At 39.2% G+C, this 144,179-nt stretch overlaps 2 protein-coding genes across 9 annotated transcripts; both read right to left on the bottom strand.

Moving 5' to 3' along the window:
- Nucleotides 1–12,655: 12,655 nt before the first annotated feature.
- Nucleotides 12,656–46,016, bottom strand: GTF2B (general transcription factor IIB). Its single transcript, XM_045980691.1, has 7 exons — nt 45,938–46,016; nt 40,670–40,776; nt 23,405–23,538; nt 18,586–18,732; nt 18,324–18,453; nt 15,294–15,575; nt 12,656–13,166 (listed from the first exon to the last, which is right to left on the bottom strand). The coding sequence occupies exons 1-7, from the start codon at nt 45,952–45,954 to the stop codon at nt 13,033–13,035; spliced, it is 951 nt and encodes a 316-aa protein (XP_045836647.1). The 5' UTR covers nt 45,955–46,016; the 3' UTR covers nt 12,656–13,032.
- Nucleotides 46,017–72,152: 26,136 nt separating this feature from the next.
- Nucleotides 72,153–133,165, bottom strand: KYAT3 (kynurenine aminotransferase 3). Of its 8 annotated transcripts, none has more exons than XM_046009561.1 (16): nt 132,732–133,165; nt 126,890–126,986; nt 125,250–125,419; nt 106,481–106,539; nt 105,820–105,964; nt 101,616–101,765; nt 97,587–97,673; nt 96,451–96,576; nt 96,231–96,351; nt 89,756–89,832; nt 88,042–88,131; nt 85,189–85,305; nt 83,990–84,176; nt 80,766–80,842; nt 80,412–80,498; nt 72,153–73,167 (listed from the first exon to the last, which is right to left on the bottom strand). In XM_046009561.1, the coding sequence occupies exons 4-16, from the start codon at nt 106,534–106,536 to the stop codon at nt 73,105–73,107; spliced, it is 1,383 nt and encodes a 460-aa protein (XP_045865517.1). In that variant the 5' UTR covers nt 106,537–106,539; nt 125,250–125,419; nt 126,890–126,986; nt 132,732–133,165; the 3' UTR covers nt 72,153–73,104. The 8 variants fall into 8 exon arrangements, with proteins under 8 accessions (XP_045865517.1, XP_045865494.1, XP_045865486.1 ...); XM_046009538.1 differs by lacking the exons at nt 125,250–125,419; nt 132,732–133,165 and adding exons at nt 130,450–130,566; nt 131,051–131,712; XM_046009530.1 differs by lacking the exon at nt 125,250–125,419 and having other exon boundaries at nt 132,732–133,163.
- Between the last annotated feature and the right edge of the window lie 11,014 nt (nt 133,166–144,179).

Raw genomic sequence — 144,179 nt, 5'->3', positions numbered from 1 at the left:
AAATGAACTATTGGGACTTCATCAAGATCCAAAGCTTTTGCACAGCAAAGGAAATATTTAACACAACCAAAAGACAACTGACAGAATGGGAGAAGATATTTGCAAATGACATATCAGATAAAGGGCTACTATCCAAAATCTACGAAGAACTTATCAAACTCAACACCCAAAGAACAAATAATCCAATCAAGAAATGGGCAGAGGACATGAACAGACATTTCTGCAAAGAAGACATCCAGATGGCCAACAGACACATGAAAAAGTGCTCCACATCACTCAGCATCAGGGAAATACAAATCAAAACCACAATGAGATACCACCTCACACCAGTCAGAAAAGCTAAAATTAATAAGTCAGGAAATGACAGAAGCTGGTGAGGATGCGGAGAAAGGGGAACCCTCCTACACTGTTGGTGGGAATGCAAGCTGGTGCAACCACTCTGGAAAATAGCATGGAGATTCCTCAAAAAGTTGAAAATAGAACTACCTTATGACCCAGCGATTGCACTACTGGGTATTTACCCTAAAGATACAAATGGAGTTATCTGAAGGGTCACGTGCACTCCAAAGTTTGTAGCAGCATTGTCCACAATAGCCAAACTATGGGAAGAACCTAGATGTCCATCAACAGATGAATGGATAAAGAAGATGTGGTATATATACACAATGGAATACTATGCAGCCATCAAAAGAAATGAAATCTTGCCATTCGTGACGAACGTCACAATGCTTAGCGAAATAAGTCAATCAGAGAAAGACAATGATCATATGATCTCCCTGATATGAAGAATATGAGAGGAGACATGGGGGTTTTGGGGGGTAGGGAAGGAAAAAAGTGAAACAAGATGGGATTAGGAGGGACACAAACCATAAGGGACTCTTAATCTCAAAAAACAAACTGAGGGTGGCCGGGGGGAGGGGGTAGGGAGAGGGTGGTGGGGTTATGGACATTGGGGAAGGTATTGTGCTATGAAGTGTGTAAACCTGGCAATTCACAGACCTGCACCCCTGGGGCTAATAATACATTATATGTTAATAAAAAATTTAAAAAAAAAAATGGCAAAATTCAGCTCTGGGAGATTGAGTGAGAGGTTCTTTCCTCAGTCTCATGTTCACTCCTCTAACATGCTGGTTCTCCATTAACTTGCAAACCCTTCATTTGGGCTATACATTTTCATTCTATTTCTCTTTAGAATGACATTTGAAATATGTTCTCAGTGATTAAATTCACACTTTTTTCACCTTTTTTTCTTAGATTTTATGTATTTATTTGACAGAGAGAGCACACACACACAAGCAGGGGGAGCAGCAGGCAGAGGGAGAAGAAGATTCCCCACTGAGCAGAGAGCACTGAGAGGACTTGATGCAGGATCCCAGGACCCTGGGATCATGATCTGAGATGAAGGCAGACACTTAAGCGACTGGACCACCCAGGTCCATTTTAATAATTACACTGTATTCTACAGAGAATTTACACATTTTAATAATTTACACATTTTAATAATTACACTGTATTCTACAGAGTGCTTTAGACTTATCTAAATCATCCTAAAAGTTGCCTTTATTCCCCCCATCCTCTTGCCCCAACTTGTTTTTCTTTTAGAATTACAAACTGTCTCTTTAGTTTTAAGCTAAAGGCAATCAAAAGAAAAGAATCCAATCCATCTTTATTTCAGATCACTCATATGATACAAGGTGGGCTTTTTCAAAACCAGCCCTTTCTTTTCTTCTAAAATATTTTCAGAACCATCTTTATAGTAAGAATTTGAACTTTCTTTCTCTCTCTGTTAGTTTGTTTCAGTAATCTCTATGCCCAACATGGGGCTCAAACTCATGACCAGGAGTTCAAGTCATGTATTCTTCTGACTGACAGTTAGGCACCCTGAACTTTCTCTTTTTAACTAAAGTCACTTCCTCTGTTCTAGGAACTTGCATAGAATGGGAAAAGAAATCTAAAGAGTTTGGGGCTTTACTATTTGATCTATAAATGAATAAAGTTTTAGTCATAAATTTATAATCCTCCCAAACAAATGAACTCTTTTGGTTATATACAGCAAATTTTCTTTCTTTTTTTATTGAGATATCATTGACATATAATATTCTATTTGTTTCAGGTGTGCAGTATGATGATTCGGCATTTGTATATATTGCAACATGATTGCCAAAGTAAATATGATTAATGTCTGTCACCATACTTAGCTACAAAAACTTTTTTTGTGTGGTAAGAACTTTTAAGATATTCTTGTCTTAGCAACTTTCAAATATGCAGTATAGTTGTATTAACTATAGTCACCATGCTCTACATTATATCCCCTTGGCTTATTTATTTTATAACTGGAAGTTTGTACCTTTTGATCACCTTTACCCATTTCACCGCCTCCCTGCCCGCCCCCTGCCAACACCACCTCTGCAACCACCAATCTGTCCCACCTATGAGCTTGGTGTATTGTTTTGTTTTTCAGATTGCACATATAACTGCGATCATACAGCATTTGTCTTTCTCTGACTTTTTCCACTTAGCACAATGCCCTCAAGGTCCATCTATGTTGTCACAAATGGCAGTATTTCCTTCTTTTTATGGCTGAATAATGTGTTTGTGTTTATATTCCATTGCATATAATTTTTCTTTTTTTTTAAGATTTTATTTATTTATTTGACAGAGAGAAATCACAACTAGGCAGAGAGGCAGGCAGAGAGAGAGAGAGAGAGAGAGGGAAGCAGGCTCCCTGCTGAGCAGAGAGCCCGATGCGGGACTCGATCCCAGGACCCTGAGATCATGACCTGAGCCAAAGGCAGCGGCTTAACCCACTGAGCCACCCAGGCGCCCCCCATATAATTTTTCTTTATCCATTCATCCACTGGTGGACACCGAAGTTGTTTCCATATATTGGCTATTATAAATAGTGCTGAAATGAACATGGGGTACAGATATATTTTAGAGTTTGTTTTTGTTTTCTTCAGATTAATACTCAGAAGTGGTATTCCTGAATTATATGGTAATCCCATTTTTTTATTTTTTGAGGAACCTCCTTACTGTTTTCCAGAGTGGCTGCACCAGTTTGCATTCCCAACAGTGCACAGGGGTTCCCTTTGCCCTACATATTTGCCAACACTGGTTATTTGTCTTTTCCACAGTTTCCATTCTAACAGATGTAAGGTGATATGTCATTGTGGTTTTGATTTGCATCTCCCTGATGCTGAGTGATGTTGAGCTTTTTTTCCAGGAACCTGGTGGCCATCTGTTTGTCTTCTTTAGAAAAAAAGTCTATTCGGGTCCTCTTTTTAATTGAGTTGTTTGTGTTCCTTATATGTTGCGGATATTAACGCCCTAACAGATATTTGGTTTGCACATATTTTATCCTATTTAGTAGGTTGCCTTTTTGTTGATGAGTTTCCATTGCTATTCAGAGCTTTTTAGTTTGGTGTAGTCTCCACTTGTTTATTTTTGCTTCTGTTGCCTTTGCTTTTGGTATCAAATCTTAAAAAATCATTACCTAGACCAGTGTCAAGGAGCTCACCACCTGGTTTCAGGCATTACATTCAAGTTTTTATAACTCATGTTAATTTTTAGGTATGATATAAGACAATGGTCTAGTTTCATTTTTGCTTGCAACTGTCCAATTCTCCCAACACCATCTTCTGAAGAAACCTTCCTTTCCCCATTGTATATTCTTGGCTCCTTTGTTGATAAGTGATTGACACGTATGCATGCATTTATTTCTGGGCTCTCTATTCTGTTCCATTGATCTTTGTGTCTGTTTTTATGCCCAAACCATACTGTTACTGTAGCTTTGTAATACAGCTTGAAATCAGGGATGGTGATGCCTTCAACTTTGTTCTTCTTTCTCAAGATTGTTTCAGTTTGAGTCTTTTGTGGTTCCACACAAATTTTAGGATTGTTTGTTCTATTTCTATGAATAGCCAATTTCAAAGGGAAACTTGAAATTCAAGGAGCTTTTTTTACAGCTAAGTTTTATGCTATCAAAAATATATATAAAAAAAATTGCTGCTTTGTCCAAATGGGGAGGACGTGGCCTCATTGTATGTTGTTTGACCAACATTAGAAATGAAGGTCTGATGTTTATTCATTCAAAAACTATTTATTGATCCCCTGTTACTGGTCACCAGGTATTAGTGCCAACTAACAAGACAATGCCTCTGTAGAGCATACAATCCAGTAGGGGCACATTTAAGTCACTTGGCAATGACAGTGTAGTGTGATCAAGCCTCCTCTAAGGCGAGGGCAAGGTGCTCTGGGAGTACCTCAGAAATCCAGGCTGGGGAGTCAGTGAGGCCTTCCCAGATGTCTTGGGACTTAGCCTGATACCTGAGTAGTATTGAGCAGAGGGAAGGGGAGGCCAGGAAGGGTTCTAAGTGAGAGGATATATTTGAGATTTCCCACAGATGAAAGAACATAACACTTCTCTTTTTTTTTAAAATCAAGATTTTATTTATTTATTTGAGAGAGAGAGAGAGATCACAAGCAGGGGGGAGAGGTAGAGGAAGAAGCAGACTCACCCCTGAGCAGGGAGCCCAACATGGGACTGGATCCCAGGACCCTGGGGTCATGACCTGAGCTGAAAGCAGATGCTTAAATCACTGAACCACCCAGGTGCCCCCAAAGTTACACATTTTAATGATTACATTGTGTTCTGGCACTTCTGAGGAAATGAAACTCGACTGTGGCTGGAGTGTATGGATAAACTGCAAGGGGTAGGTGCATACAGATGAGGAAAGAAAGGGTCCTATGCCCAGGACTTGTACACACCATACTGAAAGGATGCTTTATCATAAGAGGAGATCTAAGTTTTGTGGGGCCAGAAGTGTATACAATTCTGGGGCCCTATTTAAGAAATCCCCGATTTGTATTTATGTCTACAAAAGTTAAGAACCTTGAAGGACCTGTGCCCATGCGTGTCAAGTTTCCTTAGTTTCCTGATAAACTGTCTCTGCCTCAGAGGCCCTGAAACATCTGCAGCTGGCAGAGGTGTGATTAGATTTGCCGTGTGGAGAAAGAATCAGAGGGGGCCAGACTGAAGGCAGGAGCGGTGGCTGGGAGCCGCCTCAGCAGTTGCGCGGGGTGATAAAGGCCTCAAGTAGGCTGTGGCTATTAGAAGGGAGAAAAGTAGATGAGCAAGCATCATTTATGTGGTAGAGACAAAGGACTGGGACCGGCGACATGTGGCCCATAAGGGACCATATTACCAGCCACATCCCAGGCATATCTCTCCACCAATGAGATTTCCACTTAGCTTCCAAAAGCCTTTTCCAAGTAAAAAAGCCTTTTTTCCCCACTTTATGCCCCGCTCTTTTCCACACATGTGGAATGAGCATTTCCTCCTCTCTGATGCACCTAGGCTCCATCCACACCTCTTACACTGTCTCATTGTGTCTGTGCATGACAGCTTCGCCCACCACTTGACTCTCGTACCTCCAGAGTCTACACAGTGGACAATAAGTGGCCTGCTTGGCCCTCTACAAAGACATTTAGAATAATACCCCACAGTCAGGCGTGATGGAGATCCAACCTAAGATCAGTCGTTGACATGAACTGCCACTGGGCTCCAGCCCAACAAGGCGTCCCTCTGAAAAGCCCCCCAAAATCACCACTTATGCAAGCTTCATCCTTCTTCATCTAGGGAACTTCCACATACATGCTGTCACTTAAGACAAGAACCATTTTGAAAATCAGCACATGGAGGTGACAAGAAGACTGGGATGAGCCATCCTTTTGCTACCATCTAGTACTGGGACCTGGGACGCGTGATTTCACCTCACTAGCGATAGGTGAACATTTCACCCCACTGTTCTCATCTATTAAATGAAGGAGTTAGAGTTGCTCCTTCATTTTTAATCTTCCCTTTCAAGCACAATCTTCAGTGTTACTTCAACACATAAGATAACCAGAGCCAGAAGCAGGGTGGGGGCCCAGTTTGGGGACAGAAGGGGCCTGGGCTTTGGCCCCGACATATTTTGGCTATGGCTTTGAGTCTATCCTTACTGTCTTCTATCTGCATATTAGAGATAGTGGGTATTCAGTAATGGTTTTATTATTTTTTTAGAAACATTTTTAAGAGGCATTTTGATGTCCTCTAGTAGCAGGGACATCAAACTGTGGAGGCCTGGGGCGATGGGAGGGTGCAGACGTGGCTCCAGCACGTGCAGTTCACCCTCACGTTCACGAATTAGAACAGTGAGAGGAGCTGACTGTATAACAGGTGAGATCTGTTGGCCACAGTCGTGTGGGAAGGGGTTGAAATTTCGAGGTCCATCATGCGACTTTCTGGTGTCTCATCATCATAGAGCTAGAAGGAGCCACAGAGGGAGTAAGAACATTCCAAGAAACCTCTGGCAGAGCAGCCAAGTTTCTGCTTAAGTACCCCCAGGGAAGTATTCAGCATGACTGATGTGTCTTCATCTGGGAGCCTCATGGAACTCTCCCCCTGCCCCACCCATCTTTTGGAACAATGTAGAACACACCAACATTTCCAATACCTCTAAGAGCATTACACACAGTTCTATTGTGTTTTTGTCACTTATGTCAATTTAAAACAAAATATTTCTTGGCAGAATCTTAAATTCAACATAACATCACTTCTACTTGTTTTCTTGCTCTTATTAAGTACCTCGCATACCAGTGATCTTCCTTCTTTCTCAGATGTCTGAAAACATTTATCATTTCCAATAATGGCTGTGCCAGCCACAGGCTGATGCTGATCACAGAGAGGGCATGAGAATTGTTCTGATACTGTGCAGAGGAAAAGCAAAGCTCTGTGGTCACCTTTTCCCTCTCCCTCTTTCACTCTGTGTGAGTTTCAGTCTCCTGGGTTGGCAGTTAGAAGTCCCCCCTGGCCAGAGAGGTGCCAGTGAGCACAAGGAATGGAGGTTTATGTTTGTGAGACCTGCTTGGCCTCTGTGGCCTGGAACGGTACTTGTGTTGTGACACCTTGCTATTTTGAGATCCTGATGAAGGGAGTGTGTCTGTGGAAATATCCGGGAGGGGCTGAGTGGGGAGGTGTTTAGGGGGCCAGGGAATCTGTCGGTAGCTCCACAATTGGCAGATGAGATTAAAACGCCAGCAACAGGAAAAGTCAGGGCCATTGACAATTGGAAATATTGGCATGGGGCACAGAGAGGCCTCCTGGCTGGATTAGGACCAGATGGGTAATAGGCTGACCCCCTCAGCTGTTCATCTTGATAATTAAAGTAAATCTTGCACCTGTGATAGAAAATTAGCTCAGAAACCAAAGACAACCATGGGTAAAGTACATTTGTTGGTTTGAACACAAAGGCTTACTATCAAGAGACATCTAGTTTAGGAAGCATTTAGTTCAGAGGAAGAGCTAGAGAGCAGTTTCTAGCTATTAACTCTTTGTCACTTGAGTTGATTTAAAAAGAATTCAGAAACTCACTATGAAGAGCTTTCCCCCCAAAAGCCAGATGCAAGGATTGCATTGAATGATTTTGTTGAACTGAACAGAATTATATTTGAAGGCTACAACTAAAGTCAGCCCTGAGGCAGCCTCCTGGAAAATAAGCCTCAACAGCATAGTTTAACAGCAAATAGCACTGAATTGTGTGACCAGAGTTAGTCCTCTGTCTCCTGCTAAGTAAACTTGGACAGGTCTTTTGGTTTCTCCAGGTTTCTCTAATCTATAAAATGGGGAAATTGGACCAGAGTGTTTGAACTCAGATTCCATGAAACTTACGATTAAATCTTCAAACTTGCAGCAGAGATTGTCAATGAAAGTGGCTTCCAGAGAGTCTTTGTTTAAAAAAAAAATGGAAATTTTAAATTTTAAATTTAAAAATTTTTTAAAATTTTTAAAATTTAAAAAAAAAATGGAAAGGACCACATTAAGATTTCAACTGTTTAAAGATGCTAGCATGAACAGGTTGGACCTACTTCATCTTCACAGAAATTGCCTTACATTTCTAATATTCCTAATCTGCTAAAATGTGGGCCTGATCGAAGCTGGCTTCGATTTCAGCCCTCAACAGGGTGGGTGTTCCTGGTGTAGGGGAGATTTTCCAAACCCCAAAAGAAATGAAAACCATGCACAATCACTGGTTTAGAATATGTCAGATCCCTTTCACTGGTTAGAAAGACCTGGCCAGGATTTAATTGCTAAGTGCTGGTAATTTTACCATACTAAGATCCACTCGTTCCACTTGAACACTCCACATCACGAGTGGATTTTGGGAGATAATCAGCCAGCCATAAACCTCTATTTGTAACAGCCTTGAAGCAGATGGACAAGTAAGGAATAGGTCCCATTGGGGCATTGGCAGCGAGCGGGGAATGCTAGAGGGCACAGAGGCCAAAATGTGGAATTGCCATGGATTGTCCCCTTTTCCCTAAGTGAAAATGTTCCAGTTGTCAGATTAAATGACTCCCCCAAAGGGTCACTGACAATACATGGACTCCAAACATACCCATATGCCTTGAGAACACCCACACTCAGAGGCCGGAGGTGGGGGAGAAGAAAAGAGAATGGACACGACTACTACTTTACTTTTTGACCTGGCATTTTCCCTTGAGTATCTGGAATGAAGTGAAACTGATTAAAGCATGTGTGACACAGAATTTTTAAAAACTAGAATTTTATTTTATTTAAGAGATACCTACCAGAATATAGACTTCATTTCCCAAATATACCTTCTGCCCTAGATTAATCTTTAAAATAGCTCTGCTGATACCAAGTTTTTTAAAGGTATAGAACATAGTGCTATATACTTTCCTCTTATGACTGCCTTTGCTACATCCTGCAGATTTTGAACCGTTGTGTTTTCATTATCATTTGTTTCCGTGAATTTTAAAATTCTTCTTTAATTTCCTGGTTGACCCATTCATTCTTTAGAAGGATGCTGTTTAGCCTCCATGTATTTGAGTTCTTCCCAGCTTCCTCTTGTGGTTGAGTTCTAGTTTCAAAGCATTGTGGTCTGAAAATATGCAGGGAATGATCCCAGTCTTAGGGTACTGGTTGAGACCTGATTTGTGACCCAGAATGTGATCTATTCTGCAGAATATTCCATGTGCACTAGAGAAGCATGTGTATTCTGTTGTTTTAGGATGGAATATTCTGAATATGTCTGTGATGTCCATCTGGTCCAGTGTGTCATTCAAAGCCCTTATTTCCTTATTGAGCTTTTGCTTAGATGATCTGTCCATTGCAGTGAGGGGGGTGTTTTGTCCCCTACTATGTATTATTATTGATATGTTTCTTTAATTTTATTATTAATTGTATTGTATAATTGGCTACTCCCGTATTAGGGGCATAATTAAAACTGTTGTATCTTCTTGTTGGATAAACCCTTTATGATATAGTGTCCTTCCTCATCTCTTATTACAGTCTTTGGTTTAAAATCTAATTAGTCTGGTACAAGGATTGCCCCCTCAGCTTTCTTTTGATGTCCATTAGCATGTTAAATTGTTTTCCACCCCCTCACTTTAAATCCAGAGGTACCTTGGGGTCTAAAGTTTGCAGACAGCATATTGACGGGGCTTTTTTTTTTTTTTTTTTAATCCAATCTGATAACCTGTGTCTTTTGATTGGGACATTTAGCCCATTTACACTCAGGGTAGCAACTGAAGGATATGAATTTAGTGTCATTTTATTGCTTGTAAGGTGACTGTTAACTGTATATTGTCTCTGTTCTTTTCTGGTCTATGTTACCTTTGGGCTCTCTTTGCTTAGAGGACACTTTCAAGTATTTCTTGTAGGACTGGTTTGGTGATCACTAATTCTTTTTGTTTGTTTGTCCTGAAAGTTTTTATATAATCTCACTAATATATGGAATTTAAGAAACAAGGCAGAGGATCATAGGAAAAGAGAGGAAAAAATGAAACAAGACGAAACCAGAGAGGGAGACAAACCATAAGAGACTCTTAATCTCAGGAAACAAACTGAGGGTTGCTGGAGGGGAGGGGAGTGGGAGGGATGGGGTGGCTGGGTGATGGACACTGGGGAGGGTTTGTGTTGCGGTGAGTGCTGTGAATTAATGTAAGACTGATGACCTATACCCCTGAAACAAATGATACATTATATGTTAATAGAAAAAAAACAGCTTATATTCTTAAGAAAATGGAGTATAGAATGAGGGGGAAAAAAGTATAGAACACAAAAAATAGACCAAATGGTGACATACCTAAGTGGCAAGGGCTAGGGGTTTTTTTTTTGTTTCTTTTTTTAAGATTTTATTTATTTGACAGAGATCACAAGTAGGAAGAGAGGCAAAGCAGAGAGAGGGAGACGCAGACCCCCTGCTGAGCAGAGAGCCTGATGTGGGGCTCCATCCCAGGACTGTGGGATCATGACCTGAGCCAAAGACAGAGGCTTTTTTTTTTTTTAAAGATTTTATTTTTTTGACAAACAGTGATCACAAGTACGCAGAGAGGCAGGCAGAGAGAGAGGGAGGAAGCAGGCTCCCTGCTGAGCAGACAGCCCGATGCAGGGCTTCATCCCAAGACCCTGAGATCATGACCTGAGCCAAAGGCAGAAGGGTAACCCACTGAGCCACCCAGGTGCCCCGGGGCTAGGGTTTTTAATCCCCTTTATGCTTCTCTCCATTTTTTTAGTTACTGATTTTTTTTCTTAACATATAATGTATTTTTATCCCCAGGGGTACAGGTCTGTGAATCGCCAGGTTTACACACTTCACAGCACTCACGATAGCACATACCCTCCCCAATGTCCATAACCCCCCTCCCCCTCTCCCAATCTCACCTCCCCCCCAGCAATCCCCAGCTTGTTTTGTGAGATTAAGAATCACTTATGGTTTGTCTCCCTCCCAATCCCATCTTGTTTCATTTATTCTTCTCCTATTCCCCATGTTGCATCTCCACGTCCTCATATCAGGGAGATCATATGATAGTTGTCTTTCTCCAATTGACTTATTTCACTAAGCATGATACCCTCTAGTTCCATCCATGTCGTCGCAAATGGCAAGATTTCATTTCTTTTGATGGCTGCATAGTATTCCATTGTGTATATATACCACCTCTTTTTATCCATTCATCTGTTGATGGACATCTAGGTTCTTTCCATAGTTTGGCTATTGTAGACATTGCTGCTATAAACATTCGGGTGCACGTGCCCCTTTGGATCACTACGTTTGTATCTTTAGGGTAAATACCCAGTAGTGCAATTGCTGGGTCATAGGGTAGTTCTATTTTCAACATTTTGAGGAAACTCCATGCTGTTTTCCAGAATGGTTGCATCAGCTTGCATTCTCACCAAGAGTGTAGGAGGGTTCCCCTTTCTCCGCATCCTCGCCAGCACCTGTCATTTCCTGTTTCTTGTTAATTTTTGCCATTCTGACTGGTGTGAGGTGATATCTCATTGTACATTTTTGTAAGCAGGAAAATGAAAATACTAAACAAATCCTATTACTATACCTGGACTGCAACTGTATTTTAAAAATACAGCATAGCCGAACAGCTGGAAAGAACAAAATATTGGTGCTTATTTCCAAGTGGCTTGTGGGTATTTTCATGATGCATTTTCCAAATGTTTCTAATGTGCATGTACTGACTTTCGATAATAGCAAAAATAACTATTTTAAGATCTAGCTAACTGGTTGCAGCTTGCATAGAAGTCTTTAGTGGGTGGGAACTTCTGTGGTCAGTCACTAGAAACGGGAGCATCAGAAGAGAGGACTGCTGTGCTCAGTCCATGCTTGGAAAGATGGAAGGGTGTGGTGCTGGGGACCAAAGATAGGGTGCCCATGAGGGAGACACTGACTGGCCTAAGATTTCTTCTTCTTTCTGGGTTTTGTTCTGGGTGGCATGGGTTCTGCCTGGAGTCATCACTGCTCTTCTTGTGCTTATTCCTCTGGTGTTCGTTCCCAGCTTTGAGTAGTACCGTTTGTGTTCTACATTTTGTGCAAAGGAGAAATAACCTTTTGTCTTCATGGTCCAGTAGCCATCCTCCTTCCATGGTCAGTAGAAATGAGAGAAAGTCTGATCTTCTAGAGGAGAAAGTCCCTTTTTAGACCAGAGTGTCAATCTGTCTACTAGACCGCAATAGGAGGCGTCCTTCTAATCTAGTGATGAACTCTTGAGAGATGTGTAAGAACCGGGACACCTGCTTTAAGGCAGTGCAGTTCACACTGTGAGGTGATGTTTAGAATGGATTCAAGTCCCTTTACAACTACCTACTTGGTAAAAGGGCAAAATTCTGTTGGTCTTTACCTTCAATGCCTGGTCAAGATTATAGTCAAGATGTTCCTCTAAGGGTGATATGCAAAACACCTACACATCCCAGTCACCTACGGGGTGGGGGCATGCTTATTAAATAGAATCCCTGGACATTCCTAGGCCCAATAATCTATTTTGAATATTCTTTATCCTATGAGTATCTTAGTAAATAAAAATAATTACAGATGATGCAGGTTCTATAAAATGAAATGTTAACATCCAAAAATTGCAAAATGCTTTTCAAGGTCCAGTTTATCACTCTGGCTTTTATAAATATATATATACACACACACACACACACATATATATACATATATGTGTATATGTATGTATGTGTGTGTGTGTGTATATATATATATTGCACACACCCTCTTTGATTTTCCTGGTGTCAACGGTGGTTCCCAAAGCTTGGCTTTGTTATATAAACAAAATATACATGAAAAGAAACAGAAAACAAGGACCTCTATCAGCTTTATTAGCTGCAATGATATGCATTATTTGTAATTATAAATTACATTTAACATGTAATTATAACAAAAACTTTAGTTTTGAAAAACATTTTATTCAAGAATTACATAATTTCAAATATCTTCCAAAATACAGTTTCCTAGACTGCTACAAAAGAAAGCAAATTCAATAAGAAATTTAAATCATTAAATATGTTTCACTAGTATATACACACAGAATGCCAAGCAATTAATATTTAGCCCTGGAATGCGTACCATGTCTTTTGTTTTTCCTTATTAAAGAGAGGCTCAATCCAGCACTTGTTATAGGCTATGTACAACAGGCCAAGTTCAGTGTTGAGAAGAGTTTGACATTAGCTGCCTCAGTCTACAGCTGTGGTAGTTTGTCCACAGGAGTGTCAAATTTGAAGTCTGTAGGAAACAGATCTGGGGCTCGAGGATAGATTAGCCTGTAGGACTGTCTGATTGTAACATCAGCAACACCAGCAATATCTCCAATTTCTAAAAGACAAAAATCAAAATATTAATTCCAACTTCCATCTTATTTCCCATCTACAACCTGCATTCCAACGTGTGAGATACAGTAGTATAAAATCCAAACTGAAAACCCCACGGGCGTTGACTTTCGAAACCTAACAATGCAAATCCATACTGAAAGGTAGGTAGGAGGGCTATGGTTGGTAACAGTAGTAATGGCAGTATCCCCATCACTTCAAAGGGCTGTCTCAGCCATATGAAGAGCTCTACTCACTGCAGGCCACGGAAAGAGTGCTCAGGGCACAGCACTAGGAGAGAGAACTCTTGTACTAGCTGTCCTTTTCCTTCACAGGAAGTCTTTCTGAGGACCACGGAAGTAATCCATGAATACATTCTTATAAACTCACTTCATTATTTCCATGTTTAAAAGTTCCCCTGTAACACCCATAGTGAATTCTGTTCTTCTGTTAAAAGATTCTTTTGGAATCATACGTTAAAGACTGTCCTACCTCATTTTTCTACTTAGTACATCAGACAGTATACATCTACTTAATACAGCTGTACATTCTAGCATCATGTAGATGTTTTCACTGTAATAGACATATAACACTGGGCATTGGGAATTCACGTATTTCTAGTCTATTACAGAAGCCTAAGAGATCTAGTTTTACCCTTCAAAGTCATTGTCACCTTTTTCCTTTTTATTAAAAGGAGTCCCAAGAGACTGCTATGTGACAACTGTTTGATCATAAATACTTAATCAAATGGATTTTTCAAACACAGGCTTTACTGCAAACTCATTTTACCACCTTTTCACGGATCAACGCCTAAGGTTTTACGGATTTTCAGTGTGGATGCCTGCCATCAGTGTGCAAGGAGCTCATTTTAAATGTCGTCTTGTGTTGTGTTACATTTGTTATCTATCTGTCTTCTAGGCATGGAGACGGTAACTGTCAACTGACTGCTGGGAAGGGAAGAAAAGGGCCTTACATCTCAAAAAACCTAAAAACTCCATGTAAAACACAAACAGCAGAAAGTACCAAGATAAACACTTTTGTGCTGTTGATTGGAATAAAGGTAAGGACACTCGGCTTAGTTTTAACCTCTCAATTTTACCAGAAGACTCAAAATTTCCTTAAGTCTTCTCAAAATTAAGGCCAAAAGGAATGGATAATGGCACATTTAAGTAACTAATGGTTGGCTTCTTCTTTCTAATCATTCTTCTATATAATTTATTACTTTTATTAATATAGAAACCTGCAGCCTGAGCGGAGGTGAAAGGCTGTTCTTAATAGGGTGTTACAGTCAGAGCAGCCAGTCCTCTCACTTCTCACTTTTAAATTTAAACGGACTGCTGATTTTCCTTTATAGATCTTTTTGAGGATCACAGAAGTAATTAATGAATAAATGCTTGTAAAGAAATTCACTTAGCACTTCTTTCTGTTTGCAAGTTCCCCTACAACAATAAACTCAAAAGTGGCCTTTAGAAGGCTGAAACTACTTATGTCAGTGTCTTCATTAAGAAACTGAGTAACGTTTGAAAGGAGAAAGAGAACAGGCTTCACAGAATGTTACAACCTGATGGTCAGCATGAATTGCCAGTGTACCCACTGTAGGAGGCCATGCTGGCAAGTGAGAAACAAGTGTGGCCCCCAAACTCTCTAGATTTACAAAGCTAAATTTTGAGGAGGAAAGGACTATTCAAAATAATTGTTTCAGGGTGACAAAAATAACTTCTAGAAATGAAAAATGCAGAAACTAGAATACTTAATTTGAATGGAAAAAGTGTGTCCATACACAGTTATGCCTACAAACATTTTTATTTATGAATCACTTACAAAAATACAGTATTTTGCTTTTAAGTTTTGATTCCAGGAAACTACTTTTTTTAAAAGATTTATTTATTTGTGAGAGAACTTGAGCAGAGGGAAAGAAAATCTCAAGCAGACTTGTCACTGAGCATGGAGCCCGACACGGGCTCAATTTCACAACACTGAGATCATGACCTGCGTCACCCAGGTGCCCCAAGGAAGAAATTCTCTCTTAAATGTGAGTTCAGATATTTACCGGTTTTGTACTTAAAATGGAAATACAATTACATACTACAGCCTTCACAGTTTCATCACTGTTCTTCCTGAGAAAGAGTCTTACCTTTTTGGGTCCTCTTCTCAGCTGATGCCTGTGAAGCCATGTAAATGGCCGCCGCCGCTACAGAAATCGGGCTCCTTCCAGGAACCAAGTCCAGTTCCACAGCTTTACGGGCTATATGTGTAGCTGCCATCTGCACTTGTTTAGGGAGACAAAGGTTGGAACAAAACCTGGACATGAAGTCCCCAGTTGTAATCAAATCCACGCTGGTCTCTAAAGCCTTCAAAATAAGTTTAAAACATCTACCAATTTCTTTCTTAGAAATTCGTGACACAGCACATATTTCTGAAAGGAAAAAATTAAATAAATCCATGTAAGTCATACGGTTCATTTAAGAATACATCATTTCTGATCATAGAATACATTCTGATTGCAAAAGTGCAATCATGTGTTAAACAGCCTGATTAAAAAATAGGCAGAGGATCTGAATAGAGATTTTTCCAGAGACAACATACAGATGGCCAACAGGCACATGAAAAGATGCTCAACATCACTAATTATAGGAAAATGCAAATCAAAACCACAATGAGATATCACCTCGAACTGGTCAGAAGGGCTATTATCAAAAAGACAAGAAATAACAAGTGCTGGAGAGGGGAAAGGATGTGAGAAATGGAAACCCTCACACACTGCTGGTGGGAATGTAAACTGGCGCAGCTGCTATGGAAAAAAAGATGGAGGCTCTTCAAAAAACCAGGAATAGAAACACGTTATGATCCAGCTGTTCCACTTCTGGGTATTTAGAAAAAGAATACAAAAACACAGATTCAAAAAGATTTATGCACCCCTATGTTCACTGCAGCATCGTTCACAACAGATAAGACATGGAGACAATCTAAATGTCATCAGTGGAAGGATGGACCAAGAAGTGGTAGGTACATACACCAACACACAGTATTCAATCACAAAAATGAATGAGAGCTCCTCATTTGCAACAACATGCACGGACCTAAAGGGTATTATGCATAATATGTGGAATCTAAAAACAAAAACAAACTCATGGACACACAGAGAACACCCTGGTGGTTATGAGAGGGGAAAGGAGTTGGGGAGGAGGCAAAATGAGTGAAGGGAGTCAACTGTACGGTGATGGATGGTCACTAGACTTTTAGTGATTGCTCTGTAGTATGTAACAGATGTCAAATTACAGCTGACCCCTGAACAATCAGGGGCTAGGGGTGCCAACTACCAGCACAAAAATCTATGTGTAATTTTTAAGTCCCCAAAAACTTAACTACCAATAGTGTACTATTGTCTGAAAGCCTTAGTGATAATAGTCAACATTTATATTTGTATTATATACTCTTTTTAGAATAAAGCTAGAGACAATATTAAAATCGTAAGAGAAACTACACTTGCAGTACTACACTATACATCAAAAAAACCTGCATATAAGTAGATACATGCAGTTCAATTCATGTTGTTCAAGGGTCAAATGTGTAATACTGTGCACCCAAAATTCACCTATGGTGTATATGGGATATATGCTATATAATGTATCAATTACATCAATAAAGAACAAATCATGCCTTATAAATGAATCTCTGATCTTCTCAGTGATAGTTCCCACAGAGCTAATTTAAAATTTCTCAGTTAATTTAAAAAAATTTTTTAGAAAGGGTGAGTGTGCACAAGTAGGGGGAGATGCAGGGGGGATGGAGAGGGAGAGAGACTCTCAAGCAGGCTCTACATTGAGCACAGAGCCTGGTGCAGGACTTGATTGATCTCATGACCCTGAGATCATGACGTGAGCCGAAACAAGAGTCAGGTGCTTCACTGACTGAGCCATCCAGGCGCCCCCTCTGTTAAAGTAAGTATTTATCACACTTCCAATAAGTCTTAAACAAGTTAAATGTAGGTACTTATTATTTCAATATTAACTTCTCTTAAATTTCAATTCAGACAAGTTGCTTCAAATATTCTAAAACTTCGTTGATATTTATGTATCTGTTGTAAGGAGTAGGTGTATCAAGATGAAAGAAAACACTGAAAGCTAAAGAATACTTCTCAAGCTACGTGAAGTCACATGCATGTGCAACCTCTGGGATTACAGGCTGTAACAAAATGAGATCAAATATTTGGTCCTGTTGTCTAAAAATTAAACTACCACTTTCAGAACAAATTTAACAAAAGCCTCAGTTTTAAGTTGTAATAACCAAAAAGATGATGAGGATAAAAGCCACGCCTCAGGGGCGCCTGGGTGGCTCAGTGGGTTAAAGCCTGTGCCTTTGGCTCAGGTCATGATCCCAGAGTCCTGGGATCGAGCCCTGCATCAGGCTCTCTGCTTCGCGGGGAGCCTGCTTTCTCCTCTCTCTCTGCCTAGTTGTGATTTCTGTCAAATAAATAAAACATTAAAAAAAAATTAAAAAAAAAAAAAAAAAAAAGCCACGCCGCATAGTAAAATATTCACTGATGAATGAAAGGTAATGAAAGTCTTACGCAGAAATGAACCCTGGCGGTGAAAGAGGAAGCACCACAGCCTCTCTGTGAACAGCTGTTTCCTATTCATTGTGACTGCAAACTGGACGGAAAATACTAGTTCTCTCAAAGCCTCCGACATTAAGTGTGAAAGTGCAAACCATGTAACTTGAAACAAATGGTGCTGATGTTTTCTAAGGCTTGACTTCTCCACGGTAGAGACCTGTGCTGGGAGCGGGAATGGTTTTCCATGCGTTAAGTGTACAGACTTAACGAGTAGGGAAGGAGCCCTCTGGCTTATGATGCCAGGCCTCAAACACCCCGAAAGAGTCAGTTCAAAAGATGTCATGAGCAAAGAACACAGAGCTCACATGAACTAAAGCGACGTTACATGGGAAAATAGTCTGAAAAGAATATGGTTAAGATCATACAATGAATTTCTGTCAAGGAATAAAATAAAGAGGCATTTGGAAATACTAAAATGGATTACAATATGTAACCAGGAAAACATGACAGCTACATAGTGTCAAAGCTGCTTGACTTTGGTCTGTTACGTTATCACAGTTATGTAACAACTGTTACATAACTTTGCAATCTTTGCAACTAAAAACTTACCTTTAAATGTCCTAGGAACCCCTTCTTGTCTACAGGCGATATAGAGACAAGCAGAAGCTATAGCATCATTAGCTCTGCCCTTCAGGCTCTTCTGTTCATACACTTGCTTGAATAAATTATTTGTTCGATCCTTCAAAGCAAAGAAACTAAGTTTAATTAACTCTAGGCCATTTAATTAGTTGCAATATCAAAATTTCATGTGTTCATTAAATTATGCTAAGTCAATGCCAGAATGGCTTAAAGGAGACAGAGAAGAACTTACAACTATATTCCGAGGGAGGTTGATTCTGTCTGCCATAGTAGTGATTTCTTTGAAAGCATTCATCATTGCACGATCAGAACTACTCATTGTTCTCCGATTTTGGTACTTAGAATTGCCAAATTCATCAAAACTTGCAGCTCCTGTACCCTACAAAACAAAGTTTTACAACTTCATGCAAAAAAAGATTCTTTAAATATGAATGAACAGACATTTCTAAGAAAACAACTTTGACAATCTGACTGCATAAGCCCAAGAATTCTACCCTGTGCCTCCTCCTTATTCCTTAGAACAAGTACCAGATTGAGATGGTTTAAATGAGTATCTGTGATAGGACCCAGAAATATCAACATCACATTAGCAGACCAAAGAGAAATATCAAAGGATCATCTCCAAAGGTGCTATAAAGGCAAGCAAATAAAACTCAAAAGCCATTTTTTGATAAAAACTCACAAAACACTACAAATAGGTACTTCTTCAAATTAGAAAATCTTTCTCCCATGCCCAAAGCCAGCACAGTGATTACTGAAGAAAAAAGGCATACCCTGTTTTATTGTGCTTCATTTACTGTTGCAGAGATTATATTTTTGTATTGCTGTTAACAAATTGAGGGTTTATGGCAACCCCACGCTGAGCAGGTCTACTGGTGCCATTATTCACTTCACGTCTCGGTCACATGTTGGTAATTCTTGCAACATTTCCAACTTATTCTATTTCTCATGGTGACCTGTGATCAGTGATCTTTGATGTTACTATTTTAATCGTCTTGGGGCTCCAAAAACTGCACACTTAGAAGATGGCAAGCTTAATAAATTTGTGCGTTCTGACTGCTCCACTGAGCAGCTGTTCCCCCATCTCTCTCCCTCTCCTTGGGTCTTCCTGTTTCCTAAGACTCAACAATACTGAAATTAGGCCAATTAATAACCCTTTAATGGCCTCTCTGTTTGAGTCAAAGGAATAGTTACATGCTTCTCACTTTTATATAAAAAGCTAGAAATGATTAAGCTTAGTAAAGGAAGGCATGTCAAAATCTGAGATGGGCTGAAAGCCAGGACACTTGTGCCAAAGAGCCAAGCTGTGAATGCCAAGGAGACATTCTTGAAGGAAATTAGAAGTGCTACTCTCCAGTGAACACACAAATGATAAGAAAGCGAAACAGCCTTCTTGCTGGTATCTTTTTTTTTTTTTTTAAAGATTTTATTTATTTATTTGACAGATAGAGATCACAAGTAGGCAGAGAGGCAGGCAGAGAGAGAGGAGGAAGCAGGCTCCCTGCACAGCAGAGAGCCCGATGTGGGGCTCGATCCCAGGACCCCGAGATCATGACCCGAGTCGAAGGCAGCGGCTTAATCCACTGAGCCACCCAGGCGCCCCTCTTGCTGGTATCTTGATGATACGATGGTTTGGAAGATCAAACCAGCCACAACACTCCCTTAAGTCAGTGCCTAATCCAGTGCAAGGCCCTAATTCTCCCAAATCGTGAAAGCTGAGAGAGGTGAGGAAGCCCCAGGAGAGAGGTCAGAAGCTAGCAGAGGTTTGTTTCTGAGGTTGAAGGAAAAGAAGCCATCTCTTATAGAGCACAAGATGAAGGGCAAGTGCTGCCAGAGAAGCTGCCGCAAGTTCTCCAGAAGATGCAACTATGAGAATTCACGAAGGTGGCTACACTCAACAAAAGACTTTCAATGTAGAAGAAACTGCCTTCTATTGGAAAAACATGCCATCTAGGACTTCCTCAGCCAGAGAGGAGAGAGAGGTCAATGCCTGGCTTTAAAGATTCAACAGCCTGTCTCTGTTAAGGCCTAATGTAGCCGGTGACTTGAAGTTGAAGCCAATGCTCATGTACCAGTCTGACAATCCTAGGGCCCCTAACAATTATGCTATCTACTTTGCCTGTGCTCTAGAAATAAAACAACAAAGCCTGGATGACAGAACATCTGTTTATAACAGGGTTTACTAAGTATTTTAAGCCCACTATTGAGAAATACTGCTCAGAAAAGAAGATTACTTTCAAAATATGACTGCTCACCGACAATACACCTGGACTGTCTGGGGAGCTCTGGCTCTGACAGAGCTGGACAACGGGAATACTGTTGTTCTCATGCCTGCTAACACAACATCCATCCCGCAGCCCGTGATCAGAGTGATCAAAGAGTGATGTCTACTCTCAAGGCTTATTTAGGAAACACATTTCATAAGGCTACAGGTGCCACAGCAAGTGTTTCCTCTGATGGTCCTGGGCAGAGTCCACTGAAGAACTGGAAAGGATTCACCATTCTACATGCCATTAAGAACATTCATGACTGATGGGAAGAGCTCACAATGTCAACATGAACAGGAGTCTGGAAGAAGCGGATTCCAGCCTCATGGGTAACTTGGCGGGCTGAGGACTCCAGTGGAGGCAGGGACAAGCAGATGTGGTGGAAACAGCGAGAGGACTAGAAGCAGCAGGGGAGCCTGAACATATGACTGGACAGCTGCGATCTCCTGATCAAATGTTCATGGCGGAGGGGCTGCTTCTTACAGATGAGCAAAGACAGTGGTTTCCTAAGCTGGACTCTGCTCCTGGTGAAGATGCTGGGAAGATGGTTGGAATGACAACAGAGGATTTGGAATATTAAATAAACTTAGGTGACAAAGCAGCAGCAGGGTCGGAGAGGACGAAGTCCAATTCTGAGACAAGCTCTTCTGTGGATAAAATGCTATCGGACAGTATCACAAGCTACAGAGAAATCACATGGGAAAGGAAGAATCAGTTGATGGCGTAAACTTCATTATTTTAAGAAACTGACAAAGCCACCTACCATTCAGCAACCATCACATCGAAGCAAGACCATTCACCAGCAAAAAGATCACAATTCACTGAAAGCTCAGAAGATGGTTAACATTTTAAAATTAGGCACGAGAGCAAGACAGGGGGGCACCTGGCTGGTACAGTCAGTAGCACATGCAGCTCTTGCTCTTGGGATTGTAAGTTCAAGCCCCACATGTGGCATGTTTACTTAAGATAAAAAATACTAAAAATTAAAAATAAAATAAAGAGAAAAATCAGAGGTACTAATTTGGGAAGGAAACGATAAAGTATTTGCAGATAGTTTTTCTGAATACCTAGGATACTCAAGAAAATCACTGTAAAACTGCTATAAATAACAGAATCCATGAGAGGCAAGGTCAAAATTAAACAGAAATCTATAGCCTTCATATGTCCAACTAACCAGTTACAAGGCAATGAAACAGAAATACTCCAAATGCAAAACAACAAAAAAGGTAAGTACCTCAGAATCAACTAAAACATAAAAGATGTTTATGACGAAAACCTCTCTAGAAGGACACATATGATTTAAGGACATAGAAAAGCATACTATATTTTTGGGCAGAAAATTTATCAGGAAGAAGTTGATTTTCCCTAAATCAATTTGCAAATATATCTTACCAAAGCCTTGCTGAAAATAACTTTAAAAAACAAACAAACAAACAAAAAACAAAAACAAAGTGACCCATTCTAAACTTTAAGTGGAAAAGATGAGTGAAGAAAATGCTGAGGAAGCAGAGCAGTGAGGAAGAGCTAAAGCTATGGGATACTAACAGTGTGGTGTGACATCTGACTTGACAGGGCCAGGACGATACAAGATAGAAAGTCTGGAAATATTCCCAAATACATATAGAAATCTAGTATATGACAAATGTAACACCTTAAATAACTCACTTTTGCCATGTAGGATAAACAACTGTCAAAGGATATAGGAGAAAACTAGCGATAGTAGTTACTGGTTTCTGACAGGGAAAGGAGGTTGCACTGGGAACTGAGTTTGGGGGGTCAAGGGTGAAGAAAATTGTGTTCTTTTTATATTTGTGTTTGAGTCATGTACTTCCTACTGAAAAAATTTAAACCTTAAAAGAAGTCACAGATTCAATTAGTTGCAATCTCAGATTTTAAAATGTCCTCAGTATACTTTTATCCCCCAGCCTGTAAGGCTGAAGTAAATGTAGAAATCACCCAAAGATATTTCTGAATATAATACTATCAACTTTAACCAAGCCTACACTATGGTTTTCAAATTTTATATGTACTTTATAGAGCATCAAATTTTATATGTACTTTATAGAGCATAATTAGTGACCTTTTTCATAATATTTTCTTGAAAACAGACTGCAGTAGTATAGATTAAGTCCTGAAATAGCATCCCTCTATTAGTTCTTTGGAAAATGGCCACCACTACTTCCAGTTCAGATAAAAGAGCAAAAAGGAGCCAGGTTGCCAGACAGATTACCCTGCTGCTTTATCTAACAGCAACAGCTACCATTTACTGAACACACACTACATGTGTGTTATAAATACTTTACCTACATTTCCATGTAACCCTCAAAATTTCTATGAAGTACTCGTATTCTCACCTAACTGATGACGAATGTGAAGCTTAAGTACGTGGCTTAGGTAAGTCATAAATCCACCAATATTAGAAAATAGGCTCTACCGAGCTACAATTTAGTTCGCGGGGGGGAGGGGGAACATTCATAATATTCAAGGAACATATCAATATGAACACATAAAGATCACACTACATTCAATTTCTGTGCAAAATGTGCTTCATGGAAACAAAGGCCTGAGATATAAAGACTCTGTTATCACGACCCGTTGATCTCCCCTTTAAGGTGGAAGAAATGCGTAAGGGAATAATCATTCACAATTGTATTACTGGTAAATCTTATTTTCTCAGGTCAAAATTCCTCATGGAAGCAGTGAGAGATACTTCTACAAAGTTCCCAAACTCCCAGGTTTATGGTCAGTCCATACTTTCTATTTCCTAGAGAGAAGTTCTATTACCTTGCCAATCATAGTAGACAAATCTCCATCACTCAGAAGAGGATTCTGAGAGTCTCCAACTCGGGATGGATCTTTTGTTGCTTTATCATTGCTGAAAGTTCTCCATTCAGACCCCACATCGATGACCCGGTCACCTATAAATGTAAACACAAATCTAAATGGTCTTCTTGTCAGGACACGATTTAATGAACACTGTGTAATACCCAACTCAGCCCTTTTATTCCTAGGAAATCTCAACATGGATATCTAGGCTCCAGCTTAAGTAACACGTTTCAGACATCTGTCCTGAAGCATTCCTTTAAGGACTATGCAAGTCCAATAATAATCCTATTTATTTTATTTATTATTTATTTTTAAATATTTTATTTATTTGAGAGACAGATTGAGAGAGAGATCATGAATAGGAAGGAAGGGTAGAGGGAGAAGAAGACACCCCACTGAGCAGGAAGCCTGATGCAGGACTTGACCCCAGGAACCTGGAACCTGGGATCTGCCTAAGCTGAAGGCAGAGGCTTAATTGACTGAGCCACCTAGGAGCCCCCATAACTCTCTTTAAATATTGTCCTATAAATAGTCATATTCTAACTCTTGGAAGAAAAAGAATTAGTCAAAGACAAATAACAAAATAAAGCCATTCATGTGATGCAAAGATAAATATGATTCAGAACCAAAATTTGCAAGAGGCACAGAAAAACACACACACACACCCCAAAAACACTGCTCACAATGGTATTAATGCACACAGTTTCATATAAACAGTTATTTTTATGGGAAATGCTTTGCAGAAAGCTAGGCCTAAACTTAGGTTTTAGTAACTATTGGACAAAAACAACTTTTTTTGGCCAATAAGTTAAACAGAGTAAAATGTTAAGCCTAGAGCCAGTGAGAAGAAAGCCAGGTAGTCATGCCAAAAGAGCAGATATGAACAGATCTGGCTGACTACTGCTTTGGAGGGGATGCTCAGTGGCTGGTAACATCTCCACAGTGACAAGAGTGACCACTGAACACTTGCGTCCGTGGTTGTTGTGTGAATGTTCTCTTTTAATCCTCACAGCCTCAAAAAGTAGATACCATTTTTACTGCCACTTTAGAAATAAAATTAATTGGCCTAAGATCACCCACCTAGAATTAAAATGTGCCTCAGACCCCAAAGCCTGCTGTTCTCTACTACATCTGTAAAGCCTGAACTCTCCCACCAAAGTGTGATAAAACTGAAAGCAGGAACCAGGCCATTGCACTGTTGCCTGAACAGAAAGGAGACAGGAACGGCAGAACTTAGTTACCTCAGCAATTAAAGAAAAGTTCTGGTACTGACAGCCATGAACATAACAGTTATGAGCATGGACTCTACCATTTGCCGCTTAGTCTTGGACAAATTATGCCATTTTTCAGCTTTAAATTTCCCCAGTAACCTTACAATTTAAATATTGTAAAGATTAAATAAATACAGGTACAGTACAGGTAAAGTGATTAAAAAGTTCAGTGAGTGCTTGATATTTAGCTATTTGCTGCTATTAAAATGAAAACAAGATGACATAATATTCTGACATTTCCCTCCTTTTGGTGAGAGGAATAAGGAGAGGCACCGGTTATAAACATTTGTCTCCACATTACACTTTGAAAGTAGCAGAGTACTCTGCTCCAAATATTTGATCCGAGGACCAGCAAAAAGAAAAGAAGGAAGGAAATTAATGTAAACTCTGCTAAGTCTTCTGAACCATTTTCTACGTAGTTAATTAAAATGCTATACTCCACAAGTATAATCATCATAATCTAATCCTAGTGTTAGAGTTAAGAAAGCAGGTCAATGTGCAATGGAATCATTCATTCCTGATGGTTTTGGAAAACTATTTTTCTTTGAACAGTCAGCTCACTTGGGAGTAACCAGATATTACTTGGATTATCATGTGTTCCTGTCATAAGGGAACTGAGATGACAGGCAGGGTCCCACACTCTGACCTGTATTAAGTAAGAATGGCCAAGGAAGGCTGAAGCAGGGAGAGCGGTGTATAACGCAACCTCAGTGGAAGAGAGATTGAGCAGCTGGCTCAAAATAAGGACAGAAAGGTTAAATGGATGGGACCATCACGATGGATTTCTCTGCTTCCTCCTCATAAAAACAAACGTCACTAAACTTGGGAAGTAATTCTACAAGTTCTAAAAGTGACCTGAAAGTAACAAAACCTACGATTATAGACTTAAGTCTCACTGCAATACTAATTAAACAAGGTTCTTGTCTCGAGACCACTCTAAAGAGACTGATTTTTCTTCCTTTTTATAAAAGAATATATAATATATATAATATAAAATATATAATTTATATAATATATAAAAATTCCTTTTTATAAAAGAATAACAATGCTTATCAACATATATATTAGTTATATATATATACACATATGTAATGCATGTATGTGTGTGTATATATATATATACACACACATATGTATAAGCGAAAAATATTACCTGCATTTCAACTCTAGAGAAAACCTCCGTAAATATTTTGGAATATGTATTTTCTGCCTTTCTAATTCATGTGTAGGTTTTTCCCTAAAATTAAATCACATTGTGCCTATTCAATGAAAAGCTCTATTTAACACATCTGTACCATAACAAGATAAGATTTTTAAACAGTTTAGGTCCTTTTAATAAAGCATCTGCCAAATAAAGTGATACCCTGATGTCTCCATGAGCTATTGTTTTCATTTTTTTATATTTATTTATTTATTTATTTATTTGAGAGAGTGAAAAGGGTGAGAGAGAACATTGTGGGGAGTATGGAACTGCAGAGGGAGAGGGGGAGGGAGGAGCAGACTCCCTGCTGAGCAGGGAGCCCAGGCCCCCAGGATCATGACCTGAGCCAAAGGCAAACGCTTAACTGACTGAGCCTCCTAGACATCTGTTTTCGGTTTATTTTACTTTATTTTTTTTTTTAAGATTTATTTTAGAGAGAGAGAAGGTGCTTATGAGTTGGGTGAATGGGGAATGGAGGCTGAGGGGGAATGGAAAGGGGCAGTGGGAGGGAGAGAGAGAATCTCAGGCAGACTCCCTGCTGAGCTGGAGCCCAATGCAGCAGATCCCAGGACCCTGAGATCATGACCTGACCTGAAAATCAAGAGTCGGATGCTTAACTGACTGAGCCACCCAGGCACCCCATGCACTATGTTTTCAAAGGGAAAAAAGGGAATCTAATTTTCCTAGTCAGAGAAATAAAAACACACAAACATATGCAAAACAGAAAACTACTATGGCCTTCATATTTGGAGTTACTTGCTAAATTCTAAGTCCAAAAAAAAAAAAAAATCAAATGTCATTAATAATAGTTTAAAGAATGTATTAAGAGAACAGCATAAACAAAAAGGTAGGGAAGTATGCTCACAATATTTAAATCTCTCTAGAAATCTAAAGATAAAGCATCTTGCCTAATATTTTATTTCGTACCATTTGCATTTTGGCCCCAAAATAACCTACCATGAGTTTCTTTTATTGGTTATTTTGTACTGCCTTTAAACAGAAAGATGGATTGTGGGGAAAGGTGGGTGGCGGGAAGCTGGCCTAGGATAGTATAAATAGAAAATCTAGAACTTGGTAGTGATGTAATTTTTCCACATATGTGGGAACAATCTATATGCCTCATTCAACAATTTGTGATTTGTGCTAACAGCCATTCCCTCTTTTCATATTTTACTGCTCAAAACATAGCATTCATAAGAAATGAAATTTCCAAAATAATTCAAATAGCATATCATGAAACTAGAACTGAACCATCAGTGAAGTGCCTGAGTAATGAAATAGGGCAGACCATTCAAGAAAAACCAGAGTGCATGAAGGATTTTCATTTGAAGAAAACTTACATGAGGCAGCATCTTAAAAGTTGCTCTGGAAGAAAACTGCAATACACAATCTTTTCAAGGGTAAGTGCACAAGGCAGCCATAGTCAACCTCTGGCACAGCAGCAGCCTGCCGATAAACACATGCACACATACATACACAAAACCTCCCGTATCCTTTCATGTTCTACAAACAAGAGAAGCACACCAACTTCTACCGGTTCCGTTTTTGTTTTGTTTTTGTTTTTTTTTTTTTTAAAGATTTTATTTATTTGACAGAGATCACAAGTAGGCAGAGAGTCAGGCAGAGAGAGAGGAGGAAGCAGGCTCCCTGCTGAGCAGAGAGCCCGATGCAGGGCTCGATCCCAGGACCCTGAGATCATGACCTGAGCCGAAGGCAGAGGCTTAACCCACTGAGCCACCCAGGCACCCCCCGGTTCCGTTCTTAATCAAACACTGATTTTTGTAAAAATGACCACCAGAGAGTCTATATATGAAAATCTGTAATAGCCAAAATAATACCAGTACCGTAATATCCAGAACAGCAGTGCTCCTCCATCTAGAGTGTGACTGCTACCACTCTGATAAGGTTCCCCAGCCTCAATATGTAGTCTCTGTTCCACACAAGTACAGTTCTCAATCCATATATCAGAGTGCTATCTAAAGAGAATGAACTAAGACTTTTACCATATTTCAAAGAGAGTAAGTTTCATCTCTATATTTTTCAAGAACAATTTGAGAATAATTGCCAAATGGCACCTACCTCCTGATTTGGCATTTCCACTCTTAAATATTTACCTACAAAAGTCTCATACAACAACGTTCATAGTAGCATTACTCATGTTACTAAAACCTGGAAACAACCCAATGTCCACTAACAGGAGAATGTACACAATGAGCTATCCCTCAGCAAATAAACTAATGATACATGCAGTAATATTATGAATGTATGAATCATGAATGTAAATGCATTCAAAATACTATTCTGAGCCCTCAAAAACTAAGTGACTAAAAAAAAAATCATACTATATGATACTATTTATAAAGTTCAAAACCAGACAAAATAATCTACAAAGATAGAAATCAGTACAGTGGGGCGCCTGGGTGGCTCAGTGGGTTAAGCCGCTGCCTTCGGCTCAGGTCATGATCTCAGGGTCCTGGGATCGAGCCCCGCATCGGGAGCCTGCTTCCCTTCCTTTCTCTCTGCCTGACTCTCTGCCTACTTGTGATCTCTCTCTGTCAAATAAATAAATAAAATCTTTAAAAAAAAAAAAAAAAAGAAATCAGTGGTTGCTGCTGTTGGGGACAGAGGTGACAGACTAGAAAGAGATATAAGGGAACTTCTGCGAATGGAAGAATCTTGCCTAGTGTTGACTGCAGCAGCATATGCAGTGTCAAGACACAAACTGGACATCTGGGATCTGAGCATTATACTGCATGCAATTATACCTCAACACATTACAAATAATTCACTCCCACCAAAACACTGTTGATTTTGAACTAAGCTGCACCAAACCGATCCATTATTTGGGGGATGGCAGAAATATTATCAATCTTCTTGGACAAGGAAATAGACTCTTTCTCAAGCTCTTCTTTCAGATTATATGTATGTCACATTTATGACTAGACCTAATTTTTTTCTGTTAAAAATCCCATTTTCTAACCAGTAATTGCTATAATATTTTATATGCTTATATTCAGCTACTTTTAATAGATTATTAATTTTTAAAATTTGATCTGAATATTCTAGATATAGAATCCCATCAGTAGCAAAGAACTTATTCCTCTTCCAATGCCTTAACTTCCATTTCCATTTTATATCTACAGCACTTGTCAGAACTTTGAAAACAATGCCTTTGATTTAAAACAGAAATATCTCCAATATTTCAACATTATTCATAAAAATAACAGGTGAACTGAAATAGTCATCTATTAAAGCATCATTCTACTCTAATGCAGAGTATCTTCTATTAGGAATGTGCTGAGTTCATCAAATGTCTGTCATCTTAGCAAACCATAGCGTTCCTTACAATACTATCTTTTTACATTATAAAAGCTAGCCACAGTTGTTTGTGGGTTATTAGTCTTCTAGCACTTATATGTTAGGATAAATTAAGTTATTCCGGAGTAGTAAATAATTTCAGGTCAGTGGCTTGAAATGAAGATTTCTTTCTTATACCACATGTCTATATAGGGATAGGACAGCTTTCTATGCCATCCTCATTCAAGGGTGATAGAATTCCTACGACTTGAGACATGTTACGGGGGTGGGGTAAAAGAAGGTGGGAAGTTATGCACTGACTTAACAGTTTCTAATACTAACATTTCCACTCACCTGTCCTTGGCCAAAGACAGTCACGGAGTGATACTTAACTTCAAAGGGGGTGGGAAAGCATAAACGTATCACGTGGCTCAAAGGAGAAGAACCAGAAATATCAGCAAACAGTCATCAATACTATTCCACAGGACAATCAGCAAGCAGAATTAAGCACTGTATTTTGTGGGATTTATGTATACATTCATAAAAAAGATTGTTCTAGTACTTCCTTTTTTTGTCTTACCATAAACCGAGGAATCAGAGTTAACTTTAGTGGTTAGTTTCTCGCAAGTTTTACTAAAGACATTTTTTAAATGTTTAAAAGATATACTCCCACTAGTGTGTGGGATTCTTGATCTGCAACCCTGAGATCTTATACCACAAATGTAACATTTTCTGTTGTACCTTTAATACTTTATCATATTCCCTTGGGTCTTCAAGTAGGACCGCAATGGCTATCTTGTCTTTAGCACCTTCTCATTCACTCTTTATGTTCAGATTTCTTCTCTGCTTTACTGATTCAATTTATCTACAACAGCTTTGCTGTGTTTGTCTCCTTGTGCTCCCTTATTTCTTTCTGACAATATTTAATAGAAATATTATGGGAGCTTTATTTCACTGATTATAAAAAAATAAGTTATTTTCTAATTTTCTTCTAGTAAAATATGTCAGAGGCAGAATTTTATTGTCTTTGTAGTTTTTACTCATAAGCCTCATGCTGACTTTTCTGCTCTTCCATTCTGTACTGAAGAGCTATCAAATCCATGTCTAGTCGTGGCAGTTATATCAGAAAAACTTCCAATCTACGGCCACCAGGAATTCTCAGTCTCTCTGGATACCCACAGTCCCTGGCAGTTAACAGATGACCCAAATAAAATAAATTCCCAGGACGACTCTAGAAATTTATTAGGAAGGATACAGGTTTGTAATTAAAGCAAAAATCATAGTAGCAAAAACAAGACAGAACTTTCTCACATTTATAGTCCACAATCAATAGTCCTAGGCTAGTGTGACCCAAGCTCCTCCTATCTTTTTAATAAGCCACCTTTTTTTTTTTTAGGATTTTATTTATTTGAGAGAGTGAGAGCACATGCAGAGGGAGCGGCAGGCAGAGGGAGAGGGAGAAGCAGGCTCCCCCAGGAGTAGGGAGCCTGATGTGGGACCCTGGGATTATGACCTGACCTGAAGACAGTCGCCTAAACAACTGAGCCACTTAGTCGCCCCTAAAAAGCCCTCTTTATCATGACTAGGATTTGCAGCATAAGATACCTCTTGGTGATTCCTTTTACCATGTCTGTATTCTAGCCAGTGGGAAGGAGAAAAAAAAGAGGGTATATCCCTTATGGCAGGATCTAGAGTTGCACATACCTGTTCTACTTACAACCCACTGGTTAGATCATATGTTCATACCTAGCTACAAGGAAGTTGGGCAGCCACATGCCCAGTTAGAACATGGGGATTCTACTACTAAACGAAGAGTGAGATAGTAGGTATCAGGCAATAAGCCGTGGCCTCTACCACCATAAGGAATAATGGGGTAGGAGAGAAAGGAGGTGAGAGAGAATGTCCTGTAGAACCAAGGCACTTTGCCTTATAGTCTAAATAGTAACTCAAGACAAACAAATATCTAACCTCCTTACCATGCAAGCTATAAACGATAAATCCAACCAGAGATATTTTGTAGTCCAATATTAAAAACAGAATGGCGGGGCGCCTGGGTGGCTCAGTGGATTAAGCCGCTGCCTTCGGCTCAGGTCATGATCTCAGGGTCCTGGGATCGAGCCCCGCATCGGGCTCTCTGCTCCGCAGGGAGCCTGCTTCCTCCTCTCTCTCTGCCTGCCTCTCTGCCTACTTGTGATCTCTCTGTCAAATAAATGAATAAAATCTTTAAAAAAAAATAAATAAATAAAAACAGAATGGCTTATGGTAACAATCTAAACAGTGCAGGGGAAAACTGCAACATACCAGAAGCAGCCAGAAAGCCAACACTGGAGAGTATGATCTTCTAGGCCTGACCTAGCCTCAGAATGTTTTTGGTTTTTCTTGTAAATTAATAAAGGAATTTTTTTAAAAGAGTATTAAGAGGAATCACCCTAAATTTCAATTCTTTCTGCCACCTTCCTGGAAAGTGATTTAAACATTTTGGTATTTAACCAGTGGTAGAATTCAGAAGTAGGAGTCTTAGAACAACATTCTCAAATTACTTGTTTTCAAAGGGTAGATTAATTAAAACCATTTAATTTGGCGCCTGGGTAGCTCAGCTGGTTAGGTGTCTGCCTTCGGCTCAGGTCATAATCCTGGGGTCCTAGGATCAAGTCCCACATTGGACTCCCCCCTCAGTGGGGAGTCTGCTTCTCCCTCTCCCTCTGCTGTTGCCCCTGCTTGTGCTGTCAAATAAATAAAATCTTTTAAAAAATTTCTTTATAAACCACTTAATTTGAAACTACAAAACTTTCCAAAACATGCCAAGTCTAAAAGTTCGATAATCAGGGGCGTCTGGGTGGCTCAGTGGGTTAAAGCCTCTGCCTTCGGCTCAGGTCATGATTCCAGGATCCTGGGATTGAGCCCACACTGGGCTCTCTGCTTGGCGGGGAGCCTGCTTCCCCCTCTCTCTCCCTGCCTGTCTGCCTACTTATGATATCTCTCCCTCTGTCAAATGAATAAATAAAATCCTTAAAAAAAAAAAAAAAGTTCGATAATCAGAATGCATTACTCAACGTAACCAAGCATTGAGTTTCTTAATTTAAAAAAAAAATTAAGATGCTTTGGAAAACTGTTTAGGTTAACACACTACATGTGTTACATCTAATGCTGAAAATGAAATGCATCATTAGCTTCCACATCTTCCTCAGTCATCTACCCCTTCCTACCATTCCTCCTTACACTATTTCAAAGAATCCTAATTTTTAGTTTAAGTTACTGTACATTCTTAACAGAAAGCTTGCATTAAAGACAACTTTCAAGAGATAACTGGTCAACAGATACTTTAGAAAGCAAAAAGCTGTGCTAGTTGAGAGTATAATTACTTTTGGAAAGGAACATGCATTATAATTCCATCCCTGAGAATCTGAATACATCTCTTATTTCCTCAAATACAGGCAGACTGGCAGCAGCAACAGCAGCATCTAAGCTAAGGAACTGCAGGTCTGATGGAAGGTACATCCTTAATCATGATAATTTGAGTCATTCACATACTAACACTCTCAGGCTTCTATCCTATGGGCATGTTTCTTTTTCCCTCTACTTGGAATGACCTTCCCTCCACAAACCCTTACCCACACTTAATGGCGTTTCAGTGGAAATTCAACAGTAATTTCCCCTGGAAGTCACTGCTTCCTTCCTTTGTGTTCTCACCAAACTGGGAAGATCTGGAATAGAGCTTTCACCAGGCTACATTGTGCTAAAGCACCTCCTCCTTCCACATACTAGCCAAAGAGTTGCTCCAGGGCATGCTTAGAGCATCTGAACTCTATCCCTCCCCCTGACCGGCACAGTGCCTTAACAGAAACAGGCTTGTTAAGTCCTACAGATCTGGATTTGAGTGGCTCTGTCACTTACTAGATGTGAAATCTTGAGCTAATTACCTAAGTACTCCAAGCCTCAGTTTCCCTCAGAGTGGTTGTGTTAACCCAGTAAGATTAGTAATTCTCTGATGCTTAACGTAAAGTAGCATCTAAATGAAAAATTCAAAATTAGGTAAGAAGGCTAGCTCTGAGGGCTTACAAGAGGTACCAAAGCAAGAATCAAAGTGAATATTCTTCAATTTTCTCCTTTAGGAAACACTGTAATGCAAATTTAAAGATAGTAATCTGGCAATCTTTAAAACGCTACAGTTGGAGAGCTCTGCATATGGCAGACCCACTCAAATTTTGCAACTGACTTGCTATGAAGAATGGCATCATAGACTTAGAATAACCTGCTTTTTCTACAAGAAAAAAGGAATACTTGTAACCCCCAAATATGTATCACCGTAATTTCATACTATACATTTTATACATTACCTCATTTAATTTTTAACAATTCCTAACAATTCTGAGTTGTACGGTATCTGCTCCCTGTTTTGGACTTTGGGGTTGGTGGGGGGGGGAGGTTGTGACTTATTTTACACATGAAGAAAGTTACTCATTTTACACATGAAGAAAGTTAAGCTTGGAAAAATTATGTTACTTGGTTATAGTTCCACAGCTCATGAAGGCCACTAGTTATACTAGGAGCTATGGACACACGAGATCTCTGCCCCACAGGAATTTGCAGTCTGGAGACATGGAAAATATGGAAACAAAGGGAAAAACTCCAAAAGTATAGAAAATCTTAAAAAATGTGATAAACTGTAAAGTCAATAGTATAGATTTGTGTTTCTTAATGTTACCAATGTATGACCTGAGCTAGAATTTCAAGAAACGGGGTCTGGAATCTTTAAACAACTGATTCTTAATGCACATTCATGCTTCAGATGCACTAATATAAACAATATCCAGAAAGACTTTAGGAATGAGAGGTTAAATTGGGTCATTTTCCTCATTTAAATCTAACTTTACTATTTTCTGGTATTTTCCTTGTATTCCTTTAAAGAACAATGAAAGACTTCAGTTTTAAATGGCACATAAAAAGTAGTTTTAAGTAGAAATGATACCATTAGATCTAATACCTTATTTGAAATCCTAATTTATAAAAGTCATAACCAATTTCGTGTTTTAACAACTATTATAGCAGCTTACTAACCTAATACTTTGTGGACTATAAACAATGTACAAGGTCAAATTTATGAACAAATTGATAGTCTAAATATGATTATACTGCCACCTAGTGCTCAATTTTTACAGTGACACAATCACACTTAGGATATGGGGGGAAAACCCCACAAAACAGTGCAGAAGAGCCAAGAGTTTCATTGTAGAAATGACAAAGATTTGCTTTAAAAACTGGCTTTATATTGAGATCACTACCAATATCCTAAGGATCACTTGTAAGATTAAATAGCCAGTGACAAATCATAGCATGTTCCATGTTTAAAATAAAAATCATGTAATTCAAATAAAAAATAAAATTGACTTTTCCTCGTCAATTAGATAATTATTACATGTTAAATAGTATTAAAAATAGCCACAAACTATTGGGAACAACCCAAGCACAGATGAAACTAAATATCACACAACGACTTAAACATGGGGGGGAAATATTAAAAGGCACTGAATCCAAAGATGGCAGCAATAATCTCTCATCAACATATTATTCAGAAACATGACCTTATCTATCTCACACTGAGGTAGTACCTGTATCTCCATGCCTTCTAAGTCTTGGTGGGCCCTATGACTGTTCTGGCTAATAATGTGTTAGTATGTGAAGGACTCAAATTATCGTGACCAAGGATGTACCTTCCATCCCAGGACCCTGGCTTGGCAAAGAGAGCCTGCTTCTCCCTCTCCCTCTGCCGCTCCCTGCTTATGCTCTGTCAAATAAATAAATACAATCTTATTAAAAGAAAAAAAAAAAGGCAAGAAAAAGAAAAAGTCATCATGGGAGTGGATCCTCCAAGTCCAGCTAGTGCCATGTAGAAAGAAACAATGGCCCAGAGGAGTCCTTCCCAAATTACTGACCCATAAAATCATAACCAACATAAAATGGCTGGTATAAGCCACTAAGTTCTCAGGTAGCTTGCCATGTAATTGAAACGGAAACTGGTTCCTGAAAGTTATAAGCTGCTTTAAGAAAAACCTGTGGGTACAAGTTTTGAGACTGAGTGATGGGCCTCCAGAAGCCTATGAATGAAGGCTTGAAGGACAGTGAGAAAAGTGTTGTTAGAGACTGGAGACAAGGCAGTTTATCATCATAGGAGATAAGTATTTTTCTTCATATTATGAATTATTTCTCAAAAAAAGATGATGGCAATGGGCTCTGTTGAGAGGGGTAATATATTGCTCTGAAGAGGGCAGCTTAGCAGTAGCTAGTGTTGAGTTTGAAATTAAGAGGAGTTAGTGACAACAGACTGCCCTAAGTTTAAGCACAAATTAAATATTAAGTATAGACTTGTTCAAAAACAATTCTAAGAGTTCCCAGTTTCTAAGGTTGTCTGATTATTTAAATCAAACGCTACTGAAAATGCTTATTCAATAAAATGATATAATCTGGAAAGTTTCACATAAGGTATGTTACGGCAAGCACATTCAAACCATGTAAACCAAGATTATTTGTTAGGAAGCAGATGATGACACTTGGATTTAAATCTCTATTGAATATCAATATCTTAAATATGAAATAAGCGACAAATTTTATGCCCTAGTGGACTGCAGAATATGTGCCCAGACTAATTTCTGCCCTGTCTCCACAGCATATGAGATAAAGGCAGAACCAAGCTGGCAACAGAGAGCATACTCCTTTAAACCAGCAAGTTACGGCAAAGCCAATTAAATTCAGAACACAACCTCAATTTATGATGGCTCTAAGACAGCAATATATGCGTTTGTGTATATATGTATACACGTACACGTATTTTTAAAATTTAGACTCACGAACTGTCATGTTCATTTAAGCTCTTTTCAATATAATCTGGTGTTCTCTTCAACAAAATGGCACTTTCCTAGCAGACTCCTGCCTCGCTGCTCTCGTGGAATGGATCCTTCACTTGCAGGACCCACTGCAGGTCAAATTACACACTGAACCACAAAAGCATTAATGAGGCTACTGTGTATTTTAAAACAGGTGTTTGTTGTTGTATTTGATGTCAGAAAAACCAATTATCACAAAAAGATATTTCTGTATATAGAAAGGAAGTTTAATCAGATTATATTTTTTAATTTTCAGGCCTCACAATTAGGCCAGTTGCTTTAATTAGGATAAAATATAGTAGCTCTAATGCTGGTGTTCAAGACTGATAAGTAAATAAAAGCAAACTAAAAGATAATTAACTTCCTTTGGTTTGATAGAAGCAGAAAAATGCAAGTAAAAATTAGGAATTCCAAGCACAAAAAAGCATGTAAGCCTTGTGGATTAGAGATCTTCCTTCTCCAGTTGGTTCATCTTACACAACCATCTTGCTAGTCTGAAGTAGAAGTGAAGCTGACGGAAGGGCTGATGCAAAATTTCTGCACCATTTTTTAAATTACTACATTTAGGACAGCCGAAATTATCTTCAATCCTCTGTCTCGGTCTCACTCTGACATACTATCAGTTTGGTCTTAATACTGTGGAATTAGAATGCTCTCATTCAACTTACAGGCTGGCAAACATTTTCTGTGAAGGGCCAAGTAGTAAATATTTTAGGTTTTGTGGATCAAGAGGCTAAACTGAGGCACTTACATAAAGAGGAAAACTCCAGTAATTTTTTAATTGATGAAATTAAAAATATAACAATAGTTTGTTGTAATACATATCTACTACTGAGAAAGAATAGAATTCTCTTTTGGGGTGATAATACTTCACTAAATTGGAATTCGGTTAGCGTTCTCTATCATCAAAATCAATTACAAATGTTCATCTCTCAACGCTGTGTTAACAGGAATTTATGTATTTCATTTTTTAAAGTCTTTTTCACACACAGGTAAGTACTGCCAAATACTGATATTAATCTGCAAGTATATGATTTTAATTGAGCATATTCATTGCTTGAAAGGCATTTACAGAATTTTATTACATTCTTCTGATATTTTGCCTTTTAACATGTCATTACATTGTAGATTAATCACTCCCAATTGAAGGTTAGGTGGGAGCTCCTTAATTGCAGAGTTAAACAGATTCTGAAATATGAAAATTTCCTTTGCATCCAGGTCTGAAAAATACTGATTAAAATGTAGTTTGAGTTTGGAAAATATAGCTGCTTCAGACTGGTGTGGGAATGAAGATCCTAGTTCCTGTTTTAACTTTGACAGCAATGAAAGTATATAAAATACATTAATTTGACGTTATTTGTAATTCAAATAATGTTAGTTATTGTCAAATTGACTTCCTTACAGTGCAATTTAACACATAGGCATGATTTTTCCTTACAATTCTAGGTTAAATTAATGTTAGCAAGTCTAGAGTAAAAGCTAATTTCTAAAGCCATTCAGTGTTCAATAGCAGTGGTTGAAGGCAGTACTGCATCTAGAAAAATTTCAACTTGGCCCTGAACTCAAAAACAATTACAAGAAAGCTTTGGGGCTGCTAAACTATCAAATTACTGTGTGGTAGACAAGTCTATTTCTGACAATGATTCACAGAAGCGATGACAGTTAAGTCCCTGAGAGTGAATGAAGTTCACTACTGATACTGTTACTGATCAGCAACAGGATAGATTCAAACCTTCTCTACAATGTATCTGCTGATGAATACAAGAAGTACAGGCTTTAAAAATCTTACATTTCCACAATCTTTGAAATTTGTCCAACTAAGTCTTCTTCCACATGCATTTTTACCACCATCATTTGTAACACATCTTAGCAGACTCACCCCCTTCAGGTTGTACTGAATTAGCATTATTATAACTTCTTTAAAAATAGTTTCTCCTATGCAGATGATTCAGACTCTTAAAAACTGCACTGTCACCTTGAATAAACAACTCAGTAACATCTATCCAGTATCAAGAGTCCAGGGGAAATAATTGAAATTTGCCTGGACATTTAATTGACTATTGATGTTGCTCCCAGAGTCCTCAATTCTTCAGGCAACTGTTTTTTTTCACGGAGGCTAATCATCTTAAACAAGTTTATTTTTTTCTGGACGTGTTTCTTTGGCTATGACAATCAAACACGAAATTAGTTAACTCATCATTGGTAAATGGCTTTCCCTGCATGGGCTACAAATAAGCCACTCAGAAACTAACTTTAACTGCAGCCTTATTTTTATTCTGTGACTTTTGTGAAGAAATTCTGCTGTGATGAGATATTCTACTTTACATTTTTAAATTTTCTGATCATTCTTTTTACTGAGTTGGTATGGTGAGTGCTTATCTGGTAATGTCAACTGTACTCTTTTAGCAGAGCTATGGTATCACTGCATAATAAATACAGCGCTTGCCATCTAATTCAATAACAAAAAATCCCACACTCCACTGTACCTTAGAAGCATGACTTTCGAAGTTCACTTTTTTCCTTTTCGTTTTGACACGGGTATGCAATGGTAACAAAATAAAATGCTGCAGTATGGAGACAGGCTTTGTACTCAGATGCTGAGGAGTTTTAACTGCATTACTGGGATTTACAGTGCACTGGGCAGCGGTGTGATGTGATGAGAGTGCCACATCTGGTTTCTGTTGCAACTACTAAATCCTGCTGTCATAACGTGAAAACAGTCATGGACAACAGACACCAAGACGTGTGGCTGGGTCCAATAAAACTTTATGTATGGGTAATGGATACTAAATTTGAATTTGGTATTATTTTCATATGTCCCAAAAATTATCCTTTTGATTTTTTTCAACCTCTTTAAAATGTAAAAGCCATGCTTAGCAGGTAGGTCATATATGAAACAGGTGGTGGCTCACAGGATGCCTATCTCACACTGAACTCATTTTACTACGAAAGGCAATCTAGGATAGAAATTTGACTCTATGCAGACAGTGGAGCGTCACTGCCACACTCAACTTCAGTTTCTCATCTCCAAAATGAAGATATTAGTACTCACCTCAGAGTTTTCTCTGAGGATAAACTGAGTAAATACGTAAATCATTTAAAACCGTGCCCAGCATGTATAAGCTGTTAGTATTGTTTACTGAGTAGAATTCAATTAATTGTAAGTGGATTTTAATTCCTATTAGTGACTCTGTATGATTTAAAACTCCCACTGGAGGTCTGAGGCAAGCAGCCTACCTGGATGAGTATTACAGATGTCCTCCAAATAAGACAATTCCACAATATATCACCACCAATGTTTCTGTTGTATGTCCCATAGTCCTACTAGCAATTTCATTTCCGAGTATTTCAAATGGCTAAGTATCACTCCTTTCTTAAGGTGCTAGCTGCAACCCCACCATAAGAATAACTTTAGAACAGACCAACTCTATTCAAAATCCAGCTACATATCTGGATAAGGGAGCAAGCAGGAACAAAATGAAAATTTTAAGAAGCAGTATTTTTGACAACAGCAATTTTATATCAGAAGTTAATAAATAAATCATTCTACATAAGTGATTGGATTCAATAACTAAAAGGCTTTGAATGAGACTCAGTATAGATACACATTTATTACTCTAAAACAGATCCTATTTAAATATCTAAAAGTGGGGTGCCTGAGTGGCGCAGTGGGTTAAAGCCTCTGCCTTTGGCTCAGGTCATGATCCCAGGGTCCTGCATCAGGGTTCTGTCTGTCAAATAAACAAATAAAATCTTAATATATATATATATATATAATATATATAAAAAATAAAATAAAAAAATAAATATCAAAAGCCACAAAAATCGATTAAATTTATTCACTTAAAAAAAAAAAACTTATTTATTTTTACAGAGAGAGAGTGAGCAAGCAAGGGGAGGGGCAGAAGAGGAGGGACAGGGAGGGAAAATCTCCAGCACACTCCATGCTGAGCACAAAGTCTGATGTGGGGCTGGATCCCACAACCTTGAGATCATGACCTGAGCAGAAACCGAAAGTCAGATGCTTAACTGACTGGCCTACCCAAGTGCACCTTATTATTTCATAAACACAAGCGTGTCACCACCCCCAACCAGTTAAGCTTCTGCCTTTGGCTCAGGTCGTGATCTTGGGGTCCTGGGATCATTGAACCCTGCCTCAGGCTATCGGCTCACTCAGCAGGGAGTCTGCTTCTCCTCCTCCCTCTGTGCTGGGGCACATGCGCATGCACTCTCTCTCTCAGTAAAGAAAATCTTAAAAACAAAACAAAACAAAAACCTAAGGACTCAGGAGACTGAGGACTGAGGGCCTTTTCTTTTGGATGGACTATTTCGATTTTAAATGTTCCTTCATACCCCACATTATGAAGGATATACATCTGTATACACAATAAAATATGGTATCTCTGATTTTACTCTTGTTTTTTCCCTAATTCTTTTTGTTTGTTAGTTGTATAATGAATTAGCTGTAGGGGAAAAAAAATCAAAATGTATTCATTAAAAGAAACTCTGGGAAATATACAAAAGACAAGTACCCAAAATAGTGATTTCAATTAAAACCATAATAACTACTCACCTACAACGAGGCCACATTCTGGACAGATCATATCACCAGCTCTGTAATCCTCCACTAAAATCGCATCTGGATGGTTTGGACACGTGACTCTTGGAAGAGCATCCAAGCTAAATGGAAAAAAAAAAATTATATTCTCCCAACCAACATGTAACAAAGTAGTCTTTTGTGGGCAGGGGAAGGAGGGATAAAGGAAAATTTTGAACACTTTCTCAATACTATACATGTCTAACACACTTAAGCTAAATCTTCAAAGTAAACATCCCAGTGAGGTAACTTTTAATTCCAGCTAGTAATTAACACAGATAGATTCCATTAGAATTCTTTTTTCTTTTTCTTTTTTTTTTTTAAGATTTAATTTATTTGTCAGAGAGAGAGAGAAGCGAGAATGAGCACAAGCAGACAGAGTGGCAGGCAGAGGCAGAGGGAGAAGCAGGCTCCCCGCCAAGCAAGGAGCCCCATGTGGGACTCAATCCCAGGACACCGGGATCATGACCTGAGCCGAAGGCAGCTGCTTAACCAACTGAGCCACCCAGGTGTCCCAAGAATTCTTTTTTCTAAGAACAGTTAATGGTTGGCAGACATGGAAGGCTTTCAAAACCTAAATGGAAAGTAAATCTTTTTTCTTGTAACAGGCAGGCTACTAGGATCTTTAAAAATCTTAATTAGCGGAGAAATGACTGGCCACCATACCATAACTTGTGACACTTAAACATATAATCATCCGGTTTGTGTGACTTATCCCTTATTTCCCCTGTCAGAGAATGAATGTCAAGTCTGTTCTTTTTTTTCCCCTACTGCAGGGTATTTTAGTAATAGATTTAGAATAGTGCACTGAACCTAACAAGTGGACAGAGAAGGGTGACAGATATGCCTCTGCTGAACTTAAGACCTGAGGATTTCATTTAGTCCAAAAAATGAGTTTGCTACCATTCAAGAAATGGTTTCAAAGCTACTTTTTAATCTATTTTTGATAGTACTAATGTGTTCAATTATTCTATTTTGAAAATGAAGCAGATTGGGGAAGACACATCAATCTTAAATGACATAAACGAATCAGTTTTAACAAGCAACAAAAGGGGTGCCTGGCTGGCTCAGTGAGGAGAGCATCTGACTCTTGATCTCAGGGCTGTGAGTTCAAGCCCCACACTGGGCATAGAGCTTATTTAAAAAAATAATAATAATAAATTAAAAATAAAATAAAAAGCAAAGAAGATATTTTACATAGATTTAGTAGTTATTTCTCTCACAATCATAAATGTTTGATATCATGGAAAATAAGTCCTCTTTAAAAGTTCAGTTGAAATACTACAACACAGGTTATGTTATGGTCATCACAAATATACATCTAGGGGCACCTGCGTGCCTCAGTCAGTTAAGCCCCTGCCTCCAGCTCACGTCATGATCCCAGGGTCCTGGGATAGAGGCCCACATCAGGTTCTCCGCTCTGCGGGGAACCTGCTTCCTCCTCTCTCTGCCTGCCTGCCTCTCTGCCTACTTGTAATCTCTGTCAAATAAATAAATAAAATCTTAAAAAAATAAAAAAATATATACAACAACACATGTTATGTTACGGTCATCATGAATATACATCTAGGGGCGCCTGTGTGGCTCAGTCAGTTAAGCTTCTGCTTTGGACTCAGGTCATAATCTCAGGATCTTGGGATCCTCTCCCTCTCCTCCTGCCCCTAGGGGCTCCTGCTCTCATTCTCTCTCTCTCTCCTGCACATGTGCTAACAAATAAATAAAATTTTTGAAAAAACAAAAACAAAACACCCCACAAATATACATTTAAAAGACATCATTAACCATTCTTATGGTAAATAAGCAAGTATTTGTGGTTTTTGGATAAATTTTCAAATGTCAGCAAATACAATTCAGAGCGTTATCAATATAGCTGATTCCCACTGAAAACTAATATTCCACATCCCCAAAATGTATATATTCAAGTTAACCAAAACATGTCTTGGATCTTTTCATTAGGAAAATGGGGGAATAGAGGTTTGTTTTACAGTCACACTTATTCCATAAATTCCTATTACGGAAATATTTTAATAAAGTATGACAAATAAGTCAGTATAAATTATGAAAAACTGTTGAAATAAAGGAAAATCTTTGCAGAATAATAGTAATTACAAATAGGCAGCCATATGGCACACAGCATACAAGGATACGGACTAATTTATTTTGCATTATTAAAAAAGTAGAATATCTTGTGCATGTACAAAAATGATATGTAAACATCTCAATACTCTAAGTAAAAAGAGTAAGTTAAGGATTTTTTTTTTTAAGATTTTATTTATTTGAGAGAGAGAGAGAAAGTGTGAGGGAGAGGAAGTGAGAATCTGAAGCAGACTCCACACAGAGCACGCACCCCTGACGCAGGGCTCGATCCCACAAGGAAGATCATGATCTGAGCCAAAATCAAGAGTCAGAGGCTTAACCAACTGAACAATCCAGCGCCCCTAGGGATTTTATACAAAACTGGAAAAAAAATGAATTACACTTATGCACAGTAACAAAGATGACTCTCAAAATGCTGATCAAAAGAAACTAGACACAGAGGAAAACACAAGCATCTATAGAAACTTTAAAGTGGGCAAAATAAATCCACGGTGTTAGAAGTTGGGAGGTGGTTATCTTTGGAAAAGGGGTAACGGCTGAGGTCACGAGGAGGCTTCCAGGGTGCTAGTGGTATTTAATTTCTTGACCTGGGTGGTAGCTATGTGTATGTGCTCATTTTGTAACTGAACTGTGCACTTAAAAGGTGTGTGAAAACTTCACAAAAAAGGTAAAAAGCAAGGCAGCCAACAGTGTTTACAACAGACTTTGGGGGAAGAAGAGAGGTTAGCACTGTTTGTTAAACATGCCTGTTAAATCATAGAATCATTAGGAAAACACAAAAAAACTGGTTATAATGGCTGCTTTGGGGGAGAATTAGATGGCTGAGAGCTAGAGAAGAAAAGAAACTGCTTTTTACTTTTCTTCTTTTTGCAATATTTGTTATGTGTTACCTATCCAAAATAAAATGAATCACTATCAACAACTTTAATCAGAAAACCCACAAGAGGGGCACCTGGGTGGCTCAGTGGGTTAAAGCCTCTGCCTTCAGCTCAGGTCATGATCCCAGGGTCCTGGGATCGAGCCCCACATCGGGCTCTCTGCTCAGCGGGGAGCCTGCTTCCTCCTCTCTCTCTCTGCCTGCCTCTCTGCCTACTTGTGATCTCTGTCAAATAAATAAATAAAATCTTTAAAAAAAAAAAGAAACCCACAAGAATAATACAAAAGAGGAACCACAGGGTAGGGTAGTGGGGGAAGTAAGGGAGAGAAATGAAAGAAAGGGAAAGAAGAAACCACTATCAATGACATTAAAACAATTTAGAGTCCCCAAGGAGCAAAATAAACCCAAATCTCACTTTGTAGCTATTACTTATTGGGTGCCTACTGTGTATCCAGTGCTACATATATCTTAATCTTCAAAGCAACCCTACAAAATAAGGATTATTTTCCTACTAAAGATTAAGCTCAGAGAATGATTAGCCTGAAATCACAGAATAGTGGTGGAGTTTAGCTTTGAACTCACAACATTTGGCTTTTCTCTGTGAAAACACAGGTTGTTTCATAACCTAATAACTGCATCTTACTCAGGGGGAAAAAAGCTAAAGGCAGAAATACCAAAATTTACCTTTGTTGTCACTGGTAGAAAAACTCTAGATGGACAACTGCAATGACACATCTATTTAAGTCCTGGATGTGTCCGGAAAAATTTTATTTCCAAGATTATTTTTTAACAAAGAAAATAAAGGCACACAAAGGAAAGTGTATTCTCTTGGTAAAGAATCTATCACATGAACTTACTATATTTAACTGCTGCAAATTTTTCTAACAAACACAATTTCCTGTCCTATTATGTGGAAAAGCTGTGCCCAAATATGACCACATTTACCTTTCAGATCTACTGCCATGAGAGAATGTAAAGTCGTATATAGGTGTCTTTGGCAAGCCGAAGCTTTCCACTTACCTACAAGGAAGCCTTTCCCAATGGAGCCACACCCAGACAGAATGATTGAGCATTCAATCATAGAATTACAATCAGTAAACAAGAGTGTTATTGGCTTTAAGAGTTGTTTCCAAGTTGTTTTAGCTAAGCTGCCTCCCCCGACACCTGTTTTTTTGTTTGTTTTTTAAATAAAGTACAGTAACATAAAGCAGTAAGTCTTAGGAGTTACCACAAAAGAGCCCGGACTTCTCCAGTTCGCTATTTTGTGATAACAGCTTTCATTGGGAACTCAATTCCACAGATGATAATAAGTTCAGAAAAATCATGTCAAAGGTACCTCTCAGAAGGTATAGAACTAAGTTGATACTTTTAACACATTCTGAGTTAACTAGAGGCCAACTGTGTGATAACAGGATATAGATAAGAGAGTCTACACTTCTTTCTAACACTAACCTTGGAAAAGTCAACACTGCCATGACTCAGTTTACACTGATGCAAAAATACTAATATCTACCTCATAGTAGTAATGAGAGATATAATTAGGGTCTACAAGCATTTTTCAGATCACAGGATTAAAGGCTGCCTCTAAGGGCACTGCATGCATTTCCTGTAGATAGGAGTACTTCACATTTTTAAAATATTTTAGAGTGACTCCCCAGCATATGTAAGTGATTTTCTGCAGGCAAAATTTTCTTCAGGAATATGCAGAAGACGTTTGTAAAAATAAATAAATAAATAAATAAATAAATAAACCTCTTAGAAGGGAACTTATCAACTCTTCGGAAATGCCCTAGCTTCCATTTCAGAAGGCCTCCGGGATGGTAATCAGTTTCCATCAGGTTGACGTCCCTAACTTTCTAGCTGTCAGATCAATAAGGGCCTGGAACTAACCCTTTCCCGCTCTTTGGAAAGGATCGTGGGCTGGATGAGCCACAGCTGGAAAAACAAGCGTAGAAAAAATTAACAAGAAAGAACACGGTTAAAATATTCCCCAAAGACGCGAAACCAGGGGCTGGGGACACAGGGGCCCCCGCAGGGTGATGCCTGGGCGAGAAAACAAGCCAGGACATTGGAATGGTAATGCCGACGGCTCGGTACCCCCTGCGACACCCCTGACAGCACTGCCTTTGTCCGGGTCGGCCAGCCAGTCAGCCGCCTCTCCCCGCACCTCCGGAGCGCTTTGCCCGACGCGGCAGCCCAGGTTGCCGCCTAACAACTCTGCCACTCTCCGCCCGCCCCTTGGCTAGCCCGGCTCGGCCAGACGTACTAACCGGCTGGTAGACGCCATCTTCACGGCCACTGCGGTCCCAGCTAGAAGCCACAACAAACGCTCCGAGAACAGGAAGAGATTGTGGCGACGAAACGCTCCAAGACGGGCTTTTATAAGGCGAGCCGCGCACGCAATCGTAATAGGGCGCGGCTACGGATCGGGAGAAAGGCCAAGAAAGGGAGCTTCTGTACGCCACGTGCTTTGCGTTTTCTTATTTTCCTATTCCGTCTCTGTGATTTGCTGTGTTGCTGAGCGAATCAACAAAACTACTTAGGAGAATTCTCAAGGTAACTCTACAAATAGGCTACGCCAGAGATACCCTCAACTAGACTGAGCCGAAATACAAAGACAACCCGGCCTTCGTAGGGTGGGCAAAGCCGCAATCCCGAGTTTTACTACCCTCCCACCCCCCAGCCTGGAGTCAGTTAACGCCAGTTTGAGCGCAGTCCTTACTTGCCCAGAGGGGCGATTCCGCTTAAGGAATTTGGAATAAAGAGAGAAATTCACTTAGGTCAGCTAGAACAGGTGTCAATGCTGACTCTGTCAACAGCTAGCAAGCTGTTTCTTCTTAGGCACGTTCCTTCTCCTTTCGGTGCAAGGGGTAATAGTATCTGCTTTGCATACACTTTCAGAATTGGCAGGAGATGAAACAAAACCTTGGGAGAGCACTCTGCACCCCTGAGGCAGGGAGATGTGGGCCCTATCCTAATTTTTTTTTCATGGCCTTTGCAAATTTGATAGCCGAAGTACAGAGAGAGAACTTAGTATAATGTTTGAAACCTCAAAAGGCGGGGGGGCGCCTGGGTGGCTCAGTGGGTTAAAGCCTCGGGGGCGCCTGGGTGGCTCAGTGGGTTAAAGCCTCAGGTCATGATCCCAGGACCCTGGGATCAAGCCTCATATCGGGCTTTCTGCTCGGCAAGAAGCCTACTACCTCCTCTCTCTCTGCCTGCCTCTCTACTTGTGATTTCTGCCAAATAAATAAATAAAATCTTTTTAAAAAAAATGAAACCTCAAAAGGACCCTAGATTTGTTAATTAGCCAAACTATCGTCAGAATAATAATAATAATAACAATAACACCACCAAGGATCTGCTGAAAATAAACCAATCTTGACTCTGGAAATCAGAGGAAAGAGGGTGCTCCAGGTTTCTATGGGGATGAAGACTTAGAATATAGTGGCTGCTTTGTTCACTTGGGTTTGGGACTTAAATGCCACTGAGCCCTCATTGTTTTCTTGAAAGGTGGGAAAGCCTCGCTTCCTCAGAAAGAACAAGGGGTGTAAGAAACAGAAGTTTAGGAACTGAAATCCAGCTGGAGATGGGAGAGCTTTTTTTTTCTTTTCGCTTCTTCTCTTCTCTTCTCTTTTCTTTTCCTTTTTCTTTTTCCAGTCTTCGAATTTGATATTCTATAATGTAAAAACTTGACTACTTGACTGTACTTTGGCTGGTGAGGGGGTGGGAGGTGGGGTTCTCCCTTAACATCTGGAAAACTTCCAAAAATGCCAGTTCATTTCAGTTGTGCCAACTGCAGACAGAAAAGGGCTTGGGGATGCTCCACCCCATTGGGGCAGGATGTTTTTGTAGATAGAGTACTTTGACTTGGGAGAAAAAGGGGGAGAGGAGGAGGAGGGCAGCTAGATACCTCAGGAAGATCAAGAATAAGGACTTACTACCTAATGCTTTATGGTAGGGATTCAGAAATGTTTGCAGAAGAGAGAAATCAGAGAAGTTGAAACCCCAGAGGAAAAGAAGATGGGCAACCTGTTAAATTACTTCTGCCCCCACCTGGAGGGTCTCTTATCTGTCATAACCTTCCTGGAATTTCTTTTATATTAAAATAGAAACACTTTCGGTAGGCCATTCTTTTTCTTTTGTTTGTACAGCATTGGCCATTTATATAGCATTTTCATCAACATTTATCCCATTGAATCTTTACATCTGATGCGAAGATTAAAAAACACAACACAAATACACATGCACACAGAGTTGGAGTTTCATCACGTAGGAATCAATGACCCAGATTAGCATTTACCAAAACTTCTGGTTTGTCAGTATCATCATTTCTATCAACTTAAATATGTGAGTGCATTGAGTAAGCTAATTCATTCGAGTCAATCATTTAATTTAATTCATCTTTTAATTAATTTTAATTCATTTAATTCATCTTTTTTAACTTAAACATTTATTTTAAAAGTTCTTTTAAAATTCATCTTTTTTAACTTAAACATTTATTTTAAAAGTTCACATTGCTACTGTAAAATCAAAATTGATGTGCTAGTTATAGTTCTTCTAGAGTTTAAAATGCTTTACCATACCTAATAAGTGATTTTTTACAAGTTTGTGATCCATCTAGATATATTTTTGTTAATTTATTGAGGTACTACATACTACAGAATTCAGCTGTTTAGAAGTCCAAGACTTTCAGTAATTTAAAGGTTTTCTTTAAAGACTTAATTTTATTTTTTTATTATGTTCATTTAGCCATTGTATAGCACATCATTAGTTTTTGATGTAGTGTCCAATGATTCATTAGTTACATATAACACCCAGTGCTCATCACAACATAAGATTTTATTTTTAAGTAATTTCTATACCCAGTGTGGAGCTTGAATCTATAACCCGGAGATCAAGAGTCACATCTTCTACTGACTGAGTCAGCCCGGCACCCCTTTAGTAGTTTCATCAAGTTGTGCATACATCCTTAATCCAGTTTTAGCATATTTCCGTCATCTCGGTAAGAGCACTCATGCCCAGGGGCACTGGATGGTTCAGTTAAGCGTCTGTCTGCTTTCAGCTCAGATCATAATCCCAAGGTCCTGGGATTGAGCCCCGCATCAGGTTCCCGGCTCGGTGGAGAGCCTGCTTCTCCCTCTCCTCCCTGCTCATGCTCTCTCTCTCTTGCTATGTCTGTCACTCTCTCAAAAGATAAATAAAATCTTAAAGAAAAAAAGAGGACTCGTGCCCATGGACAGTTAATGTGAATTCGACTTCCAGCCCCAGGAACCACTTTTCTGGACTTTTTATGTAAATGGAATCATATAACATGTCTCTTGTGTCTGGCTTCTTTTACTTGGTGTAATGCGGTGGAGGTTCATTAAATCTATCTTGTGGCCTCACTTTTGTAAACATTGATATTTAAGTGTCTGTTATGGTGACTTTGGAGAAAATAACGTTTTCCTAACCTAAGCAAGGTTTGACAAATATTTGTTTAGGAATTATATGCCGTATTCTGCTAGGCTTGGAAGACTGAAGGATTCAGTGAAATGTATGGCCAGATCTGACTTGGACTCTTGGTAATGGGATAAAATGCCTAGAATATTAGATAAGCTTCATGTGCCTTGTGACTAATGTAATTATGTATTACTTCTAGAAATGGGAGAGTTTTTTAAATTTTCCAAAATTTTTATCATGTATGAAGATGTTTGAACACACTAAAAATTAGAGGGTATAATGTAACAAATCTTCATTTACCTCTCTTCCTGATTAAACAATTATCCAGTATTTGCCACATTTGTATCATGTATCCTTTCTTCCTCTATGTCTCCCCTTGCTAAAGCACTTTATTTTATTATTTTATTTTATTTGTTTTTAAGTAGGCTCCACGCCCAATATCAGGCTTGAACTTGTGACCCGAGATCAAGAGTTGGGCACTCCACTGACTGAGCCAGCCAGGTGCCCCTAAAGCATTTTAAAAACAAATCCCATCTATCACCCTGGCTTATACATATTTTAGTGTGCCTGTCTAAAAAATAGGGACTTGTAAACCTTTTTAAATATAACATTATAATACTTCCTATATTATCGATGTTATCTTTACACACTGAGTTTTTAGTTGGTGATTGCCTTGGGTCTGCTCTGCAGTGTTTGGTTTCACCAGGCTGAACAGTCAGACCTTGCTGAAAGTGGCAGGGAGCCAGAGAGGGACATGGAGGGCCCCTCATGGACCTGCAAGAACTGAGGTCCTTATGCAGCAGGCCATCTGTTAGGTACCTCACATTCCACTTACGTTATGTCATTCTTGGTTATCACATCAGGCAAGATATTCTTCTTCTCCTTCTAAAGGCTTAGAGAGGTTGAGGAGGTAAACAGCCCAGAGTCGCATGACAAGTTAACAGGTGGAGGTAGAATTCAAAACAAGAAACGCCAGACGCTTCAACTTTTCCCTCTTCTCCGTAAGCCTTTTACTTTACAGTACTGTGTAATGGATACTGTATTCTGGGGCCCCAAGGACTGTGCCCTGGGAAATACAGATTATATTTGTAGAAGCATTCAACAGCATTTTGACTTTTTAATAAAGACATAAAGTTTTCTTTTTTTAAAGATTTTATTTATTTATTTGACAGAGAGATCACAAGTAGGCAGAGAGGCAGGCAGAGAGAGAGGGGGGAGCAGGCTCCCCAAGGAGGAGGGGGAGCAGGCTCCGCCAAGCAGAGAACACGATGCAGAGCTTGATCCCAGGAACCTGAGATCAATATCTGAGCCAAATGCAGAGGCCCAACCCACTGAGCCACCCAGGAGCCCCAACGACATAAAGTTTTCTTTAAATTCAGATAGAAGTAGTAATAAAAATTAATAATCGTGAAATTAATAATAGCAACATATGCTCCTAGAGTGCTTGATAGGCGCCAGGTGCTATTGTTAAGGCTTTGCATGTATTAACTCATTTAATCTTTCCACCAACTCTATGTGCTGGATACTATTCTTGTCCCCATTGAACAGAGAGGGAAATTGAGGCACATGATGGTTAAGAATAGCCTGAAATCACACAGCTAGTTAATGGCAGAGCTGGAATTTGAACCCTGGCAATCTGGCATCAGAGTCCATGAGGTATCCCTCCTATTAGAAACTCAGTGTACAGAAATTCAATTTACAGACTTTGAGATCGGGGAATGGATTGGGCAAGCAGTGTACCTGCAGCAATCATGTGGCCTTGATTTTATGGGACAGCTGTGCTCTAAAATGTTCTGATCAGCTGTCTGCATAAGGATACTTGTGCTGGTCAGACCGTGTGCTGCCTACACTGAACTGTGCCTGGCTCATCTCCCATTGCTAAAAGAACTTGCATATGTGATCCTGAATTTAACTTTTCCATTTGTTTGTTGATTTATGTGGCATCCTTTAGTCGCCAGTATCGGCAGCTCGCTTGTCTTTCCACTTGAGAATAACTAGCTTTTCACTGAGAAAAGCCAGTAGCTTCTCCACATGCTAAGAAGTGGAATTTAGGCTTAAAACATTAATAATATACACATAGAAAATATTAACTCTCAGTTATCTCCTTACAGGATCAGGAAGGAAAAGTGCTAGAAATTAATTCGCTTTTTAATTCAATGTTCAGTGAGTAGTAGTTTACTTTTAAACTTCTAAATTATTCTGATAAGGGGCACCTGGGTGGCTCACTCAGTTGAGTAGGTCTGCCTTCGGCTCAGGTCGTGGTCCCAGGGTCCTAGAATCAAGTCCCGCATCGGGCTCCATGCTCAATGGGGAGCCTGCTTCTCCCTCTCCCTCTGCCTGCTGCTCCTCCTGCTTGTGTTTGCTCTCTCTCTCTTTCTCTCTATCAAATAAATAAATAAAATCTTTTAAAAAATAAATGACTCTGATAAAAGCAAAATGAAACAAAACTCTAAGAGGTTCATTTTAATAGCCTAATGACTATTAAAATTAATATTTTTCCAGAAAGATATCATTTGGCATTAAGCATGTGACATCAAAAGTTATGCTGCACTGTTTCCTGCTGTTTTATTCTGTCTTAAAACTAATATTGCTACCCGCCCCCCAAAAAACCTAGTATTTCTCCCAAATACCAACTGTCTCATTTATAATAAAAAATATGGGGAAATTGAGTGATATATGAGATTATAATTTCCTAAAATTTTTTTAAAGCACATTTACTGGAGTGTAGATAAGGTTCACCTCTACATTTCTCTTGGTGGTTTTCGAGTGCCCTGATGAACTATTGGGGTACAATGAGAACATGAAACATGTTCATGTTCATGTGACATGTTACTTCACACTTTCTTCAAGACCAAATTTTAACATTAGATATTTACTGTTTGCATGAAAATCACATGCTAAAAACCTTATTGTGGAGAATACCTATTTTCAAATAATCTCATGTGATTTGAACATTAAATAAAAACTCTGAATGTATTAGTTATAAAGGATGACCATGTGACAAGAATATAAAATTACTCCTCTCTTTACTGTCATGCATCTCACTACTATAAATTGATTCAACCTTTTAGAAAGCAATTTGGCATTACTCCAAGAATGATTTAGATGTGAGCCAGTAAGCCCACTTCTGAGAACCAGAGTAAAGAAATCATCTAAACTATGGACACTCTGTTCATGAAGATGTCCACTGCAATGTTATTTATAATAATATAGGATTGGAAGCCAGATAAATGTGACAAATAGGAATACTGTAGCTTTGGTAGTAATACAACAAAACAAGAAGCAATGTTTCCCTTTGAAATAGGGGAACGGTATACAGAAGTTCCCTTAAGGCTTAGTACAATTTAAGTGGTAAAACCAATGCATGCACTAAGGATCTGTTCTAAGCAATCCTTGACCACAGCCCATTCTGTTATTTTGGGTGCTTGAAAGGAAGCTGCAGTGGGCTCACTGAGGGCTGAGGCATCATAATTTTCCTCCAACCTTTGTGACTAATCTTTTGCACACAGAGGACACCGAATAAATGTTGGCTCGTGTGAGTTATTGAATGAATGAAATAATATATTTAAAATATCACTATTCCGACTGTTCTTCACAATAATTAGACCAAATTAGTGAGGTTTACCAAGAGTTTTCCCATTTATGGCTTTTCCTTTTTCTTTTTTTGCTTCCTTCATGCTTTCTCCCTTCCACAAAACTGTCCTTTAAACCAGCTCATTCTAGCTATTTTCTGACCTTTCCTACCTATTTTACTCCTTCACATTAATGAGATGAAAGGACCCTGCCCCACACTTGCGAAGTAAAACATTTGCCACCCACTGTTCTACCACTGATCTTAGTCAAGACGGGTAGTCTGCTCAGTGCTTCATGTTCACACATCACAAGAGTCCTTGCTCTCATGACTGGTATTATTAGCATGTGAGTACTAACAGCGTACTTACTGCTAAACCAGGTCTCTTAATGACTGACAGTAAGTAACAATTCCCAAATAGAGCTTAATAGAGGTGATATTTGGTATACGATTGGTTGTAAAGACTACTTTTCCTGGGGTGGCTTTTTTCAAGTTAAAGAAAAGCCAAAGTAAGTTTGAATGTAGCTTTTTAAATAAAACGACAAAGCTCACAATGGGTTAGCCATTTTCCACGGTTTTAATGACTTTATTCGATGACATTGCATCAAGATGCAGCATAAAACCTGGATAACAAGCCCATGTTGCTTTCATCTGTTCTGAACGCTCAGGCCAACTTTGTAGACGTTCATCAAATGTTCGCTTCTAGCAGGTCTGTGGATTATCACTTTCCTCTTTCAGACCTGTTAAACTCTTGCCGTACTCTTACATTAGTGTCAAGTTTGCAAATGAGGGAATGGTTATATCTTTCTGCTTTCTTTTCTGTTATGTGGAAGTTAACGTTTAAAAAAAAAGATGCCCCAAGAACCCAAGCTCGTGAGTCTGATTTTACAATAGAAATCCTGAGAGTTTTCCACCAGACTAAACGGTCACCCATCTCTACATCTAAAATACCTAGACATTTTGATTCTTTCAAAATATTCATAAAATTGTTCCAGGGCAACATATTAGCTACACTTCAATGAGAATTAAAGTTAAGTTAATGAGAATTTAGGGATGGTTTGCTTTCAAACTACTATATGACACTGTGATAAAAATCATACTTTTAAGAACTTTTATTTAGAACTCGAAAGTATTTGGATCTATTAATGGAAATTGTAAATCCTGAGTATGAAATAAAAAGAGAGAAATATTATGTGACTTAAGATCAATTGTAAAGTACTATAGACAACTATGCTCATTTCCTGAACAAAAGGTGATGCCTAAAAACAGCAAAGGAGGGGCACCATACCACACTGGTGGTCAGTCCCTCAGACTTCCCAAACTCCCTCCCAACTCAGGACTTTGGCCAAAAGATGGCACTGTTTCCAGCTCAGTCGACACTGCCATATTGCATTTGCATAAGCACTCGGCCTGTTCAAAATATTAAACAAATTTTTAATTTGGGGATATTAAAAGCATTTAAAATTCTGAGCACAAGAAAAACTGTGTTAAAATTTTTATATATTCTAATATCTAATTTGCATATTCAGATTCATGTAAATGTACCCATATTGTACCCGGGCCTATTAATCTACTCATGTGTTTTTGTTTTATTTGTACACACAGATCATATTCAGTAGTCTATTAGTTATATTTCAAGTGGCAGAAATGAAATGCATTCTTTCATTAGATACCATAATTTATTTAACTATACCACCAATAATGGAGGAATTGGATATTTCCAGGTTTTTTGTGTTATGAACAATTCTGTCATGAACATTCTTGCTCATATTTATGAGTGAATGCTTAAAGAGCATAAAATACCTACTCTTCTGAAGCCGTTCCAAAAAATAGAAATGGACGGGAAACTTCAAAGCCCATTCTACGAGGCCAGCATTACCTTGATTCCAAAACCAGACAAAGACCCAACTAAAAAAGGAGAATTATAAGCAAATATCCCTAAATGAGCATGGACGCAAATATTTTCAACAAGATACTAGCAAATAGAATCCAACAGTACATTAAAAGGACCATTCAGGGGTGCCTGGGTGGCTCAGTGGCTTAAACCTCTGCCTTCGGCTCAGGTCATGGTCTCAGGGTCCTGGGATCGAGCCCGGCATCATCAGGCTCTCTGCTCAGCGGGGAGCCTGTTTCCTCCTCTCTCTCTGCCTGCCTCTCTGACTACTTGTGATCTCTGTCTATCAAATAAATAAATAAAATCTTTAAGAAAAAAAAAAAAGGACCATTCACCATGATCAAGTGGGATTTATTCCTGGACTTCAGGGATGGTTCAGTATTTGCAAAATAATCAACATGATGTATCACATTAATAAAAGAAAGGATAAGAACTATATGATCCTCTCAATAGATGCAGAAAAAGCAATTGACAAAATACAGCATCCCTTCTTGATAAAAGCGCTCAAAAAGTAGAGATAGGAGGAACATACCTTAATATCATAAAGGCCACATATGAAAGACCTACAGCTGGTATCATCCTCAATGGGGAAAAAACTGACAGCTTTTCCCCTAAGGTCAGGAACACTAAGGGATGTCCACTCTCACCACTGCTGTTCAAAATAATACTGGAAGTCCTAGCCTCAGTAATCAGACAACATGAAGAAATAAAAGGCATCCGAATCAGCAAAGAAGAAGTCAAACTTTCACTCTTCACACATGATACTGTACATAGAAAACCCTAAAGACATATATAGATAGATAGATATAACTATATCTATATCTCACCATGGAACTTACAATATGTTTCTTTTATTTATCATCTAAAAATCTATTATCCTCCCCTAATATACATTCCATGAGGCCCTCCAGCACCTAGAGCAGAGTCTGGCATATAGTAGGCACTCAACAAAAATTCGAATTTCTGAAAATGTAATTCGGCCCTCAGAACACCACTGGTCCTTTGTTGTTATTTTGTCTTTAACCACTGGCTCTCTTTGGTCCATGTCCTTCATTTAGGAATGATTTCTTGAAGACCAAAGATTGTTTCTTTTTTTTTTTCTAGAGATTTTATTTATTTATTTGACAGACAGAGATCACAAGTAGGCAGAGAGGCAGGCAGAGAGAGAGAGGAGGAAGCAGGCTCCCTGCCGAGCAGATAGCTCAATACGGGGCTTGATCCCAGGACCCTGGGATCATGACGGGAGCCAAAGGCAGAGGCTTTAACCCACTGAGCCACCCGGGTGCTCCCCAAAGATTGTTTCTAAAACTGTAGATATGACTAGCTTGTCTCAGAGTCTTCTTTCTGGCTTCTGAATCCTCTGTGCTGAGGAATCCAACTAATTAATAACGGACTCTCCCTGATCTCTGGAACCCCAGTCCCAAGATATAGAACTCAAAGCTACAATTGGCTCTGGTCCCAAGATAATTAGTGGTCTGCAAACATTTTCAAGTCAGGTAGTGCATATATACACATGCAAATACCCACACACCCACACACATACAAGCTTGAAATCACAGGGCACCTGGGTGGCTCAGTGGGCTAAGCCTCTGCCTTCAGCTCAAGTCACGATCTCAGGGTCCTGGGATCGAGCCCCACATCGGGCTCTCTGCTTAGCAGGGAGCCTGCTTTACCCCCCGCCCTCTGCCTGCCTCTCTGCCTGCTTATGATCTCTATCTCTCTCTGTCAAATAAATAAAATATTTTAAAAAAAAGGAAATTACATCCACCTCCCTTTTGCCTGGCAAATATTTCTAATCAGAGTCTGCTTTTCTGTCTAAAATGATATTGAAAGGATAGCTCCATGCCTGTTCTCCAAGCATGGGAAAATAAAAATTCAAATCAGTGCAACATTTCTGGAAGGCAATTTCACAACACCTATCAAAATGTTTTGAGCATGCCTTTTGATGTCCTGATTCTATCACTAGTAATTATGCTCTTTTTTTTTCCTGTTAGTATTCCTTAAATTGAAATTCAAGTTAGTTAACATACAGTATAGTATTGGTTTCAGGAATAGGATTTAGTGATTCATCACCTACATGAAACACCCAGTGCTCATCCCAACACGTGCCCTCCTTAATGCCCATCACCCATTTAGCCATCCTCCCCACCTCCCCCACTCCCAGCAACCCTCAGTTTGTTCTCTTAGCTATAGTCTCTTATGGTTTGCCTCCTTCTCTGTTTTTATTTTATTTTATTTTATTTGAGAGAGAGAGAGCACACAAGCAGGGGAGGGGGAAAGGCAGAGGGAGAGGGAGAAGCAGGCTCCCCACCCATTGTGGGGCTCGATCTCAGGACACTGAGATCATGACCTGAAATGAAGACAGACTCTTAACTGACAGAGTCACACAGGCACCCCAGTTTTTATCTTATTTAATTTTCCCTTCCCTTCTCCTATGTTCATCTGTCTGGTTTTTTAAATTCCACATATAAGTGAAATCATGTATTTGTCTTTCTCTGACTGACTTTTTCACTTAACATCATACCTTCTAGTTCCATCCATGTTGTTGTAAATGGCAAGATTTCATTCTTTTTATGACTGAGTAATATTCCATTGTATGTATGTATACCACATCTTCTTTATCCATTCATCAGTCGATGGACATTTCAGCTCTTTCCATAAGTTGGCTATTGTTGATAGGTTTGCTATAAACACTGGGTTGCAAGGGCCCTTTCGAATCAGCACTTCTGTATCTTTAGGATAAATACCTAGTAGTGCAATTGCTGGGTCATAGGGTAGCTCTATTTTTAGTATCTTGAGGAACCTCCATACTGTTTTCCAGAGTGGCTGCACCAGCCTGCATTCCCACCAGCAGGGTAGGAGGGTTCCCTTTTCTCCGCATCCTCGCCAACATCTGTCATTTCCTGACTTGTTAATTTTAGCCATTCTGACTGGTGTGAGGTGGTATCTCATTGTGGTTTTGATTTGTATTTCCCTAATGATGAGTGGTATCGAACATTTTTTTATGTGTCTGTTGATCATCTGTATGTCTTCTTTGGAGAAATGTCTGTTCATGTCTTCTGCTCATCCCCCGACTGGGTTATTTGTTTTTGGGGTGTTGAGTTTGATAAGTTTTTATAGATTTTGGATACTAGCCCTCTATCTGATAAAACAAAAGAAAACAACACAAACCAACATTTTCAAGTATCTAGAAAACTGAACAGTTTTCATGAGTTTTGTACTCTTTCACGCATATATGGGTCAACAGAACACTCCAAGAATAATTATAAGTGATGTTAAAATAAGTCAACTCAGAAATTCACACACAAAATGGAGTTGTTGTGTTAGAAGATACAGCTCTATGGTTTCAGCTAAAGTATGATATTTATACTTTTAAAGGCTAACTAATGAGAAGGATAAAAGAGTTTGTGAAAATAATGCTTCAGACAGGATAACCATGCTCACTGAGAAAAGGATTAAATTATTCATCTTTTAAACCATGAGACTTTGCTACAATGGAAAGTTTTACATATTATAAGAAAAAAAATGCTGTATCTAAATGTAAAGGAAAGTAGTAGCTGTGTAATATGATGAAGTTAATATTGATTAGAAAATCCAATTATTTCTACAATTTATTCTGTTATATCCCAAGATGGCTGTTTGTCAGCAGGTGAACTTCCTATTTAATTGGCATGATTGAGTAATTAGATGTATTCTCAGAGCAGCAATAAAATGAAATTCTCATGTCTCAAGAACATGGTTGAGGTTTTTGTTTTGTTTTGTTTCACCCTTGGGTTTATCCAGCTGAGACCGAGGAGACTCCTTGCTTTATTTGGGAATAATTTTTGATTTAAATATTTGGTAATTATGTAGTTATATAATTGTTTTCATGATAAGAATGATGGGAAAAATTCACAAATTTGACAAAGATTGGTGATTATTTGCCTTTCTCTCATACTAAATCCTTCAGGCCCTTACCGTCTTTTCCTGCAGGAGCAGGAACCTTCTGATCTCTTTCTGCCTAAAGGAATTTTCATCATGTCAGTTTACCTTCCAGAAGAAAAATTTGATCTTTGTAGATAAGAGAAAACCCTGCTATAGTAACTTAAAACAAATAGAGGCTTATTTGCTTCATGCATTACAAAGTCTGGGGGTAGGTACCATGGCTCCAAATTGCTTCCAGGGTCCCAGTCTCTTCCCACCTTTCTGCTCTGCCATCCTTATGATGTAGGCATTCTCTCTCATGCCAGCCGCTGCATGAATGCAGTCTGGCTGCAGTATCTCCAGACCTTACTTCTACATTCCAGGCAAGGAAGAAAGTAGAAAGGTGAAAAGAACAGAAAAGACAGAAAGTCTCAGAATGTCTTTGCCTTTCATCTTTTTCCACGAATGGAACCTCTTCTTGGGCACTTTCGATTAGTTGTAAGGGAAGCTGAGAAATTGGAAAGTTTAGCTTTTTAAAAGCCTCTATGTAGATGTGCTCAGACGAGAAGGAGGATATAAATGGCTTTTGGTTAGCCCAATTGTAATTTTTCCATACTCCCTTCCTCTCTTGCATAAAGATCTGCTGAAATTCATCATTGTTTCCTATGCAAATCTGTATCTCTTACTATCATATGGCATGATGTCACTGTATGACTTCTCACCTAATTTTGGGAATTTATAGACAACTTATTTTTGCTCATCTACCTGTAGTAGTCAGAATTCTCCAGAAAAAGAGAACCAATGGCTTTGTGTGTACATATGTATATATATATATATATACATATATAGATAGAGAGAGAGAGAGAGAGAATTGACTCCTGTGATTATGGATGTTAGCAGGTCCAAAATCTGCAGGGTGGGCCCAAAGTCTGGAGACCCAAAGACACAATGTTGCAGTTCAGGCTTGAAGTCTGTCTGCTGGCAGAACTCTCTCCTGCTCAGGGGAGGTTAGGTTTTTGTTCTCAGGCCTTTGACTGATTAGATGAGGCCTACACACATCTTGGAGGAGAATTTGACTTACTCAAAGTTCATTGATTTATATGTTAATCTCACCTAAAAGCACCTTTACAGAAACATCCAGAATAATGTTTGATTACATATCTGGGAACCATGGCCCAGCCAAGTTGGCACATAATATTGAGCGTTATACCACCCAATTTTAAGCACAAATGTCAAAAAATGACTTATATTAAAAGGCAGAGAGGAAAAAAAAACCCAAACCTCATTTAGAAACTGAAATGAACTCAGTATGACCAGACCCGTGAGTTCAAAAAAATGACCAGGAAAGATGAGACTGGGGAGAAGGAAAGACCATATCACGCAGGACACTGCAGGTCCTGATGAGAGCAGCCCTTACATTAAGAGTGATAAAGAGTCATTAAAGTGTTTTAAGTCACTTAAGATGTTTGCTCATTCATCTTCTCTCTTTATCATTCTGTCCCTTCTGTCAATCAATATAGTTTGTGTTGAGTTGACCTCACATTGGCCTAAGATATTGAGCATAAACAATTCCTTTGGCACACCAGGCAGCTCAGGGATGGACCAGTATAACAGTCTGACCAATGCTGGAGCTTCAGAAAGAGAAAGTGTCCCTTTCTTGTTGGATTTGCTAGTGTGACCATATGATACTTAGAAATTCCTGCAACCAACTTGCTATCATATGACATGGCAACTTGAAGTTAAACCTGACTCAGAGAGGACAGAACTATAAGGCATAGCTTGGTAACAGATTATAATCTGCACCCTGGATCAAGCTGTAACTGAAACTAGACTACTCCTAAAATGTTCAGCTAAGAAAGAAAATTCCTTTTTATTTGATTTAAACTTGCAACATGCATATGCTTAACTAATATATGTAACATGATCATATTTGCATTTTAGGAAGCTCATATTCAGTCTACAAGGATAATGGATTGCAAGGGGCAAGCAGGGAGAACTGTTAAGAAACTGACTGGTAGTCTACTTGAGAGATGATCTTGGCCTGTACCAGAGGGGTTGCTGTTGGGGGCAGAGAGGTGATGGATTTAAGAGATAGTTAGGATACTATATACAGGAGTTGGGTGTGAAGAGAAAAGAATGATTTCTCGGTTTTCTGACTTGAGCAACTGGATTGGTGGCATCATTAATTGAGGAGACCAAACTGGGTATAGGGTTTGCCTGTGAAACATCCACAGAAGACGGCAAATGGACTGTTAGGTATATGGGTCTGAAATTCAACAGAAAGGACTAGGCTGGATGGACAAATTTGGGGATCCCTAGCACATAGAGGGTAAATTAAGTTATTTAGTGCAAAAGACAAAATACCAATTGCTTCTCAGCTTTTCGCTAAGATCAAGTGTAGAAAAGACAAAATACCAATATTTGAGGAACAGGCAAAGGAGACTGAAAGACTATTCACGGATGTGCAGTGTCATAGGAACAAGAAAGGATAGGGTTTAAGAGGGCCAGAGTGGTCTGCAGTAGTGAATACTAAGAGCTAAAGCCTGACTAAGAATCCAGAACATGGATGGAGATATTTAGAAAACTTAGCACATATGGTGAGTGCTGTGAAGTGTGTAAACCTGGTGATTCACAGACCTGTACCCCTGGGCTAATAATACATTATATGTTCACAAAAAAAAAAAAACAACCCAAAAAAAACAAACAAACAAACAAAAAAACCAACAAAAACTTAGCATGATATTGGGCAAGGAATCCAGACTGTAGAAGTGGAGTTATCAAGTGAAAAAACTTTCAGGAGTTATTCCACTTTGCAGTAAAAATTTACAAAACTTCTGGGCTAAGTCATCAGTTCTTCTTGTTGCTAATACTGACATATTTGGTGACTCTATCCACTCTCATTTCTAAATTTCATCAATAAGCCACAGATTCTCAGATGTATAAATCTCTAGCCTCTTTCCTAAACTCCAAGCTGACCCTCTAGCTACTTACCCACCATCTCCATCTGAAAGGTAATGACTCTTTTCTCAAACTCAAATGTGTTCAAAACTGACCTCCTGACCTTCCTCCAAGACTACTCCTCCTGGAGCCTTCTTGCCTTCAGTGAGAACACTCAATCCTGGCCTTTGCTCAGACCGAAAATTGGACTCTTCTTCTTCTTCTTTTTTTTTTTTTTAAATATTCCAAGTAGAATCTATAGACATTCTGAGTAAGAATCCCTACATATTTAATATTGCTCCTAGTTTAGCATATAGGAGTCATTTCCCTAAAATGTTCATCACAGCTGGATTAAAGTATTTGAAAAATGTGGCAATGCTGCTTAAATAAGTCTACCATGTTATATATCCACTGGAGATCCAAAGGGATCTCCCTTTACAGAATTTGAAACAAAAGAACAAGCAGCAAAATTTATTGAGGTAGTGCAGAACCTATAAAGAAAAGCAATGAAAATTAGTAAGTGCTTTAAATAGTAACAAAACTTTTTTTTACTTATTTAATTTCAGTTTCATAACAACCCACCAGAATAAGCACCAAGAAAGCCTGGTTTATTTCCTAAGACAGTAAAAATTGTAAGATCCTTCATGCCCTTAGAGTAGTTGGCAAATTATTTAATATTAATATTTAAGTAGATGTAGTTGAAGCTAAGTAAAAACTAATGATAACATTGTTACAGAAAAACAGAAAAAGAAGTTACAGAAAAAAGACAAAAAAGACAAGCTGAATGAAGAAGGAAGACAATATCCAGACCCAAGAGTCATCTGTGGGCACAAGCATGGGGAATATCTGTAAAATGAGAAGATCTAGGACCACATCTGAGGGTGCTGAAGTAGAGATTACTAACCCTCAAAAGTCACCCTTAAAGGAAAAGAAAAAAAAAGGGGGGTGGGGTGGCGGAAGAGCTAAAGTATCCAGTTTACCTTCATTCAGCACAGGAAGAGGAAGAGAACTACTCTGAAGATGCAGAATACCTAATTCCCAGATGGAAAGTGAAGTAAATGGCTCAGAAAGACAATGTTAAAAAGAAAGCTTCATTAGTTTCGAAAGACAACAAAGGTATACACAAATTTAAGGTTAGGATTAAATAGATAAGTTTTTCTTATTTAACTTAAATCTTTATTTCTTGGTATGTCATTTTAAGAAGTCTCTGATAGAGGAAAAGAATATAGGAGATGTAAAACACGGATCTCTCTTAATGGTAAAAAGGAAGCATAAGAAAAAACATAAAGAGAGACAAAAAATGTGAGAAGGGATTCTACCATTAAGAGTATTGTCAAAGTAAGTCGATGGTATAAATTCTATTGTTGGCAATTTACACACTTCATGGACACACTTTTGATTCCTTTTATAAACTCTGTTAAGCAAATCCTCTTGGTGCTGCCTTAAAATATCTATCCAGAATCTGACCATTTATCACCTTCCATTGCCACCACAATGATCTTTTATGTGAATTACTGTACTAGGTCTCCTTATCTCAACCTTTGCTGACCCTGTGGTATATTCTCGGCATAGCAGCCAGAGTGACACTCGGAAGAGATGTAAAGACTTCAAGAACCTGGAGTCCCCTCAAGAACAGATTATGAGGAATGTATTCCCAACAGCAGGAAAGAGGAATAAAAGACTGAAGCCTCTGTTTGAGAAGATCAAGCACCCATTCTTCAATGAAGGGGAAGAGGCTGGCAACTCTTAAAGGAGCGCAAGGCAGCTATGATTTAATGTTAGGAGTCAACTACTTTGAGCAACAGCTGCAATAGACATCACCAGGAACCAGTCTAAGACATAGAACGAGGTGCTAGGTGCAAGTGGGGCAAACCAACCAAAGCCGATCCTAATGCTCTTGTTCTGTCAGTCTTAGGTTCTTGCAGACACCTCTGTCCAACCCCTTTTGGGTGTCACACTGTAGCAGTGTGCTCTAACCACAGTTAGACCTGGATATCTACAGGCACCTGGAAGCCTCAGGTCTAGCCTTGGCTGCTAAATTCCTAGAGATGTTAGGCTAGACTTTAAAATTTTCTTTGGTCCAATGTTGCACTATTCACCCACAGATCCCATGTTTAAAATCCATGCCTTCCTCCTCCCGAAGTCAACTCTTTTCATCCCAGCCAAGTGGAAAGGATGGTAATCTCTGTCCCTCGATTCACTGAAACAAGGAGTTTGCTATGAACCAGTCTTAGGCGTGATTATTGGACCAAAATATGAAAGACCTCCAGTGGTCACAGAAATTGTAGAAATCCAAATGTTGGGGTGGACATTTGAGGTTTCAATGATCACAGTATAAGATTCTAGTATAGAACACTCTGTCTACTGAGAACTCCAGCTTATTCTTTAAAGATCCTGTGAAGAAACCCTATGAAAACAGTGCTGATGAAATTCATTCATCAGTGTTTAGCTGTAGGTTGTGACTTTTCATTGCTGTATGCTATTCCATTTTATTAGTATACTCCAAATATTGACTGTTGATGAACACTTTGGTTGTTCCCAGTTTGGCATAATTACAAACAATGCTGCAATAAACATTATTTTACATATTAAAAATAAGTATAAAGTGGTACCTTCATTGTCTGGATTGAACCATTATCCTAACACTATCCTTTACTTCTCTGACCTCGTACTTGCTACTTTGTGCCTTGGTTATTATATCCAGCCATACCAGACTCTTGGTACTCATCAAATATGCTGAATACACCCTCCTGTTACAGTCTTTGCACTGGTTATTCTTTCTGGCTAGAATGTTGCTCCTGAAGATCTCCACAAGTGTCCCTCCCTCCTCTCCTCTAAGTCGGCCTCCATGGTCCCTCCAAGAGATCTACCTGACGAAGTGTTTAAAATTCCAAATTGCTTCTCTAACACTTTCATTCTCCTCTATCCTGCTCTACTTCTTTTCTTCATAAAATTTCCATGTATAAGTTTGACATTCAGTAAGATCACAGGATAAAAAGTCAACACACAGAAATCTGTTGCATTTCTATACACTATTAATGAAGCAACAGAGAGAAATTTAAGAAAGCCATTGACAATTGTACCGAAAAGGATAAAAAAATCTAGGAATAAAATTAAACAAGGAAGAAAAAGACCTGTACTCTGAAAACCATAAAACATTGATGAGGGGCACCTGGGTGGTTCAATTGGTTAAACATCTGCCTTCAGCTCAGGTCATGATCCCAGGGTGCCGGGATCGAGCCCCACGTCAGGCTTCCTGCTCAGTGGAGAGCCTGCTTCTCCTTCTCTCTCTGCCTGCTGCTCTGCCTACGTGTGCTCTTTCTGTCAAATAAGTAAAATTTTTAAAAAAAAATTGATCAAAGAAATTGAAAATGACACAAATGGAAATGTATTCCATGTTCATGGATTGGAAGAACAAATATCATTAAGCTGTCCATACTGCGCAAAGCAATCTTAGATTTAATGTAATCCCTATCAAAATACCAACATTTTTCACAGTACTAGAACAAATAATCCTAAAATTTGTATGGAATCACACAAGTCTCCAAATAGCCAAAATAGTCTTGAAAAAGGAAAACAAAATTAGAGATATCATAATATCATATTTCAAGTTATACTATAAATCTATAGTATTCAAAACAGTATGATACTGGCACAAAAACAGACACATAGATCTATGGAACAGGATAGAAAGCACAGAAACAAATCCATGATTATATGATCAATTAATCGTCAACAAGAGAGGCAAGAATATGTAATGGGAAAAGGAAAGTCTCTTCAACAAATGGTGCTCAGAAAACTGGACATCTATATGGAAAAGAATGAAACTGGACCATTTTCTTATACCATACATAAAAACAAACTCAAAATGGATTAAAGACCTAGGTGAGACTTGACACCATAAAAACCCTAGAAGAGAGCACAGGCAGTAATATCTCTGATATAGGCCATAGCAACATTTTTCTAGATAGGTCTCCTGAGACAGAGGAAATAAAAGCAAAAATAAATTACCTGGATACAGACTGAAAGTGAAGGGATAGAGAAGCATTTTTCATGCCAATGGACCTCAAAAGAAAGCTGGGGTAGCGATTTTCATATCAGATAAATTAGATTTAAACTAAAGACTGTAGTCAGAGATAAAGAAAGATACTACATCATTCTTAAAGGATCTATCCACCAAGAAGATCTAACAATTGTAAATATTTATGCCCCCAATACAGGAGCAGCCAACTACACAAGACAACTGTTAATCAAGATAAAGAGTCATATTGATCTGAATACATTAATAGTAGGGGATCTTAACATGCCACTCTAAGTAATAGACAGATTGTCCAAGCAGAAAATCAATAAAGAAACAAGAGCATTGAATGACACGTTGGACCAGATGGACCTCATAGATATATATAGAACATTCCACCCTAAAACAGAATACTCATTCTTCTTGAGTGCACATGGAAATTTCTCCAGAATAGACCACATACTGGGTCACAAATCAGGGCTCAACTGATACCACAAGATTGAGATTATTCCCTGAATATTCTCAGACCACAATGCTTTGAAACTGGAACTCAACCACAAGAAAAAGTTTGGAAGGAATTCAAACACTTGGAAGCTAAAGACCACCCTGCTTAAGAATGTTTGGATTAACCAGGAAATCAAAGAAGAACTTAAACAATTCATGGAAACCAATAAGAATGAAGACATTCGGTCCAAAACCCGTGAGATACATAAAAGGCGGTCCTAAGAGGGAAATACATAGCCCTCCAAGCCTCCCTCAGAAAGTTGAAAAATCCAGAATACATCAGCTCTCTTTACACCTTTAGAGAACTGGAGAAGCAACAACAAAGTAAGCCAACCCAATGCACAAGAAGGGAAATAATCAAGATTAGAGCAGAGATCAATGAGATAGAAACTAGGGATACAGTAGAACACATCAATGAAACTAGAAGCTAGTTTTTGGAAAGAATCAATAAGATTGATAAACCATTGGTCAAACTAATCCAAAAGAGAAGAGAGAAGACCCAAATTAATAAAATTATGAATGAAAAGGGAGAGAACATGACTAAAACCAAGGAAATAGAAACAACCATCAGAAATTATTATCAACAGTTATATGCCAATAAGTTAAGCAACCTAGATGAAATGGATGCATTCCTGGAAAACTATAAACTTCCAAAACTGAATTAGGAAGAAATTGAAAACCTGAATAGACCAATAACTAGTAACGAGATTGAAGCAGTGATCAAAAACCTCCCAAAACACAAGAGCCCAGGACCTGATGGATTCCCTGGAGAATTCTACCAAACATTCAAAGAAGAAATAATACCCATTCTCCTGAAGCTGTTTCAAAAAAAATAGAAACAGAAGGAAAACTCCCATACTCTTTTTATAAAGTCAGCATTACCCTGATCCCCAGACCAGGCAAAGACCCCACCAAAAAGGAGGATTTCAGACCAATATCCCTGATGAATATGGATGCTAAGATTCTCAACAAGATCTTAGCTAATAGGATCCAACAGTACATTAAAAAGATTATCCACCATGACCAGGTGGGATTTATCCATGGGATGCAAGGGTGGTTCAACACTTGCAAATCAATCAGTGTGATAGAACAAATCAACAAGAGAAGATAGAAGAACCACATGGTCCTCTCAATTAATGGAGAGAAAGCATTTGACAAGATACAGCATCTGTTCCTGTTTAAAATGATTTAAAGTACAGGGACAGAGGGAACATTCCTCAACTTCATAAAATCTAACTATGAAAAACCCACAGTGAATATCATCCTCAATGGGGAAAAGCTGACAGCCTTCTCTTTGAGATCAGGAACACGGCAAGGATACCCACTCTCACCACTGTTGTTCAACATGGTACTAAAAGTCCTAGCAACAGCAATCAGACAACAAAAAGAAATAAAAGGTATTCAAATTGGCAAAGAAGAAGTCAAACTCTCTCTTTTTGCAGATTACATGATACTTTATATGGAAAATCCAAAAGACTCCACCCTGAAACTACTAGAACTCATACAGCAATTTAGTAATGTGGCAGGATATAAAATCAATGTACAGAAATCAGTTGCTTTCTTATACACTAACAATGAAAAAATAAAAAGGGAAATTAGAGAATCAATTCCATTTACTATAGCACCAAGAACCATAAGATACCTGGGAATAAACCTAACCAAAGAGGTAAAGGATCTGTACTCGAGGAACTACAGAACACTCATGAAAGAAATTGAAGAAGACACAAAAAGACGGAAGACCATTCCATGCTCATCGATCAGAAGAATAAACATTGTTAAAATGTCTATACTACCTAGAGCCATCTATATTTTCAATGCCATTCCAATCAAAATTCCACCAGCATTTTTCAAAGAGGTCGAACAAACAATCCCAAAATTTGTATGGAACAAAAAGAGACCCCGAATTGCTAAGGAAATGTTAAAAAAGAAAAACTTGGGGGCATCACGTTGCCTGATTTCAAGCTTTACAACAAAGTTGTAATCACCAAGACAGCGTGGTACTGGCACAAAAACAGACAAATAGACCAGTGGAACAGAGTAGAGAGCCCAGATATGGACCCGCAACTCTATGGTCAAATAACCTTCGACAAAGCAGGAAAAAATATACAGTGGAAGACAATCTCTTCAATAAGTGGTGCTGGGAAAATTGGATAGCTATATGTAGAAGAATAAAACTCAGCCATTCTCTTACATCATACAAAGATAAACTTGAAACGGATAAAAGACCTCAACATGAGGCAGGAATCTGTCAAAATCCTAGAGGAGAACATAGACAATAACCTCTTTGACATCAGCTGCAGCAACTTCTTTCAAGATACATCTCCAAACGCAAAGGAAACAAAACTGAAAATAAACTTTTGGGACTTCATCAAGATCAGAAGCTTCTGCACAGCAAAGGAAACAGTCAACGAAAGAAAGAGGCAACCCATGGAATGGGAGAAAATACTTGCAAATGACACTACAGACAAAGGGCTTATATCCAAGATCTATAAAGAACTCCTCAAACTCAACACACAAAACAGATAATCATGTCAAAAAATGGGCAGAAGACATGAACAGACACTTCTCCAAAGAAGACATACAAATGGCTAACAGACACATCAAAAAATGTTCATCATCATTAGCCATCAGGAGATTCAAATCAAAACCACATTGAGATACCACCTTACACCAGTTAGAATGGCCAAAATTAGCAAGACAGGAAACAACATGTGTTGGAGAGGATGTGGAGAAAGGGGAACCCTCTTACACTGTTGGTGGGAATGCAAGTTGGTGCAGCCACTTTGGAGAACAGTATGGAGATTCCTCAAGAAATTAAAAATAGAGGAACCCTATGACCCTGCAATTGCACTACTAGGTATTTACCCCAAAGCTACAGATGGAGTGAAAAGAAGGGCCACCTGTACCCCAATGTTCATAGCAGCAATGGCCGCAGTCGGCAAACTGTGGAAAGAACCAAGATGCCTTTCAACGGATGAATGGAAAAGAAGATATGGTCCACTCAGCATAATCTCTTCTAGTCCTGTCCATGTTGTGTCAAGCAGAGAGAGTCAAGTATCATATGGTTTCACTTATTTGTGGAGCATAACAAAGAACATGGAGGACATGGGGAGATGGAGAGGAGAAGGGAGTTGAGGGAAATTGGAAGGGGAGATGAACCATGAGAGACTATGGACTCTGAAAATAACCTGAGGGTTTTGAAGGGGCAGGGGGTGGGAGGTTGGGGGAACCTGGTGGTGGGTATTAGGGAGGGCACGTATTGCATAGAGCACTGGGTGTGGTGCAAAAACAATGAATACTGTTATGCTGAAAATAAAAAAAAAAGAAGATATGGTCCATACATACAATGGAGTATTATGCCTCCATCAGAAAGGATGAATACCCAACTTTTGTATCAACATGGACGGAACTGGAAGAGATTATACTGAGTGAAGTAAGTTGAGCAGAAAGAGTCAATTATCATACAGTTTTGCTTATTTTTGGAGCATAAGGAACAACATGGAAGACATTGGGAGATAGGAGAAGTGAGTTGGGGGAAATGAGGGGGAGACAAACCATGAGAGACTGTGGACTCTGAGAAACAAACTGAGGGTGTTGGGGGTGGTGGTGAGCCTGTTGGTAGGTGTTATGGAGGGCACGTATTGCATGGATCACTGTGTGGTGCATAAACAATGAATTTTGGGGCGCCTGGGTGGCTCAGTGGGTTAAAGCCTCTGCCTTCAGCTCAGGTCATGATCTCAGGGTCCTGGGATTGAGTCCTGCATCGGATTCTCTGCTCAGCAGGGAGCCTGCTTTCTCCATTCTCTCTCTCTCTGCCTGCCTCTCTGCCTACTTGTACAATAAATAAAATATTAAAAAAAAACAATGAATTTTGGAACACTGAAAAAAAAAAAACAAACCTAGTGGGACTACATCAAAATAAAAAGCTTCTGCACAACAAAGGAAACAATCAGCGAAACCAAAAGACAACTTCGGAATGGGAGAAGATATTTGCAAATAATATATCTGATAAAGGGTTAGCATCCAAAATATATAAAGAACTGATACAACTCAACACCCCCAAAATGAATAATCCATTTAAAAAATGGGGAAAAGACAAGAACAGACATTTGTCATAAGACACAGAGATGGCCAAAAGACACACGAAAATATGCTCAATATCACTCATCATTAGAGAAATGCAAATCAAAAGTTCAATGAGATATCACCTCATACCTCTCAGAATGGCTAAAATCAAAAACAAAACAAGTATTGGTGAGGATGTGGAGAAAAAGGAACCTTTGTGCACTGTTGGTAGGAACGAAGACTGGTGCAGCCACTGTGGAAAACAGTATGAAGGTTTCTCAAAAAATTAAAACTAGGGCGCCTGGGTGCCTCAGTGGGTTAAAGCCTCTGCCTTCAGCTCAGGTCATGATCCCAGGGTCCTGGGATGGAGCCCCGCATCGGGCTCTCTGCTCAGCAGGGAGCCTGCTTCCTCCCTTCTCACTCTCTGCCTGTCTCTCTGCCTACTTGTGATCTGTCTGTCAAAATAAATAAATAATATCTTTAAAAAAAAAATTAAAACTAGAACTACCCTATGATCCAGTAATCACACTACTGGGTATTTACCCAAAGAATACAAAAACACTAATCTGAAAAGACCTATGTTTATTGGGTATGTTTACTGCAACATTATTTACAAAAGCCGAACTGGAAGCAGCTCATGTGTCCTCTGATAGATGAATGGATAAAGAGATGGACTATGACTCAGACATAAAAAAGAATGAAATCTTGTCATTTGCAATGATATGGTTGAAGCAGAGAGTATAATGCTAAGCAAAATAAGTCAGAGAAAGATAAATACTGTACGATTATATACGATTATTATTATATACGATTTCACTCACATTTGGAATTTAAGAAATAAAACAAATGAGAAAGGGAAAAAAGAAAAGCCAAGAAACAAGACTTACATTAGTGTCTGTCACATGGTATGAGTTCGATCAATGTTTGTTAAAGGAAGGAACAAAGGAAGAAAGGTGAGGGGGAGGGAAGGAGGAAAGGAGAAATTTTGCCCTGAAGAGAAAGAAATAATAGGGTAGTAGATAGCATTTAGGAGAGGATTTTCTAATAGAGAAATCTGGACATGTCTCACTGCTAAGGAAGGGAACCAGAGGCTGAAAATACAAGTGGATGGACTGAACCAAGTGAGAATATGAGAAGAAAGGGTGTTAGGATTAGCACTGGACAAGTCCCGGACTGCGAAGAACAGATTTAAATCCTGGCAAAAACTGTATCATGTCCCCAGCAAGAGTGGACAGGCTGAAAATTATACATGGGATTTATACTGGTATGCAGTAGTCAGCTTTTGAGGTCCTGGGTTTCCTTCTGCATGACTGGACCTGGTTCTGCCTTCCTACCAATCTTCCCCATTCTGCCCTAACCCTGGATGAAATGAATTAAGGATGAATGCTGGTGCAGATAGATCATAGGCCTTTTGGTAAGATCTCAGTTGACAATGCTTGTCTGGCAGCAACTGTTTTTACATTTTGTTTTTCACAGAAGTGTGAGATGAGGTCATTATCTGTGATTTAATTGTGCTGGTCCTGGTGGGCTTTGAGATGTAGAAAGGAGGTTTGATATTTTTATGGTAGAGAACAGGAGAGAATTAGGAATTGATGTTGTGGTAACAGGTAGAGAAATCTCATTAGGGTGTCAAGGAAGGATTAAGTCTAGTTAAGCTTAACGATGTTCATTCATGGTTGTTGGTATCTGCACAATTGTGTATTTTGTGACAGCAGTAGTCAGCAGCCCAGTATAAGCATTTTAATCTCAGGGTGAAGTTTTGGGGTTTTTTGACCAGTTAGGTGAGATATAACAATGGGCAAATTACTCAAGGCAGCAAAAGTATCTTGGTTGAAGTGAAAGATGATACAGTCTAAGCTGGGCAGGGAAAATATAAGGGGACTGATGGGAATGACATAGCGTGTTCCATGTGATTATCAAAATTCAGCTGGTATAAAAATAAACCTTGGAAGGGACAGATCCTGAAATTATTTTCAGCAGGTCTAAGGTGAAGACCAGAATCTATTCTCATGGATTGATTCTGATTCTGCTGTAAGAAGGCCACAGACTTTTTTTTTTTTTTTTTGAGAAATAGTGGATTTGAAATGAAATGATAGTGAGTCTAAAGTGATATTTTGAGAGCAGACGAGAAACATCAAGAGAATACTATAGGCATAGGTGTGTACAGGGTGAGATGACTAATTTATTATCTCAAAGGTGACAGCCGTAAATGATGAAAGGTCCAGGGTGTATGCAAGGGGGTGGGTGGCTGAAGTGGAGAGTGGGGTATAGGTGAACATCGCCAAAGGTGAGGTCAAAGTTCTGAAAGCCTCCATAATCCGTGTGGACCTTGAAGCCAATCTGGAAGATGGCAGCATTTGGGACAGAGAAGCAAAACTGTGAGCAAAGTTCAAAGGCACTGGTAAATGAAGGGGAGGGAACTACATGTGAGTAGAGAAAGAAAGGACTTGGAGTTGAGGGCATATAAGTGGCAAGAGTTTTCACACAATTGGATAGTACTCCAATGATTTGTTAACTTTAAAATAAAGACAGATTTTGGTAAAGTAGAAAAAATATAAAACATAATAGCACTAAATGAACTGGTTGTGTGAAAACTGGTACTAACTGGTACTAACAATAGTTGAGGGTTTATTGAGGCTTCACATATATCAATCTATTTTATCCTCACAAACTTCATCTAAAGCAGGTACTGTTTTTTAAAGTAGGTTCCATGCCCAACATGGGGCTGAAATTCATGACTCCAAGATCAAGAGTTGCAGGCTCTACCCACAGACCCAGCCAGGTGTCATAAAGTAGGTGCTATATTTTATTCCCTTTTTATGATGAGGGAACTGAAGCACTGAGAGGTGAAGCATCAACTCTCACAGTTCTTATCCATGATGCTACTCTGCCTGAGGTAAAATGGTACCGGAAGGTGTTTGCATACATTTAAACTGAAAAACAACAAAAAAGAAAAACCCCAGTGAGGTTAACATTTTGGAAAAACAATGGAAATATTACTTCATATTTCAGGGGTACTGAAATATTTGTTTTTCAGTATCCAGCAGATGGCAGCACTAAATAACAATTCCATATCAGGTCATCTAATACAAGCTTTCTGCTTGGATCAAGACTTCTGTCCAGTCCATGCCTTAATTATTTCTTCAGCAGCATCCAGTGTACTGTCTTTCTGCAAATAAATGAAATAATCTCATTACATATCAAACAAATTCAAGATGAAGTACATATTTAAATATATATAAAATATACCAAAGTCAATGGATCAGGAAAAGTCATGTAGTGATTTGGGAACCAAGTGCTCTTCAACCCCTGATAACTTGAGCAGGGCCCAGCTGGGCTCTAGCCTGTCCTTGGCCTCCACAGCACCGAATCCCAAAGTGTTCAATCTGGGATCATGCCTTCTCAGAAGATGAGTCACTGGAAGCCTTGCCCATGTAAAGCCACCACTCTGGAAGGTGCATGGACAGAAACTGGAAAATGGCATCCATAGTATCTTCCCCCACCTTGGTGGTCTAGTATACAGGTCCTGAGGCTCTTTAAGGAGCCCAGGAGCAAATTAAACAAATCAATTATTTATGATGTTATATCCCAATACTGCCTAGCTGGAAAAGTGAATGAACTTTATAAGAATTCAATATTAGAGGAGCTAGAGAAGTGTGACAGTGATCACTACATCATACTGTTTTGTGATACTGGCTGCCAGTTTATTGCTCCAATCCTGACACTAAAGAAATGTACAAATCAACTGACATGTGGCCAAAAAGCATCACCAAGAAAATGATCGACAAACTGTTAAATGCAGTTCAGACTGAAAAGAGTTTAACCTGATCTCAGGCAAAACCACATCCACCAGTGCGGACACTCTCACTATTTATAACCATCAGAGCAGTCCAAGCAGCTTGCCGCACCAAAGAAGACCCAGACTCATAAATGACACTGATGGCGGCGGTGAGGCTGAAGGATGTGCTCATGGGATCAACATTTATTATTTTGGCTTTCTTGCCTCTCACCTCACCCCCTTTTGTGCATGACCTGACACCCCTGATGATATCTAGCCGTAAGTTTGGGATATTAAAGGACTGAGATTCAGTCTCCAGTTGGGGTATTTGAATGTCTTTAGAAAAGGAATTCAGAGGGGCGCATGGGTGGCTCAGTGGGTTAAAGCCTCTGCCTTCGGCTCAGGTCATAATCCCAGGGTCCTGGGATCGAGCCCCACATCGGGCTCTCTGTTCCGCAGGGAGCCTGCTTCTCTCTCTCTGCCTGCCTCTCTGCCTAGTTGTGATTTCTCTCTGTCAAATGAATAAAATATTAAAAAAAAAAAAGGAATTCATAAGGAGGAATCCTTTTCATTTGGGAAACTGCATGATATTTATTGATTGTGTTTACTGCCAACAATTATATCCAATGCTAAGATTTCTAAAAAAAAATCATTTTTCCTTGCTGCTCAGAAAAGTTTACTGAAAATATTGGTTCACTAAAAGCATTAAAATCAGCATTCTCTCTCCTCTTAAAATGACATTTACAAACATGAAGATGATTCTTTCTGACACAAAATCATGGTGAATGGTACTACTGGCTGGCATTTGCCTCATTGAAAATATGCAAGTTGAGGAAATTACAGCTATCATTCATTAAGTTTTGGATAGTTCTCCAGTGATTTGTTAACTTTAAAATAAAGACAGATTTTGGTAAAGTAGAAAAAATATAAAACATAAAAGCACTAAATGAAGATTTAAGTGAATATTTGATCTCAAGTGAAGAGAAATTTTCAAAATTTTCAAAAATGAAAAGGCAGACATCTACAAGGAATACAATTAAATTAACATATAGTTATGGAAACAAATCAGAGAGTGTAGAAGAGCTTACACAGAGTCAGAATCATCTGTTCCTCCTCCCTACTCCTTCCTACTATGCCCACCATCCCCCAAGACAAATTTTTTGGGTAATTTCTGGTTTTAGTTCTAGTGGTTACCTCCAAGATCTAAATAATGCATTTGGTTCTATTTCCTTATTTATCGACTTCAGACAAAATTCACAATTCTCTGCTCTGAATGAGGAAAAATTGTTCGTTCACACTGCTATGCCCCTTCCCTTCAATGTTTCAGTTATGATTTCTAATAAAACTCATTTGCTTTTTGAATAGGTAATATCAGCATATGGTATAAAATTAAACTGACAGATAAACAGTGAAAATCAAGCTCTTGTTTTTCTCCTCTGCTTTTTCTACTTCTTTTCTTTTCCCTCTCTACTGAATGATTTAATTGAAAAGCCATTCGGTGGGGCTGAGTGAAGCAGGTGTCCACATATGGAGGCAGGGAAAGCCTGGGCAGCCTGGTGCAGGATGTAGCAGCCTGAGTGGAGGGAGGAGGGTTTCTTATGTGGGTGGCAGGAGGTGTTGGTGATGGCAGTGGCAGTGTCTACTGGAACAGGATGTCAGGATCCAAGCGGGGTAAGCCAGCATCTGTACGGCATGGTGGCCCCAGACAGGGTGTTGGAACCTGGGTGGGATGAGGCAGGCATCTGCCAAGGTAGACGGGCATGGGATGTCAGAGAGTACGAGGGGTGAAGGATTCCATGCAGTGGATGACAGTGGCAGCCTTGTGTGCAGTGATGGAGAATTGGAGGAGGGCATCTCTGCAACAGGTGACAGCAAGCAGCCTGGTACAGAGTGTCAAAGCCTGAGGGGTGGTGGCTGGAGGGACAGTGGCACATACAGAGGGACTGATTAAAGATGTGATTCCATGATGAAAGCTAGGGTTTTTTTCACTGTCAAAGAGGGGAGTGACAAATACAGAGAATCCTTGAGCACCAGTCATTCAAAATGTGCAAGTCAATCCATGGGAAAAAGATCCTAGAAATAGAATTTCTGTGTTAAGAGGTATGTGCATTTACATTTGGATGGAAATGGTCAAACTAACCACTGTTAAGAGATTTCACAAATGATACCCCTGCTCTCTGTAAGAGTGTCTTATAGAAATTTTTAGTTGTTCGGTTGTTTCCAAACTAATAGATAAAATAAAATTTTGTTGCAGTTTTAATTTTTATTTCTTGTACTATGACTAAAGTGGGAGTCCTTTCATATATTTGAGAGCTGCTGAGAATTTTACCCATAACCATTGTAAAGTGCTCCTTTGGGGCTTACTTTGCCTTAAGTTTCACCTGTTTTCTTTCAGTTTCCATTATCTTGGCATATTTTTGCCATCCTTTTACTTTTAGCCTTTCCAAGAGGTTGAGTCAGCCATGGTAACTTTCCTTAGACTTCTTGGTATTGCTCCCTTATCTTCTATCTTCGAGGATTGAGCGTTGATGAAAGGGGGTGTGTCCACACAGATCGTCTTACTCCGCCCCCATGAAAGGCTTTGGTCTTTTTGTGTAGATGCTGAAGGACTGTTTCTTTTAAGTCCAATATATCTTAGTGTTAATCATTCTATGACAATCTTTCCTGAGGCAAGGCATTCCCCTTCAATTGCTGGATTTAGCTGCCTTTTTTTTTTTTTTCATTAAAAAAAAAATGAAATTACTGAGCATTCTTAAGCATTCTTTTTTTTTTTTTTTTAAAGATTTTATTTATTTATTTGACACAGAGAGATCACAAGTAGGCAGAGAGGCAGGCAGAGAGAGAGGAGGAAGCAGGCTCCCCGCGGAGCAGAGAGCCTGATGCGGGGCTCGATCCCAGGACCCTGAGATCATGACCTGAGCTGAAAGCAGCGGCTTAATCCACTGAGCCACCCAGGCGCCCCATTCTTAAGCATTCTTAAAAGAAATCTATTAAATTCTTATCAGGGTCCATTTGTTCCCCCCACCACAGAATTCTAGATATTTCACTTGTCTTCCATATCTATAATTTTTCTAGTATTTTAAAAGTCTTTGGGGCGCCTGGGTGGCTCAGTGGGTTAAGCCGCTGCCTTGAGCTCAGGTCATGATCTCAGTGTCCTGGGATCGAGTCCCGCATCGGGCTCTCTGCTCAGCAGGGAGCCTGCTTCCCTTCCTCTCTCTCTGCCTACTTGTGATCTCTCTCTGTCAAATAAATAAATAAAATCTTAAAAAAAAAAAAAAAGTCTTTGATCCTCTCCACTCTTCTTTGCTCACTTTTCTCATTCCTTAAGATGCTTACAGAAGTAAGTATTCAGTGTTCCCTGCGCTGTTTCCAATGTCACTACAATTACCAGTAGCTTGATTTTTTTCCCTTCAATTTTGTACCTGAGCTCTGACAAGCTGTCATTTTATCCTCTTATATTATCTGACATTATCATCCCTGAACTTTTTAAATCTCTGCTTTAATCTCATATTAAAGGTTCTGGATTTGAACTATCGACTTTTATTTGCTCTATAGCAACATTTCTCTGATTGAATATTCTCTTTCTGACACTTTGCTTTCCCTGCACCTTCTCTTCCACCCTTAATAGTATATATATTTTTAATAGTATATTTTTATAGATTCGTAGCTGATTCTTTTTTATGAGTCATTTTTGATTGAATTACCTCTGTAATCTCTTGCTAGTGCATCTACTTTTGTTCTGGTAATGAATATGCTACCTACTGGCTTTGTCTATAATTTGAAGATGTATCTGCAGATCTATGTGAGGCGTTAGGGTAGCACTAGAAGACAGCAGAAATTCTCCCTGGTTCATAGTAAAGTTTAATATGATTGATGTGGACTTTAGTGGTGGGGAGGGTTTTTTTTTTTTTTCCCTCCCAGATAATTTAAGAGGCTACCTCCAATTTAATCTAACTCCTCCACATTGCCCCAACATGAGTTGGAGCAAACATGACAGGTGTGAATAAGAAAATTTATAACCCAACTATAATCTCCTTTCCATCCTGCCCCACACAGGTTCTAGATGGTACAGCTGTATATCTCTCCTGCCTTGCATGATGCTAAATGAGTCTGGAGAAGCTCCCACAGCTAGTGTACTTATTGTCCTATTGTTTTAAATGAGTAGGTTCCCTGCTGGTGCTGTTTATAACTTGAAGATGTAGACACAAGAGACTTTCTCTTCTCTTCCCTTTACTTTCACAGTATTTGGCAACTTTTCTTCATTTACTGGGGAATTTGTGAATCTGTTTTCCATTCTCCTAGTTGTTTTTGATAATTTCCAAGAAGAGAATGGGGAAGGGCAGTGTTTATGATTTTAAAACAGGAAGTCTTGTTACTTTTTTTTTTTTTTTAATTAGTTCTGCTTGTAACTTTAAAAGATACACCTCTCTTTCTAGGATCCACTGAAAGATGAGAATATTCTTGGCCTTACTCTCTCTTCTACAGTTTGGTCAACTAAATAAAATATTAATAAATAAAAATAAAATAAATAAAATATTAAGTTGTTAACATTTTTATTCTCTTCTGAATGAGTCTTCCAGAGTTTGTAGATTGTCTTTCAAAGTTGAAAACAATGTTTACATCATTCTGACTAGGTTTATAGATGAATGTGTTGGTAGTTTTTGGATCTTATTAAGCCTGTCTTCAGTAGCGGCATCTTAAAAATAGCAATGATGCATATATTCAGATTTTTTTTAAAGATTTTATTTATTTACTTGAGAAAGAGTGAGAACATAAGCAGGGGGAGTGTTAGATGGAGAAGAAGCAGGCTCCCCGCTGAGCAGGGAACCTGAAGAGGGGCTCGATCCCAGGACCCCAAGATCATGACCTGAACTGAAAGCAGCCACTTAACTGACTGAACCACCTGGGTGCCCTTCAGATTTTTTTTTTTTTTAAGTAGAGATCTGATGATAAGCAATTCATTTAGCTTTTCTTTGTCAGGAATATATACTTCGTTTTCAGTTTTAAAGGCTATTTTCCTGGATAAAGAATTCTGGGCTGATATATTTTTTATTTTAGCACTTTGAGGATGTCATTTCACTGTATTCTGGTCTCCATTATTTTTCTGATAAGAAGTTGCTAAATTCATAAGCATGTGAAGTAGAGTCTTTCTCTTGCTGTTTTCAAGATCTTACCATTACACTTGGTTTTTAGCAGTTTGAGTATAAAATGTCTTACGGTGGTTTTCTTTCCTCTCCTTTTTTTTTTTTTTTTAAGATTTTACTAATTTGGGGCACCTGGGTGGCTCAGTGGGTTAAAGCCTCTGCCTTCAGCTCAGGTCATGATCCCAGGGTCCTGGGATCGAGCCCCACATCGGGTTCTCTGCTCCGTGGGAAGCCTGCTTTCTCCTCTCCCTCTGCCTGCTTGTGATCTGTCTGTCAAATAAATAAATAAAATCTTTAAAAAAAAAAAAAGATTTTACTAATTTATTTGACAGAGACACAGCGAGATAGGGAACACAAGCAGGGGAGTAGCAGAGGAAAAGGGAGAAGCAAGCTTCCCACTGAGCAGGGAGTCCACTGTGGGGCTCAGTCCTAGGACCCTTGGATCATGACCTGAGCCAAGGGCAGATGCTTAACGACTGAGCTACCCAGGCACCCATTAGGGTGATTTTCTTTACAGCCTGTTGTGGTTCACTGAACTTTTAGGTATCTAAGGATGTTGCTTTTCACCAAATAGGAGGAAATTTTGGCCCTTACTTCTTTTTTTCTTTGGGCTATTACTTCTTAAATATTTTTTCTGCCACATTTTTTCTTTTTTCTTTTTTTTTGGTACTCTAATTACATGTATTATCACTTGATACTGTCTCATAGACCTAAGGCTCTGTTCATTTCTCAAAAATAATTTTTCCCTCTTGGATAATTCTATGAATCTGTAATTCAAGTGGGTCTTTATTCCTGATATCCTCAATTCTGTCTGTTAAGCCCCATACATTTTTCATATCAGCTATTACACTTTTAAATTCCTGAATTTCCAGTTGATTTTTTTATAGTTTTAATCTGTTCACTTGTTATGACTATATTTTCTTTTAATTTCTTGAACATACTTCCAATATCTGCTTTAAAGTCCTTGTCTGATGATTCCGATATCTGGGTCACCTTGTAATCTGTTTCTACTGACTACTTTTTTTCTTTATTAAGGGTTATATATATGTTTTTAAAGATTTTATTTCTTGAGAGAGAGCACAAGCAGGGGAAGGGGCTGAGGGAGAGGAAAAACCAGACTCTCCACGGAGCAGAGAGCCTGACGCAGGTCCTGGGATCATGACCTGAGCTGATGGCGGACACTTAACTGACTGAGCCACCCAGGTGTCCCAAAGGTCACATATTCTTATGTCTTCACATGTGTTGTAATTTTTGATTTCTGCTGGACATTGTATTGTTACATGGTAAGGTGTCTGATTATGCTGTAATATAGTAAACTCAATACTTCAAAGTGTTGAGTTTTGTTCTGGTAGGCAGTTAATTTCATGGCAGCAAGCCAAAATTTTTTAAACTGCATATGAGCACATCACTCCTAGCAAGAGAAAAAAGGTGCTTTATAAATCAGAAGGAATGACATCATAAATGTGTTTTTGAATAGAACAGGGAACTTACTTTTATGAAGCAAAATCGCACAAACTTCTCAAACTGTAGTTTGGTCTCTGTGTTACAGAATGCTGAAACTGGAATGGCTGACAGTTTCTGAAAAATAAATAGGAAAATAAAATAGGAAAACTACTTCTACTTCAAATTTAATTTTAGAATAGATAAGTGTCAAAAAACAAATACTTCTAAATGTTCACAACAACTTCCAAAAAGAAAAAATGTTTTTAAAATCCTCCACATAGCCATAAATGGAATATCACATAGCAAAACTATAGTTAACATTGTTCAAAACATGTCAGCAAGTATTCTTTGTAAGTTAACCATAAAATACAGCACATTATCTCAAAGACCAATAAACATTACCTTATTTTTAGTCATCCATTTCACAAATTTATAGTCATACGGTTCATTGCTGTCCTTCATACCAGAGAGGTCTACATCTAAAATAACAATGAAAATTAGATGGTCTATTATATCTGAGAAGATGGATTTCATTTAAATCTGCCAAGATTCAAAATATTTTCAGAAAATAGTCACAGAAACTACTGAAGTCTCACACTATATGGTGGGTTGGGAAGTGAGGAATTCACAGTGAGGAAGTGAGGAATTCACATTTTTTTTGTTTTGTTTTTTTAAGAACGATTATTTCCAAGATTATGTAAGAAACTCCATTTTCCATTTGCTATTGCAGCCACAAAGTTCATTCCGAAGTTAATGCTAATCACAATACTGTATGAACCTATATGAAAAATTTGCTTCCTTCCCCTCCTATATGAACTGATCCTCTGTTATATAAATTTCTATTATATATATTATTACATAGAAACCTTCTTAATATAAGTTAGCTTAAATGCTTTTTAGAAACAGATCAAGTATATAAATTAATTATTTCAAAAATAACTCATGTTGGGCAACCCTCTCAGGTTCCCTTTCCCTCTCAGGAGCTTTTGTACTGTCACTTAGATATCTTTCAATAAACTTTTTCTGTTGGCCACCAATAATAGTAATAATAATAAAATAAGTACATAAATTAAAAAAAAATAAAAATAATTCATGGATTATGAATTAGTTGGTTGGATTATGAGTTGGTTAAGCATCTGCCTTTAACTCAGGTCATGATCCCAGGGTCCTTGGGATAGGGTCCCACATCAGGCTCCTTGCTCAGCAGGAAGCCTGCTTCCCCCTCTGCCTGTCACTCCTCCTGCTTGTGCTCTCTCTCTCTGACAAATAAATAAAATCTTTAAATAATAAATAAAAATATACAAAATAATAAAAAATAATTCATGTTGAAATGGTATGGAGACAGGAAGCAACATGTGTTGGAGAGGATGTGGAGAAAGGGGAGCCCTCTTACACTGTTGGTGGGAATGCAAGTTGGTTGGAGAACAGTGTGGAGATTCCTTAAGAAATTAAAAATAGAGCTTCCCTATGACCCTGCAATTGCACTACTGGGTATTTACCCCAAAGATACAGATGTAGAGGAAAGAAGGGCCTTCTGTACCCCAATGTTTATAGCAGCAATCGCCATGGTCGCCAAACTGTGAAAAGAACCAAGATGCCCTTCAACAGACAAATGGATAAGGAAGATGTGGTCCATATACACTATGGAGTATTATGCCTCCATCAGAAAGGATGAATACCCAACTTTTGTAGCAACATAGATGGGACTGGAAGAGATTATGCTGAGTGAAATAAGTCAAGCAGAGAGAGTCAATTATCATATGGTCTCGCTTATTTGCAGAGCATAACAAATAACATGGAGGGCATGGGGAGATGGAGAGGAGAAGGGAGTTGAGGGAAATTGGAAGGGGAGGTGAACCATGAGAGACTATGGACTCTGAAAAACAAACTGAGGGTTTTGAAGGGGTGGGGGGTGGGAGGTTGGGGGATCCAGGTGGTGGGTATTAAGGAGGGCATGTATTGCATGGAGCATTGGGTGTGGTGCAAAAACAATGAATACTGTTACGCTGAAAAGAAAAAGAAAAAAAAAGAAATGGTATGGATTTTCAACTCAAAAGCAAAACTAAAGGTGATGAAAACAGCTGTTTCTTTTTAATCATCTCATAAAATGAGTTATACATTTAGATGTACCATAGGAAAAGTGATTTCTAAACCTCAGAATATAGGACATCTTAAGGGGTTTTATATAATAATGGAGCGTGGTAGAGCCAAACATACATAGCTTTCAGGCTATAGGACAGCAAAAATCTCTGGGCATAATGGCCTCTGCTTCTCTCACAACAGATGAAGAAATAAGTCACTGTTTGGTTATAAAAATCAAAAGTTTCCAGTCTTATAAAATTTAGTATATATAAGATGCTTTTCAAGTTCAGTGGAATATAACTTTATTGTAATAGAACCTTAAAACAAACTATTTGGCCAACTTCTATCAGAATAAATTATGCTTTTAAATTTACTAATGTTAACACTATAGGGTTTGTTTTTGTTTTTTTTTTTTGAAGAAAATTGGTTATATATAAAATATTATCATGCTCCTAATTTTAGATTAGTATGGCATGTCAGAAATATATAAAATAACTTCAGGTAATATAAAGACCATTGTTGGGGCACCTGGTGGCTCGATGGGTTAAACCCTCTTCCTTCAGCTCAGGTCATGATCTCAGGGTCCTACGATCAAGCCCCACATCGGGCTCTCTGCTCAGCAGGGAGCCTGCTTCCTCCTCTCTCTCTGTCTGCCTCTCTGTCTACTTGTGATCTCTGTCAAATAAATAAAATCTTTAAAAAAAAAATTAAAAAAAAATAGGGGCACCTGGGTGGCTCAGTAGGTTAAGCCTCTGCCTTCAGCTCAGGTCATGATCTCAAGGTCCTGGGATCGAGCCCCGCCTCGGGCTCCCTGCTCAGTGGGGAGCCTGCTTCCTCCTCTCTCTCTGCCTACTCATGAACTCTCTCTCTCTCTGTCAAATAAATAAATAAAATCTTAAAAAAAAATTAAAAAAAAAATAAAGACCATTGTTTTTTGGAGACAAAACTATTTGGAATCCAGCTATGTGACTTCAGGCAAGTTATTTAAAACTTTCGAAGTCTTCACATCTTTAAAAGTGGAGCTAAAAACACTTTCTTCAAAAAGGTGTTTGAAAGTGCTAGGCATGTAGTAGACTCTCAATAGATATTATTTTCCTTCTTTTCTTCATTTCAGTATATTCTAAAATAACAAACATTCCCTGACAGCAACAACATTCTAGAAATTTTATTTTTCTTAAGTAAAAAGGTAACTAAAATTTTACTCAGGGGAACACTAGGATCATATATTATTTCATATACTTTTGTTTTAAATTCCACACTAGAACAAGATGATAGCAAATTCTATGTTTAATGGAATACCTAAAAGAACTGACTCCATAACCATGTTAACAGTCACACTTAAGGTTCAGGGACCTCAAACTCAAGGTGGTTATTAAAACAAAAGACAAACAACAACAACAACAAAAACCAGTGACATTGTGAAAAGCCATTTTCCAATAGACAAAATGTTGGTATGACTTTGACACCAATCTTTACTCTCTAATTCTAATATAATTTCACATATAAGTTTCCATATATTTGAAATAATAAAAACTCTTACAAACCTAGCAAAGACACATCAGCAATGATGAAGTATCCCCCATCAGGAACTATGGGCTTTAGGCCAAGATTTTCAAGTAAATGTATCATCCGATCTCTTTTTACTTCTAACTCTTTTGGCAAAGAATTGAAATAACACTCTGGGTCATCCATGCGCTTGATGTCAATCCAAAAAGCTTGAGCCAAGGCTTCCTGCATGTTAAGATTGAAACATGTGGAAAGGAAATATGATAATGTTACTTATTGTTGAATTTATTGGTAGAATAAAAATTGCCCGAGTCACATGATTGGCAAAAAAAAAAAAAAAAAAAAAAAGTCATTCAGGGAATTATAACTGAATTCCTGTGAACTTATATTAGACTATGTAAATTAACGGAGGAATCAGTTACATGTAAATGATTAAATCTAACTTGAAGAACTGAGAATGAGCCATGAAGATCTGAATTAAAAAAGAGGTTTTGTATAAAGATGGCTTACTTAAAAATGAAAAGTCATGAAGTTATTTTCCACTGAGATGAGCTGCAGAATGACTTGCTAGATCAAAGTCTGAAAGATGACCAAAGAAATGATGAACTAGCCAGCCTTTTCCCATTACCTTGGAGGAGGTCATGGAAATGAAAGCAGACCCACTATGTCACTACCCATAGGAATGCAATAATTCTAATCTAAATTCTAATCCCTGTTCTAATCATTCGTATCCCAGAAGTGTCTATGGACCACAGGGATTAGAAAAGAGTTTCCAAGGTTTATGGAGTCACTTCTGTACCATTCCTCAAGAAAGCCAGAAGTGACAGGAGAGAAACTGGGAGAAGGGAAAAAGCCAATGTTGTTAAAGGTCATGTGGGTGTCTGAGGAGGCAATAGGTCAGGAAAAGGTAAACAAGTCTGAATCAGGACACACATGAAGAACGAGGATCTGTACAAGCAAGGGGGCAGAAGACTGGTAGGTCAGCGTGAACTGAAGCAACTTAGAAATACCGGCTCTCAGCACAAAGAAGGGAACATAAGCAAATAATAAGTGGAATGGTTGAGATAGCAGGGCAAAGTGGCCAAATTTTAAGGAAATTAATCAGAACCAAGAGGTATCAAGAATTAAAGGATAAAACATTCATTCAGTAAACATACACTGAATACCAATGTTAAATATTGGCATTGTGATAAAACACTGGGGCTATAATGGTAAATAAGAGAAACATGATCCTCACCATTATGAAGATTCCAGTTGGTGTGTACTGGAGGGGGAAGTGGACGGGATGAGGAAACAAATACGTGCAAAAGGCAGGATACAGTTTGTTCTGTTGGAAGAACTGCGTCTGGCGTGGCTCAAGAGTAGCAAGAGTGGATGGCAAGAAATGACATAGAGAGACAGAGAAGGGTAAGATCACTGAGAAGATCGCATTCCAAAAGAAGCCCGCAGGAAAAAAGAATTAATAATAATTTCCAGTACTAACAAAATCTTGGATAAATAAGGATCAAGCTGCATCAGGCTGGGAAGCTGGGGTTCTCTTGGGAAGCATGGGCCAGCTTCCAAACTTGGTTATCCGAATGCATGGAAAAATCCAGGCACTTAGCTGAAATGGAGGACCAGAGCAGTCAGGAAAGGATGTTCCAGATTCTTACCTGCATCCTTCTTTTTCTCAGCAATTTATTCACTCCCCATTGCAGGAGATACTGCCCTAGGAAAGTCAAAGCTCAAGAGACATAAACATCTCTCTTAACTGTAGTCTTACACTGGACTTCCTTTTCTCAAGCCCCACATGTGTCCCAACAGCAAATACTGTCAGCCCTGCCTTCGAAATACATTCGCAACCCAATCACATTCCACCATTTTACTATCCCTGTACTGGTTAAGTCAACTGCTATCTCTCTCCTGGATCACTTCAAGAGTCTTCTAACTCAATAAAGTAGGCAGGTCCCTTTGATAGTGCAAGTTAGATCATGTTACCCTTGTGCTTGAACTCTCCAGTGGCTTCTTATCTCACTCAGCCTTTATAGTAAGGAACATGACCTTACTTGATCTGGCTTCCAGCTATTCCTTTGATTTATTTCCTCCTAGTCTTGTCCTTTGATCATCCCGTCCCACTTTTGTACTTTTCACAGGTAAAAACATGACAGCCAGACTGCTTACCCCAGGGCCTTTGCACTTGTTTTTCTCACAGTCTGGAAGGTTCTTCTCTAGGTAACCCATGTGACTATTTAAGCTTCAATTCATAGCTCAGATGTCATCTCAGTGAGGCTTTCAAAGATTACCCCATTTAAAATTGTATCTCCCTTAGCACTTTATATCCTTCCTCTTTCTTGCTTTATTTTTCTCTATTGCATCTATGAATACCTGGCATATCAGTAAAATATTTACTTCTTTATTATCTGTGTACCGTCACTAGGCTATAAGCTCAAAAAGAGCTTTTCAGAATGAGATTTCTGCTGTATCTCCAATACTCAGTAAATGTTTGTGAAATAAATGAATGGACTTATTTTGAGTGGATAAAATGAATTTATTATTATATAAAACCAAAAGTCAAAACTAGTCTTTATTATGATACTGCTTTAGAGAGTCACTGGAGAAAGAATTAAAAAAATTTTCTCATTCAGTAGATATTTTTGACAGGAAGCAAAAAAGTAAATTTACTGCAGCCAATATATTTCACTCTTTTGGCTTTTTAACTGTCTTCCAGAAAAAAAAATTTTTTTCACTGTTCTGATTATTCACAGAATAATGATACATAGATATCTATTAATATACATTTTTTAAAAACAGAAAAAATATAAACAGGATATACATTAAAAAGTCTTGCACCCACCCCTGTTCCTATCTACTCATTTCACCTATTCCTCATACCCCTACAATTGGCCACTTTTACTAGCTCCTTATGGATCCTTCCAGAGATCCTTTAGGAAAATACAAGTGAATGGTTTCCCCCTGTCTTATACAGGATATAGCATAAATATACACTGCCTTGCATCTTGCTTTTTTTACTTTACAGTATATTCTGGAAATTTTTCCACATTGATCATTATAGATCTTCCTCGTTCTTTTCCTTCCTTTTCATTTTTTAAATAGTCATAGTGACAGACGGAATGGTCCCCAAAGGTGTCCAGGGCTTAAAACCCAGAACCTGTAAGTGAACCTGGGTGGCCCAATCCTTCAGTTCAGGTTATGATCCCAGGGTCCTGGGACAGAGCCCTGCATCAGGGTGCCCACCCTCTGAACCTCCCCACTGCTTGAATAAAAAGAAAAATCTTAAAAACAAACAAACCCAGAACCTGTAAATATGTTACCCTGCATGGTAAAATGAACTTTGCAAATGTTCAAATACAATCATAAAGATCCTTATAAGGGCAAGAAGGTAGCAGGAGAGAATCAGAATCATGTGAGAGTGATGTGACCATAAGCCAAGGAATGTGAGCAGTCCCTAGAAGACAGGAAAGGCAAGCAATGAAGTCTCCCTTACAGCATCCAGAAAGAACACCAGAAATTAGACACTCTATTTTTAGCCATAAGACCCAATTAGGATTGTTGACCTCCAGAACTGTAAGATAAAAAATTTGTATTGTTTTAAGCCACCAAGTTTGTGGTCATTTGTTACAGAGAAATAGGAAACTAATACAAAACTCATATAGTATTTAAATGTTTGGATAAACCATGGTTTGTTTTAATTCTAAAGATGGATAATGACTATCCCCTATCGTCTGTAATAAATGGCCATACACATAGACAGCTCCTTAGGTATACAGATAATAGCTACAGGGTAAATTCCCAGCAGATGGCTTGCTGCTTTGTAGGGCATGCACATCTATAATTTTGCTTGGTGTCATCACTGTCCTTCACAGAATCCGCAGTACTTTGCAATCCCTCCAGCAATGTATGAGTGTTCAGAGCTAAAACTTGATGTATTTAAATAAACAAAAAAAGCTGTTCTTGATAGCAATGAATATTTGTCCGTTCCTAAATTCCCAAACAGTACTAGATGCCCGGCTCAAAAAGGGCACTTGAATACACAGCCTAAAAATAACACTTCAATAACCGTGCTTCAACCCCAAGTACCATTAATACCTACCTGTAAAGGCGTCGCACAGGTATAAATGGTGTTTTGTTGGACCGTCTGTAAATGTTTTATCAAATGATGAGGACCAATGGACCAGCCAAGCTGGAAAAGGAAAAGATAAAAAGCAGATTTCAAAAAACAAATCTAACTGTATGTACCAAATCTGGTAGAGTAGCTCAGCTTAATGTGATTATTAAATATATGCAAGTCTAAAATGTTCATACTATGGAAGTAGTGCAGTGTTAGTATTTACCCCTCATTTCAACACTGTTGTTTTGTGAGAAAGTTTCCACTGGAGTCACTGAACTCTGCTTTCAGAAAGGAAACAGTACCCTTAGTCACTATTATCCTTTTCTTTTCTAATTTGCTGCTTCTGATATTCTGAAGGTCTAAAAACTGTAACACAGGTTATCTGAATTAGGTAAAAGTAACTCTGAATGAGGGCCTACGGGGCTCTTCCATAATAATCTGGTTCTCCAGGCCCCATTTTTTTTTTAAAGATTTTATTTATTTATATGACAGAGAGATCACAAGTAGGCAGAGAGAGAAGAGGAAGCAGGCTCCCTGCTGAGCGGAGAGCCAGACGCGGGGCTTGATCCCAGGACCCTGAGATCATGACCTGAGCCGAAGGCAGAGGCTTAACCCACTGAGTCACCCAGGGGCCCCCAGGTCCCATTTTTTTGATACTCCCTGCTTCTTGGCCATGTTCAGGAGAAGCCGGTTGGAGGATGACCAAGTTTCCACGGCCTTACCGTGGGTGTAGAGATTACTTAAATGAATAAATAAATAAAAACTAAACAATAATTTACTGGGTAAATTGTTATTGTATTATGTAATGTGGTGCTTAAGTACGTGGATTCTGAAGCTAGACCGCCTGCACTGGCTTGACTTTATTCGCAGTGTAGCCTCAGGCAACTTACTTAACTTTTCCGTACTAGTTTTATTGCCTGAGAAAGGAGATGACAAATTATACTCACCTCATAATGCCCTTATGAGAACGAGCTTGTGTAAAGCACTTAGAACTTGGCATAGAGTAAGTGCCAAAATACTAGTTATTATTCTATATTATTTTCTTCCTCCTTTTATATTAATATGCAATAATCTGAATGCTTTTTGCAAAAAAAGAGTGCCATTAGTTCATCACTTATAAAATGAAAAACTACCTATTTTTTCTGCCATTTACAGTGACATGGATGGAGCCAGTGTTATGCTAAGCGAAATAAGTCAGAGAAAGACAAATACCATATGATTTCACTCATATGTGGAATTTAAGAAACAAAACAAATGAGCCAAGGAAAAAAAAAGAGAGGGAGGGAGGAAAACAAGAAACAGACGCTTAACTATGGAGAACACACGGGTGGTTAACAGAGAGGAGGGGGGAGGAAGGATGGGGGACACAAGTGATGAGGATTCAGGCAGGCACTCGCGATGAGCACTGGGTTTGTATGGAAGGGCCCAATCACTGTACTGCACACCGGAAGCCAGTATGACGCTGTATGGTAACTGGAACTTAAATAAAAACTTTAAAATAACAAAGAAATGATCAGGTCTCAAAAAGGATAAAGGCCAACATGAAAGCCGAATGAGTAAATAATAAAGAAAATATCAGTAAATATAAAAACCTGTGTAAACTGAGAATACATGCACTTAAAACACACACGTACAGAAACTACGAGAAATAAAATATATGCCTGTTTCGAAGACATTATTTTCTTCTGCATCTTACCTTCCAGCCAGTTACACTGAAAGTCTTTCCAGCACTTCCTATTGTTATTGTTCTCTCCCACATACCTGGAAACGTAGCTGAATAGGAAAGAGAAAAGAAAAGGTTAAGTAATTGCTTTCCCATCAATCTATATTCAGTATAATCTAAAAGTAGTGTCATCAGTGTATTTCAGTAGGTTTTTATTTACTTTTTATTTTTATTTATTTTATAGATTTTATTTATTTATACGAGAAGGAGAGACAGAGAGCGCACAAGCACGGGGGAGCTGGAGAGGGAGAAGCAGGATCCCCGCTGTGCAGGGAGCCTGATGCAGGGCTCCATCCGGGATGCTGGGATCAGGACCTGAGCCAAAGGCAGATGCTTAATGACTAAGCCACCCAGCCGTCCCTTCAGTGGGTTTTTAAATATAATGTAACTTTAACCCAGACACAATAAAAACTGTTATAGTTCTTGAAAACACTGTAATATGTGACAGATTAAGTAATTTTAAGTAGCAAAATTACTTCCAGGGGCAGGAGTGTCAGTAGCCAGTGTTCCGGGCAGAGGTCACACAAGCCTTGGCACCTAGCGCTCAGTGTCAGCGGTGGCGGTACATTCAATATTCTCTTCTGTGGCTCCATTTTGGTTGTGGTCCTGACTATTGTTGTCTCAACTCTACTTTGCCCATTTTGTGAATCTATTTCTCCAGGCTTCCTAAGGCAATGGTTCTTAAAATGTGGTCCCCACACCAGCAACAACAGTCTCAGTGGGGAACTAGTCAGGAAGGCAAACTATTGGACTGCATCCCAGAGCTACTGAATCGGAAGCTCTGGGGTAGCGCCCGGCAATCTGGGTGTCCATGCATGTGCGTGTGTGTGTTTTGCTAACAACTTTGAGATATAAATCCTACACCATAAAATTCAGTTCTTTAAACTGTCCAATTTGATGATATTTAGTATATCAGCAGAGATGTGCAAGCAGTTGGAAGAAGTCCATAACTTTTGGGCATCACCCCTTAATAGCTCCATGGCCAAGAGCACTAGAACTTGTGCCTGAATGGAGCGCATCTCCCATACTTATTCTCTCCATAATACACACCACGGCCTTCCTGCTCCTAGAAATATTAGCCAGCATGTCAGTACTATGCTTGGGATCTATTTTAAAGAACAAAATCATCATGAAAAGGACACTTGTTTCAGGAGCTGAAATAAGAAAGCAGAGCATTGCCTTGTTGATCTCAACTGAGAACATGTCCATCAGGTCACTCCAATTTTTTGCTACTTTCTGCGTATTTATGAATGAAGTGCCAAGTGCCAAGATGTAGTGCCAAGATGGGGCGCCTGGGTGGCTCAGTGGGTTAAAGCCTCTGCCTTCAGCTCAGGTCATGATCCCAGGGTCCTGGGATCGAGCCCCACATCGGGCCTTCTGCTCTGCAGGGAGCCTGCTTCCTCCTCTCTCTCTGCCTGCCTCTCTGCCTAGTTGTGATTTCTCTCTGTCAAATAAATAAAATATTAAAAAAAAAAAAAAGATGTAGTGCCAAGATGAAGTGCCAAGAGTATTGACTTTGGAGTTAAAAATCTATTTCAGTGAGTGATTCACAAATATGGATTGCACAAATAATGAGAAATGACTGCATAAATGTTTTCAAGTTGATTGATATCTTTAAAAAAATCATTCCCTCTTATACTTATTTACTTACCAAACATTTATTAGCAATAACCAGGTGCCAGAGGCTAATTTAGGTCTAGAGGAAACAAAGATAAGAAAGAAGCCATTCCTATCTTCAAGGAGTTTAATGTCTAGTGGGGGTAGGAGGAAAGTAAAACAGCAACCATAGTACAGCATGGAAAGTGCTGTAATCGCAACAGGCATGGAGTATCATGCAAGAACAGAAGAAGGTGTTAGGCGCAGCTTTCTGTAGACAGTAATGCTTGAGCTGAGACTTGGAAGACCACGTAGGCCTTTGCCAGTCAGATAAGGGGAAAAAAGGTATTTGTGGCAAAGGGCGTGCAGATGACAAAATGATGAAGGTAGAGAATGTAAAATCTTATGAACTTTGCTGAATACTGATAAAGTGTTGCCTTATGAATCTTCCAAGAATGCTAACTACACTGCTCTTTGCATTCCTTAAGTAATTTAGTCGTGAAGTTCTCATGCAATCCCATAAGTTTTTCACCTGTTCTGTAGAGGTACAGTAGATATTCTTCTGTTGTTCTAAGAGTTATGGTATACACAAACCTCCCTTTTTTTCCAGCAGTAAACCGATCAGCTGAATAACTTACAAGGAATTTTATATTAGTTATCTGAATACTGAAAGATTTGTATATCAATATCAATGTATTAATGTATCTTTTCTAGAAAGAGAGGTTTCTTTTGTTGACTGAAACATCATTTTACAGAAATCTGGAGATATCATTTGAGTCAAGAATCTGATTCAAGAACAAATTCTACTACTTCAATAAAAAAGGCCTTAAGGAATTTTAAAACATCTGGATATCCATGTCCTCTCCATTTCAGAGCCACAGAAGTTAATGTAAACAGAATACCACAGTCCTGTGTGTGAATCTACAGGAAAAAACCAAAAAACAAAAAAAGAGTCTTTGTATGTCTGATCATTTTAAAAAACAGTATCTAGGGGCACTGGTCGGCTCAGTTGGTAAAACATGCAACTCTTGATCTCGGAGTTGTGAGTTCAAGCTCCATGTTGGGTAGAGTTATTTAAAAACAAAACCAAAACCAAAAACCTAGGGGCACCTTGCCAGCTCAGTCAGAAAAGCACACAACTCTTGGTCTCAGGGTTGTAAGTTCGAGCCTTACCATGGGTGCAGAGATTACGTAAATGAATAAATAAATAAAAACTAAACAACAACAACAACAAACAAATCCCAATACCTAAAGTTGGTAAGTCAAGCTTGCATTTATATCTCTAAGGCAACTGGTCTTTGCACTTCCCATATATCACCCATGATCCTTAAATCAGCCACAGCAGCTCTGAGTTATTTACAGGTGGCTTAGGCTTCAGGGGAAGCCAGACGGGGATGAGAGGCATGAGGAAGAGTGCTACCCCAGGGAAAACTGCTTCAGTGAAAGCATGAGGATGCTGCTGCTTCATGATGTGTGGTTAGAAAGCCTTACTATCACACTCTGAAAATCGATGAAATAGCCATTTTGCATCTTTCATGTAACAAAGGCCACTGTATTTGAAGAAGAGCTAAGTTTTCACAGAACCAAACTGCACCCTCTAAACAATGAAATAGCGAATTCATTTTTTTTTCTTGTTTATGGGCTGTTATAAACAACAAAAAATCTGAGTTAAAAATATAAGTCTTGATATCTTTAGCAAGTAATATCTGCTACATTTTTACTATGAAGGGCTTATCATGAGGTTTAAGCAATATAATAAAGGCTCAAACAATATATCTTAAGATCATTTAAAGTTATCTATTGGAAAAATATTGTTAAACTGAGTTAACTAAAACTCTAAAGATTTGAGGCATTATTGCATAGACATGAACATATGTTTTATGTTAAGTATAGAATTACATTCATTAGAAAGATGCCTCTTCTTCTCTTTGCTTAATTAAAAAATTAAATTTATTTATTTAATTAATTAAATTAGAAATTATGAAAAATAATTATTTGTTCATATTGATCTGATTTTCAACTGGAAATAGTTCAAATGACCCAAAACAGAGAGATCATCAAGATGAACCCTAATGCAGTTTTCACATGGAACAGCAGTTTGCTGTGTCAAGGCATCACCGTACCTTTCAGATCTCTGGCTGTCTTCTCTGGCTATCCATTCTCCCTGAGAATATTCTCTTCCATGGGTTCTACCATCAAAAAAATTTTGATGACTGCCCAAACTGTTTCTCCTCATAATTTGATCCTGGCTATCAGGCCTATAATTCCACTTGTCTCCAGACATCTTCTCTATATCTCACAAACACTGAAACTTAGCAAGACTAAAGCACGAGAGGCAGGAATATTCCTTACTTCCCACAGATCTACTCCTCCTCAGCACATCCCCACCTCTGCTTAAGAGCCTCATCATGCTGAGGGGGCCGGGCCAGAGATCTCAGAAGCATACTTGATTGTTCCTTTCCCATCTTCAAAGGCTATACCCCTTCCCTGCCCAAGTCCCACACTGTTTTGATTCTAAACTCTACTGCTAACCTATCTGACTCACTTCAGATCCTCATCTATAGCTGGTTCTTAGCTTTATACTACAAATCCAATCATGTAACCAATTCCCTTGACATGACACATCTCTTGTTCTCAAAGTATGTTCACTGGAACTCTGACAATCAAATTAATGTGTAGAATTTAAAAAAAAATCAATTTTAAAGTCAATCAGAGAAAGACAATTATCCTATGATCTCCCTGATATGAGGAAGTTAAGAGGCAACATGGGGGGTTTGGGAGGTAGGAAAAGAATAAATGAAACAAGATGGGATCGGGAGGGAGACAAACCGGTAGAGACTCTTAATCTCACAAAACAAACTGAGGGTTGCCAGGGGGAGGTGAGTAGGGAGAGGGTGGTGGGGTTATGGACATGGGGAAGGTATGTGCTATGAAGTGTGTAAACCTGGCGATTCATAGAACTGTACCCCTGGGGCTAATAATACATTATATGTTAATAAAAAAAGAAAAAATTTAATTAAAAAATCAATTTTAAGTTTCCTTCCTTGAAATTTTCTTAAGTGCTTAAAATAAGTACTACTGTTTATCTGACAGTGTATGCTACCAAGGATGAAACAAATGAACATTTAGTAAGTGAATACTAATGGCAAAATAAAAAAGTTCTGATGTGTTTATTTCAATGGCTCTTTGTTACAAATATGCACAGAACTATGATTTTTATATTGACTTCTTTTTTAAAAAAGATTTCCTTGTTTTAGAGAGAAAGAGAGTATATGTGTGTGTGTGTGTGTGTGTGTGCATGAGTGGGGGGGGTAGAGGAGCAGAGGGAGAGACTGTTCAAGCAGACTTCCCACTGAGCACAGAGTTTGATCTCACAACCCTGAGATCATGACCTGAGCTGAAACCAAGAGTTGGATGCCCAATCCATCAAGTCACCCAGTCGCCCCTAATGACTTCTTCTAATTATCAAATTTCTGTTAGGAAAACTCTTTCTTGTTTCAGGATGGAAGGCAATGTATCCCTATTTCATGATGGGAACTTTGTGGCTCTGAGGTGCTCTATATACTAAGGCTTTGAGTTTCAGAACCAGTGACTTCCTCCACAAGTTTAAACTCTGTTCTCATATTCGAGGCTGTCAGAATTACCCTACTTTTCCATCATCATCTGTGTCTATTATATCCTTGTAAACCACTTGCCCTAATCTTAAGTATATCTTGATCTGTTGCGCCTCCTTGTTTCAGTCCATATTAGTTTATCTGGTATGAATTTTCTTCCTACCTCTCTGCTTAGCAAATTCCATCTTTTGCTCACTCCTCTGTTGATCCCCTCAAGCATTTGCTTTGTCCTCTGTATTTCTACTATTTATAATGTACATAGGGATAATTATGATATATTCAACTATTTATATATAAGTACACTAATTTTTTATTTATTGATTTTGCCTGAATGATTTTAGTTTTCCTCCCCTTATCCCTTTCATACTTTCTATTCATTTACTCATCAATTATGCTCTGATCCTCTGACATAAGCAGGAATCCTATCCTGGAAATTGGGCATTCAGAAGACACTAAAACAAACAAAAATCCTTATGTTCTAGCACGTTAGAAGAAAACAATATAGGTCTTGATATTTATTAAAAAAGAAAAAACAAAACAGAACGGGGGTGGGAAGCAAAGCAGATGCTGGAAGGAAAGCTTATAACTATGTTATATATGGCCATAAAAATTGATACCAGAATAAAACCCTGGGGGAGGTGAGAGACTGAGACATGTGGATATCTAGGGGGAAAAGCGTTTCTGGGCATTGGAAGGACAAGTGCAAAAACTCCAAGTTTGCAGCCGTGCATATAATCTTATAGCTGATATCAGTCTGAACAATTCTAGAAGACACCGAGGCACTTGTGAGATGGCCCAGTAGTAATGAAGAAATCTCTGGCAAAGACCAAGCAGCAATAGCTTACTGGCCCTTACATTCTCCTATTGACTTGGAATTTTGGCAACTTGCTCAGCACAGAGAGTCCAGCTTGGGAACAAGTAAGCTCCCTGTATCTTATATACCAAGTAATAGATGGATTCTTGATAAAAAGCCAAGGATATAGGCAAAAGTATGACTTCTCTGGTTTCAAAGCTTTATAGTATGATCCAAAAATCTGTTCCCTTAGTTTGAACTGCTTGTCTTTCAATCTGTTAATCATTTCACTCAAGCATCATTTACTCAAATCCCATTTAAGTGCTCATCCGGACAGATATCCAATGTAAGGACTATTTTAAAGCTGTTCTGGGATCCTTTCCAATCAGTTGTTCCACATGTGCCCAAACACATTTAGATTGTGACTCTATGTAATAATCAGTACCTATTTTTAAATGCTTATTTCCAGTATACACAAGCCATTCATAAACCTCATCACTGATGCAGAGTGTGTCATATTTGATGCAAAGGTCAGCAATTACTTGGAGTTCCTCTTTGGTATATACCTGTATGTATTAAAGAAAACAAAAGAGCAGGGCCAATTATGATTCAATGTGTGAGAAAATGATAGGTCAGAAGACTGTATAAAGAGATCAAAGACTCACCTTGCCAATGGGGTTATGTGGAGTATTCAGTATAATAGCTTTGGTTTTAGAATTAAATTTACTTGCCAATTCTTGAGGATCCAATGTCCAGTCAGAACTAGACCATTTTTTCCCATTGACAGGTTTCTAAGTATGAAGAACAAAATGTGATTTAATTCAATTAATTCATGTTTGCTGTCTTACAAATAAATAACCTTCCTGGGGAAAAAAAAAATAGAGAAGGGTAAGGCCTTTAAAGGCAACTGAATAAATGACTAACAAAGAAAATAAACAGAAATCACTAAGCCTGGGCGCCTGGGTGGCTCAGTTGGTTGGGCGACTGCCTTCATCTCAGGTCACGATCCTGGACTCCCGGGATCGAGTCCTGCATTGGGCTCCCAGCTCCACGGGGAGTCTGCTTCTCCCTCTGACCTTCTCACCTCTCATGCTCTCTCTCACTGTATCTCTCTCTCAAATAAATAAATAAAATCTTAAAAAAAAAAAAAAAGAAATCATTAAGCCTTAAGACCCCAAGAGGACTAGAGTCTCACGCTCACACCTATTAAATGGCAAAATAAAATCTTGTCGACACTTAATAGCTGTTAAGTGTCTACATTCCTTCAAGGGAGCCAGCTGTAATGATGGTTAACATGTCTGGTACTTTAAGGCCAATATAAGATTCTGTGATTTATCTTAGTGTATACTTATTTTAGTAAGATTTTTAAAAAGACATTGGTAGCATGCTTCATTAAATCCTAAAAATAAAAGCAAAATTTAAAAATTTCAGAATTTTCACTTCAGAACTGAACAAGCATTTATGGAGACCCAGCATAAACTGTTAGTCACTGGGGAGCAGTGCTATGAAAGTGAGTTAGAAATGGTCTCTGAGCTGGTCCAGCTCAGGTTGGTGAGGAAGACACATAGCTACAAGAGATAACATTAGATATAATGTGAATGCTGGTACAACAGAGACACATGGCAAACACAGGAGACAGTAATAAAAGTTGCTCTCTTCAAGATATTGGTTACCTTCAGCCATAGTAGAGATACACAGTAAATCCCAAAAAGTAATCAAAGTTGAAACTTTATCAGGGACAAAGCAATTACATATATTTTCAAAACATCTTAATGAATGTGAATGGTGCTGGCAAACTTACAGATCTTAGGGGTATAAAAACAGGTGTTGCTCCAGCCATTCTCACCATGGGCTCATAGCAGTCATAGAAAGGCATTATTATTATGACCTAAAATGAAACCAAATAAGAATTTAATGTATCAATTATTCATTCATTTAAAAAATACTGTGTACCTGCATAATACTACATGCTGAGATGCAGCAGTGAAAAAGCAGGTCTTCCTTGCCTTCATGGAGCTAACAGCCAAGTGGAAAAGACCTTAGAGATACACTTGTCCAGGAGTCCTTGATCTCTTAATGAGGTCTACAGAAGGGCTTGCAGTCGGGATTCTTGAAATTATATGTAAAACTTCACATGGGCTTAGGTAGATTTTTCTGGGGGAAGAGGCCATGTCTCATCACATCCTCGAAGGAATGTTCCAGCCAAAACATTAAGTATTTCTTTAAATTTTACATTACAAAATAAAATACCAGAGAGGGGCAGAAGCCAAAGACTGTAAGGAAAGATGACACAACAACGCTCTCCATTATGGGGTACCACTTTACAAGCATTATCCTGAGGGTAAAGATGTTTCTTTCTGCTCAAAAGCACTCCAAAACAAAGACTGGATGCAGGGAGACAGGTTAAGATGCTATTGTTAATGTCTGATACCCACAATTTCACTGTGGGTGACTTATATCTAGATTCGGTCTTTTTCCTAGCCCCTTAAGATACATATTCTTGTTCCTTGGCCTCTACGTGTTCTCTCTCAGTCACCTGTGGACTGGCTTTTACATCAGTCAATGGGCCAATCCAACCTGTCCAGTTGGTATCTAGCATCCTTTTTACTTTTCTATAAGGAAAGTTTGAGCACATAATTTATACCCATCATATATATTCTCTTTTTCTTTTTTTCTCTCTTTTTTTTTCTTTTAGAGAGAGAGAGACCACATGAATATGGAAGTGAGGGGTCGGGGGAGAGAGAGAGAGAGAAAGACTCTTTTTTTTTTTAAGATTTTATTTATTTGACAGAGAGATCACAAGTAGACAGAGAGGTAGGCAGAGAGAGAGAGAGAGAGAGGGAAGCAGGCTCCCTGCTGAGCAGAGAGCCCGATGCGGGACTCGATCCTAGGACGCCAAGATCATGACCTGAGCCAAAGCCAGTGGCTTAACCCACTGAGCCACGCAGGTGCCCCAAGAGAGAAAGACTCTTAAGCAGGCTCCACACCCAGCCTGATGCAGGGCTCAATCTTATAATCCTGAGATCATGACCTGAACCAAAATCAAGAGTTAGACACTTAACCAATTGAGCCATCCAGGTGCCCCTCTTTTTATCTTTTTAAACCTAGTAATATTCCATGAAAATTTCCTATTATTATACTTTTAATATTTATTATCTTAATGGCTACTTGGGAGTCTTAGAATAGTCTTTTTTTTTTTTTTTTAAATGATTTGCTTGTGTAAAGAAAAATGCTGGGGGACCTGGGTGGCTCAGGTGGTTGAGCATCCAACTCTTGATTTCAGCTCAGGTTATGATCTCAGGATCGTGGGACTGAACCCCATGATGGGCTCTGTGCTTACAGAGGAGTCGGCTTAAGATTCTCTCTCCCTCTGCCCCTCTCCCACCAGTGCCCATGTGTACTCTCTCTCTCTAAAATAAATAAATCTTTAAAAATAAATAAATAAATAACAATGCTATGTTTATTTGTGATTATATGTAGTTTCTCTGCTTTTAAATAGCTGAATAAATTCATATGATTGCTACTGCTAGATTAAAGGGGACAAACATTTTTATGGCACCTTATACAGACAGCCAAATTGCTTTAGAAAAATTGAGTAACTATTTCTAATTTCACAATCAACACTAAGTTGCCTCACTTAACTTCTGTCGGTTAAACTAGTGATACCTGATTGTTGTTCCAAATTTGCACTTTTTGCTGTGTATTTCTTATGATGTAAAATGCCTGTTCAAAGGCCTTTCTCACTAAAGTCATGTCAGGGCCTTACATTCTAAAGCCCCTTTGTTTGTGCTAGTCATTCAGTTCACACTGAGCACCTACTATACAGTCTACTATGCTAGGTGTTAGCTACTGTGCAGGGCAAAGAAATCTATCTTTGTTCATTCCCTTTGGGAAGGGATCTTTCCCTCGGTGGACTGTAAGTTCCTAATTAGTCTACGAAATTCTCAGGGACCAAGATGACCTATCTTTGAACTCTGGTGAGAAACACAGGTGCCTGATTTGAAGTGAGAGCTCAATAAAGGAAAATAAATTGGAGAGGCAGGGAGGTAAAATTGAAAGAATATACTTGACACTCTTTGCTGCAATTTCCTTATTTTTATGGTGGGAGTAATTCCCCTCTCTTTCTGCAGAGTATTTATTGAGTACTCAGTGTTTCAGGGACTGGTTGTAGAGCAATAAACTGGTTCTCCTGGAACGTACATTCTACCAAGACATTAAATAAGAAAACAAAGAAGTAAATTAGATAATTTCAGATAGTAATAAATGTTATAAAGGAAATAAAACAGGTGAATGTGATAGAAAGTGACGTGTGTGGTTTCAAATATCAGATACAGTGATCAGAGAAGAAAGAACAAAAGAAAGAAGGGCGAGGGCTGAGCCTCAGGATGCTCCTGCTGAGTGCAGAAGGGGGGAGCAAGAAAGGATTAAGAACATCAAAGAATGAGATGAAACTTTCAACTAGTTTATAGGCTCAAAGGAGATTATATATATGAAAGTATACCTGTACTTCCTTAAGATGTTTCCTTAAGGAGCTTATTGTCTGGCATAGTAGAGGGAATTAGAGATGTAACAGAATAACATAATACAAAGTAACAGCAGTATCTTTTATAGAAGCTGTACAGGGAAAGCGCCATGAGAGTTCAAAGAAAGGAATTAACAACACAGATCCAGGTAAATATTCATTCTTTAGACTCGGCTTAAGCAACGCCTCTCTGGAGCCTTCTGAGCCTACGTTAGCAGAGCCGTCACCACCATAACTAACATTCTCCACAACTGACTGTCACACACATTCCAATTCGCCAGTTGGAGAGTATCTCCTCCACTAGACAGGGAACTCCTGCCACACAGAAACTGTCTCCCAGGGTGCCTAGTATAGGAGATCCTCAGTGATTTCTGAATGAATGAAGAGGTCAGGAAATACTGAAGCAGGGGCACTGGAATGATGCTGGGGATGGAGGGGCAGCACTGGAGTATGCGGTCATGTGGGTCACAGTACCAAAGCAGAAGTCATTCATGCTTCTTGTTACACGTGGGGCTGCTAATGATGCTGGGCATAAAAACACACCGACCAAATACTCGCTGAGTTCAGGTAAGGGTAATTTTAGTCGGGCAAAGGAAAGATTCATTATTCCCATCAGTGCTAGCCCCTTCCACTTACCCTTATCTAAACAGGCTGTAAAAATACGAATGAGTCACATGCAATGAAACAGATGAATCTCAGACATAATGATAAATGAAAGAAGCCATTCAAGAGTACATACTGTGTGATTCCATTTATATCAGCTTAAAGAGCAGGTAAAAGGAGACTATGGTGCTAGAAGACAGAAGAGTAGTTACCTCTGGAAGAATATAAATGAGGCAGAGGCAAAAGGGAGCCTTCTAGGTGCTAGAAACGTACCGTATCTTCATCTGGTTTGTGGTTACCTGGATACATATTCACATATATATAAACATACTCATGTAAACTATTTGTCAAGCTGTGTACTTAAGATTTGTGGATTTTACTCATGTGTACTATACGTCAAAAATAATTAAAAATAGGGGTGCCTGGGTGGCTCAGTGGATTAAGCCGCTGCCTTCGGCTCAGGTCATGATATCAGGGTCCTGGGATCGAGCCCTGCATTGGGCTCTCTGCTCCGCAGTGACCCTGCTTCCTCCTCTCTCTCTGCCTGCCTCTCTGCCTACTTGGGATCTCTCTCTCTCTGTCAAATAAATAAATAAATAAATCTTTAAAAAAATAATTAAAAATAGAATGTAAAATAAAAGATTCAAAGGCAGTACAAATAATAATAATTAAATATAGGTAAGATGATAATGTTAATACACTTACTTCATCTCCCTCATCAATTAATCCTTGAATGGCATTGAAAAGAGATCCATATGCTCCTACTGTCACAAGGATTTCTTTATTTGGATTGATTTGATTTTGATAAAATTTTTCATATAAGCAGGCTAGAGCTTTCACAAGTGATGGATGACCCTGTTGAACAAAAAAGAGGGAAAAAAATCTTAAATCTGATTACGGGATCTACTTCTTGGAGGTACTCTGGATCTAAAATGAAAGAATTTTTAAAATTTGGGTTTCATGTTTACAATTATCCAAAGAAAATTTGTATTTTTTAATGGAAATAAGAAATATTTTTCCCCTACTTTCAGAGGATTCCTACATGAAAGGTAATAAAAACTTGCTAATGAGTTAAAAAAAAAACATTAAACAATTGGTTTTGGAATTTAAAATTCCACCGTATTTGCTTTGGTAAAAATTGACTTCAGTACCAAATATGTCTTTGATAGTACATTTTTTGACAGCAATCAAATCACATTCAATTACATTATTTTTTTTCAATTACTTTATTTTTGATAGTAATTAAATTATATTGGGTAGAGTTGGACTTTTTTGCCAGCTAAAATAAGAAAACCTGCATTGTCTGTATATCCTGACTCTGTTCTTCCATGTTACCAAAGAGAAGACTATTATGCCAACCAATGGACTATGGAGAGAGGGCAAAAACAAATTCCCCAAAGAAATGTATATTAGTGCTTATATGAGAGTTATGTTAGGAGGGAAGTAGGACATTCTTCACCACATGATAGGCAAGAGGGGAGGAGTCATTCAAGCAAACAACAACGTTCACTAGAAGAATGAAGGGACTGTAAATCCAAAAACTCTGAGACATATAGGGAGTCTTTTTTTCCCCCTAAGATTTTATTTATTTGTCAGAGAGACAGTGAGAGAAGAAGAGAGAGTGTGGGGAGGGGCAGAGGGAGAAGCAGGTTCCACACTGAGCAAACATCCCAATGTGGGACTCGATGCCAGGACCCCGGGATCATGACCTGAGCTGAAGGCAGACGATTAACCGCCTGAGCCACCCAAGCATCCCTGAGTCACCCGGGCATCCCTGTAGGGAGTCTTAACTCCTTTATTCGATCTTCCTCGATTCGTCTCTTCTATGTTCTTCCCTCCTTCTCTTTCTTTCCCTTCCCTTTTCCCCTCCTTGTCTTATTTGGTACTGAACTCAGTATTTCTTATTTCTTATTGTTTCCTAGCATGTAGCTCCTCTTTTTGCTTTTGGAGAACTTCCTTAATTTTCAGTCGGTTGCAAGTGAGAGTCCAAGCGCTGGGCATGTGCCTTTTTTGCAAAGCACCTGGGGCTCTAAAGGAATAAACTGGGCCAGGACACAAGTAAGGTTGGTAGGATATACTTCAGATTTATGAAGTAAAAGAGCCTTTGGTCATTTTAAGTTATCTATCCCAGCTCATATAAAGAGGAGGCATTTGTTGTTGTTGTTAAAGATATTTTTGTTTGTCACCTCTGTCAGAATGTTGGTTAGTATGTCACAGACCCTCACCCAATTAAAATGAATAAAAACAAAGCTGTAGCACATTTTTCATATTTTGAAATTAGGAGATATTGTAATGTTAGAGAAACTGGGTATAATTACTAATGGGGGTGGGTGATGGAATACAGCCAGTGAACTAAAAAATAATAGCAAGAGAAAGAGACTAAAATTCAAGCTCCAAAAAATATACACAATTTGTGAAAAGAGCAAGGGAAGATTGTCACCATTCCTGGAAATCCAAAATTTCTTTTGAATTTCATTTTAATAACAGGCCTAACAAATTCTAGCAAGGGGTGATCTGAAAGCAACCATAAAAACTACACATTTCCTCAGAATAATAAGGGTCTGTGGTTTTTTTTTTTTAAAGATTTTATTTATTTATTTGACAGAGAGAGATCATAAGTAGGCAGAGAGGCAGGCAGAGAGAGAGAGAGAGAGGGAAGCAGACTCCCTGCTGAGCAGAGAGCCGGATGCGAGACTCGATCCCAGGACCCTGAGATCATGACCTGAGCTGAAGGCAGCGGCTTAACCCACTGAGCCACCCAGGCGCCCGGGTCTGTGTTTTAAAAAATTTTTAATTACAAAAATAACACATGCTTCATATAATAATTAAAACTAGGCAAAGCTCTGTTAAAAAGTTTAATGATCTCTCCTCAACAACACTTCCTTCCCATCTCCCTGAGGTGACCAATGTCATCCACAGCCTCGTGACAGTGTGATACTCTCCGCTGTACTTATTCAAATAAAAAACACATATATAAATACACTTACATATATTTACAAAAACTGGAAAATATTTAAAGAATGGGCATAGGTCACAGCAAAGGAAACAATCAACAAAACTAAAAGACAATCTACAGAATGGGAGAAGATATTCACAAATGACATATCAGATAAAGGACTAGTATCCAGAATTTATAAAGAATGTGTCAACTCAATACCCAAAACCCAAAAAATCCAGTCAAGAAATGGGCAGAAGACCTGAACAGACATTTCTCCAAAGAAGACATACAGATGGCCAAGAGACACATGAAAAGATGCTCAACATCACTCATCATCAGGGAAATAAAAATCAAAACCACAATGAGATATCTCCTCACACCTGTCACTATGGCTAAAATTAACAACTCAGGAAACAAGAGATGTCGGCAAAGATGCAGAGAAAAAGGAATCTTCTTACACTGTTGGTGGAAATGCAAACTGCTAGCCACTCTGGAAAACAGTATGGAGGTTCCTCAAAGAGTTAAAAATAGAACTACTAGGGGCGCCTGGGTGGCTCAGTCGGTTAAACCTCTGTCTTCAGCTCAGGTCATGATCCTGGGGGTCCTAGGATCAAGCCCCGCATCAGGCTCCCTGCTCAGTGGGAAGTCTGCTTCTCCCATTCTCCCTACCTGATGCTCCCCCTGACAAATAAATAAATAAAAATCTTAAAAAAAAAAAAAAAAAGAACTACCCTGTGATCCAGCAACTGCACTACTCGTATTTACCCCAAAGATATAAAAGTGTTGATTCAAAGGGGCACCTGCACCCCAATGTTTATAGCACAAACATCAAAATGTGGAGAGTCCAGATGTTCATCAACAGATGATTGGATAAAGCAAATGTGATGTGTATGTGTGTGTAAGTGTGTGCGCGTGTGTGTGTGTGTATAAAATACCAATATATACACTAATTCAAAAGAAATATGCACCCCATGTTTGTAGCAACATTATTTACAATAGCCAGACTATAGAAGCAGTCCAAGTGTCCATCAAGAGACGAATGGGTAAAGAAGATGTGGTACACACACACACACACACACACACACACAAAATGGAATACTACTCAGCTATCAAAAAGAATGAAATCTTGGGGCGCCTGGGTGGCTCAGTGGATTAAGCCGCTGCCTTCGGCTCAGGTCATGATCTCGGGATCCTGGGATCGAGCCCCGCATCGGGCTCTCTGCTCCGTGGGGGGCCTGCTTCCTCCTCTCTCTCTGCCTGCCTCTCTGCCTACTTGTGATCTTCTCTCTGTCAAATAAATAAATAAAATCTTTAAAAAAAAAAAAAAAAAAAAGAATGAAATCTTGCCATTTCCAACAACATGGATGGGGCTAGAGAGTCTAATGCTAAGTGAAGTAAGTCAGTCAGAGATAGACAAATAGTATACACTTTCACTCCTATGTGGAATATAAGAAACAAAACAAACAAAGGAAAAAGGTGAGAGACAAACCAAAAACAAGCTCTGAACTATAACAAATGGATGTGTAGCAGAGGGGAGGTGGGCAGGGGGAAGGGTAAAATAGGTAACGTGGATTCGAGTACGCATTGTGATGAGTACTGTGTAATGTACAGAATTGCTGGGTCACAATATTGTGCACCTGAAGCTAATATATCACTGTACATTAACCATACTGGAATTAAAAAAAAAAAAAAGCTGGAAAAAAAGAGAGAAGATTCTCCCTCCCTTGTTGCCCCCAGACCCTATGCTGGAACAACAGTGAAGCGAAGACCAAGATAGGACTGTGGAGGGGTTAGAAGTTGGGGATGGCTCCTTCCAGAAGATAAGGGCAAGCAAGGGTGGGGGTCCCTCTGACTACCAGGTTGGGACAGCTGGTCCCAGAAAGCCAATTATACAGAAGTGACAGAAGCACATGCACACACAACACCATATAAAATACAAGTTCATGCCCCACATGGTCTTCATATACTTACAAAGCCTCGTGTATACTGGTTCAGGCTATCAATTGCTGCAATCTTTGATAATTTCTCCTTTACATATATGGGAGGGGATATATCTGGAAGGCCTTGACCAAGATTCACAACAGAGGGGTCTGCAGCCAACTTTGTAAATTCAATCCTAAAATTAAAAAAATAATAGTAAGTACCAAAATTACAGTTAGCTTTTTATATCTCATGATCTTAACATAAAACTGAAAAACTAAGACCTAGTTTAATCTTACAAATAAAAACATATGAGTTCCCAACAAAAACTTTACCACCTAAAAAATGACTTTGTCTAATTAAATGATGGCTGAACTAATGAACTTAGAAGTTTCTTAGAAATCTCAATTTCTTGAAACCCACAGTTTCATCATCTATTTTTTTTCCCTCAACCATACCAGCTGTTACAGATTATAAGTTCTTTGTCCTTTTCTCTGCCTACTTGTAGGCTTAGCACATTACCATATTTATACAAATGAATAAATCAGTGTATGGACCCTTAACTTCCTTCTAATTTCACTTAATGCGTAAATTAAAGTAAGTGCCTTTATTTGTAGAGTTCAGATGAGGGTAAACATTCCCAACTAAGAAAATCAAAATGTGCAGGAAGAAAGCTTCACCAAATTATTACTGCTTATTCTAAGGCACTCACCACACATTGCTATCAAGGCCTTCGATTCGTTTTGCATTGGTGATTTTCAAAGACATCTTCTGAAAGATACAAATATTGAAATATGTTTTTAAATTTCTTTAATCAAAATTGAAAAAAGCCAGAAAACCACTGTAACTCTACATTTTCCCTGTTGTCGCTATGGGAAGAGCGGTACCATGACAAATGCCAGAGCCTAATACAAAATTCTGAAGTGGAATCATCTCCCACCTACTGCCCTAAGGAACGCTTTTCTTATGATCCTACGATGTTTACCTTCTCACAAAAGAACAAAAATAGCATCCTAGCCTACAAAAATAAACCACTTTGAAGGCCTGAAATGCACTGAAGAGAACAATAATGATACTAAAAAAAGTCAGGGCGAAAACATACCCTGAGTCCTTCTCTGAAGATCATTTTAGGTAAGATGTAGTAACAGTTCCACAAGTACATGCCTTGCATGACACACAGGAAGCACTCAACAAATGGTTTTTAAACTATTCAACAGAGAGCCCCAAACCATAACAGCTCACATTATTGAGTAGTGAGTAGGTACCAGGCACTGTTCCAAGTGTTGTACATAATTAACTCATTTCATAGTCACAACAACCCTATGTAGTGGTTCTCTTATTTCCCCTAAGTTAGTTAGGAGCAAAGTGAGGTACAGAGGATAATGTTATAGAACTTTACACATCCGCCCAAGTTTACAAAAGCTAGTAACATTTAAACCCAAACAGATTCAATCCAGGATCTGAACCCAGGCAATCTGACTCCAGAATACATACTCAGATTCCATTTCTTTTTCTCTCTCTCTTTTTTTTAGATTTTATTTCTTTCTTTATTTTTAGAGTTAGAGTGTGAGCAGGGGAAGGGGCAAAGGGAGGGAGAGGGACAGGGACAATGTCAATGACTCCATGCTGAGCATGGTCTCCAGTGCAGGACTTGATCCCACAACCCCGAGATCATGACCTGAGCTGAAATCAAGAGTCAGACGCTTAACCAATGGAGCAACCCAGGCGCCCCCAGATCTATTTCTATATACCGTCTTTTACGTAACAAGACCTTATAAAAAACATTACCAGAATGCTGCCTCCTAAAAAGAGTGTATTAGACATTTAGGTCAGGTCTCTTTCCATCAAACAAGCTAGGCCTATGGTAGAAAAATATTAGAAGTTAAAATTATGGTACAGCATAAAATTCTTTAGTTCTCTAGATTTTAAAATTAAGCTTATACTATTTCACCAAAGCATTGAATTAGCATTAAGTTCACTGTTAACAAGCTGCTAGGGAAAAAAATGATTGGCAGCATTTTTATAAAGATTTTCCTAATAGAATATTAAAGTAATTTTAATTCAATCTGGGAGGAAGATAATGATAATGGTTATTAAATACACCATTGTTCTCATTCTATTCCAACAATGGAACCAAGAAAAATATCTTCTTACTCTCATATTGTTTAATCTTTGAAACTCGAGTGAAGTAAATCACATGCAAATTCTCCAGAGGTTAAGGTGCCTTCCAGAATAGCATTATGATTAAGTACCCACCTGAACAGGATGCTATTCCAGACACTACAATTATAAAACTACAATTATAAAAAGTCCCAGAATGATAGAAAAAAAAATCTTAACAATTGTCCTTTGCCATTAAAATGTTTAAAACTTAATGATTCATTTAGCATGTGGCTGCAAACACAACGTACAAATTCATATATAAATAGGTGAGAAAAGTCTGCAGCAGATCATTTAGACACAAAAGTTCAATTTTATTTAAAATATTTAGATAACTGAAGGCAAAACACATTTCCAGATTTAATTTTAAAATTTGTGTCCAGAACAGCCTCTCTCACACAACCTCCCTGCCTCTCTGCTCCTCCCCACCTGCCTAAACCATTTTAATATTTGAAATACTCCATCTTACTTCTGTATCTTCACATATGATCATTCCTCTGCCTTAACGGTTTTTCTACACCAATGTTTCCTAATCTCCTTTTCATCACTGGCCCCATAAGGAGACCTTTCAGATATGTCTTCTAATCATCTCCCCTACTGCTCCATAAAGTAAGTTTTGTCAGATAGGGCTGGACTTTCCAAGGTCACAAAACATTGTAATAGCTATGGTTGATTTCACCTGCCAAGCACCAATTTTCTCCCCTTGAGGGCAATGATGCCCCTGTTGAGAATTCAATTGAGAATTCAATCCCTGCTCCCCATCACCCTATCTCTGCACTTGGCTACCTCCTAAACCACTTGCCACTTTCAGTTCTCAAGTTAGACTTCATGTCCTCCACAGAGGACAGAATCAGAGTGTTTTCTGATTCCCTAGGTCAAGGTTATATGCTCTTCCTACGTACTTCTATTACATGGGGTAAATTCCAGCATTTACTATACAACACTGTAATTTTCCTGTTTATTTATCTATAACCTTCCTTTGATTGTAAACCCTGAGGATTAGTTCAAGCTTGTTCACTGGTATGTGTCTGTAATCAGGTTTCTCCACAGAAATAGAACCAATAAGATGTGCATATATATAGTGATTCAAGAAAGGCTTGTGTGACTTATGGGGGCCAGTAAGTTTGAAATCTGCAGAGCAGTAAGGCATGCTGGAGACCCAAGGAGAATTGATATTACAGCTCAGGATCTAATGGCATTCTGGAGGCAGAATTCCCTTTTCCTGGGGGGAACCTTAGTCTTTTTCCTCTTAAGGCCTTCAACTGATTGAATCAGACCCACCCACATTCTATAGAAGGCAAATTACTTAAAATCTACCGATTTAAATGTTAATCTCATTTGAAAAACACCTTCAGAGACGTTTACATGGATGTTTGAACAAATACCTGGGTTCCCTGGCCAGCCCAAGTCAACACCAAATGAACTATCACAGTATCCAACACATAGAACTATGCTTAGCACATAGTAATTTTTCAACAAATATCTGATGAATGAAAGAAAGAATCCACACATCAGAAGTGAACTAAAGGTATCAGTCAGTTTGTTAGGTTTATTGTGTCAGTCAGCTTAAGTTAATTTATGCTTCAGTAATAAATGACCCCAAAGTCTTGATGGCTTAAAATCATCAGGATTTATTTCTTTTTCACAGTACATACTGACTGAAGGTCAGCTGCTGCTTTGCTCCATGTCACTGTCACTCTGAGACATCAGCTGACAAAATAGCCTCTTTTTTGAATACTGTCAATTTCATAGCAGAGGGGACAAATGTTAATTTCTACTTAGATGTGCACATACCACTTCTACTCACATTGTGTTGGCCAAAGCAATTCATCGCTATGCCTGATACCAACCTGGTAGAAATGAAGTCTGGAGGTACAGTGATTGTTGTGGGTTGAATTGTGTAACCACCCCTCCCCCCCAAATTCATGTTGCGGTCTTACCACCCAGCACCTCAGAATGTGACCTTATTTGGAAATAGGTTCATTGCAGATGTCATTGGTTAAATTAAGGTCATGGGGGAGACACTGCTATGACACTGATATGACTGTGTCTTTATAAAAAAGGGTGAATCCGGAGACAGTCTGGTATACAGGGATAATGTCACATGAAGATGAAAGTGATTATTTTTGAAAGTCAGGGAATGCCAGAGATTCACAGCAAACCGCCAAAAACTAGGAGAAAAGCAGGAAGAGATTCTTTCTCACACCAAACAGAAAAAGCCAACCCTGGTACACTTTGCTCTTGGGATTTTAGCCTACAAAACTGTGAGCTAATACAGTTTTGTTGCTCAGCCACTGAGTTTGTCTTACTCTCTTAAGGCAACCAGAATAAATACATACAGTGATGAACATTTACAAGATGCCTGACAGTGTCTAAAAACATCAGGATTCAGCAGTAGATGCAAATGCTCACCACATAAGAATTACTGTCCAGAGTAGATCTAGTCTTATGAAATGTTAGTAAACCCGGAATCCTATGGGGAATTAAGTATGAGCTTCGGGTGTATGATGGGAAATCTACAGGGCCCATATTAATTTCTGGGCCAGCTACTCCATGAACTGGTTTCCGCTCCCAGGTAAATTAATACCGTGCATACGTATATTGCACTGCTATGTTATAAACACAAAAATGCTAGTGAAATAATAAATAGCGTCTTTTTTTCATCCACTTGCGGCTGAAAAGTGCAGTACTGCAGAATCACCACTAGGTGGAACTCTTGGTAGAGATGAGAAAAAGCTTATTGCCAATTCTCTCTGCAACGGTTACTGCAATGGTGTTGGAAGAAGGAAAACTTGGAAAGAAAAAAAATATTACCCATTATCGTAAGACTCTAGCATAGTAAAGTTTCAACTAAATATATTTTGAGCACTCTTCCTGTAAGACTGCTACTTTTGGTCAGATAGGATAGATGTAGAAAGTCTTCCCAGGTGGTGGGTTAAACCTGGGGAAGCTGGGGGCTGTCAGCATCGATGCACCATGGGCTGAGTCAAGCGTAAACAGATAAAGAGTGCAAGAAAAGGTCAGAAACAGAACTAACAAGCCAATGATTACACAGGTGACAACAATAATCAGATATGAGAGGCAGACAGATCCCAGTACTTCCAGACTAGGCTGCAGCAGAAAGTAAGTAACAATCTAATGGGCGCCCCTTAATGTGTCTGGCCGCTGGTGTAACTGAAACATCCCTTCTCTTTCAGATCTATGAATCAGGCATTACTAATTTTCCAAACATTTGCCTTTACTTTTAAGAGAGCATCTTAAACATTTTATGAATTTTCTGTCATAAAATTTTCACTTTGATTAGCAGGTATTATTTCCGGTTCTTTACTCATTCATTCCCTATTGTTTGGGCGTTTCCCGTGTTTTGCAACTATAGGTAGTGTGTTTCTACTGTGCATTTAATTATAGGGTTCTTATTCTGTTTCCTTCAGTTTTGGAGTTTGATGTGGAGGGGAATGCCCTACTATACGTATTTATTATTACAAGAAGGATGAAATATCATCAATACATAGTCATCTAGTTTAGCTAAACTAACTGAACATGCAACTTTTGATTACTTTTATGGAAAAAGTAAGGTATAAAATCTGATGTTCCAACAACCACAATGAGCATACTTACTTTCATTTCCCTTCATTCCTTAGCACTTACTTCCTAAATGTCTTAAAAAAAAATACAGATCTACTTTAAAAAGAAATTTTGCCAGCCCCTGGGTAGTGCTCTCGGGTTAGGCAACCCACTCTTGGTTTCAGCTCTGGTCATGATCTCTGGGTTGTGAGATCAAGTCCCACATCAGGCTCCACGCTCAGTGAGGAGTTGACTAAGAATTCTCTCTCCTTCTGCTTGTCCCCATGCTTACTCTCTCATGCTCTCTCTTTGTCTAAAATAAATAAATATTTAAAAAAATAAAAAGAAATTTTGCACAAAATTGCATAATTTATTGCATAACAAATTGCATAATTTATTGACACTTTACCAGTTTGAGACTTTGCCAGAAAGTTGATTATTCCCTAACCTGACTAAAAAGAAACTTGGTTTTACTCTTTCCTAGCTCTGAGGCCGGGAAACAGATGAGTGAACAGATGCCTTCGAAGCTCCCAGGCTATATTACTCAACTCTCTTAGCTGCAGAGACAGAAACTCAATCAAAAACAGTTTAGGCAAAAAGGGGAATTTATGAGAAAGCTCACATCACCATGATAAGGAAAGACGTGTGGCCAGGCTTACCCATCTACATTTTTACCCAATCTTGGTCTGCTTTTCTCCACAGGTGACAAAAACACAGTCACAGTTTTACCACCACTGTGTTCCTGTCACCTGTGGAGGGGACTGAGAGTTGCTTCCTCTATTTCAGTTTTGAAAATTCTAGGGAAAGGCTCTGAATGACCTAGCCTTGGCTAATAAACTGTGGCATTTCCACAACAATTTAAAAAGTACTCTATTAGTATGGTTGTTAAGAACACGATGAAAAAATATTAGCAAACGCAGTGCAGAGCAAGGTCATCAGAGGTGTAGAGACGCAGTTGAATGATGATGCCCTTTTTCGGGGATGCTATCTTTTTAATGTCCTGCTCGCTACCCAGTCAAGTAATAGTACAGATCTGCTCCACAATCTCCTGGTTCTCCCAGGTGTGCTCCTTGAACAAGAGCCTGTCAACACCCTTGGACAGTACCTCCATAAGACATCAGCGTCTATTGAAAAACATGGTTGGAATGGGGAGAAGAGCATTTTCTGGAGAAAGGAGAGTTGATGATGTTCTTAAAAAGAGGGAGAGGTCTCAGGCCACGGGAGTCCATCTCAATGGGAAGTTCACAGGGAATCTGTGGCAGAGCTAAAAGTACAGCGCTGAAGCTTCTACTGCTGGAACAGAGGGTCAAGGGAAAGAGCTGGCTACAGAACCAAATTCTCAGGCAGGCGTGGAATTCAGTTTCCTCTCACCTGCGAACTGATACATTGCTAGCGACTGCAATCTCATGTCTCCTTTACATTCTAACCACACGGGCTTTCATTCATTCATGCAATGACTATTTACTGAATATGTATTGTGCACAAGGTACTCTTCTGCAGGGGATAGATCAGTGAGCAAAACAAACCAAGAGTCCCTATTCTTCTTTCTATACCCTAAACATGCCTAGTTTGTTTCTATCACGTACTATATTACTCTATAGAGTTATTCACCTCTCCTTTTCAGGAGTGACTCTGAAATTGGCCATGTGGTTTGCTCTGGTCAGTGGAGTGTGAGTAGATGTGATCTATACCATGTCTAAGAAGCTGTAATTGCTTCTGCATGGTTATGGCTTATAGTCATACTTCTCTACTATGAGAAGACCATGTCTCAGTGCGGGGCTACTCCTTTAGCCTCAGTCCTGGAATAAAAAGACACAGAGTGGAGCTACCACCTGGAGCAAAGCCACTACTGATTTATAGCCTACATATTAATACGGGTGAGTATAAAATGTTCATGACCTGAGAAGGTAAGATTTTGTGGGTTTTGGTAGTGCAGCAAAGTTGCTGATATAAAAGCCTTTGCAGGGGCACCTGGGTGGCTCAGTGGGTTAAAGCCTCTGCTTACGGCTCAGGTCATGATCTTAGGGTCCTGGGATCAAGCCCCGCATTGGGCTCTCTGCTTAGCAGGGAGTCTGCTTCCTCCTCTGCCTGCCTACTCGTGATCTCTCTGTCAAACAAATAAATAAAATCTTAAAAAAAAAAAAAAAAAAAGGTTTGCAATTGCTGTGTGCTCTGCCTGGAATGCCCTTCTCTTAGGCCCAGATCCCCCACTCCACCTCACCTCGCCTTGCCTTTGTTTCCTTGGGTGAATGCTGGAACAGCAATGGCTGCCTCCTCCACTTGAAAACTCGTGTGTAGCAAGGAAGCTGTGTGTGTGTGTGTGTTTATGTGTGTGTATATGAGGTTAGGCCTCATGGTGCCTTGGAAGAGATGCAAATGAGTTTCCCCTACTATATAAATAAATATTTGCATGGTTAAACACACACACACAAACACACAGGTACACACACAAATATTAATTGAATATATCCTCTTCAGAGAGGGCTTCTAAAACTAAATGCCTTAATATTACTCATCACCTCTCTCCTACTAGCCCCAGCAAGAATTTTAGCATGTTTCTCTATTTAACTTTCTTATGACATTCACCATTATTTGAAATTATTCTTTCTTTCTTTTTTAAAGATTTTATTTTTTTGTAAGGTCTTATTTACTAATTTGAGAGAAAGAGAGAGACAGAGAAAGAGCATGCACAGCGGGGAGAGGCAGAGGGCGAAGCAAGCAGACTCCCTGCTGAATCAGGAGCCTGATGACATGGGGCTCGATCCCAGGATGTGGAGGTGATGACCTGAGCCGAAGGCATCCGCTTAACAATCTGAGCCACCCAGTACCCCTGAAATTATTATTTAATTATCAATCTTGCTCACTAAAATGAAAACTTCAGAAAACAAGGACTTACCTTGTTCAGTGCTGTGTCTCTGGGATCTAAAATGGTCTTTGGTAGGTTGTATTTACAAGTATTGTCTGAACACATGAATGAAATCCCACCTCTTTAACTATCCTCATTTTTAAGTACTTCAAGGGCATCTTCCCTCTAACCTATCACCCAGTGCCATAGAGCTATGCACTTAAAGCACATCATGGGCTACCACTTCACTCTAAAATCTTCTGTGACTCTCCACAAACTATGGAATGTGATTCAAATTCAAACCTGCCATCTATGGCCCTTAGTCTATTTCCAGCCTTCTCTCCCACCATGCCATCCCCCCCACCAGACAGTGATTCAACAGCTCAGAGGCACTTGCCATTCTCTAATTGCATTCGTGGTGTTTGTTTCCCTTGCTTTTTTTTTTTTTTTTTTTCCAGAAAGAGGGAGAAGGAGGGAGAGTGCACATGCACGAGAGAGAGATGGGGGAGGGACAGTGGAGAGGGAGAGAATCTCAAGCAGACTCCGTGCTGAGGACTCCATGCTGAGCACAGAATCCAACAAAGAGCTCCATCTCATGACGGTGAGATCACGCCCTGAGCCAAAATCAAGAGTATGACGCTTAGTCAACTGAGCTACCCAGGCATCCCAGAGAGAGAGAATCTTAAGCAGGCTCCATCCCTAGCATGCAGAGCCCAACACAGGGCTCAATTCCATGACCCTGAGATCATGACCTGAGCTGAAATCAAAAGTCAGACAGTTAACCAACTGAGCTATCCAGGTACCCCTGCTTCCCATGCTTTTATTCAAATTCTTTCCCCCTGTCTGTAGGATCTTCTCCAAAATCCCCACAGTGGTAGGCTCAGAAATGACCTCCCAAAAGATGTTTGCATGCTAACCCTAGGGACTTGTGACTATTGCCTTATATGGCAGTACATATCGTTCTATCCTTGCAGATGTGATTAAATTAAGGGTCTCGAGTTGGTCTTGATTATTTTGGACTTTTCAGGTGGCCCCTAAATATAATTACACACATTTTTAAAAGGAAACAGAAGGAGTTCATACCCATATAGACAAAAAGGCCGTGTGAAGATGGAGCAGAGGGCAATCTGAAGATGCTGGCTAACATGACCAAAAGCCAAGGAGTACCAGCAGCCACCAGAAGCTGGATGAAGTAAGGAAAAGATTACTCCCTAGAGCTTCTGGAGGGAGTGGGGCCCAGTGATACCTTCATTTTGGCCCGGTGATACTGATCTTAAATTCTCATCTCCACAACTGAGAATAAATTTCTGTATTATTAAGCCATCATTAATAAATTTCTGTGGTAATTTGTTACACCAAGCAGCCATAGGAAACTATTAAACACAATCTATCTGACAACATAGAGCATGGTGATTAAAGACATTAGGAATGTGATTAAAGAAAATTACTAAACCCTTCCAGACCCACACTTCCTTGGCTGTAAATTGCAGATAAAAATAGTATTTACAAAATAGGACAGCTACAAGGATTAAATGAGACAGCATAGTGCAGAGGCACATGGTGAACACTCCAAGACATTTATTATTACTATTGCTTGACTTAAAAAAAAATCCATGAACTCTATTATGATTTTGTAGAAAATCAGAGTATGCCACCCCAAAATATGCCACTTTGACATAAGGACCATTCTGAGCTGATGGCAACTGAGAAGCAGCAGATGCAGGAAAAACTCTCTGCCCTCCCCTCTCTACCAGGATAGGCAAGACGTCACCAGACACAATTCTAGACTCTTAACCTGCTGAAATAGCACCAGAGGAGTCTGTGTAGAACACTCTATAAATTTACTGTTCTTTCTTACGATGCTATCCAAGCCCAAGTTCTAAGCACCTCTGTAAGTTAGTTATTCATCACTGAGCTCTCCCATGTGTATGTACAATGCATATGTTAATTAACTATGTCCGTTTTACTCTTATTAATCTGTCTTTTATAAGCCTAATTTGCAGGGCCTCAGTCAGAAAACCTAGGAGGCTGGATGTCAGAGTTATATTATTCCTCCCCTACAATATCATTCAATGGGTTCACAAATCTTAAATAGTTGCCAGGTGAGCCACAGAATAGGAGAAAGTATTACAAGACATATCTTACAAAGACAATTATTTGGAATATGTAAGGAACTTCTACAACTCAATGAGAAGGCAAACAGGATTTGACAGCCACTTTGTAGAAGATATATGAATGGCCAAAAGCACGTAAAAGATCCTCAATGTCATTAGCCATTAGGGAAATGCAAAATAAAACCACAGTGAGGTACTACTAGATACCCATCTTAATGGCTAAAATTATAGATACTGAGTGTTGGTAAAGATGTGGAGTAGCTGGAACTCACACAACCCTAGTGGGAAAGTAAAATGGCACAACCATTTTGGAAAGCTGCTTAGTTTAAAAAGTAAACATAATTGTAGCATACAACCTAACCATTCCACTGTTAGGTATTTACCTAAGAGAAATGAAAATGTATGGTTACACAACTGCTTGTACACAAATGTTCATAATAGTTTTATTCACAATAGCAAAACACTGGAAAAAACCTATAAGTCCATTAGCAGGTAAAGGGGTAAACAAATAATGGTACATCATTTGTTTATATATGCCATATAATGGCATACTGTTTAGAAATAAAAAAAAGAATGAACGACTGATACATCACAACATGCATAAATTTAAAAATCATTAAACATATGAAGAAATGATAAAATAGTACATATAGGGGCACCTGGGTGGCTCAGTTGGTTAAGCAACTGCCTTCGGCTCAGGTCATGATCCTGGAGTCCTAGGATCAAGTCCCACATCAGGCCCTCTGCTCATCAGGGAGCCTGCCCCTCGCTCCTTTCATGCTCTCTCTCTCTTTCTAATAAATAAAATCTTTTTAAAAAAAAAAATAGTACATATATAATACAATTAACATAAATAATTTAAAATTATTTTTTACACATTTATTTATTTATTTATTTAGAGAGAATGTGCGTGAATGGGGGTGGGAAGGGCAGAGGAAGAAGAGAGCGTCTTAAACTCCACGCTCAGTGTAGAGCCAGATGCAGGACTTGATTTCATAACCCAGAGATCATAATTTGAGCCAAAATCAAGAGTCAGAGGTTTAATCAACTGAGCCACCAGATTCCCTAAAATAATAACTTTTTTTAAAAAAAGCAAACTAATCCATGGAGCCAGAACAACTCAATAGAGAGAGGGAAGGACTGCAAAGGAGCATGAGGGATCTTTCGGGGTGATGGGCATGTTCTGAATGTTGATTTTAGCAATGGTTTCATAATACATACATCTTTAAGTAGTCAGTGAGTTTTACACTCTAAATGGTTGCTATTTATTGCATCTTGATAAAGCTGATTTTAAAAAGCTGCCAGAGTAGTTTCTTATAAAACTAAAGACACTCTTACTATATAATCCCTCAATCACTTTCCTTCGTATTTATGCAAAGGAGTTGAAAAATTATGTTCCTAAAAAATCCTGTGTGTGCATGTTTATGCAGCTTTATTTATAATTGCCAGAACTTGGAAGCAACAAAGACATCCTTCACTAGGTGAATGGATAAACTGATACAACCAGACAATAGAATATTATTCAGTGCTAAAAAGAAATGAGCTATTCAGCAAAGAGACAACACATGCGGGAATCTTACAGGCAAAATCATGAAGACAGTAAAAAGATCACTGGTTTCCAGGGCTTGGGAGGGGGAAAGAGGGATAAACTGGCAGTAAAGACAGGATTTTTAGGACAGTGAAAATATTCTGCAGGACACTGTAAGGGTGCATTTGTGTCATTACACATTGTCAAAATCCAAAACCCTAATATAAACTGTGGACAATGTAGTTTCATCGTAGTTTCAATGTAGGTTCATCAATTGGAATAAATGCATCACGGTCGCAGCAGGTTTAATAAAAAGGCAGGTTATGCATGTGAGAGGGCAGGAGATATATAGGAATTCTCTAGTTCCTGCTCAGTTTTGTTCTGAACCTACCTATAGTGCTCTAAAAAACAGAGATCCTTTACAAATGAAAAAAAAAAAGGAAGAAAAAAGAAAAAAAAAAAAGAAGGTTCCAGAGCATTCTGAAATCGTATCTTCTTTCTCCCTTTGAACAAAATACTCCTCAAGCAAGCAGGCATTAATAGAGCTCTCTCATAGATTTTGATGTCTTCCAAGTTATGATTGTACATACATTCCAAAAAACCCCCAGACATATGGGTCTTTCGCCACTAGATGGCACAGAATGTTCCTGCAACCGTAGAAGAACCGAAAGTAAAACTCGTAAGTGGAAACATAGAGCAGGGACCAATGACTTAAGATATACAAGGGGGAAAATCTAATTATATAAAAATCCAGCCTATAACTCAAAGGCACATATATTTAACCAGAATTTTTAAGCAACATATATAGTTGTTTCATGTTATGATTACTGGTGTCTAATATCCTGTAGCTATTTGGTATTTGTCAACTAAACAAGTGAGGGAAAGGGAAGGAATCTCAATCCCTTCTGAGAGACAATACATTGCAGAAAAAAAATGGGTTCTTTAGGGGAGAATATGCAGTGGTTACAGCACACCCTCACAGGGCTAATTCTCACAGAGCTAAATTTGGTCTTTAACATATTTTGCACCTTTGCAGACTGAGGGTAACTGACAGACATGCAAACTCTGGTTCTAGAATTTTGATTGACTTCCCTCCATCCAGAGACTGACTTTCCTTTGAACTGGTTATAACTTGTGTTATTCTCTCATATGAATAAAATAAAAATCCTTAATACACATTCATTTTTATATCTGTATAAGTCAGGATTTTGCCCTTTTCTGAAAATTATCTTTTAACAATACCTGCAGAGAAACAAGTTTATTGGAAGCAAGAGTTTCTTCAAACCTGGGAGCCAACAGAATAAACATATGGTTGGAATGCCAAAAAATGGAACTCGGGTCAAGGAAAAAAAAAAAAAAGCCCGATTTTTTCTCTTTGAAAATCAGGCTTCAGCCAAGATCCTGTGTTTACTGACCCCACCTACACTCACAGAGGTGAATCTTTTTGCCTGTCTGGACTATATAATCCCATCCCCCAACCCTCAAAAGTTAATTAGGTTGGGATGGACAGTCAGGCTAAACTAATCAGGACAACTCTTGGAAATTTGGATTTGAGATTGAGCAAGAGGTCTTGGGTTCCTACTGTGTATTTGTATGAGGAAGATACATAAAACTAGATCTGGGGCCCTGCCAAACTCTGTGTCCTGCAATATATACCTATATTCCAATTAAAATTTCCAAGCTTGTTTAATACAAAGAGTTTCAAGCCAGGTAGATCTTACTTTGAAATTAAACATCAAAACTACGAGCTGTGTGAAGTAGGAGGTTCCGTGACTTCTCTGAAACTCAGTTTCCTCATTTGTTAATAAGGAAAATGAATCTGTGCTCCATGAAATTGCTATGATGCTTAAGTACATTAAATCCATAGTGGAAAACATACCATACACTTAACACCAAATGTCCACTTAGGAAGTGGAAAAGATTATCTTAAATACAAAGAGGATGAGTGACTTAACACCAAATATGGTAAGGAGAATTGGGTAAGTACTAACTGTACAAGAGATAATATTTTCACATCAAAAAAGAGAGCTGTGATTTCTTTAGGAAGGACAGACTGAAGGAGAAGGGACAGTTTTTGTTTCAGCTGCTATAAAATAAATGTTTCGTGTTTTTCTGATGGACATGTAAATTTCAGAAGATGCTTTAAAAAAATTAATCTATTTTTTTTTTTTTAAAGTAGGCTCTATGCCCAGCATAGAGCTCAATGTGGGGCCTAAACTCATGACCCTGAGATCAAGACCTGAGCTGAAATCAAAAGTCAGATGCTGGGGCACCTGGATGGCTCAGTTGGTTAAGTTGCTGCTTTCGGCTCAGGTCATGATCCCAGGGTCTTGGGACTAAGTCCTGAGTTAGACTCCCTGCTCAGCCAGAAGTCCACATCTCTCTCCCCCATTCCCCACCCATTCCCTGCCCCTCCCCCTGCTCTTGCTTACTCTTGCTCTCTCATTCTCTCTGTCAAACAAATAAATAAAATCTTAAAAAAAAAAAAAAAGAGTCTGACACATAACCAGCTGAGCCACGCAGGCACCCCAGATCTATCTTTTAGAGTAGTTTTAGGCTCACACCAAATTGAGGAGAAAGTACAGGGTTCCCATATACCCCCACTTACTCTCCCCACCAATAACATCCCCCATCAGAGTGGTGCATTTGTTATAGCTGATGAACCAATACTGACACATTATCACCCAGACTCCAGTTTATCTTAGGGTTCCTTCTACGTACTGTAAATTCTCTGGGGTTTGACAAATGTGTAACATGCGTCCATGATAGCATCATACAGAATATTTTCCTTGAGAAGTCCTATTTAGGAAGGCTATTTGGAGTAGAAGCAGACAACACATTATTAATGAAAGCAAAGCAGAAAACCAGTGGGCTACAAACTGCAGTCTGGATGATTAACCCTAAAATAAGGTTAGTCTAACCAAGGGTAACATGGTGAGGTAGAAGAGGGTGTTCCATGAGACATCTCACCAGCAAGGACTCCTTTCTTCCTTCCTTGCTTCTTCCCTTCCACCTTTCTCTCATCAATCACTAATTCTTTTCTTTGGCTTTCTGGCGCCAAGGGATAATATAAACTTTATATCCCAGTTTCTAAGCCTTTGAGATCTAGGTGTTAAATAGGGGACACATAGTGATTTTTATCCTGAGTTCCTCTTCTTTCTTTTCTTGCTGTATAGCAGTAATTCTTTTCTTAACCTTTGAAGTATTATTTATCATGTGTCTGTTGGCCATCTGGATGTCTTTTTTGCAGAAATGTCTGTTCATGTGTGGGGTTATGGACATTGGGGAGGGTATTTAAAGTATTATTTATCTAAAATTATAGAAGCAACAAAAATACAATGTTGTAAAAACAAGCAAGTGATAGACAAATTGTAGCCCAGCCCCCAGTACAGTCCTTTCCTCAGAGTTACCTTTTATGTAAAAAGTTTCCATTGACACTAGTGATGATCTTTGCTGTTCTTTACCAACTATCCTTAAAACAGAAAAATTCTAACAAAAGATCCTTAATTTAATCGAGGTGCCTGAAATTTGATGGGCTGTTTCTAGTATTACTAGTATCTAGTTGGGAGGATAAAAAAAGCAGTGCCTATAAAAATTCCTATAGATGTAACTAAACTTCTTCCTAAATTGTCTCAAATACCCACACAGGGCCTTGAACCAATAAGAGAAGACCTAATCAGCCAGGAGTCAGTTAATTCTGTACCAGCCCCTCTAATACTCAAGGGTCTTGCCAGTCTGGAAACCTATTGGGAAGGGATAGCAATTTGTCCAAATCTATCAACAAGACAGTTATTCCGCCTTTCCGAAACATCCTTTTGTCACAGGTTCCACCTGACTCAAAACGGCTCACGTGGCAAACCTCTGTTCAGCCGCTTTTAGCACCCCTAAAGATCCTGACAGCCAAGACTTGTTTGGCCTTACTTAGAAAATCAATATATTTGGACAGTTGTATTCCGAGTCCAAAGTTCACAGAGATCCCTTCTAATTTCTCTGGATTAACCCAAACTTTCTCTGCAAGCAGACTAGTCTTATGATGCCCTTCTGCTTTTGCCACCAGTCTTCATCTTAAACATTGTAATATTCTTAATCCTGCCACATTATTGCCCCTGCCTAATGAAGTGAGCCCCACGACAGGGAGGTACTGGCATCCCACTTCATGACACCACATCCTGATCCAAGGCACACCCCTTTGACTAATTCTGATCTAATTTTGTTTATGGATGAATCATATTGTAAAAATGAAAAAGGGAATTTCCAGGCTGGTTATGCTATTACCACCCAATATGAACTACCTGGAAAGGGAAATCTCCCACAAGGTAAACCGGCCCAACAAGGAGAACTCCACACCCTCACCAGACTGTGCCAGCTATCAAGAGGACAAATTGTAATATTTATACGCTGGCCAATACATTGTTGGGTTGTCCATGAATTCGGAATGTTATGGAAACAAAGGGGTTTTCTCATGTCTACTGGGACCCCGATCAAAAATGGACAACTACATGACCACAACTGCTCGTCTATCTTCTGAAGTTGGCTGTCCTCAAATACAGACACACTAAAAGGACTAAGCCTGACTATTAGGGGAATGCCCCAGTGGACTTTCATGCAGAGACAACAGCAAGACAATCTGTAAAGGTTGTGGAACATGTTGGTAAAGTCCATTCCGCTTCTACAAAAGAATGACCTCTTGCTACCAGATTTGCTATCCTAATGTCCTTGTGATGTGGCAACAGTCTGCTCCTGAATCAGAAAAATTAGGATGGGCAAATAATGGCTATAATTTCAACAGTCAGGGATATGGGAAAGCCAAGATGGCCCCTTCGTTCTTCCCAGCCCCTTGGCAAATTCTATTTTTTGATTTTTACATTGCTTTACCCACCATGATGTGTTTAAAATAACTCAATTTATAAATAAACATTGGTGGGGAGATTTCTACAACACTGCAAAACAAAAACAAAAACAAAAACAAAAAACCAGTTTATTGTCAATATCTAACCTATCAGGTCCATAGTTCTGGAAAACCTATTTTTGTTCCCAGATGCCTCAAACCTCCTCCCTGTGGACCTTTGGAACACCTGCAGCTGGACTTCATTCATTTGCCACAATTCTGGGATTATCAGTATGTTCCTGTTACTGTTTTTACGTTTTCTAGCTGGCTAAAGTTTTTCCCTGCTGCAAGGCTAATACCCTCACCATGGCAAAGAAACTGTTAGCAAACAGGTCTTCCACTTGGGGTACACCTTCTATAATTTCTAGTGATCAAGATACCCACTTCACTGGGAAAATCATACAAGCTTTAAAAAAGGCCTTATAAACATCCTGGAATTATCATTGTCCCTAATACCCTTAATTACTGGCAAAGTTGAAAGAACTAATGGAATTTTCCAACCTAAAATCTCTAAGCTTAGATTCTACTGGACTCCCTTGGCCTAAGGCGCTGCTGCTAGCTCTGTTGCTAACTGACAATATCGTCCTTGGAAAACACACACTCACTCCATATGAGATGTTTAGCAGTAGGCCAAAGTCTACTGGCATGCAACTTTCTGCTGATCCCCTGCCAGTATGATCCCTTCTCCCTTCATGCCAGTATGACCAGCTACTGTGAGACTTTAATGTCTAATGTTAAAGCCTACCATCAACAGGTTAAAGAAGGGTTCTCTGACCCCAGTTCAAAGGATCCTGTGGGTTAGTCTGGAGCCTGGTGATTTTGGAAGCACTGTTGCAGAAAGGGGGGAAAAGCAGCTCTCAAGCCACATTGGAAAGGACCTTACCAAATGTTCCTGACACTAGAGGCCAAAACTAGAGGGCACTGAGCCTTGCCTACAAATCTCATAGCTAAAGATGGCCCCAGCTGACCTCTGGTCCTGTACAGATGCTGGAGACCTCTAAATTGAATAGACAAGGGAAGCAAGTAGTTCACATCAAGGTGAGCAGCTTCTGCCCAAGGTGCCAGATCAAGACTTCATACTTTAACATGAAATCTTTTTTTCTTCTTTTTCTTTCCTCTGGTGACAGCCTGGAAAAATACGCTCTCATGTGTTTCTCCCAGGCCATTGAGAAGTGGGGAGGTGTCATCTTTCAGACTGCTGGCTTGTCATCAAAGATTCCAATCTGTCCATGATGCTAGAGACCCCCTAGTCCTCTCTGTAACGAATTTCTCTTCTTTTCCTTTTTTTTTTTTTAAGATTTTATTTATTTATTTGACAGAGAGAGATCACAAGTAGGCAGAGAGGCAGGGAGAGAGGAGGAAGCAGGCTCCCCACGGAGCAGAGAGCCCGATGCGGGGCTCGATCCCAGGACCCTGAGACCATGACCTGAGCCGAAGGCAGCGGCCCAATCCACTGAGCCACCCAGGCGCCCCTTCTCTTCTTTTCCTAATGTCACTGCAAACTACAACTGACTCCCCGAGAAGACTCCCATTAATTTCAACGTTTACAGCCAGAACAACCTGTCCCTTGCTTTTATCTTTCTTCAACTATGAGTGTATGTACCCAAGGAAACACAACTACTTATGTTAACCTTGGTACATTTGCACCCCCATGTTCTTGTGATCATCGAGCTTCTGCCCCCTTCTCTAAGGCATCTCACCAGCAACACCCATCTTTGCAGGGTATTTAGAACAAACGACTTTCTCAGACTAGGAGATTTTCTTCTGGTGGGTGCTGAAAACCCAACTGACGCCAGGCTGGAGAGGGTGAATGCAATAATCCCCGAGAATGAATTCATTAATAACCCCACCTAAAGGGAATGGTTGTGTGTCTTTGAGGCAGTTAACATTCTCCGTTGGCCTATGAATGCCTAGTTGGTGCACAACTGGGCAATGACTCATAAGTTAATTGTATAGCTAACTTTTTACAAGCAAACTAAGACATCTCATTAGTTGACTCCCTTGAATTTATACCATCGAGATAAAAAAGACCTACCAGGAGGCATTCATGATTCAGGATTTGCTTCCTTTTGGCAGGGCCATGCTTTCCTGGTTAGGAGTTAGTGAAAAGAAGATGTGATCAGAAACCTCTCCCTCACTCTTGAAGATAATGTAGAATCTGCTGCTAATGGCCTAGGCACCCAACAAAGATCTTGAGCCTCTCTGGCAAAGTTGTCCTTGATACTAGAACAGCTCTTGATGATCTTACAGCTGAACAAGGTGTCTGTGGTGTGGCCAACACTACCTGTTGTGCCAAGATTAGCATTCTGGGAAATTGAAGCTAAATTACATGAGCTCACAGAAAAAAAATGACTCCTTCCATGGGGCCTTTCTTTGACTTATTTGATTTTCACTGGTTTGGGTCTTGGGACCATGGCTTCAAAGTACACTCCAAACACTGGGAATTATCCTCCTTATAGCAATCATAATAATCTTCCTGACGCATTGTATTCTCTCAAAAGCTTTAAATGCATGTTTGTAGCCATTAACCACCAAACAAATGAGTGGACCATCTAAGAAATGAAGAAAATAACCAACTTAACAAGTGTAAACTGGAAACTGTGACCTATGAATATCAAGAAGTTGAACAGGAATATCATGACCTATAGGCACCAGACAAAGAAACAATGAAAACTGTGAATTTCGGAGTGGTAGCTGAGAGTGGTGCTAGTGCCTTAACTTTTGATCACATCTCTCAGTTACCTGGAGAATTGAGAGAATTGTTAAAAACAAAACCACAAGCCCAAAATGATGCCACTTAGATCAAGTTCCCAAATTGGGGTTTAATACCTAATCTAATGACACTTTCAACCTCCACCAGAAATGTTGTCTTAACCAGTCAGCCAGCAATTTTTCAATTAGTGCCAAAAAGCCTACCACATGGGCCCCTCACATTCCCCAAAGAAAGATGAGGTAATCTGCATGATAAGACCCCTTGTCATCTACCCTCCCACCCCACCAATGGAAAGCCACCTGGCCTGGAATTCATTACTTTCCTTTGCTAATTACTTTTTCTCCACCCTCCTTCTGTTTTGTATAGCTCCCTGGGGGCTCTTCTCTTCCTCCTGGATGGGATGAGTGCCCTGCTCATGAGTCATTTCTGACTCTTAATTTTGGTTCGGGTCAGAGTCTCAGGGTCACAAGATAGAGCCCACGATGGGCTCTGTGCTCAGCAGAGTCTGCTTCCCCCCTCTCTCTGTCCCTCCTCCCTGCCCCTCATACATGCTCTTTCTCTCCCCCCCACAAAATATATATATATATCTTTTTTACATTTCATTTGATTGCATCAAGTTCATAAACAAGGTCCACACATTGTATTTGGTGGATGAAGTTCTCAAGCCTCTTTTCATCCTAAGAGTAGTCCTTCTAAACTTATCATCTCCCACTTTTCTCCCATGTCACTGACTTACTGAAGAAATTAGGTCAGTTATCTATCCTGTGGTTATGACCCACATTTTGGATTTGTTTGCTTTTCCATGATTTCACATAACTTGTTCCTCAATCTGCCACATTTTTTGAAAACTGGAAGTCACTGGGGCCAGTCAGCACTGACAGTCACTATAATATCCTATCTTGAGTAGACAAAGCATGCCCTTTCTTGGGAGTGCTCGTATTAGGCAGGCGTGAGTGTGGTATTTTGGTTATGCTGCTTAAAATCTGTGACCTTGGGCAAGTTACCACACCTATCTAAGCCTCCACAGGAAGGAAATATAACAATTCATAACCTGATGAGTTTTATAAAGATAAAATGAGATGATGAGAAGGCAATGCCCACCCTGTGTCTGATACATACACACACAAGCAGTCGCTCAGGGAGCATCAGCTCTAACAGTGACAAACGATACCTCTGGTTCACATAGTATTGAAATACTCATTCCAATAAAATGCTTATAAAGTACTTGAAAAACTGTATCTCTTTTTTTTTTTTGACATAACAGGATATGCATAATATTTATCTGTGTCAGTGATTAAGAAATACATACAGCAGAAGTAGGGAGTCCAAGGATTTTTGAAGAATTAATTGTCAGGAATTTTGCTGTACTGTTAAGGGAGCAGAGTCTCCGCTGGGCCGAAAACATGCTGCAGAATTAAAAAAAAACTTTAAAAGGAAGAAAATAAATGATATTTACATCACTATCAGATACTTGCAGCTACCTTATAGACCATAAGCTTATATAAAATATAAGTAAAAATTGTTGATAGCTGTTTTCTTCCCATATGTAATCTCTCACCACTAGAATCATTCTAATAGAATCCTCCTTATCTTACAAAAATTTATGCATCTGTCATTTTAAACTAAAGATGTGTAAGGATATTGTAAATTAAAAAAACAAGGCTCTCATTTAGTCAAGGGCATAAAATTACAGTAAGTAAAAGTTTCATTTGTAGCAGCTATAAAAACCAGAATATTTCAATGTAGGAAATACTCACTTTTCATAATTTCCTGGATAATAGTCACTGGTAAAACAGCACAATTTTTGACAGTAAATTAAAGTGGTTAGAAACAGAATTTAGTAAGTTGTTTGAAAAGGATTATATCAAGTCCTTGACAAATATAAAGAATATATGAAGGAATCTTAGGTTATTTTCACAGATGGTACTTTCTTCAACAATCTCATAGACAGCGAGCAAGGTATTTCAATGGATTGCAGTTACATAACAAGCATGCATTCTGAATTACACCTCTACCTATAAGGAAAACTTACCAAAGAAATATGAAATTCTACTACTGTACTGCACTTACCAGTGAAAACCCAGCTTTCTAAAAAATATCCAGATGTATAAGAAGAAACTTCTCCTAAGGTTTTACTTACAAGAATGCTGTATCAAGTGGATGGCACTTCCTCTATCTCTGGTAGTTAATTAAAATTTAGAAAAAGAGACATACTCTATGACTCAAAGGAATCCACTGAAGCCAGCTAGCTATGAATCTTTTCAAGTTACCGAAATGTTAAGGCTACAGAAAGACTTAAAGGTGAGAAATAATATATTGGATGCTTCTTAAAAAGTTAAATATAAAATCCTGAACTTGTCAACAAAATCCCAGCTTCAAGTGACAATCTTTAGCCATTCTCTATCACATCAGCCCTTTAAATTCTTTGCAAAGCACTTTTGTTGCTGTTGTTTGGTTGGTCACTCATTCACTTATTCTATGTTTCATGAACAGGGACCTGATGTGTTTAGTTTACCAAAGCATTCTCTGGCACCTGGTAGGCACTTGATAAATAACAATATTAAATGACTGAATAAATACAGAAAAATCACACTATAAATTAATGATTTAGGTGGACTATTTATGAGGCCTTTTATGAAATATTGATTCCTTTTTAAAGTAAATAATTACCCCTTATGTTGTACGTCTTTCAAGTTGAAGAACAGGTTTTCTTAAATCAAGAAATGCCTAGTCTTCTGTCCTTAACTGTTCCGTTCAGGAATAAAATATTAACTAGGTTAGGCAATATGGGTTGTTTTAAGGAAAGATATTACCAAACAACAGGAACAATATCGAAAAATCTTTTTTTTTTAAAATATTTTATTTATTTGACAGAGAGAAATCACAACTAGGCAGAGAGGCAGGCAGAGAGAGAGGAGGAAGCAGGCCCCCTGCGGAGCAGTGAGCCCGATGCGGGGCTCCATCCCAGGACCCTGAGATCATGACCTGAGCTGAAGGCAGAGGCTTTAACCCACTGAGCCACCCAGGCGCTCCTCGAAAAATCTTATTTAGTATCACGGAGTTATTTGATTTAGGATAATACAGTTGTTTTCCCCCCACCCCCAGCAAACAAATGCCCATTTATTTAAGTTCAGCCTAATTTCTTAGGTATTTAAGCAAAGTATAAGCAAAATGCTTTCTTGCAAGTAGAAAAATGGGAGAAACCTCTTCTACCTTCTTGAGATAAACTAGGTGAAAAAACAGCATAGGAACTGGAGTATCTCGATTCTAGTCCTTATTCTGATATTTTATTTCTTTTTTTTTAAAATTAATTAATTTATTTTTTCAGCATAACAGTATTCATTGTTTTTGCTTATTTGGATATTTTAAAAAGTTTTCATACATTACATATTAATAAAAATAATTAAAAAATAAAAGTTTTCTATCCTTGGACAAGTCACTGATTCTTGCTGAACCTCAGTTCCCTCATTTTTCAAAACAGATGAATACACAAACCGTTGATTTGAAGGTCAAGTCAGAAGGGGCTGGTAAGTCAATGGCTGATCATGTGTGAGCTTAGGTACAATTCTTGGGAGATTTCACTCCACACTGGGTGAACGAACCATGCTCTCTGGCCAGCAGGTCTCAGTGCCCATTCTCTATAGAGAGTCAACACTAAATCCATCTGTTTTCATCTGGAAATCCCAAAGCCTAAATTCTGCATCATCTCTAGCTACCTTCAACAGTATATTACCTCCACGGTACAATGTAATCCCTGGCAAGTGACCCAGTTCTTCATTTCTCTGCCACTTTCCATAACTTCCACTGTGTCTTTTGGAACAAATAGGCCATAATCAGCAAATTTCAATGTATCTTTACATTCTCAGCGTGTTTTCCTTGCTTTAATGCCAATCTTATTGTTCCCTGAAGATACCATTTCTATGTTCCTCAGTGCTGGCTTTTGTTTTTATATTCTGCACCTAAGTCTTTCCTGTTGTCCATTTCACCACTTCCAGACTATTAGTTCCCTCATCTTCCTCACTAATGTTATCTCCTGGTCTGCTGATAACTTCCTGTCATTACTAAAGATTTTGTCATTAGGCACACAGTTTTCTTCTCAATGCAAAGTACGAGGATCCTCCCAACAGCTGACAATCCCATGTCTGTTGGTCTTCTGCTCCATTCCACCTAATGGTCACTTTCCTGCCATTATATCCTGACCCTGTACCTTGCCATTACCTCGGTCTGGTCTAATTCCAAAATAACTAACTGAAACATTTTGCTTTTTGACCATAAGCTACCATCCCTTTCAGTTAATTATTCTATTCTTCAATATTATCAAGATCTCTAGAAGGCTTCCTCTCCTTTTCCCAGTCAGCCTTCCCATTCCATTATTTTCCAAATTAGATGCCAGTTCTACCACTTTGGTAATGTTCTTGACAATGCCCTACCCACCCGTCTGTCCTTTTACCTGTTTTCAACACTCTAGCCCTGGATGAACTCTTCCACAGAGTCTGGTTTTCCCAAGCTGTGGAATGCTGGGGAAAGTCACAGAGGACATGTTTGGTTTCACCATAAATTCATGGTCCTTAATCTCAAATGGATTCCCAACACTCTCCAGCATTTATGCTATATTTTACAGGGGAAGGATGGTGGAATATGTCACCTCAAAATATCCCACTTTAGAATAAGAATTATTTTGAGCTAAAAGCACCTGAAAAACAGCAAACACAAGAAGAGCAATCTGATTCTTCTCCTTCTTTCTGAAAACAGGAGATAAAATTCCCATGTGAAAAGTGCTCCCTGCACAGGAAAAAAGAAACATTCTTACATGGAAAGTTGAAGCTGAGAGAATTCTGTAAACACAGAACTTGTTAAAATAACTCTTACCTTCTTTAGCTTCCCCAAATATTTTGGTTACTTTTCCACAATTGCCTCTCCAAGTTCAACCTAGTATAACAACCTTTGTTTTTGCCACTGCATCAGGTCTTCATTTTCTCAGGATTCCTGTGTCACGTAGACCTTATATTAAATGTGTGTGCTCTTCTCCTGTTATCTGCATTATGGCAGTTCAATTCTCAGGCCCAACGGGAAACCCTAAAAGAACAGGCCATACTTCTCTCCCACAGTCAAGAATGACTATATTTTAATTTTTCCCAAACTCTTCTAACCTAAAAGCACTTTATTCCAAGTAGATGACCTTGATTCCTATCACAGAGAAAACAGAAGCTATCAGATTTGCCATTTCAATTTACTCAAATTGAAAACACCAACCCCCCCCCCCCATGCTTTCCTTTCCTTCTATTATAATAAAGAAAATGACCCTCCCACAGAAGGATAATTCTTTCTCCCATGACTAACTCTATGGAGACCTTGCTCCAATGATTTTTACCCCTTTCTCTGGTATATGCAACGTTCCTTGCTTACATCTCTTCTGGTTAAAAAACAATAAATACAAAATATAAACAAAAATTAAAACTCTTGACTCTACCTTCTCTTCCCTGTTGCTCATTTCCTCTTCAAATCAAAACGTTCGAGTTACTTTCTCGTGAGAGCAAAGCTTTTAAGTTATTTTCTCAGTTGTCTTCTTTTCCTCAATCTATACTCTTCAACCTGGTGCCAACTGATTTTTGTACCCAGAACTCCACAGGGGCGGCTCTTGTTCAAGTCAGCTTTGACCTTCATATTGTTAAGTCCGGTGAACATCTGGCAATCCTCTCACTTCCTTTGAGCTCCCTGCAGTTTTAGAGCCTGTTGGTCAAACCCTGTCCCCTCCCAGAAACACCATGTTCCCTTGGTTTTTGACATACTACAATCCCTCATTTCCCTCCTACCTCTCCTCCAATCTGCCATTGAATGACGGAATTTCTCAATACCCACATCTGGATTCTATCTACTCACTCATTAATCTCTCACTAACTAATCTGATTGTGGGAAGAATTGTAGGGACATCAGAGGAAAAAAGAAAGAAGCTCCAGAGAAATCTAAGTAGGCTGACATACAGATTCAGAACCTCTGAAACTACTACTTTTCTTCTGCGCTTTACATACACATTTTGACCAGCTCTTCCTAATGCAGTTAACACTCCATACATATATTCACAAATAATAAAAATAAGTGAACAAATGTGGATGTCATTGCAAAGTTGGAGAAAATCCAAACGTATATGGCTTTTAATTCTAAACAATAATTTCACTGTATTTTTTCTAGTTTCTCCTTAAAAACAATGTTCTATGAAGAAAACCAGGCAATTGTGAATCAAGGTGATCTGGTAAACCAGATTATGGCATATTGTAAATAAGGTCATCTCCATATTCAAATATGCATGATCGATAGAAAACTAATGTATTTCTTATGATGGGAGCCAACTATTTAAAATGAAGATACAGCAGGTATGTGTGGCAGAAGCTAAGAAGGCTGATGAATTGCGGGGGGGGGGGGGGGTGCAGAATCCACAGCTACAAAGTAAAAAAAAAAAAAAGAAGTAGACAAAGTGAAATTGTATCAAGTTTGAAACTCGGGCCTTAAACCCAGATGATCAATTTACATATAACCACTTTGCAAGTTCGGAGGAGAGAGAAGAGGCAGAGATTTCTGTAACTTGACAAAGTTCCGAACGTTCAGGTCAACTGCAAGGTCAGGGAAGGCTAAGGTTTGTCTTTGTCTGCAAACAAAGGCTGATGCTAATCAACGGACCACCCACGCTGTGAAGTCTGAACAAAGGTTATTTCTCCTTTATGCTCTCCCTGCCCATCCACTTCTACAATGTTTACAAGGTCCCCCCGTGCAACAGAAGGCATCTAGAAGGTGAACCGGTACTGGCTGGGGAACTACGTTGGGAATAATAAGCCTCCAAGTCGTGACTGGAGCAAGAGTGGGAAAAATTAGCCATATTTAGCCGGAGCTAAAAGGCGGCGGATCCTGCAACTGCTGGACAGCCATTCTGTGAGCAGGGGTCCGTGGACTATACATGTGCCCAGGGTCAGAAGTGGGGCTGCCTGGTCTCCAGGAGAAGGAACGAGTTTCCTGCCCAGCACGAGGTGACACTTGCGGCCGCTGTGGGAGAGAGCGAGCTGCCCAGCTCTGGCCCCCGGCGGCGGGGGAGGACCGCCCGGAGCCGCCGCTGGAGCTGTCCGGCTCTTTTCACGACGCGCTGGAGATTCCACACTTACTTGACAGCAGAACAGCCTGCGTTTCCTTTCTTCTTAGGAAGCCCGGTTATGGATGAACTGGAGTCGGTGTTGCCACAGTGCCAGCGTCGTCGAATCAAGAGCCAAAGGAGGCACAAAGCCCGTCTTTTTGGATGACCGGGGGGCAGGGGCCGCACGGTGCGAGGCCAGCCAGCCACCCGGAAGAAACGTGATTGCAGCGCGGGCGCCGGCCCCCGAGCGCGAGTGCGCGTCCTGAAGGAGATCCAACCCGGCTCTCGCCTGGCGCTGCGCTCGGCGGCCTCCCTCCGGGCGGGCCTGGCTCCACACGACTCCGCGCGCCGGGCCCCGCAGCACCCGGCCCGCGGCGCACTCACCGCAGGCGCGCGACAGTCTCGCCTCCCTGGGCTCCCCACCCCCGGGCGCTCCAGGGCGGGGTGGGGAGCGGAGGGACTGGGACGTGGGGGCGGCGCCCGGGCGCGGCGGGGCACTGGGGCGGGGTGCAGAACGCGGATTGGCTGAGGCGTCGGCAGCCAGCGAGGACTGGTTGGCTCGGGAGGCGGGGTAGTGGGGGGCGGGGCGCAGGCGGCGCTGGCGGGTGAAGGTGTGGGGCAGCGTTAGGTCGGCCAGGTAGAGGCCGGTCTGAGGCACCGGGTGGGGCGGGGAGAGACCTGGAGAGGCCGGGGATTGGGGATGAATTAGGCCCAGGGCCCTAATTATATATGTATCCTTGATTTGGGTTGGGGTGGTTGTAGGACAAGGACTGATTTGGAAGAAAGGGCAAACAAACTTGGGGCACTGCGCTTAGGGCAGGGATGGCTGTAGATCGGATAATTTTGGAGGGTGCCTGGCAGAGGGCAAGTCTAAATAGAGTGTGAAAAGGGATTTATAGATGTATTCATCGCCTGTGATGGGGGTAAGAAAAAAAGCAGGAATTAACCGGCGCCTGGGTGGCTCAGTCGTTAAGGGGCTGCTTTCAGCTCAGGTCATGATCCCAGGATTCTGGGATCCAGCACCGCATGGAGCCCTGCATCGGGCTCCCTGCTCAGTGAGAAGCCTGTTCTCCTCCCACTCCCCCTGCTTGTGTTCCTTCTCTCGCTGTCTCTCTGTGTCAAATAAACAAAAGCTTAAGAAAAAAAAAAAGGAGGAATTTACACCTCTGAATAGGAAAAAAAAAAAAAGTTTGATTAGCGAACTGACAAGGAAAGGGAGTGTGACGCTGGAGGAAAATACACGACATTTCAAAAGTTAAGAAAAAACCGCCAAGGAGAAAAAGACACCAGCAGTCTTAGGTGATGTAGCGCTGGTGAAAGCACTGTTTCTGTTAAGAATCACATTTCACAATTAGACTTTGTTCCTCTCCTATTTTAAGAAGATGAGAGGATAGATGAAGTGAGAGTGACAGCAACATTGTTACTCAAGCCTAGAGAAAAGAACAAAGGTAATCTTTGGTTGAAGGAATATACTCTTCAACTAGGTACAAGGAGGTTCAGGAGACAATTAGGTGAATGGAGAAATTACTGGGTGCTACAGAGACCCTAGCCCTAGATTGTGAATTGTTGTGGAAACCATTCAGTTGTCAGTATTTTCCAACAATTTGTCAATACTCTCCTTTTTGCTGGACTATACTGGTGGTCCAGAAGACCACCAAGAACACACCTGTAGTCAGAAAGTCGGTATACTCCTGGTTGCAATGAGGGAGAACACACACCCTGGGGAGCCATGGGTTGGTTATTCCAATAGCAGGGCGTTAGAAATGACTTAAAATTGTTTGCATGTATTAGGTGATTTGGAGGAAGGATTCAAGGAAAGGGAGATAGATTCATTCTGTTTTGAATCCTGTCAGGAAGTAGAGGCAATTGTAGGATGAGGTATCATATGACATTTTATGTAGAAGGAGGGAGGAAATTGCAGGGGTAAATCTGGAATTGGTAGAGAGGCAACAATTTTGCCGAATGGGAGAGGAGGAAATTTTAGTATTTTTGCAGTTTCCATTATGACCTAGTTTTTAAATCTGTGTTTAAGCGAGATTATTTAGTGATCTTGTCTGTTATCTCACTTCATCATGATCACAGAGTGATTTTTGTCTCATGTTGGTGTTCTGTTAAACTGTTATATTCTATAGGTGAATACTGCAGCCAGTTCCTAACAACACTGAAGCCTTAAGAGTAAGTGTCAGTTCAGTTCCCAATGTCTGGTGCTGCTTTTCTTTTCCTCACAGTTAACAAATATGAATTGAGTACATAGGTGCTGAGATTACTTGAAAAAATGAGGCAGAGGAAGTGTGTGTCATAAACCTTACAGAGGGAGAAACACACATAGAGGAGTTAATATATACAGTGATTGCAGATGATGGTAAGTGCTATAAAAGAAGCAATGATGGGTGGAGACAGCAGAGGATTTAAATAGGATGGTTGGGAATTTCTTTTCTTTTTCTTGGGGGTGACATTCAATCCTGAATTGAATGATGAAGAAGCAACCTTGCAAAAAATGATTCTGAAAAAGAAAATAATAGTGGTAAATGCCCTGAAAAGGGAATAAACTTGGCATGCACAGGGAATAAAGGAAATCAGTGTGGTTAAAGTATAGCAATCCAGAAGGAAAGTGCTTCTAGATTAGGGTAGAGAAGAAAGCAGGGGCTGTATCATGCAGAACCCTGTGGACCCCAGAAAGAAGTTCAGATTTTATTTTGAAGCAGCCATTGGGAAACCCTTAGCTGAGGAATAATGTAATCTTAATTACATTTTTTAAAAAAGATACTCTAGCTGCTTTAGAGAAGAGACTTGGGGGCAGGCGAGAGTAGAAGCAGGAAGACCTTTTAGGAGGTTGCTAAAGTGGGGCGTGATATTGGTTGGGACTAGGGTGGTGTCAGGGGAGGGAAAAGGGCTAAGGATCTCAACATTCATTCTGCTGACATTAAGTTACTGCTTCTGTCTCAGCCCTGCCCCTTCTCCTTCAGGTGTGCTAGGTTTCTCCAAATTCAGACACTCTTTACTCACCATCTTCAGAGTATAAACTGCTAATCTCTTGCTAAGAGGAAGAGGGGGCAATTGGCAGGGCTAAGGCCTGGGGGTCTGGAGATCTAATCGTTTCCTAGAAAGTCCTTTAAACGATCATTCCATCATTCGGTGTTTAGTCCTGAACCTTTGGAGAGTCATCTGCAGGCAAATGCAGCTGCCATTTTTACTTCTTCATGACTGGTCTAGGACTCAAATTACCTGAATCTGCTGTCTACTACCTGTCTGCTAGAAACCCCATCTGCTTTCTAACTTCTCTAATTTTTGTTGCCACTCTCTTTCTTTTTGTTTTTGTACCCATGGGTTTATGGCTTAAAAGAACTTCCTTACTGTATTTTGGTGAGCTTACGTAGAGTTAAAACATAAATATCTTAGATTTGCTGTCTCTTGCTGTTGTTGTTATCGGTTTACATACAGACTCGTTAAAGGACTGAATGACCAAATGCTGGGGATTCAGATGCTTTGTTCCTACATTAAGCCTCATGTTATTCTTTATACTCACGTTGATGTTTAAGAGAAATCATGTTGGTGTTAAAGAGAAATATAGAAATATAAGTGATTCTCTGGAATTAATGGCTCATAGGTGTATTTTCCTTACAGAATAGATAAACTGGAAAGAAGAGCTTAGGGGGAAAAGTGGCACAAAGGTCAGTAGATACAAGCAGGTGAGCAGTGAAGTTCAGGTCTTGGGATCTAGCTGATGACAGAACTTCCAAAATTTCAGCAGAATTTGTGGGTAGTTGGTATAAAGACTATATTTCCACACTCTGTTGTAGCTGGGTTGGGGATAAAACTAAATTCTGGTCACATGTGCTTCATCCAGGAAAATCTTAAAGGGCTAGCATGCCCTTACTGCTCCCTTGTTTTGCAGTTCCCTTGACAGTCTGTGTGCAGACAAGATGGCTGCAGATCTCTTGGGCCACCAGATGGAATCTGCAAGTTGAAGATGGTGGAGCAATAAATAGAATGAGAGAGAAGGAGCCTGAGCCCATGACATGAGGGAGCCACTATTCCAGCCCCACACTTACCATATTTAAGTGGGAGAGAAATCAACTTCAATTCTGTTTAACTCTTTCATATGAATTTTCTGGCATGCTGTTGGACTGTGACTGTTGATGGGTTCCTGACTTTGCTAGTTTGCTTACCAAAGGCTTTCCACTTTACTTTTACATGACCTCCCAGGTGACAATAGAGGAGTGACAGGGAGGAGAACAAGGTGGAAGCAAAGCTCCATTACCTGGAAATGCTTCACGAGAGGTATAAATGCTTTCCAGCTAGATAAATAATAGCTATATCAACATTAGTTTAAGTAATTAAAAAACTGTTGTAGACATTATACATTTTCCTGTGGAAAGCCTGCCTAAGGTAACTACGTATCTATTTATCTGTCTATCCATCTGTCTATCCACACACATATTTGGCTGGATTTATAGCAATGTAGCTATTGGCATTGGTTACTTAATCCGTTCAGAAAGTCTTCATAATCTCTGAATAGTCATTTACAAGAGAAAATAAATTTTGACTTTACAAATAAATTTGGTAGGAAAAAAATTAATGCAAAACATGGGGTTCGTATGTAAGATACAATAATATTTGCTTTGGCAGATATTATACCCTTCTAGGCTAAGTGTGTGGCTTCTGGCTAAATAGTGTTAGAAAATGTCCTTACGCAAGTGAGTATCATTGTGTTAGAATCTAGTAGAAAACGCTCTTCTCAGGGAGGGGGCATGTGTTCCTTCTCAATCTACTCTGTTTCTGAAATTCATGGTTCACATTCTTGATGGAGCGCTCAATCTTTCAGAGGCCTCTCTCTTACAGGCTATATGCAGATTCTCAGCTTCTAAAGAGTTTCTTTCCCTTTCTTTCTTCTTTTCTCTTTCTTTCTTTAAAAGGTTTTATTTATGTATTTGACAGAGAGAGATAGAGTGCAAGTAGGCAGAGCGGCAGGCTGAGGGAGAGAAGCAGACTTCCTGCTGAGCAGAGAGCCTAATGTGGGGCTTGATCCCAGGACCTGAGGTGAAAGCAACCCTTAACAGACTGAGCCACCCACGTGCCCCCACTGAAGGGTTTCTATGGTGATGGCCTTTTGATCTCGGTATTTGTCACAGTGTGCAGTATCTCCTTGGCACTGCTGCCTGCGGTAGTGCCGCGTGCGTGCGTTATGCTGGGTGGCTCTCCAGAGCAGTGGCAGGAAATTAACCCCAGATGCTCTAGGTCTGTAAGGAAGTGATAATGATGAAATCCTTTGTGAGGAGGGAGACGGAGAAGATTCTCCTTTAAACAGTACAAGAATATAAATAACTATCAAATTCCTGCAGTAGTCAATAGGATGTTAAATAACCAAACAGTAAACTTTCAGGGAGAACCCTCAGGAATGGAGTTGGGGTGATAAGCAGCGTAAGGATGTTCGCTTGTATGTTTAAAGATATATATGGTATGAAGTGTTTACTATGCCAGGCACCCTTCTGGGCTCTGCTGATTCCAGTGATGAACAAAACAGTTCCTACCCACATGGAGCTTGTATTCTAGTGGGAGAAACAGATAATATATACCGACAAACAGAAGTGATAAAAGGCAGTGATAAAATACCATGAGGAAAACCTAAAATGTTGGCCACTAGATGGAGCTCATTGCCTTTTTCATTTCACTTACCAGTCCACTCAAAAAGAGAGACGCTGAGTGCATGACCGACTATTAAAGTTGTGTTTTGGGGTCAGGTGATAGGCTGTCTTTCTCTCTCCCTATATCTCCCTCCTAATTTGGATTTTATTTTTCTACGAACCGAAAGGGGGAAACAGAATTAAGACATACTACAGAGCCAACCAAGATATCTTAGGATAGGTGGATTAGATCAGCTCTTTCCTACATCATAGAAATCCTCTCCCCTCAATTTCCTGGGTATTTCCTTTTAGGTATTTATTTGTTTAATATCTGTATTCACAACTAGACTATTAGCTCCTCAAGAGAGGGACTACAGGAATGTTTCCCAGTCCTTGACAGAGTACCCAGCAGGTACCTTTTGAATGAATGACTCCCTTTAATTCAAGTAATTGCTGTTTTCCATGTGGTCTCACCTAACTCCCTAGGGACTCTGTTCTGAGGTTTGGTTGGGGAAAAAATCTCCATAATAAAACCTTAGGTAAGTTTGTCTGTCTGTGAATTCCTCTCTGCCAAAGAACTCTCAGTCAGTGGGAAATGTGTGTGTGTGTGTGTGTGTGTGTGTGTGTTAGAAGTACTTTTTGGCTTTCTGAGTACAAGGCCATATTTTTTCCTTTTTCTACTTAGAGAAAGCCTAACACACCAAACGGACACACACATGGACACATGCATATTTTTTCTTTTTTTTTTTTTGAGAGAGAGAGTGAGCACACCCATGCTTCCAACTGTTCATTGCTTATATATAGAAATGCAGTTGAATATAGGTTTTTTTAAATTATTGAAGTAAAATTGACATACAATGTTACATTAATTTCAGGTGTGTAATATTTTTAGAAGGTAGAGAAGAGACAGGAAAGTATCCCCCAAACTGAAAAGGCATTTTGAGACCAGAAAACAAAGCAGGCCACCCTGTACAGTTTACACAGTTTTATTCAGGAAAACTTACCAAGAGAGAAGATCTGGTGGAGGGCGATCCATGTCAACTGTCTAGTTATTCTGCACAAAATTCAGACCTTAGTCCACAGATTTTATGGAGTGAGGGGACACACAGAAGGGGCACTGTAATGAGATCAAAGGGTTAGCGTGTACCTCAGAGGGCTTCCACACACCTGACAGCTTGGATTAGATTTTGTAGTACTACCTATGCGAGGAAGGGGAAGGAAGATGTTATCTTTAACAGATTCCTGGGAGGCCAAAGCAAGCCTGTCCCCTTCTACCTTGAGAGGCATTTCTAAGGTATGTATATTAATCCCCAAGGGACCCAAACTTGCCAATGATGGAGTCAGTATTGTCAGCATTCCTGGGGACATATTGATTTGACAATTCTGTGCTTTACTCAGTGTTTACCGTAACTACTATGGTCACCATCTGTCACTATATAGCACATTATATTATCGACTTTTATTGACTGTTTTTTTTAATATTCTACATATAACTGAAATCATATGGCATTTGTCTTTGTCTGACTTATTTCATTTAGCATAATACCCTCTAGGTCCATCCATGTTGTTGCAAATCAATGCAATCCTTACCAAAATAGCAATAGCATTTTTCACAGAACTAGAACAAATAATCTTAAAATTTGTAACCTTGACTAACCAAAGCAATTTTGAGAAAGAAAAACAAACCCAAAAGTATCACAATCTCAGATTTGACGATATATTACAAACTACAGTTAACCAAAGGAATATGGTACTGGCACAAAAATAAACACATGGATCAATGGAACAGGAGACAGAGCCCAGTAGATCCACTCTGTGTGCTGACCTTGTATCTTACGACCTTATTAAACTCATCTATTAGTTCTAAGAGGTTGTTTTGGTCGATTCCTTGGGATTTTCTGTAGGGACAATAATGTCTGAGAATAAAAACAGTTTTCTTTTATCCTTTTTGACCTATATGCCTTTTATTTCTTTTTCTTGCCATACTGTTCTATAACTTTCAGTATAATGTTGAACCAGAGTGGTGAGAGTAGACATCCTTGCTTTATTCCTGTTAGGGACAAAAGTTAGGAGCAACGCAGTCAGTTTTTGGCATTAAATATGATGTTAGCTGTAGGGTTTTTGTAGATGCCTTTTATCAGCTTGAGGAAGTCCACTTTTATTCCTAGTTTGCTAAGAGTTTTATCATGAATGGGTGTATTATTTTATTGAGGTTTTCTGCATCTGGTCTTCCTTAGACTTTTGGTATGGTGAATTATATTAATTGATAAATCCCAGATGATTGAGGTGCATTATTTTTATGTACTGCTGGATTCAACTTGCTAATATTCTGCTGAGGATTTTTGCATCTATGTTCATGAGAGATAATGGTCTATTATTCTCTTTTTCTGTACTGTTTTTGTTTGTCTGATTATGGGTTCCAGATTTGCTGCCCTTGTAGACTGAATGGGGAAATGTTCCCTCTTCTATTTTCTGGAAGAAATTGTGTGGCTTGGTGTTACTTCTTCAAAAGCTTGGTAAAATTCACCAGTCAGGAGGGACCACATGAAATCTGGATAATCATTTTCCAGAATTCTTTTTAACAGCACAAATGTCATAATTTTAACACAGATAAACTGAGCCATTAGCTTTTTCACTTTGTGTAAAATGTCACTCATAACTTCTTTGAATGGCAACCTCCTGACAGTATTTATGTACATATGTATGGATGAATGGATAGCTGACACACAATGTTGCCTTAGTTTCAGGTATACAACATAGTAATTCAACAACTGTATGCATTATGCATGCTCGCTACAAGTCTAGTTACCATTTGTCACCATTCAATGCTGTTAAAATGCCATCAACTATATTTTCTATGCTATACCTTTCATCCCTGTGAAAAGCTCCTTGGTTCTTTTCACTGAATAATCGAATCTGCTGTTGAAGCACTCTACTGAAGATTTTGGATCAGTTACTATTGTATTCTTCAACTCCAGATTTTCTGTTCAATTATTTTCATGGTTTCTATCCCTTTCTTGACATTCTTATTTTGTTCATGCATTGTTTTCTTGATTTTGTTGCTGTTGTTGTTGTCCATTTGTGTTCTTTTGTAGTTCACTGAGCTTTAAGAAGATTATTTTGAATTCTTTGTCAGGCAATTTATAGTTTTCCATTTATTTAGGGTTGGCTATCAGAACAGATTTATTCTGTTCATTTGGTTGTATCATATTTCCCTGACTCTCATGCACCTTATAACTTTGCGTTGGTATCGGTTGATCCGATGAAGCATTCACCTCTTCCAGTCTTACAGGCAGATTTTGTCAGGAAAAGATATTCACCAGTCAACCCAGCTGGAGATTCTGGGGGCTTGTTAAATGTTTTCTGTGGTCGTGAATTTCCCTGTCCTCTCCCTCCCTTCCAGAAAAGAGATTCCAGGCTTGGACATCTTTCAGTTTCACAGAGCCATGTTGGTTTCTATAAGCCTGCCCTCCCTTTTGCTAGAGCAGTGCACTGATAGGCCAGCCTACTGGAAACACTCCAGTCTTCTCCTTCTCTTCCAGGGGAGAAGTCTCAGGATTGTGGACCTTCTTCAAATCTCACCGAGCTTTTCAGGCCACCATAAACCTCCTGCCATTTTTTTCTAGGTCAGAGTACCAAAATGCCAAGTTATTCAGTTCAAGCTCCACTTTTCTCCCTCACTTCTGAGGAGAAGATTCTGACTTGTGTGTTTTCTCCCTATCTCACAAAGCCATGTCAGCTGTTGAGAGCTGCCTGCTCTTTTTCTCTAGGACAACATGGAAAAATGCCAGGATGTACTGGAATGGCACAGGATACAAGTTCTACTTCTCTCCCTTCCCCTAACTTTCACAACTGTTTACCTTCTCTCTCTCTCTCCTTCTTTTTTTTTTTTTTTAAGATTTTATTTATTTATTTGACAGACAGAGAGATCACAAGTAGGCAGAGAGGCAGGCAGAGAGAGAGAGGGAGCAGGGTAGAAGCAGGCTCCCCGCTGAGCAGAGAGCCCGATGCAGGACTCGATACCAGGACCCTGGGATCATGACCTGAGCCGAAGGCAGTGGCTTAACCCACTGAGCCACCCAGGCGCCCTCTCTCCCTTTCTTAATTTAAATTTTAGCTAGTTAACATACAGTGCAATATTGGTTTCTGGCATAGAATTCAGTGATTCATCACTTACATACAACTCCCTGTGCTCATCACAATTGTCCTCCTTAATGCCCATCACCCATCTAGCCCATCTCTCACCCACTACCCTCCATCAACCCTTGGTTTGTTCTCTATCACTAAGAGTCTCTTATGGTTTATTTCCCTCTCTCCTTCTTTTCTTTTCCCCCATTCCATGTGTTCATCTGTTTTCTTTCTTAAGTTCCACATATGAGTGAAATCATATGGTGTTTGTCTTTCTCTGACTGACTTATTTCACTTATCATAATACACTCCAGCTCCATCCGTGTCATTGCAAATGACATTTCATTCTTTTTGATGGCTGAGTAATACACACACACACACACACACACACACACACACATTGAAATCCAGTATATATATCCAATGTATATATCCTATATATATATATATATACCAACCTATATCTATATCTATATATCTCACCTCTTTTTTTTTCCATTTTATTTATTTTTTCAGCGTAACAGTATTCATTGTTTTTGCACAACACCCAGTGCTCCATGCAAAACGTGCCCTCCTTATTACCCACCACCTGTTCCCCCAACCTCCCACCCCTGACCCTTCAAAACCCTCAGGTTGTTTTTCAGAGTCTATAGTCTCTTATGGTTCACCTCCCCTTCCAAATTTTTTTTTAATAAACATATAATGTATTTTTATCCCCAGGGGTACAGTATCTCACCTCTTTTTTATCCATTCATCATTGATGGACATTTGGGCTCTCTCCATAGTTTGGCTATTGTTGATAATGCTGCTATAAACATTGAGATGCATGTATCCCTTCGAATCTGTATTTTTGCATCCTTTGAGTAAATATCTAGTAGCTCAGTTGCTGGATCATAGGGCAGCTCTATTTTTATCTTTTTGAGGAACCACCATACTATTCTCCAGAGTAGCTACACCAGTTTGCAGTCCCACCAGCAGTGCAAGAGGGTTCCCTCTCTCTGTATCCTCACCAACACCTGTTGTTTCTTGTGTTGTTAATTTTAGCCATTCTGACAGGTGTGAGGTGATACCTCATCATGATTTTTATTTGTATTTCCCTGATGATGAGTGATGTTGAGTATTTTCTCATGTGTCTATTGGCCATTTTGCCCATTTCTTAACTGGATTATTTGGTTTTGGGGTGTTGCATTCTATATAGATTTTAGATACCAACCCTTTATCAGATATGTTGTTTGCAAATATCTTCTCCCATTAAGTAGGCTACCTTTTAGTTTTGTGGATTGTTTCCTTCACTGTGCAGAAACTTTTTATCTTAATGAAATCCCTGTGATTCATTTTTGCTTTTGTTTCCCTTGCCTCTGGCTAGGTAACTAGAAAAAGTTGTATGGCCAAGGTCAAAAAGGTTTTTGCTTGTGTTCTCCTCTAGGATTTTGATGGTTTCCTGTCTCACATGTAGGTCTTTCATCCATTTTGAATTTATTTTGTGTGTGGTGTAAGAAAATGATCCAGTTTCATTCTTCTGCATGCCGCTGTCCAGTCTTCCCAAGGCCATTTGTTGAAGAGACTGTCTTTTTTCCGTTGAATATTCTTTCTTGCTTTGTCAAAAAATAGTTGACCATATCGTTGTGGATTTTCTGTTCTGTTCCATTGATCTATGTGTCTGTTTTTGTGCCAGTACCGTACTGTCTTGGTGATCACAGCTTTGTACTATAGCTTGAAATCTAGAA

This window comes from Meles meles, chromosome 1 (genome assembly GCF_922984935.1).
Source record: "Meles meles chromosome 1, mMelMel3.1 paternal haplotype, whole genome shotgun sequence".
NCBI lineage: Eukaryota > Metazoa > Chordata > Mammalia > Carnivora > Mustelidae > Meles > Meles meles.
This window is presented reverse-complemented; position numbering and strand designations above follow the sequence as displayed.

Excerpts from the sequence above, each read along its gene's own strand:
- GTF2B (XM_045980691.1), bottom strand. Across the intron at positions 23,539-40,669 it reads AGAATGTGGCCTCGTTGTAG|GTGACCGGGTCATCGATGTG; the intron begins GTGAGTAGTTAT and ends TTACATTTATAG. Across the intron at positions 18,454-18,585 it reads ACCTCCCTCGGAATATAGTT|GATCGAACAAATAATTTATT; the intron begins GTAAGTTCTTCT and ends TTTGCTTTGAAG.
- KYAT3 (XM_046009530.1), bottom strand. The coding sequence starts at position 126,985 with ATGTTTTCGGCCCAGCGGAGACTCTGCTCCCTTAACAGTACAGCAAAA. Across the intron at positions 106,540-126,889 it reads TTGGACTCCCTACTTCTGCT|AAGATGTCTTTGAAAATCAC; the intron begins GTATGTATTTCT and ends TGTATCTTTCAG. Across the intron at positions 85,306-88,041 it reads CCTGTGCGACGCCTTTACAG|CCACGCCAGACGCAGTTCTT; the intron begins GTAGGTATTAAT and ends GCTACTCTTGAG.